Here is a 144,179-nt window from a genome sequence, read left to right on the forward strand (position 1 = left end):
TGGGAATTGGTAAACAAAAATGCGCATTTCACAAATGGAGAAGGTTTGCTTTTTCTGGGAAAGAGGGACTTTGAATGTGCACACGCCACTTAACACAGGCTACGAAGTTTTCTTGTGTCACTGCTTTTCCCACTCCTGTAGAAAGTTAACCCGTTATAATGAAGCTATAGCGATCATTGCCCTCTATTACCATTTTGGTTGCTGGAGTTTGCTGGTTGTTAACTCCCGGCTTATTGCCGAAGAGGTTGCCTCCTGCCCCTCACCTGGAGTTAGGAGCATTTCTTCTGGTTTCCTGCATTAGGACTACAGTACCCAGGATCCAAAACCCATACAGTGAGCTAAACAGAGGACAAATGAGGATAAATAGTATTTCACAAGCGGATAGGAGAATGACAGTGTTGGCCCGAGCCTTACTTATGTTCCTCTAGTGGACAGTCTTTGAATTTTACTTTAGTTGCTTCTAGTTCATCTGTTTTATGAACGCACGGGTGGGGAGAATAAAGGAAGCTTTATAAAATAATGATGAGATTCCTCAACTTAACCTGAAAACAACACAAATGCCCCCAAACTGCTGGAAAACAAATAACATTGTCATTCTCGTGTATTTTCATCCTCGCAAAAGTTGTATTTGAATGATTAACACAGAAGGTAAATAAATGCTTTTGCCTGAAGGGCTTCTAGTGAACAGATGGAATCTGGAACCAGTGCCTAGTTTGGAGCAGGGTTCTGTCGGCTACAGGATTTTGGAATCTTATCTGCAGTTACGAGCCGAGCCTTTAACGTCTGAGCCACCTCTCCAGCCCAGGATTTAAGAATTTTACAAGCCCGTCCCGCTCCCGCTGGAGGCAGGAGATATCTCCTTTGAGGGACCCGGAAATCGGCGAGAGGCGTGCAAAGGGGAGCGGCGAGAAGCCTGGGTGGCTGTGACCGACGGGGCGCGGATTAGCTGTGCCACCCCGCCCGCCTTCACGCTGCTTTTGCGCGCGGAGACCCCGGCTAGCTGCAGGGCCGTCCTAGCCGAGTACGCATGCGTGCGACCGGCTGCGGGCGCGCGCCTGACGTCACGTGCGCGTCGGTCCAGGCGCATTCTAGTTTCCCGGGTGTTTTGCTGGTGAGTGAGCTCGAGAAGGTTTGGAGTTGGTGGATGGTAGGAGCGGGTCCGGCTCTGGATAAATAGAACGAGGACTGTTTCGTTCAACATTTGGTGCAGTTTTGCAGAAACTCCGTTACGTACGGTTAGTGTGAGCCGAACGCTATCGGGGGGAGTGGATACATCCCGGGTACCAGCCGTCAGGCATTTGTTTGTCTCAGTGGTTAGCGATCTCAGTGAGTGGCGCAGGCAAGAACTCCGAGAAGAGGCAAGGTAGACTGCACAGTTTTGACATCAGTTCTCATTTCACCTAGGATATTTACGAGTTCGAAGAAGGAGACAATCAACACCGCTTGAAATTAAGGAGCTTTTGGTGCGGTGTGCATACACAATATTTTAATCGCCAAAGGAATTAAAAAGCAAAGTCCATGCTTAACTCCCCCGCTTTCCCCCAACCCCATGTCTGGAAATTTTAAAGTATGGTGTTGAAGTAGTGGAGCTAACGAGTCTTAAAACTGGCTTTTAGAAGTACTTCAAATACAAAAGCGGTGAAAAGTAATTGCATTTCAGCTCCTTAGAAGCATGCTGTGTGTTGGGAACTGCAATAAAGTTATAAAGTATGTTCTCTTAATACTTTTACCAAACACTGCAAACTAACATATTAAACATAATTAAGAGAAACTCAAAGCAAATTATCAACCATACCTTGGATAAAACTGTGGTTGTGTGTGTGTGTGTCCACAGCAGCAAGTTGTTAGCGTCTTTAGTTGGATTTTCATTGGACATCATTGTGAAAAAGGATTGTTATCCCACTTGAATTAATAAAGGAAGTCAAAGGGTACCAGGAGGAAGTCTAGCCACTGATAGACTACACAAAGGAGGTTTCAGAGCTCTATCGCCAAATTGTAATCATAGCAATGTGTACCTAGCTAAGAAGGTTATTAACTCAGAATACATTTTCCTCCTAAGAGGAATGCTCATTTTATATTCAGCATCTTTGTGAGAGATTGACTTTTATTTTTACAATTCTGGCGATCAACTATTTCATAATTTTCCTGCATTCATTGTTTTGTGAAACACTAGAATATGTTTCTAAGGTACAAAGATAAATAGATCTAGTCACCATACTAAAAGTAATCTCTAACTGTGATTAACAATAAGTATAGCATTATATGTACACATGAGGTAATTTTTTTTTTCATGAGGTAATATTTGGTTTGATATATTAGATTGAGAAAGCTGAACTGGGATTTTCAAGGTGGCAGTTTATTTTATTTAACTTTCCTTTTGAATAAGAGCAGTCATGTGGATGCCCAGAAATTTGGATGCTAACAGTAAAGATGTGTTAGTTTCATAGTTGATATCAGCAGGAGAAAGACGTGACCACTCTGCTTTCTGCACAAAGAATATGTGGTATGGAGAAAGCTTAGAGAGAGAAAATCTAATTAGGCAACGACAGGAATGTAGGGAAGAGTTGATAATGCTTTGAATAATTGGTAGAAAGGATAGGAAAAAATTAGCGATCTAATACTAATAAATGATAAAAACTTAGTATTTTTCTGTTGTGTGGCATATTAGGTGCTGTGTGTGTTAATTCAATCATTACAAAGACTTGTGACATTGTTAATTTTACGCCTTTTCTGTATAGATGAAGATACCACATTGCAGAAAGGTTAGGTAATATTCCTGAGATCAGGAAAGCAAATGGTAGAGATGACGTGGAAATCTAATTTTGTTTCAGACTTGATGAGATAAATTCCAGAAAATTAGAATATATGGGCAATGAGTTCAGGAACCGTAACTGTTTTAAATACCCATCCATGCTAGGGAAGAGAAGAGGAGACATATATTTAAGCCCTGAGTTCAAGTCTGAATATTAGAGAGGTCTCTGGTGTGGATCCATCTTGACCTTTCTTGAACTGTAGATTTGAACCCTACTCCTGTTTGTCTTTCCAAATAGGAGTGGAAGGTGTTTGGGATTTGTTTTTGTTTTCCGTCCATGGTGAGTTTTTCCCAAATTCACAAACTTGCTACTCAAATCCTCAAATTGTTAGACTCTTTTTCTGAACGGAGGTAAGGGGAAAGAGTCACACTAGGTTCCTGCTTTTCCTCCAGTGATTGCTGTTGCAGTCCTGTGCCTCTGGGTCTTACCCTTTCAAGGCTATGAAGAAGAGCATGCCAATGACTGAATCCCTTTGGCTAGCAACTCTGAAGTCACTGTCCATTTGTAAAGTCCCTTCCTGGCCTCTACAGTCCGTTAAAAATGTGCAATGAATTTTCTCACAGGTGTTAGACAGTGTCTGACTTTGCTTTGCATAAACAAGTGCTTGCCTCTCCTGTCACTGATGAATCTCCTTCTTCATCTCTCTGATAGTCTATTGCCCTGTGTTTCCTCTCATAGGTCAAAAAGAAGTTTGACATTTGCAGGTGTCCATTTATTTGATGTTATTCTTTCTGGCATTTTAGCTCTAAATCATTGTACATTATCATATACCCTTAGTTTGTGCCTGTAGTTTTACAGTGACTCTTTTATGGATAAGATTGGTTGGTTTCTGACTCATCAGTAAAGTTGGAGCTTTGCTAGTTATATTTAAGGCTGAAATATTGATGTGAGAGGTATTAGGGGATCTTCTTTTAAACATTTCTCAATAAATAAAAATAGGTATCAGTGTGGATATTTACTAAGAATCCATGATATATATGTCATTAAAAATAAGAGCCAAAAGAAATTTTGAAAACTGGTGACGAAACATTTTGATTGTATTTTGAATAAATAACATTTTTTTAAGTTGACAGAATTGTTATTACTGAACTGTAACAAAAACTAAATTGCACTTGTGTCTTGGCGTTTTGATTTGACCAGACTACCCTACTTTATGAGTTTATCATTTCACATTTGGAAGTTTTTTCTGTGTTAAATTGTCACTTTTTTTAAACACAAACTTTGTTTTTGTTTTTGTTGTTAAGAAGTGATAATATTACAGAATAAAACAAAACTTAGAAGAATTGAGTTACTTATCATTCTTTGTATCTAAACTAAAAGAATTGTTTAACAAATTGAATTATGAATGGTATTGATTTTAGGCCCTCTAATTTTCTCAGGTAGATGATAATATTTTTGTGACCACAGTGTATGGACTTCCTGAAAGAATGGTCTAAATGGGCGTCAGAACTCTAAAGATTAATTAGACTTATTTATGAATAGAGTAGCTTTACAACCTGGAAAGCATACCATACCTCTGTGAGTATCTAGTGAGAACTGGGCCAGTGCCCGGTTTGAAAGGCAAATAAGTCTGCTTGCTGAAGATATTTTGTGCTGTATCCTTGGCGGTAGATATTAGTAGCAAAGGTTACATAGTCTAGGGTTGCATAGGTTGTGTGTGTGTGTGTGCACGCTAATGGAGATCTTTCTTTGTGATTTTAAGATAGTAACTCTCAGGTAGTCTTTTTATTTTGTTTTGTTTTGTTATTATTTATTTATTTATTAAAGATTTTTGCCTCCTCTCTGCCACCGCCTCCCATTTCCCTCCCCCTCCCCCAATCAACTCCCCCTCTCTCACCAGCCCGAAGAGCAGTCAGGGTTCCCTGCCCTGTGGGGAGTCCAAGGACCACCCACCTCCTTCTAGGTCTAGTAAGGTGAGCATCCAAACAGCCTAGGCTCTCACAAAGCCAGTACATGCAGTAGGATCAAAACCCAGTGCCATTGTTCTTGACTTCTCAGCAGTCCTCATTGTCCGCTATGTTCAGCAAGTCCGGTTTTATCCCAGGCTTTTTCAGACCCAGGCCAGCTGGCCTTGATGAGTTCCCGATAGGACATCTCCATTGTCTCAGTGTGTGGGTGCACCCCTCGCGGTCCTGAGTTCCTTGCTCATGCTCTCTCTCCTTCTGCTCCTAATTTGGACCTTGGGGTTTCAGTCGGGTGCTCCTATGTGGGACTCTGTCTCTGTCTCCTTTCATCGCCTGATGAAGGTTAATATCCAGGAGGATGATTATATGTTTTTCTTCGGGTTCTCCTTCTTATTTAGCTTCTCTAGGATCAGGTAGTCTTATGAAGGAACCTTTTTCAGAATCTCCAAGTGTCTGTGTTTGTTTTGCTAGTGGTGTTGTAACTCCATAAATTCTAATGCTTTAAAATCTATTCTAACTTTTGCTTACATATTATTAAAAACTGTCTTCTTTGCTAACTTCTTTTATTTTCCTTTCAGGGAAAGCTCAGTCATTTTTTTAATGTCTTGTGGAAGTAAAGCAGCTGTTCTGAAGATAAGACTTTAAGGTATGTAGTGTAAACATGCTTCGTTTCTCCTTACCACTTGCTTACACTCTAGAAATACGTCCCTTTATATACTTACGTTTCACGTGAACACAAGAGTGATTTTTAATTGGTAATACATTTACAGTAATGAGGTCAGACAGTATCTATATGAGGAAATCTTTCCCTTTGACAAGAATTGTTACAGTGGCCTCCTCCTACCTCTCATTTCTTTTGCTTTTTTTAAATTTTTTTTTTATTTTTTATTTATTTCTGCCTCCTCCCCGCCTCCGCCTCCCATTTCCCTCCCCCTCCCCCAAGCAAGTCCCCCTCCCTCATCAGTCTGAAGAGCAATCAGGGTTCCCTGCCCCTTGGGAAGTCCAAGGACCACCCACCTCCTTCCAGGTCTAGTAAGGTGAGCATCCAAAATGCCTAGGCTCCCACAAAGCCAGTAAGTGCAGTAGGATCAAAACCCATTGCCATTGTTCTTGACTTCTCAGTAGTCCTCATTGTCCACTATGTTCAGCAAGTCTGGTTTTATCCCATGCTTTTTCAGACCCAGTCCAGGTGGCCTTGGTGAGTTCCCGATAGAACATCCCCATTGTGTCAGTGTGTGGGTGCACCCCTCGCGGTCCTGAGTTCCTTGCTTGTGCTCTCTCTCCTTCTGCTCCTGATTTGGAGCTTGGGATTTCAGTCTGGTGCTCCAGTGTGGGTCTGTGTCTCTTTTCATCGCTTGATGAAGGTTAATATCCAGGAGGATGCCAGATGTTTTTCTTTGGGTTCTCCTTCTTATTTAGCTTCTCTAGGATCATGAATTATAGCCTCAATGTCCTTTATTTATGGCTAGAAACCAATTATGAGTGAGTACATCCCATGTTCCTCTTTTTGGGTCTGGCTTACCTCACTCAGGATAGTGTTTTCTATTTCCGTCCATTTGCATGCAAAATTCAAGAAGTCCTTGTTTTTTACTGCTGAGTAGTACTCTAATATGTATATATTCCATACTTTCTTCATCCATTCTTCCATTGAAGGGCATCTAGGTTGTTTCCAGGTTCTGGCTATTACAAACAATGCTGCTATAAACATAGTTGAGCATATACTTTCGTTGTATGATAGGGCATCCCTTGGGTATATTCCCAAGAGTGGTATTGCTGGGTCTAGGGGTAGATTGATCCCGAATTTCCTGAGAAACCGCCACACTGATTTCCAAAGTGGTTGCACAAGTTTGCATTCCCACCAGCAATGGATGAGTGTGCCCCTTACTCCACAACCTCTCCAGCAAAGGCTATCACTTTCAGGGATCATTTCTATAGTTCGTTACCTCTCATTTCTTTACCTTTGCATGAGACCCCTTTATTCTTCTTTAAGTTTGCCTTCAGTATACTACTTTACAAAGAAAAGTACACTTGTAGTTAGTATCTAATCCAGAAAGATATTTGGGTGACTTCCATACCATCATCAGTATACTGTATTTTTGATATTTTAAATGTATGTTATTTAAAGTTGTGTAATGTAACATAGTTTATGACAGATGACGAGGACCGTGAGGAACCATTTTTGATGTGATAATGATTGTCTTCCAAAGTCCCAGCAAATGTCATAGTTAATGAAGTGATACTTTAACCTTCTCTGAGATGAGGAATATAACTTGGATATTATTCTGCTTCTTATCCTGGGATCCTGTGTTGTATATTAAAGACAGAGAGGAAAAAAAAAAAAGATGTACAGACCAGAAAAAGAACCACTGTAACTGCTGTTTGGGACAGTCGACTCTGTTTTTATGAAAGCAGTTCTGTGGAAAATTAGAAAATTAAGTAAATTTCCCAGAGTGTTAGTAGTAGGGTGTTAGTAGTAAGTCATCCATCCTTTCAAATTACTTTATCAGGAAGTATATCTGCTTTTAAAATTGTCCTCTGTCAGACTGAGCAAATGTCTTCACATCTTGATTCACTGATAGTTCCTTTTTTGTTTGTTTGTTTGTTTGTTTTTTTTTTTTTTTTTTGGAGGCAGGGTTCTTTTGTGTAGCTTTGGAGTCTGTCCTGGAACTCACTCTATAGAACAGGCTGGCTTTGAACTCTCTGCCTTCCAAATGCACCGATAAAGGTGTGTGCCTGATAGTTTCTTCTTAATGGGAAGTTGCGTTTTGGTTAACCTTGAGTGCCGATCACCAGTTCCCTTATTTTACTCTGTTAATACGTACTTCACCTTGATTGATTTTTTTTTTCCTATTAAAACAACTGTTTTTGGTTTTGGTTCTCTAACAGTTGCTACAGGTGTTTGCTTCTACATTACCAAGACTATTAGTGTGAAACTTTGCTGTGGCAACACCTGTATAAGAATGCAGTTCTCCTGAGAAAGATTGTCAGTGACCCATCGTCTTCGTGGTCTGAATAGCCTGGAGAATGATTATGGCTGTCATAAATGTTTGTGAACATTTAAAGTATGCCCCAGTAAAGCCAGTTGTGCCTGGCAACATTTTTATAGGAGAAATATTGACAGTAAATGTTGTCACTTCAACTTGAGGTTTGGCTCCTCGCATTTTTACCTGTTTTGTTTTGAGAGAACTTTTGGCAGTTTTTGTTTCTAAAGGAAACTGTTCTCTTCATGTAAGTAAATATCTGGTGTAAAGTTGGTCTTTGATGTATTTGAGTGTGATAGATTGGTAGTGATACCTCATTTCTAGCTTTTGTCATCATAATTCGTTCTTGCTCATTTCTGGCTCGAGGTTTATTTGATATATTGCAAGTGTCAGCTTTTTGTGTCATCAACTTTCTGTATTTCTTATTTTATCACAGTACTTTCTTCTGTGCTAATCTCTAAACTCTGCTCAGGGTACCCTTACCCTTAACTTCCACTCCAGCTTCCAGCCCAAAGGTTCTCCAGTGTCTTCATACCTCCTTTGTGTAGTGTTTTCCTCTGCTTTGATAAGTTTAGTTGATATCCTTCTGCTAGTTTTCTTGTCTGTCATTTCTGGAATTTTTGACTTTTCTGTTCTAAACTTTTGATTTTTTTTTTAATTTATGTATATGGATGTTTTGCCTGCATGTATGCCTGTGCACCACATATGTGCCTGGTACTCTCAGAGACTAGAAGAGGTGTCAGGTGTCCTGGTAGTTGTGAGCCACCATGTGAGTGCTAGGAATCCAACCCAGGTCCTGTGGCAGAGAAACCAGTGCTCTTAACCTTTTAGTGATGGAGCCATATCTCCAGCCCACTTTCCTGTTTTAGTTCAAAGTTGGGACTTTATTCAGGTCATGCACATACTTTTCCACCGAACTACAACTCAAACCCTTCCTGCCTCTTCAAGGTTTTTCCCTAGGTCTCTTGGATTTCATTATGTGAGTCTTAGCTGGAACGTACTAACCACTCTGGTGGAAGCTTCTCCCCACTTCTTGGAAATGCCCTCAAAGACTTCCCCAGAGGCATGTTATTTAGTGGGCCCCAGATCCAGTCAACCTGGTAATCAAGGTCAACAATCACAGTTACTGGCTACATTATCTCATCTTTTGAGTATTCTACTCATTTGAGTGTTATGTATTATTTTGAGGCAAATTTATGAACTATGCAATGTAAGCTGTCTTTCAGGATGCAGAATGGTCTCCAAATATTATATGTACATATGTATATGTTTATGCCACAAGACCATTAGGCAGTCTAAATATTATACTTCAGTTTTTACAAGATTCAGTTGTATCTGTGGCTTCATTAGCTCCACATGGCTAATGGTACCATAAGGTGAAGAGGCCAGTAGAGAACATTGGATCCTCTAAGAACTTGAATTTCAGGTGGTTGTGAGCGGATGTGGGTACTGGGAACTGAACTGGGGTCCTGTAAGAGCAACAAGCTGCACTCTCTCCATCTCTTTCTCCTGTTTAAGAAAAATATCAAACATAATGTCTCCATTAATATATGGCTTTCTAATTTTTCAGGCGTATGCACAGACAATTCCATTATTACAATGTAAATAATTTAACAATAGTGTCTGTGTATGATCACATTTCAAGTGAGACCATTCCTGTAGTTATCTAATAAATTCTTTTTCAGTTCGTTTTGTTTTTTTACCATAGTGGTGTCTCCACTAGAACACCCTGTGGAGGTTTGTAGTAACTGAAGGACTACCCTACATGCTAGAAACTAACGCTGCGTGGGTGGCACCAGCGGAGGATGTATGATTATCCTGGCATATGTGTTGTAGTCAGTGAAGAACGTGCTTTTCAGTTTGTGAGTCAGCAGAAATGCCTATGGTAACATCTGGTTTCTGAATGTTCTGAATTTTCTAAAATGCCAAGTATATATTTTCCCAGTCTTTTTCTAGGTTAAGTAAATATTTGAGTGAAAATCAGCTGTACTTTGATATTATATGTTCCCTATAAATTTTGTTATTTTTGTATTTCTTTTATTTAAAAATGTTTTCAGTGACATAGTAAATATAAGTTACTGGGGTTTGTATTTAAGTGTATAAGAACAGGTGCAGTATGTTTGTGTGTGTATCTGTGTGTGTGTGTGTGTGTGTGTGTGTGTGTACATTAGAATTTAGAACTGACACATCTGTTAGTTAAGACAATTGAAAATATTTGGCTAAAATCTTACTTTCATTTAAATTAGACTAAAATCTTGTTTTTACTTAAATTATCATATATTGCTCCAAGGTCTGGCAAAAGCAAAGTATTTTTTACTTTGTGTGAAAATTACTTATTTGAGAGAATTTATTTTCCTCCTTAAGTCCCCATATATGCTAGAGAGAAATAAAAGCTTCAGTGAGAAGGAACGTTTATGGATTTAGCTGTAAAGAGCTATGGTTACCTGGCGTTGTCTAGTCATGTCGTGGCTTAGGATAATATTTCTGAAAGTCTGGGGTGAAATGCTTAGACTGAATTGTTTTAGTTTGCTATAGTGGCTGAAACATTCTCATTGAATTGAATTCCAAAACCAAATGACAATAGATGGCTTAGGAAGAAATAAAAATGGTAACAATGCTCATGCATGATAAAAATGCCACACATAAAGGAAGCCCAGAGCTTGGCTTGCCCTCTTCTCCTCCTTCAACATCACTAATACCCCACTAAAACTGTCCATAGCACAAGCCACTTATTCTGAGGGATAGAAAACACAGTTAGTGCAGTGTTGGATTGTTAGCTTCTTCCTCTGTGGTGAGTATAATATTGACTAACGACATTGCCCTCAGGAGATTTGAGAGGGTTGATTCCCTTTTTTAAAAAACCAAATTTTCATTTGATCTTATATCTATAACATTTTTAAAGGATATTTGATTATGGGAATTTATTTGTGTAGGGGTACGTGTACCTGAGTGTAGGGGCCTGTGGAGACCAAAGCAGTGTGTTGAGTCCCCTGGAACTGAAGGTACAGGTGGTAGTGAGTGCCCGACATGGGTCATGGGAACCAAACTTTATCCCACATAGAGAACTGGAGTATCATTAAATGTATAGTTAACTGCATTTGAAAATCTGGGGTCCATTGGAAGTCACATATGTACAAACAGGTCTCTGTTTTGTTTTCAGGTTTTTAATAAATGTCTAAGAGGATTTTCCACAGAAGCAATGTCTTTGGTAAGATGATAGTTAATATACAATGATACATACACATTTATGCATCTACTTCATATTTTCTCCTACTTTATAATTTGATTTTAAACTAGCCTACTTTATAGTCACATTTTACATTAGTGACATTCCAATTAAAAGCATTTTTATATGATGATGGTACATTATAGTTTTGTATTTGTCTAACAATATTTGATTATTTTTGCCTATATTATCTACTAATATCTCTATATAAGCTGTGTACGTTTAAGGAAATGGAAGCAAACCATCTCTTACTTTATGAAGACACGCAATTTTTGTTAGTTTAAATCACAGGCAATTCATTTCTTTTATTCTTTTGTCAGCTTGTATTAAAGCAGGTTCTTGTTTGCTGAGTTGTGATTTAACAAACTATAAATAAAAGAGATTTTTATATCTACACTTTTTCAACAATTTTTTATTTGTAGAATTTTTGTCTAAAGGAAGGTTCCCCCTTTTTATATGTTGGATACTTACAGCTAAATAAAACTGGAAAGAAGACAATACATTGACAAGGTTTAATATAATGTGTATATTCTTCCTATATTATTATTTATTTGTTTCTGTGAATGGAGTGATGTACACCACTTACTTGCATGCAGGTGTCCACAGATGCCAGAAGGCATTGGAGTTCCTGGAACTGGAGTTCCAGATGTTTGTGAGCTACTTTATATAGGTGCTAGAAACCAAATCTTAGTCCTCTGCAAGAGCAGTGGTCTGTACTCACTGTGTGTGCACCCGGGAAGTACACGTGTATGCCAGCAGTTGATAGTCAGATGTCTTCTATCACTGTTTACCATGTGTTCTGAAGCAGGATATCTCACTGAAAACCAGAGTTTCCTAGCTCTAGTCTAGCTCACCAGCTTTTTCCTGGGTCCTCTGTCTCTGCCTCCAGATTGTTGTGATTACAGGTGGACCGCCAAACCCAACTAGTGTTTATGTGGGTGTTCTAGTCCTCATCTATGTGTGGCTAGTGCTTCATCTACTGAACCATCTCCCCAGCCCTACTAGATACATTTGCATCCTTCAGGCATAATTGTCTTGATTTTTATCCACAGCTGTAGATTATATTTCATTTACCCCATGTTTTATGGTTGGGATTTTTTGTTTGAGGAGAGATTGTTGTGTTGCTGTTTGTTTCTTTGGAGGTTTTGGTTGATTCTGGGAATTAAACCCAAACTCTTGTCAGTGACAGTCAACATCGTCTGAGGTACATGCTCAGTCCTTAGTAGTCTCAGTCTCTACCCCACTGTGTGATAAGTTTTGTCTTAAGCTATCAAGACATAATATATAGAGGGCTTTATGTCTTTGTGAAGCATAGATAGGTGACCTGTATGCGGAAGGGTTTTGGAAGCTGTTATCAAATTATCTGTAGTGTATTAAGTCCTGTAGCTTTTTAGTATGTTTTAGTATCTTAGGGTAAGTCACTTTCTACATTTATGTTGTCTAATGCTGTAGCAACTGGACATGAGAGGCTATCAAAATAAAAAATGTATAGCTAACTCTTGGCACGTGCTGTAATCCCAGCATGGTAGAACTCAATGAAGCAGGAGGGTCACATACTGAATCTCAAAAGAAGACTCTGTCTCAAGTCATAAAAGGAAAATTCAATTCATAGCCACACTGGTTATATTTAAATCTTCTACTTGCAATTATATTGGCTAGAGCGGTCCGCTAATCACACAAGGTCCTACTGCGTAGGATTATTGTAGTCCTTTTAGGAATATTCATCAAGCTATAAAGTGCCACAGTAGGCCCTGTCATAAAAAGATGCTTGAAATGCTGCATTCCTATTGGCACAGATATTTGACACTTTTGCATCAGCTTGTCAGACTATTTTCAGATCCCTGATAAAACGTGATATCCAAGTGCCTGTAAGCACTGTGACTTTGTGGATTTTGTTCATGTTACATGTTACCACTTATCACTTTACCTAACCTTATTAACTCTCTCCTAACAACATTTGTCTCAAGTTCAAAGTGATTTGGATACCCCCTACCCCTTGTAGTCTTGTTTTAGGCCATCATTCTTCACTGTCAGCAAGGGAAACAAATTGCTACTCAGGTTTGGCTTATTTGGAAGTATTATGTTAATTTGTTTATGATGTTCACAGATAATTCCCATCCAAGGGTACATTAACCTGACTTGAAGAGAATGACTCTGAAGAAAAACCAGTTAACTTATTTATATCGAAAAGAATAGCAGCTATATAAATTTATAGTAACTAATTTTCATGGGAAGGCAAATGAATAATTAAGAAGGTTTTTTGTTTTGTTTGTTTCTCATTTTCTGTTTTGAATCAGTGAGCAGTTATGCAGGTATTGTTTGGTCTTCCTAAGCTGTGCTGGCCTTTTCATTCTTCTTAGTATCAGCGGCATACTTGTCAAGGCAGGATACTGGGTCGAGTTATTTTGATGGCTTCATTTGACAGCCCAAATCTTCTCTTTTTTATTCCTTTTGCTGAGCATTATTCTATCATAATTAATAAGCTACACTCTTCTTGTATATTAAAGACTGATTAAATTGCAAAGCCCTTCTTTGTCTGTGCCTAAGAATCAGCTTTCTTAGAAAGAAGCAAGAATTCATCTCTGTTTGAGATTTATAGAGCCATTTTCAGATAGGCACGTTAAGTTTATTTCTCCATAGGGGCAGGAATAAATGGGATACTGAAAATTTACATGTTAATTAAGTGATTCTGTTAGCATGAGATACAGCCTTACATGATAGTTTCTTTTCTCGTCTCTTCTTATTGTTGTGAATTGCCTCATTCAATTGATTTCTGAATCAGAACTCATTTTTTAAGTTTAAGTAATGAATGAAACCTATAAATTAAATGGGTGTAGGGGGAGATGATTTTCTATGATAAGTTTTGAAGTGATAATTTAAAAACTAGAGCCAAAATCACATTTTTTCGAATTTCCTAGGCCAAATTGTAGTATAAATTTCATTTTTGAGTTTTATCTCTTTGCCATATAGGGAAGAAATAATTGAGTGGTAGCTGGAATGATTTTAATACTGTTCTCAAGAACCCTTGTGAATGCACTTGGGAGTAGCCAAGACAGAAACATTGCTGTGATTTCACAAGGTCCAGGATCCGTATTGACAGCACACAACTCTAGTGGCCTGATACCTCCCTACACCTCGTCCTCGTCCTCATGAGATTTCTCTGAGAGCTTTAACACTGATGGTGTACATATTGAAAAGTATTTCCTGTATTGCTTCAGTTTATACACCAACTTTTGATATTTTAATTGATTTTAAACTTTTCTTGCTGAAGAAGTATAATTAAAATTTAAACTGCCTATACTTTTATAGGCTGATGTGTTAATTTTTCTACTTATGAACAAACTATTTCAAGAAAAGTAGTTGATTTCTGTAGTAACTTTTGGAAGTAGTTTCTTTTTATTTTTTAACTTTTCTTTTTGCATTTTCAACTCCTCTTTAGGATAAACCTTTTCAAATGAAATGATATATACTTGCTAACTTACAGATATCACCATAATATTCTAAAAGGTAGATACTTAGTGATAGAATTGCTGTCTTTTCTTTCTTTAGGTTCCAGTAACTCGCTATACATACACACCCCTGAATCTACTTAAAGAAGGTGCAATTGTCAATGTCTATGGTGTTGTGAAGTTCTTTAAGCCTCCATATCTCAGTAGAGGAACTGGTAAGTATCTGGATATGTGGTGTATTGTGACCAAGAGCTGAATTATTGATCTCAGCAACACAACTCAGGACAAGTGAAATCCTGGTTTTTAATTGTCAAACAATACTGATGAATAATATTCTTTGGCCATTTGATTTGTGAAGTGAATGTGGTCTTTAGATTCCAGGGTCTTATTTGATACAATGTGAGTACAGTTTTAAAGAAGCTAAAAGATAAGAAAGTATAGAATGGGTTGATGAGGGTGAGCATGGTCACAGTGCTATGTCAGCACATCAGTCACCCTCCAGCCTGATATGGAAATGAAAGGCTCTCAGCAGAGAAAAGCTAGCCACCACACAGGTTAATGGATGCACAGTGTAGAATACGCCAAGCCCGATCTGATAAAGGTGTGCGGGAAGAGAAGTGAAAGCAGAGAATGTTTAAATAATTGAAGTGAATTTTTGTTTTTTGTTTGTTTAGGTTTTTTGTTTTGTTTTTGTTTTTTTAGAGACAAGATTTCTCTGTAGCTTTGGAGCCTGTTCTGGAACTTGCTCTGTAGACCAGGCTGGCTTTGAACCTCAAGCTCACGAGATCTGCTTGTCTCTGCCTCCTGAATGCTGGGATTAAAAGTGTGTGCACCCACCGCTCAGCTTGAAGTTAAATATTTGTAAGCTTAAAATAGATTGCTGTATTTTAAAGTATATTACATGAGCCCCATGTTAACCACAAAGAAAAGATCTGTGAGAAATATACCTACAATATAAAATAATAAATAATAATGATGATAATAAAAGCTTATCATTATGAAAGCTCAATGCTGATTATGTAGAAATTATCACAACTTTAAAAACAATAAGTATGCAGCTCTTAGCTAACATAATACCTGTCAGTGAAAAAGACAAAGCTTGCCCTCAGAAATGAGAAAATTACAAGTGTGGCCTTTTTTTGATACTGTGTTCAACATAGTGTTGTGAGTCATATCCAAAGCAATTGCGAGAAGGAAGTAAAATAAATGGCCAATTGGGAAAGAAGAAATAAATTTGTATTTTTAAAGAACATTATCCTATGAATAATAAACTAACTACTACACAAAACAGTTGCTTTGGGAAGTAATAAATAAGTTCAGAAAAGGCACAAGATCAAACTTAACAATATATAAGCATACCAGTGATGTGCAATTTCAAAGGGTAACAAAGAGAACTCAATTTAGAAAAGCATCTGTAGTGTGAACAGTACAAAATATTGTTGGAATCAGAGTTGACACAGACAGATGCAATGATGTCCTGTGTCCTGGATAGTAAGGCTTAATAGTCTTCAAAAGTTTATAGCCTTTTTTTTAATAGGAAAAGAAAAATCAATGTTAAAACATATAGAGGGCCTCAGATGGTGAGGAACAGTCTGCAGGAAGAAAATGTGAAATTTTATGATGCTCTAATTTCCTAAGCATATTACAAGCCTACAGTCACTAAAACAGTATAGTCCTAGCAGGAAAACATCTATATTTTAGTGAAATAAAATTGAAATACTGGAAATAAAAACTCGTGGGTGTTTACCTACATCGGCAGATGTGCCAAGAACATGCAGTGTTGAAAGGATGGTCTCTTCAACTAGTAGTACTGGGAAAACTGGATTCCATATTCGAAGGGGAAACAAAGTCAGGTATTTAAATACAGGACATGATAATAAACATGATGTCTTTTATATGATACCGAAGGAATCCACCACAAAAAAAAGAGTCATGTGGCAAAGCACCAAGCTGTAGACTTCCACGCAGCTGAATGAACTGGCCAGTGCGGTAAAAGACAGCCTATAGAATGGGAGAGACTGCCCATTTGCCTCTTAAGGATTCCTCTCAAATGTTTAGGGAACTCTTACATCTCAACAGGAAGAAATAAAACAAAAACAAGCTTAAGGGTTAGGTCAAGGACTTGGATAGACAGCTCTTCAAAGAAGCAAGAGCAGTCAGAACCTGAAAAAACATGGTGATAGGCATTAGGGAATGAAATCAACCATCCACGGCTGCCACCTTACACCCGTTAAAGACACCATTACCAAAACACCAAATAAATGTTGGTGTGGCTACGAAGAAAGTGGACTGTCATACCCCGATGTGCTGCTGTGCAGCCCTCATGAGGATAAACTTTCTCTAAGGTGGAAATGCCTTACGAGCCAGCAGTCACTTGTAGATGTTTATCTAAGTAAACTGAAATCAGGATCATACAGGATTACTTATATTCTTACTGCTCACTGCGGTGTCACTCACAATAGACAAGTTGTAGAATCAGCCAAAATGCTCATCAGGATGAGCAGATAAAGAAAACCACATTTCCTTGCAGTAAAGTATTGTTAGGTTTGTAAAGAAGGAAATCCACAGTGGTGTCAACTGAAGTACGTCAGTAAGAGGCTGGATTCCGTGCTGTTGCTGGATATAAACAGTCTTGCACAGAGTGGAAGGCAGAGTGGCTGTTGCCAGGAGATAAAGGAAGTAGGAAATCGATATTTGCTGTTTAGTGACTGTGGTGGTATTTTGTTTGTGTTTTAACAAATAAAGCTTGCCTGAAGATTAGAGTGCAGAGCTAGCCACACTAGTTAGGCATAGAGACCAGGCAGCGGTGGTATATACCTTTAATCCCAGCACTCAGGGAGACAGACAGATGAATCTCTGTAAGTTCAAGGCCACCCTGGGCTACAGGAAATTGAATCAGTCTAAAAGAGAAACATAGCCAAGTGTTGGTTGCTTACACCTTTAATCCCAGCGCTAGGGAGGTAGAGGTGGGAAGTGATATGGCCAAGCGAAGAGAGGAATAGAAGGTGGGAGGAGACAGGAGTTGAGGATTCAGTCTGAGGTTTTGTAGAGATGGTGTTCAGTCTGAAGACTCTGACTTGCAGAGACAGGATACCTCATTCAGTCTGAGGATTTCATAGAGGTAAGGACTAGTGGCTGGCCGCTCTGCTTCTCTCATCTTTCAGCTTTCACCCCCTAATACCTGACTCTGGGTTTTTATTTAGTATTTAATAAAACTAATTAGGACTGCATTACAAGGAACTGTAAATTTTCAGTTATACAGGGTTAAAAAAATAAAAAAGGATGTAGGGATCCATTGTGCTGTATTCTAAAATTTTGTTTAATTGGTAGACCTTATGTTATGGGATTTTATTCCTATCACCCAAAAAAGAATATTAGATGATTAAAAGATTGGAATTTAAAACTACATCAGTTTTGATCTCTGCATTTCAAAGAAAATCAAGAAAGTATGATCCATAAATTGTATGATAATGTAACTCTTTAAACAGATTTGTAAAAAGCTGTATCAGAAACCATTCATTTAGTTTTTTTCACAAGACGATAAAAAACACATTTTATCTGTTTAATCCAGTTCAAGTAAACTGAACACTTATTAGTGTATTTTACCTGTTCTAAAATGCTATAATTTATTAAGGTCACTGTGTTAAGTTTTGTTAATTACAAAGAATACTACAAAAGTATCCTTTTCGTTTTTGGTGGGAAGCCATATTTCAGACATGTTGAAAACAGTAAGCAGTGTATATTATTGATTAAAATATAAAATATTGTTTACATACTGCATCCTAGAAGCTGTGAGCACATTGGGAACAAAGAGATGTCCTCATTGAACTGATGATTCAAGATATATGCAAAAATGTAAATATTTGCATTTTTGCAAGTTTTATAATTTTTACAATTACAAAAATTGTATTATAGACCAATTAGCTGAGAGTAAGCTCATGAGTGTGCTGAATCGAAGAGAAATTGATTTTCATATTTTACTAATGTACAGTTTGTTTTAGAGGTCAATGAAATATTAAGTTGAAACAGATAAAGTTTGATGTAAAATTTCCTAAACATTTTCATTTCTACTTGTCCTTCCCTGAGCCCGTATCCTTTCTCCATATCATATCCTTAGGAGCCTTCACATTGGTGATAATGGCCTCTTTCCATCCTTTGTCTGAATACTGTGTGTAATGAACACTGTGACCCTTTTGCTCTCTATCACTCTTAGTCCCAGAGTCTGACTGCCAGGCTTATCCATCTAACTTGGTAGAAGATGCAATCGTAAACCTTTGCATTTGACGTGTTAATTTTTATTATGGAACGTTTTTAAATAAGGTGATCAGAGCATGCATAATTTTTAGAAGCAATTAAAAATGTTAGTGTAAAATTAAAATGTTGTTTAAAAACACTGATGACAGTATATGTTTAGTTTCTAGGTAATATAATCATGCTTCTTTCTGATTGTATTATTAAATCATGAATAAAAAGGAATGCCATGGGGAAATATAATTATTTAGTATGTATGCTTATGCCTCATATTTCTATCAGATAGTGTGTAGTTGAATCCAGAACCTTAGTAAAAAATTCATGGCTAGTAATGAACCATCTGTTATTACGAGGACAATATGTTTCTGTGTGTTTCTTCTGAGACACCAAATAAAAATGAATGCCATCAGTTTTATCTGAGCAGTCACTGAAACTTTAAGATCCATCTTTCAAACATAACATGATGTCTTCAGCACGACAGGGAATGAAGCTTTAAGACTGTCCATCCTGTAGTTTCAGTTACAGCGGCATCTTTGTTTCTGTTGAAGCTCATCCTTCAACAGAATTAAGTGCAGCAATGGATGTCACGCAAATCACACTGATGTTTAAGTACACCAAAGGGTCAACTCAGTGACTGTGTTACCACAGAAAAGTACTGGCATAAGTGTGGATGTACATACAGTCCACAGCTGTCTTATTTAAAGCAGTGGTGGCACAATACAGAGCCACAATGTCAGTAACATCTGGATCAGTGCTTCTCAACCCATGGGTTGCCACCCCTTAGGGGTCAGAAAACCTTCTTACAGTGTTTGAATGTCAGATATCCTGCAAATCAGATATTTGAGTTATGATTCATACAGTAGCAAAATTAGTTATGAAGTAGCAAGGAACTAATTTTATGGTTGGCATTCACCGCAACCTGAGGAACTGTATTAAAGGGTCTCCACATTAGGAAGGTTGAGAACCACTGCTCTAGATGTATATATAACTAGATAGGGGAATTACCTTTATGTAGCTCAGATTTTGAATTTGTACAATATTATATGTGACAAACTAGAATTTTTGTTAAATTTATTTAAAAAATGTTACATTAGTTATAGAGATAGAAGGTGTGATTTGGCTTCTTTACTAAATGATTAAAAATAATACTTTTCTTTGCATCCTGAATATTGAAAATTATAAACCAGGTGGTGGTGGCATACATATTTAATCCCAGCACTATTGATGCGGAAGCAGGCAGAACTCTGTGAGTTTGAGGCCAGCCTGGTCTAAAAGAGCTAGTTCCAAGACAGCCAGAGCTACACAGAGAAACCCTGTCTCAAAAAAAAAAAAAAAAAAAAAAAACAGGAAAAAATTATATATGGCCCCTAGTGTATTATCATTTCCCATTATAGCCTTTATCTGGTAGCAGATGCTTTTTTTTTTTATCAAGCTTTATATTAAGTCATGGTAGAGTTATAACTTTTATTCCATCAGAGGTTGATCAGTTCTATTAGTAAAAGGACATACAATATTAAAACCACTAATTCATAATAGTAATTTAATACCTTTATTGTGTATGTATATATGTTGTTCAAGTGTGTTCCCTTTCATGTGTGCATGAGTGCATGTATGTAGAAACCAGTGAACAACTTCCGGTGGTGTTCCTCAGGAACTGTCTACCCAATCTATTTTGTTTTGCTTTAATTTGAGACAGGGTCTCTTAATTGCCTGGAACTTGGGTACCTGACCCTGAGCCCCTGGGATCTTTGTCTTCTGTCTCCTCAGCACAGGGATTATAGATGTCAACACACATGGTTTTGTTTGTTTTTGCTTTATTGTTTGCCTTTTAACATGGGTCCTGGAAATAGAAGTGAGTCTTGATTCTGACTCACCGACCACTTTGCTGACTGAGCCATCTCCCTACCCTCCATTTGGATTCCTAAGATGTTACTTACCATTAACCTGACACATGGGTGTCATGTGACCTGTTTGAGATAGGAAGGATTTGGGAGACTCTTACAGCAGTGATTCCCTCAATAACTCTAAGGTTCTGCTTCTTTAATGTAGATAATGGAGTCTAGTTTGGAACTTGCTTTATAGACTAGGCTGGCTTCGAACTCACAGAGATCCACCTGCCTCTGCCTCCCGAGTTCTGGGATTAAAGGCGTGTGTCAACAACATCTAGCTTAATGTTGTAGTCTTTCTATGAGGATCATTATAAAGATCTAACATACTTTTGTGGAATGTATATATATATATGTGTGTGTGTATGTATATATATGTATATATGTATATATAGTGTATGTGTGAACATGGTAAACTGAGCTGTTCAGATTGTATGGGTTGCATATGTCACCAGCTGCGATACATGATTGAGGCATTATAGTTGACAGTCTTTCTTTAAATGACAATTTGCCAGTTTTGTGTGATACCAATGAATACTTTCCTATTACTTTCGAGACAGAATGATTTCTCAAGAACTGTTGTTAGGTTAACAGTTGCCTTGCTGTCCATCTGTAATCATCCTGCTACCTCAACAGAATCCTCCTTTGCCACCTTCTCTTTACTACCTTGAAAAGATAGGACATTTTCTCCTCCTTATTTTTTTTTTTTTACGTTTCATTATTTCTAGTGGCATCTTGTATATTAGTGGATTATTTCTTCAATGATGTTTTGCTTAGCTATTGTGCACATTTTAGTTTTTCCTGTTGATGGTGCCCCACATGATATAGTTAATAGATCTGATCAGCAGCTTTTTGTTGTTGTTCTTGTTTGGTTTTGAAATTTTAACCATTCAAGTTTTTAAAATGTAGGCTTACTGTTTCCATTAGATTCATTAAACACACACACACACACACACACACGCGCACACATTGCTTTTATTGCAGTAAATGGTGTGAGATGAACTAATGTTTTGTTAATAACTGCCTTGTTTTAAAATTATTTGTTAAATAAAACATTGTTTGGAAGATTATATATGGTGATTTGATCAGGATGAGTGATTTATTTTTAATAGGTTAAGGAATACAAGCATAATATCATATCAAACCATTCTTTTTATTTAGAGCCTCATTCCTGAGCTCAGCTATAAATCCAGAGACACACATTGTCCTTCTGCAGGTTCTGGACATAGACTCAGTGATAATCTATGTGACCTTTAGCTCCTGCTTTATGTAGGAGATAACGATTCTGAGGTCCGTCTGTGTTGTAGAATGGATCAGTGTTGTGTGTGTGTGTGTGTGAAGAAGGGTGCGTAAACCACAGCACATGTGTGGAAGACAGAGGGCAGCATACTGAGCTGGTTTCCTTCTTCCTCTTGGGTTCTGTGAAACAGACTTAGGTCATCAGGCTTTGGCAGCAGACATCTTTCATGCCGAGCCTTCTCACTGCCAGCTCTTTTTTGTTTGTTTGCTTGCTTGCTCTTTACTGCGTATCCACTGTCCAGTTAACTTGAAAACTTACTGTTTTCTTCATTCAAAGATTTTGTACTTAAAAGAAATAGTACTGATCTTGGTGTAGCTGTCCACAGGTTTGTTACGTGTGCCATCTGTACCTTCTGGTTGTCTATTACATCGTGTAAAAGATGATGAGTTTAACTGCTCAACGCAGAGTCTCCATCTTGAGACAAATTTGTCACTATGTCATAGTGCTTAGAATAGTGGGGTATTTACACACCTCTTCTAGCTTCATGTCCCCTTGCAGTATAATTAAAATATGAAGGGCGATTATATGACCACTTAGCAGAACGATGAAAGATAATGCTCTTTTATACATTACATAGTAAATTTGCTGGTAAAAGGACGATTACCACATACAGTGGGTTCTTTAGCAAATTAATTTCCTTCCAAACTTTCACTTGATTTTTTCTATAATAAACTTGTCAGCTGTTGGCTGATCGCCACTGAAATACAGCATTAAAAAAACAGTATTTTAGTTAAAAAAGAAATGGAAGTGCATTTGTGGAGGAATCGCTCATGGATTCTGTAATTTATGTATGCTTGCTTCTTTGATTAAAGACCTTCTTAGGTAAGCTTTCCCTCGCAATAAAACTCCAAGGCAATTCACACGTAGTCATGCTGAGGAAATTGAGTGAATTGCTCAAGATTACAGAATAAAGAGCTTAATTCATCATTTGTTATCTTTTCAGATTTATGTCAAGCTATGCAAAATATTATCAAAGTTTAAAACTAGTTAAATACCTTCTCATCAGTTTGAATCTGAAGGACTCCTGAAGTATTTAAGCATATACACGTGTGTATGTGTCCAGGCATATTTGTACTGTGTATTGTTTAGGGAAAGGATGCTAATATGATGTTCTTTCTGCTCTCTATCTTTCCTTCTGATGCCAGGTATCAAGGCAGCAGACTATTAAATTACCTTTAATCCTGTGTTTACATTTGTGAAAGATTGAAAAATAACAACAGAACCAAGAAAATATGTGTATATATGTATATATATATATACATATATATAAGTGCTTCTTATATATACACACACGCACACACACATTATTCTTATTAATTTGTTTTGTTGTTTTGTTTGGTGAGTCACTTCCTTGGAGCAATTATCAAAGTCTGTGAAGGCAGGCTCCTTGCTGGTCTCATCTGGTACACTTAGTATTGAGTTGGAAGTTTGATATTAGATCTTTCTGGCCCTTGATTAGCTTTTTGCTCCACCAGTATTGCTTTATTTTGTGTCACTGACATTTTAATTTAGTTTTTGAATAAGGTTAAATGGTTATGTTATACCCTCATTTTTTCTAGAAACTTCCTTTATATTCATAGTGAATTTTCTTTTCTGTGAGGTTAAGAGCTAACTAAAAGCAGTTAATTAAGACACCAGTGAAGATTGAATGACATTTCTTTGAAGTCTTTAAGTCTGTGCATTCAGACTTGTGTGCCAATTCTGATATGATTGGCAGTGTTTCTTGGCAGGATATTTTTAGATAGTAGATTTATCTTCATAAGGCTAGTGTCTTAGTTTGGGTTTCTATTGCTGGGACAAAACACCATGACTAAGCAACCTGGGGAGCAAAGGGTTTAGTTAACTTAGAGTTCCATAGCATTGTTAATCATCAAAGGCAGTCAGGGTAGGAAACTGAAGGCAGAAGCTGATGCAGAGGCCATGGAGTAGTGCTGCTTACTGACTTGCTCAGCCTTCTTTCTTATGGAACCCATGACCACCAATCCAGGGATGGAACACAAGCACAGACTTAAGGATGACAAAGGAATGCCATTCAGTTTTCGGTGGTGGTCCCTCCCCCCCCATGAATCACTAATTGTGAAATGCCCTGCAGATTTGCGTACCTCCTGATCTTATGAAGGCATTTCCTTCTTTTTCTTTTATCTTTTATTGATTCTTTGTGGATTTCCATCCCATTTACGTTCCCATCTCCTTGCATCTACCCTCAACCCTTAAAACATTTCCCCCCAAAACAAAGCAAAATTTAAAAGAAAAACCAAACCAAAAAAAAAAAAAAAAAAAAAGAGGATCCCATCATGGAAGCTATAGTGTGACCTGTTGAGTCAAACAGTTTACCGTTTAGTCTATTAATCTTTACACGCAAGTATTCATTCCCATGAGTCATTAGTCTGCTTTGAGGCCCCTGGCTTCTACCACACTATCAATAATGGGATCTCTTTGGGGCTCCTCTTGGATATCCTGTTGTTGTCCTGGGTTGTAAAGATCCTAAAGTTTTGGATCTGTAGGTTCATTTCATTCACATATTCCAATAGTTCATAGATGAGGTGGATGTTGGGGTGGGCTAACTCATAGCCCTGGTTCTGAGCCTGGGTGTAGGTGGAATTGCTCTGTCCCTACTAACCAGCTCCCAAATAACCACACAGAGACTTATTATTAATTATAAATATTCAGTGGATAGTTTAAGCTTGTTACTAATTAGCTCTTACATCTTAAATTAACCCATATTTCTTCTCTGTACTTTACCACATGGCTGTACCTTTACCAGCAGTTTCTTACTCTGTTTGGATGGCAACTCTCATGACCTGCCTTTCTTCCCAACTTTCTCTCAGTTCAACCCTCCCGCCTAACCTTTTGTTGCCTACCTGTTGACCAGTCAGGTCTTTTATTAATCCAGGCAAAAGGCTCCTTGGTAAAGACACATCTTCACAGTATACAAAAAGATTACTCTCTCTTTTTTTTTTTTTTTTTCTGTAGCTTTGGTGCCTGTCCCGGAACTAGCTCTTGTAGACCAGGCTGGCCTCGAACTCCCAGAGATCCGCCTGCCTCTGCCTCCCGAGTGCTGAGATTAAAGGCGTGCGCCACCACCGCACGGCGAAAAAGATTATTCTATAGTACCTGAGTGGTAGCTGCATTGGTCAGCTCACCCTCCTTGACACTTCCTGGATGAGCTCTCCAGCACTGCTTTGGCTAGCTCACCCAGTCCAGCCTGCAGGAAGGAACAGAATCAGTTATCCTGCTCTTAGGTCCTTAGAACTGGTTGTGGTGGAGGCATTTTCTTAATTGAGGTTCTCTCCTCTCAGGTGATTGTAGATGGAGTAGCGGCCTGTTTCCCACGGCCCGGGAGGGCTCCCAGCCACCAGCTAGCTTTACCCAAAATAATTACATGAAAACTGTATTCTTTTAAACACTGCTTGGCTCATTAGCTCTAGCCTCTTACTGGCTAATTCTCACATCTTGATGAACCCATTTCTAATAATCTGTGTAGCACCATGAGGTGGTGGCTTACCGGGAAGGATCTTAACCTGCGTCCATCTTGGAGAGGAGAGCTATAGCGTCTGTCTCACTGCCTTACTCCTCCTAGCATTCTGTTCTTTCTTCCCCGCCTACCTATGTTCTGACCTATCAGGCCAAGCAGTTTTCTTTATTAATTAACCAATGAAAGCAACAGATAGATAGAAGACCCACCTACATCAGATGATTTTAGCTTGCATCAAGTTATCATAAAACCATCTAGCACTGACAGATTGTAGGATCATATGTAGGTAGGTTTATAAGGAAAGTATTGTGAGGAGCAAAGGTAAAGGTCCTGTTGGTGTTGTGGCTGCCACTCCTTGCAAGTACTTAGGTAACACTTTTCATTATTAATTTTTATTTTTGGTGTACAGGTGTTTTGCCTGAATATGTATCTGTGCACCAATTGTCTACTTGCTGGCCACTGAGGCCAGTAGAAGGTGTCAGATCCCCTGGGGTTAGTGTTACAGATGGTTATTATTAGCCTCTATGTATGGGGCTCACCCAAAGCAGGGAGCCATCTCTTTAACCCCCTTTTAAATATTTTATTAATACTTATTAATCACATATATATGTGTGGATATATGCATGTGGTTTTCATTGTCTCCAAAGGTTACAGGTGTCAGAACTGGAATTAGAGGCCTCTGTGAGCAATATGACTTGGGTACCAGGAATTGAACTGTGGTACTCTGGAAGAGGAGTATGCTCTCTTTCCACTGAGCCTTCTCTCCATCACGACTCACGTGGCACTTAACATGTCAGGTACATATAGTACCTATTTACTTGTTACAACAATTCTTTGTTTTGAATACCTTTTTTTCCTGTTTGTTTGCTTTTCTTCAATACCGGGTCTCACTATGTAGCCCTGGATGTCCTAGAACTCAGTATGTAGATCAGGCTGGTATTGCATTCACAGAGATCCTCCTGCCTCTGCCTTCCCAGGGCTGAAATTAAATTTACCATTAGATTTGGTTCTTTGGATACCTTTATTAACCTATTTTCTATATAAGAAAATTGAGGCACAGCAACCAGTAAGAGATTTTCAATGTCTTCTCCAGGTTCAGAGAGGGAACAATTTTACAATTGTCATATTCTTTCTATAAGTAAGAACATGAATTAGTTTTATGAATTCTGTGAACTGAGAAGACTTAATGGTAAATATAATAGCCTGTCTGTGTTTATGTTTTCTCCCCAAAATGTGTCTGCTTCCTGAATGCTGGTTCTTCAGGAGTTTTTTGTATGCAGTCACCACCCTGAAAAAATATTCACTGTATTCTCTTAGAACATAAATATGTCATGCATGCACGTCTAGCTTTTTTTAGTTATACATAAGGCATATGCACACAGCTAAGGTATTCAAATCGGAAACTCCTTTAAGCGTTCTCTTGTTTATAAAACCTTATAATGAATACTCTGTCATTCTTAATTCTCACATCTAGAAATTGATGAATGTTCCTGTTCTTCTGTGTAAAGGAAAGGGATTTGTACAGCTTCATCTTTTTATAAGTCATATAGCTTAATTAACATTGTGTAAGTAGCTAAATATGAAAGCAGTATTTATACCAACTAAGGTGAATGCCTTGGTAAGCAAGCAACAGGCCATGTCTTTCCTGTGGACCACCATGCCAACAGCTTTCTCCTGCACTCATCATTTCTATCCTGGGTAGGTAGCCTACATCTTCTTTGTATTTCCTATAGAATTTCACTTTTTTTAGATATCCCATGAGCCCCCTTTGTTGATTCTGACTCTTTTTTTCTTATATTAACTTATGAATTATAGCAATATGCAGTATTCATATCCTAAGAATGAATTAATAGAGTCTGTGACGATGTTCTTGATTATAAATTTATAGGTGGAATGCCATAGTCTTCTACAGTGAATTTACTATATTTTCTATTTCCTGTCAGATTCATGAAATAGTAAATACTACAATATCATTGAGATGCAGTATAATTTACCCAGCTAAAAAAGTTTTGAAACCTCCTTCACAGTTTAAAGCTTTTCTTTCTTTGGGATTGTTTTGCTTTTAAAAGCATGCTCCATAGGCTCTGTGTGCCTCTCAGCTTTACCACCTACAAGTTTCTATGGCTCGGACACCTTAACTAAGCTACTTGAAAAACTGGATTTCCTTTTTTCAAATTTAGAAGCAATACTGTCCGCTGCTTGCTGTTATAAAGAAATTCAAGAGATTCTGTGGTTATATAGCTTAGTCTGCTGCCATGTACATAAATGAGACCCTTGATAATTAATGTTAACCACTAAGTAATATAGGTTTTGTTCAGGTGGAACCCTGTTTATAAGATACATTGCTTAGCATAAATACTTTGTTTTCATATCTGAGAAGTAGCAAATACTCAACTTTAGTACTTTAAAATATTGTCAACTGTGTATTTTATATTTTACTGTGTTTTACTAAGCTGTATAAATCTATTTGCTAGTATCTAGCTCTAGACAAAGTAGAAATCAGTGGCTGAAGTCTAACCCACTGCCTTCTCTGCAGTCTGGTCTCAGTTTTATAAACAAGCAACCTTGTCTTTGTCACTTCTCTACAACTTGAGTGTTTGATTTAATTCCTTTTTCAGGTTTCTGTCCATGTGTGCCGAACTCAAATGTCTGCTCCCATTTATTTAGGAAAATGTCACATACATCATTAGCTCTGTGTTCTGCCGTGATGAGTCATTGCTTGTGCAGAGAGTATAAGTGCTGCATAGTAGTGAGTACTGACAGAAGTAGCCTGCAGGGAGGGCTGGATCCCTGCTTTCCATGAAAAAAAAAAAAAAAAAAAAAAACAGATGAGAACAATTTAAACTTTGGGGTGAAGCATCATTCAGTCCTTATTTGGTATTCTCATTGAATGATGAGTGAAAGTATTAGTTAGGTTCACTGAAGTACTATTTTTAGGAAGTTGACTGGAACACTATGAAGTAAAGCTATACAATTATCACTACTAAAATATTAAATACTGACCACTATAATGGAACTGTTCGCATTGGAGGATAATGGAGACCATTCCTAAAGAAATTTAAATTACAGGTAGGCTTAAATAAACTATGCAAGGAAAAATGTTCTCTAAATATTAAGTCTGCTTAAAGTATGTCATACTCCTATCATGATTTTAGAATTAAAGTTTTTCACGGCTATTGCTTATCACTTATCAATATGTATGTACAGAGATAAAGGTAAGTTTTCATGTTTTGCTTTCAACGGAACTCTTGCCTTTATGTAAAAAGTTTCCTTTTTCTTTTTCTGGCCTTATGTCAGCAAAGGATTTAAGCACATGGAATGCCCTTTTTCTTCACACTGTGACTAAAAGTCACAGGTAGTTGTAGTTACAAAAGAGAACTGCACAACATGCAAGAGTTGGGAAGAAGACAGCATGCTGGTAGATAAGATACACATTGCATGCTGTACTCCAGGCAGATAATGTAATTTAATAAAACACACACATGTAGAGATTGCAGGTCTTTTTGCCATGCCTCTTGCTGCTAGAGAGTTTCTGGTATAAACCTCTTTTAGCTCATCTGGCCATCTCTTTATAGGACTCGGGGAATACAGATGGAGACTCCCTGTCACTTCGCTGTTCCCCAACTCATCTCCAGTCCTGTATTAGACCAGTAGCAGCCTGTCTTCCCTCTCTTCCTCCATTCCCTGTGGACTCCACAGATTCTCTTCACAGACCCACCCAGATATCCATCTTCGTATTTTTGTTCCTGGCTGCTCAATCCCAAAATAACTACACAGGAACTATATTAATTAAATCACTGCTTGGCCTATTAGATCTAGCTTCTTATTGGCTAGTTCTTACATCTTAATTTAACCCATTTCTGTTAATCTGTGTATTACCATGTGGCTGTGGCTTACTGGAAAGGTTCTGTCTGGTGTCTGTCTCTGGTGGGGCTACATGGCTTCTCCTGACTGCCGTCTTTCTCCCAGCATTCAGTTTAGTTTTCCCTGCCTAGCTCTACTCTAGCCTATCTCAGGCCAAGACAGATTCTTTATTCATTAGCCAATAAAAGCAATATTATACAGAAGGACTTCCCACACCATTTCCCCCTTTCTGTTTAAATAAAAGGAAGGTTTTAACTTTAACATAGTAAAATTACATATAACAAGACAGGTATCAAGCAAGAATTACAGTTACATTTATAACTACCTTATCTTTTATCATAACTAAGGAAAACTGTAACTATATTCTTCAAATCCATCTAAGATGTTGATAGGAGCTGCGGACCGCTTCCCTGCTGCCCCAGCTCCCGGCCGCCAGCTAGCTCTAGCTTATGCCCCGAAATAATTACACGAAAACTGTATTCATTTAAACACTGCCTGGCCTCTTATTGGCTAGCTCTTACATATTAATCTAACCCATTTCTAATAATCTGTGTAGCCCACGAGCTGGCTTACCAGGAAAGATCTTAACCTGCGTCTGCCTGGAGTGGGAGAATCATGGCGGCTCCTGACTCAGCTTCTTTCTCCCAGCATCCTGTTCTGTTTACTCCACCCACCTAAGGGTGGGCCTATCAAATGGGCCAAGGCAGTTTCTTTATTAATTAACCAATGAAAGCAACAGATAAGTTACAAGACCCACCTCCATCACTAAGACTTCAAAAGGATATAATATTACCTAAGTTAATAGGAAGTGCATTGTAAGCAACTTCCAAAAACTCTAGAAATGACAGAGAATCTCTCTACTTGGACAGTCACCCAGAGTTCTTCTGTAATGTTGGGGCTTCAGCTGTTAAATAAAATTGAAACCATGACATTTACAGGAAAGTGGATGGAGCTAGAAACAATCACCTCACTGACAACCCAGATGCCCAAAGACAAATATGGCATGTTGTTGCTTAAAGTGGCTATTAAGCCTTTGACTGGCAAGCTACAGTCCAAATAATGAAAATGTTAGGTATAGAGCAAGGTACTAAGTCTTCCTAAGAAGTGAAATGGAATAGATTGTTATGGATGGATGAGATGAGGAGTGGTTCTGGAAAGGGAAGATCAAATGGGGTAGGGGTGAGGTTGATGTGGGTGGGGCTGAAGGGGCGAATACTGGAAGAGATGGCTAAAACCAGGGCCATTTGAGGGGGTGTATGGAAACAATACAAAAGAAGCTTCTTAAAATATATGAATACATGAAGGTGATGTTAATAGAGTTGCCAGATGTCTTAGTTAGGGTTTCTATTGCTGCGAAGAGACACCAGGTCCACAATGCTTATAAAGGAAAAAAAAAAAAAAAAAAAAAAAAAAATAATCAGGGCTGATTTACAGACCATGGCGAGAAACAAGGCAAGGTGCTGGAGAGAGAGCTGAGCGTTCTAGTGGGACAGTTCCTGAACTACAGCGCCATCTATTACAGTTCTGAAGATCAACAGTGTTAAAGCTGTGCTTCTCTATAAGCACAAATATTCATAACGTTTCTAAGTTAAAATGTTATCATTTTTCTTGATCTATTTATTGGTGTATTATTTATATATAGTATACAAATTGTGCATTTGTGTTGTATGTTTATTTTGACAGGCTGTGTTTGTAAACTGTCTGATCCTGTGTCTTATATAGTACAGAGCTGATGTTTCACATTTCTGCCTTTATAATCTTGATTTCTCTTTGGCTCCCACCGTCTCTCCCTCCGTCCCTCCCTCCCCAATGAGGATTAAACCCAAAGCCTTGCCCGTGTTAGAAATCATTGTTATTTTCACAGCTCTCACTATCAATGTAATTATATCTATTTTAGAATGTTAATATCAAGAGTTTTAAACTTGAACACAAAAGTTATTTCTTTATAAAAATAATGTAGACTGTTTTGTTTTGTTTTCCTGTATATCTTAAGGTTAATTTTTCGTGGAGCACTTCTTTAGATTAATTTGACTGTGGTATTGAAAGCCAAAAATATGTCTGTATCTCATTTTTTTTCTTAGACTTAATAATAGAGAAGAGTAAAATTTAGTATTTTTAATAAACATATTCTTATTTTATCAAATGCTTTAAAATACTTCAATTTTTTGTTAAATACTTTTGTTTCCCAGATTATTGTTCAGTAGTAACAATTGTGGACCAGACAAACGTGAAGTTAACGTGCATGCTCTTTAGTGGAAACTACGAAGGCCTTCCAATCATTTATAAAGTTGGAGACATTGTTCGCTTTCATAGGCTGAAGGTATAATTCATACTTTCTACAACCTGCATTTATTAGACAAGAAGTCTGAATTGTTCTCTAATCATAGTTAGTTCTAATGATATGGCTGCCTTGTTAAAAGGTGACTTTAAGCATTTCAAGAGACTAGGAATGTAAATAGGATGAGGCCTCAATTAGTAGCTAGAAACCTCTTCTTTTAAATAAACTTCCTGTACATTGGAAGCTGTGATTCCAACTGGTTTGTCCTGTCACTTCCTAGTATGGTTGATGTTGTCAAGTTTTCATGTAGCATTTGGAAGGGATAGGATACATCTTGTAACTTTTTTAAATTAATTTAATTTTATTTAAGAATGGGTTCTCATTGTGTTTGTCTGATTGGCTTCTAACTCTTAAAGCAATGAATTGTGCAGTCCTGGTAAGCTGAGGGAGGGAAGACTGAAACTCAACTGCCCTGGAAGAACTTAACCAACACCTGATCATTTGAGGCCCACTCTGTGAGATGCAGCTCATCTCTGACACTGCTTGTGTGGCCCAAATCCAGAGACTAGGTAGGCTGGGAATCCAAGAGAAAGCCAAATACTAATGTTCTGCTCTACTCATAGATTTTGCTCAGCCATCATCAGAGAAGCTTTCTGTTGCAGTAGATGGAAACAAATACAGAGACCCATAGCTGACGGTGTGCAAAGAGCGAGAGACCTTGGACTACTCAGTCCTAAATGGGATGTCTCCATCAAATCCCTCCCCTCAGGCCTCAGGGAACTCTGGAGGAGTTAGGTGAAAGAACCTCCATAGCCATAAAAGTAAAGTTACGTTGAGAGTGAATATAAGCAGAATCAAAGATGTACCATCTGCAAAATACGCTGTAAATGTAAGGACAAAAGCAAATTGGAAAACTATAAGAAAAAATTTGTATATTGCAACCAGAAAATGAAATAATGATTTTACTATCAGACATAAAGTGTTACTAGAGATAACAAAGGGGATGGGAGCATTTCATATGAACAAATCTGTTCATGAAGAAAATATTAAATATTTATTATGTATACAATGTTCTGTCTGTGTGTATGCCTGCAGGCCAGAAGAGAAAATATTAAAACGACATATTTTATAGTTTTCCACTTATAAATGAGCCCACAGACTTACACAGTGAAAGTCCTCACAGCATAGTTCCGCCTGCTCAGTTACAAAGATGCCTTAACCTCCAGTGTATTTATTACTTTACACACTCGTGTGTTTGTGCTTTCGCTAAACCACATTGGTAGCTATCACATAATACTTTCCCCCTGTGAAAATTATGTGAATTTAACACTCAAAAACATAAAAATGCAAGTTTGATAGAATTTGGGTACTATTACCTTTTTAAAAGTATAAATTTCTTTTAGTGTTTTAAAATTTGCATAGTTATTTATCTTGACATAGCATCAGTTGAGTGTTTTGTATTGTTTGTAAGCTGCTTCAGTAATAAATAATAAAGAAGGAAGAAGAAACACAATGTCCAAGGCACCTTTTATAAGAAAAAGCATTTAATTAGGAAGTTCCTTACAGTTGCAGAGGCTTAGTCCATTTTCATGATGGTAGGGAGCTTGACAGCAGGTGTAGCAGGCCATGGTGCTGGAGAAGTAAGCTGAGAGTTCTACATCCTAATCCACAGGCAGAGAGAGAGAGAGAGAGAGAGAGAGAGAGAGAGAGAGAGAGAGAGAGAGAGAGAGAGAGAGAGACTGGGCCTGGCGTGGGCTTTAGCCCACCTCCAGGGACACACTTCCTCCAAGGCCACACCTCTCAATCCTAATTGTATCAGAGTTCTACTCCCTGTGACTAAGCATTCAAGTATTTGGGCCTATGGGGCCATTGTTATTCAAACCACCACAGTCAGCGTTTTGTTTGTTTTCCACTTTGTCTCTTTCTTAGATCCAAGTCTATAAAAATGAGCTTCAGGGAATCAACAGCTCTGGCTTTGCATCTTTGACATTTGAAGGAACTTTAGGGACTCCTTTCACAGCACGGTGTTCAAGCAAACTGTTTAGCTTCAGTGCTCAGGACCAAGAAATGGTAGAAGACTTGCGGGTTTGGGCATCCACACACATCCCAGCTTCTTCAGCTGTGGTTCAGCTGTGTGATGTTCAACCCCTGCAGTTTTATGACCTGACTTGTCAGCTCCTGGGTAAAGCGGAAGTGGATGGAACAACATTTCTTCTAAAGGTATGATCTAAATATTTGAAATCATGATTTAGTGCTATGTACTGTTAATAAGGAGCCGGCAGCATTGTGATACAGTGTTTGTAGACTCCATTTTATATTCAGTTAAATTTAACCCCCCCCCCCCCACACACACAACACACTTCCTACTTAGTTCTTTTCCTGCTTTTCTCTGTGCTTTCCCTCCAGAAAAAAAAAAAAAAAATATTTGTCAGGATGGATTTTAGAAACAGTGTGACATTCATTTATTTTAATAATAAGAACATCCAGAATTCTGTTATGTCTTTAGTGACACTTTTGTGTGAATATTTCTACGTCTTTGTGGAAGTGAATTGTGTTGTCACCTTTACATCCTTGGTATGCTGCTGCTAAGCTCTGTTCCCTTGTCTTTACTTCCTTGCTCATCAGAGTAGGCATGAGTAACTTTGAAATGTTTGTTGTTATTTTTTTGTTTTGTTTTAGGCACATAAATGCTATTCAGGCTTCATTTACTCCTACCCCACTAATAACCTGGGGAAAGTAGTTACTTAATCATTTTCCTGTTGTGGGAGGCTGCTTGTGTGTTTCCCAGTGCCCATGATTCCCGAAATCATCACACAGAAACTATATTATCTAAATCACTGCTTGACCCATAAGCTCTAGCTTATTATTGGCTAGCTTTTACATCATAATTTAACTCAACTCCACTAATCTGTCCATCATGAGTCCGTGGCCTGCCAGCAAAGTTTCAACACATCTGTCTCTGGCCGTGGCTTCATGGCTTCTCTCTGACTCCCCTCCTTTCTCCTAGCATTCAGTTTAGTTTTCCCTGCATATCTTTGTTTTTCCCATCCGGCCAAACAGTTTCTTTATTAACCAGTGGTATTCACAGCATACAGAGGGGAATCCCACATTATTTTCCTTTTTGACTCTTTGGATTTTTATATAGGATTTTTTGAGTAGCACTGCTTTGGCCAAGATCCTATGCTTAATGCTCTGTTTGGAATAATCAGACAATGGAATGTCATGGTGCATGGATAAGAAAGGGCTTCTCATTGCTGTTACTGCTGGCATATTTTAAAGGAACACTGTAAGGAAAGTTAAGTAAGTCAAGTAAGCCAAACTACACCAAAGAAATATAAAATCATCCAGGATTAGAAGGAATCCTGCACAAGTAACTTATGTTCCCTGGCCAATGTGATATCCTTAACTCATGAGTACTTGTAAACCATTGAACGTTTCCAGGAACAAAGATGCTAGCTCTTTGCTGATAACATCTGTTGACTGTTTCGATGATAGAAAAAGCTACAGATTGAGATAAAGCCTGCAACCCTGTAGCAGATAGAGTCAAAACTGCATTTTTATCTCTAAAGAATCCCTGTACGCCTGTAGCCTATTTTAGTAAATAATCAGTTTTCAGATAAGTCAACCTTTGTTGAAATACGAGTGGCGGGGCTGCGTCCCCAGCACCCCAGCCGCCTGCTAGCTTATGCCCGAAATAACAACACACAAACTGTATTCATTTAAAGACTGCTTGGCCCATTTCTATCTAGCCTCTTCTTGGCTAAGTCTCGCACCTGGACTAGCCCATTTCTAATAATGTGTGTAAGCACCCCAAGGTGCGCTTACCGGGAAGATTCTAGCCTACGTCCATCCTGGGTCGGAGCTGCCTGGGAGAGCGAAGCAGGGCCTCTCTCCAGAGAGCAGAGCTGTCGGGTCTGAGCTCACTTCCTCTTCCTCCCAGCATCCTATTCTGTTTACTCCTCCCACCTATGTTTTAACCTATCAGGGCCAAGGAGTTCCTTTATTGCTTAACCAATGAAATCAACAGATTAATATATGACACTCCCACATCAAACCTTGGATGAAGGGTTTATTATATTGTCTTTTAAAATTTATTCTTTGAGAATTTCATAAATTTATACTGTGAAATGTGGTCATATCCACTTCCTGTTTCCCCCCTCCCCTTCATCCTCCTCTCGCTTATCCCCACAAAACATCCCGCTCCTACCTTCACGTCCTTCGCTTTCCTCACTAAGTCCATTTAGTGTCCCCATGTGTGCTTGACTGGGCATCCATTCACAGGGCATGGCCACCCTGCCAGTGACCACACTCCTGAAGAAACATGGTTCTTCTGCCTCCAGAAGCTATTAACTGCCAGGAGTGCCTCAGTTAGGTGTGAAGCCTTGTCAGCTCCTCCCACTCCTGAATGCTAACAGGGCTGAAGAAGGTTGAGGAACTTATTTTGAAATTCAGTACTGAGAAATAAATATGAAAAACTTAATGAAGCTCTTTGAGGACAGCTTGTTATATCTTAAAAGCCTTTACAAATCATTTAACAGTCTAGTTTTATAAATTTCCTTTATTGAAATAATTTTAAATATATAAAAAAGTATTCTTGAAATAATACTTTTCCTTATATATAGTCAAAACCTGGAAGGAAAAAGAAGCATAGTAATTGTATGAACTCTTTGATAGAATGTTTTATGAACCTGTAGTGAAATTGTAGACCTAAACTTGTTGAAATAAATTTTAATAATAGTCTGCTTAGTAATATGTTTCATTTATATACTAAAAATGTTCCTAAGTAGCAAAATTATTCTAGGAAGTAATATAGCAATGTTTTACTCTGAGCTACTTTGAAGGAATAGAATTATGAATGATTTTTTTCTGATGTTGATTTTCTAATGTATCAGAAATAATTTTTAATTAAATATTAAAAACATGAAAACACATTATTCTTTTGAAATCATACTTATTAGTATGCAAAATATTTCCTTTTTCAATCTGAACCTTACATTACTGACCATGTCCTTTTTCCGTCATAATATATCCATTTTAGGCTTTCCCAGTAGCCATGTGTTTTAGTTCATTTCTTTGCCAAGAATTGATATTATATCATTGCTTTGATAAGACACTTTGACCAAAATCACCTTATGGAAGGGAAGAGTTACTTGGCTTATACTTCCAGATCACAGTCCAGGCGGGAGTCAGGATAGACACACAAGCAAGAACTTAACAGGTGGGGCAGAAGTCACGAAGGATGCTACTTGTTTGCTGGCTTATAGACCAGCTTATACGGTGTTAGTGCTCTTACTTGATTCAGGACCCCCTGCCTGAGGATGATGCTGCTCACAGTGGACTGGGCTCTCCTGCACCAATCACTAATCTAAAACAAATCCCCCACAGACACGCACCCAGGCCAGTCTGAACTCTGAACAAGGCAGCTCCGCAGTAGGCTCAGGCAACATCATTTACCTGTCTGTGGTTTGCATTTAAACCATAATTGGATAAATCTTTTTTAAGAATGGATTTTATTTTTTAATTACATGTATTTGTGTAAGTCTTTGCACATTTATGCAGGTGCCTGGAAAGGCCAGAAAAGTGTCTTGGATCACCTAAAGATGAAGTTACAGGCAGTTGTAAGATCTTGACATGGGTGCTGGAAACCAAACCCGTGCCTTCTTCAAGAGTGGTATGCATTGTCAATGGCTGAGCCATCTCTCCAGCCTCAAGAATCTATAATAAAAGCATTATTCCACTTTTTTTTATTACTCTGTTCATACAATGTAGATGCTGAGAAATACTTCTAAGTTTAAATTTCCTTAAGCTTATTCTAGTTTCTATATATATATGTATATATATATATATATTTATTATGTATACAATATTCTGTCTGTGTGTATGTCTGCAGGCCAGAAGAGGGCACCACATCTCATTACAGATGGTTGTGAGCCACCATGTGGTTGCCAGAAATTGAACTCAGGACCTTTGGAAGAGCAAGCAATGCTCTTAACCACTGAGCCATCTCTCCACCCCCTTATTCTAGTTTCTTGATACTCAGTTTGAAACAGGCATAATCTCATTGTCTTAAACTTTTGACTTTATCTCATATCTTTGTTTTTTATTTATTTTATTTTTTAAAAATATTTATTATGTGTACAGCATTCCTTCCATGTGTGCCCGCATGCCAGAAGGGGGCCCCAGGTCTCATTATAGATGGCTGTGAGCCACCATGTGGTTGCTGGGAATTGAACTCAGGACCTCTGGAACAGCAGTCAGTGCTCTTAACCTCTGAGCCATCTCTCCAGCCCATCTTTGTTTTTTATAGTAACCAGAAGTTAAATATACCCAGAACTGAGGGGTATAAATGGGGGAGATAAAAAGAAGGAGAGGTAGGTGGGAGGAATGGAGTGGTATTTGAGCACAGATAGAAGAAAACTCAGTCTACAGTTACTTAATATTTTGCTTGGTGTCATACAGTGACTTTTCATTTTTATCTTTCTGCATTTTCCTGCATCTCACCAGTAGTTCATATTTAGCCTTTTTACAGTCTCAGAATGATACACATCACATTTAGAAGTATTAAGGACACTCAGTAGTGTGCATTGATTCATTTTGAAGCTTGCCTCAGTATTTCATAAACCTCATTAAGCCTTTTGTTCCTGTCCTATACAGGTATGGGACGGAACGAGGACCACTTTTCCCTCCTGGAGAGTCTCCTTACAAGACCTTAACTTTGAAGGTGACTTAAGTCACATTCTTCGGCTGCAGAGTCTGGTGGTAGACGTTATGGTCTATGACAATCATGTGCAAGTGGCTAAATCCCTGAAGGTGATGTTGAGTAGAAAGATGCTTGTTCTTTAGTTTTTGTAGTCTTTGCAGTTTTATAATTTATGCTCATATATTGTTTGTAGGTGATATAGGGGGTCTAGAAATTAACCAAATTTGTCTTGGTTATATACAACAATATATATATTTGTACCCAGTTTATGACCCCCAGAGAGAGACCACCAGAGAGGCCCAGACTGTAATAAGCAAGGTTTAACCAGCATAATACAGACATGTTTGGAACTCATCTCCATCCCTGTTACAACAAGGTAGAGCGGAGTTGTATCTCCTCTGTGGGGTTAGCTTTTAAAGGCATAACTAAAAAGAGAATCTTTGAAGATGCTTTGGCACGGGTACAAGAACTTTTGCTCCATTCCATTCTGTTAAGTCACCTTTTTCCTTGTTCCTAGAGCAAGGCCACTGTTCTTGAGTTAGGCCATCTTTATCAGCCTATATCAGGTGACTGGCTGGACTGAGCTAAGTGACCTTGTGCTGGGAATCTTCCTGGGTGGGAGAGGGGAAGGCCACTATCTTCCTGGGAAAACATTCTGCTAGGAAATTTCTTCTTGCCCCTTTGAGAATAAGGGGTGAGGGTCCCACATATATTTATAACATATATAAACACACACACACATATTTAAAATTACTTTTTATTTGAGAATGTAATTATATCAATAACCCTTTTTCCATTTTCTCCTTCCCTCCACACCCTCCCATGTATGCCCCATCCCTTGATTTCTTTTAAGTTGCGTGGCCTCTTTCTGTCTCTCTAGGTGTGTGTGTGTGTATATAAATGTATACATGTATACATGTATATATATTTTCAGGCCTGGTCATTTGGTATTAGATAACCAATGGGTGTGCTCTTCCCTGGGTGAGCAGACTCCTGCTCTCAGCATTCCTCAGTTGTCTGTAGGTCTCTGTGTGGGATTCAGGTCTCCTGAGCTTCCCCCTCTCTCATTAGCATGTTTGTTAATGCCACCCTCATTCAGATCATGTTGAGGAAGCCTTGTTGGTAAGATTTAATGGGTTTAGGTCTCCATTATTTCTAGAAAACACAATCTTACAGCAGACCTCCTGTATGTTTGGGTCTTCAACAGTCTTCATTCCCTCTTTTCTGAAATGTTCCCTGACCTTTACAGTTATGTTGTAAATGGATTCTTTGGACTCAGCTCTACATTTGTGCATCTTAGTTGGTTGTAGTTTTCTTTAATGGTCTCTGTTTTAAAGAGAATTTTTTCCTTGATGAAGGATGAGAACTACACTTTTCTCTGTGTATAAGGATAAATTTTTAGGATATAGTTAGGGAGTATGTTGGTTTACTAAAGTGGCAGTTGTAGGTTCTCCTCCAAGATCCATGGCTTCACTAGTTCCAGGTAATTGGCTAGGTTTACAGTACCAGGCATAATTTCCTTCTTGTTTAGAGCTATTGGTTACTACCAAGGTATGCATGCCACTACTGCAACCCTAGGGTTATCATGCCATGTTGGTCATTTTTGTGTATCATGGCCATCACAGCTGGATAGGACTGTTGTTTGCTTCTTCCTTTGGGACTTTCAGATCCAACTCAGGGTTCCTGGGGCCTGGGTCCTATGTCCAAAGTCATGGTGCCTTCTGCCTCTGGGGGACAACAGCAGTAGCCAGTGTTTTAGAAATCTCTCAGACAACCCTGACCAGTAACTCAAAAGACGACTTCTCATGTGTTGGGAACGTTTCAAATTATGTCTACAAGCATATTTTTTCTAGAAATAATAAAAATAAATTCGTGATATGAGAAATGTTATTTATGATGCTTTAAAATTATTAACAATATTTTAAAAAGAAGTTGCAACTTTAATGAGGGATAAGAAAAATGATACAGTTCTAACCACCAGAATGCCATTACTAAAGCAATATATATCTTCACCACAATAATAATGACAAATGATTTTATTTTATATGGGTGGCGTTTGGACAAAGTGCTATATTAAACTACTACTGTTGGTTCTCATTCGTAAAGTCTATTTATAAGTAACCTAGAAGTCTAGAAAGAGTAGAAATGTGTGAATTTTCATCATACACATCATGTATGATGTGAATTATTTTCTTTTGATAAAGTTTTCAAGTCATTATATAAAATTAAACTTCATGTTGAATAAATAAAAATTTTTAGGTAGTAGTTTTTTCTTTAGAAGCTCCATGTATTCTTTTTTATTTTTTCAAAAGTAGTCTTCAGTTATTGGTTTATACTGGAACAAAATCCGAGTCTCCGGAAGTCAATTCTGCAGCAGATGCTCTGGCTCCTGCCTGTGCTATTCTGCAGCTTCCGTTCCTGAGTCCCCATGCAGGTTCTGGACAGCCGGTGGGGTCACCTCAGGTCCCGGTCTCTTCAGGGGACTCTAGGCACTGCCCCACAGGTCTGTTCCATGCGAAGTGGAAATAGTCCCCTGAAATGGACAAGTGACTAAGGTGCTAGCCCTGGTTCCAGCTCTCCAGCTTATTATCTTGAAACATCCTGAATTGTTTTGGCAGAGTGTAGACTTACCTTTGTGCATATTACTTTGAGAAAATATTATATTACCTAGTGTGCAGAGTGATTTGGGTTGTTTGTGTGTATTGTATGGACCTTGCTTACTGACTAAGGAAATTTGGCAGTTCTTATTATATTTAGATTCACAAATGGTAGAGAATAGTTTTTGTTCATTTTTATCAATTTTTTTGAAAGTCTCCTGCTTCTGGGTCTAATAAATGCTGAAAAGAAATAATCTTTCCTATAGATTGTTTCTATTTATTTATAAGAAGAGAAAACACAAATAAAACTGCATGTGTGCAGTTTAGTGCTGTTCCCGTTTATTAAACGAATATCCTAGAGTAGAAAACACTTTCCTGTCATATTGTGTTACAGATTGTCTTAACTGACTCTAATCAGTAAATTCTGTGAAGGGCAGGGCCAGGGTGCTAACATTTTCTTACCCTTTATAAATGTTTGTGTACATTGAGGCACCTGAACTTGCATAGTTTGAAAGGTAGACTTTGGGATTTTTTCCGAAGATGCTGTCTACACGGATTGATTTACTTTGAAAACAAGAATAATGATAAGTCCAAATTTGAATATGCTTTCATAATACACAGGAAGGACTCTTTAATGAGAAGAAAGGCTGCTCCTTAATCTGTTTTAACCATTTGATTATTTGACTTGTCTTCTCCTGTGCTCAGGTCCTAACTAGGCATATTCACTACACCTATCCTGCTTCTCTTCCCTCAATCCTAACCAGCACATTGCAGAGGAGCTCAGGGCAGTGCGGATTATAAATGGGTTTCCAGCAGCTCCACTGTTGCTGCACCCTCTGCATTGTCCACCAGAGGGCGACATGAGCACACATAATTAAGAAAATAGATGGCTTGTCATTTCTCTCAGACATAGCATTATATTATTTGCCGGGCACTATCAAGATGCAAAGAATTCTCTTTGTGAGTAATATAATTTTACATTACTTACTATTCCTTGATACCACGTTTACTTATTTTCTGACAACCTCTGAAACATTGACAATAAGAAATCTTCAGTCACATGTCTTTGATGCAAATACCTTCTCAACACTTCAAGACAGATGTTAAGAGTTGCATTTTAATATTAGCATGCATGGAATAATTTCATAACTTGTGTAGTATCAGGAAATTTTTTTTAATAATGACAACAGTTAATGCAGTTATAAAGCATAATATTATCAACTTCTATAAATAATATATTCTTACCCTGCTGCAATTTTTAAAATAGTAGAAAACACACGTAGTCATAATCACATTTTCGCATTTAGTGACCTAATAACTGTGGTTAGCTCTAGGGGAAAATAAAAACTTTTGTTGTTGTTGTTAAATGGAGAATACTCTTTTCTAGAGTCATTCATAGTAACTTCTTTCTAGTCTTATATTTTTAGTAGTTATGTATTGATTAGACATTAATAACAGATTAAGCTACACCTGTTTTTTATTGAAATTCCTTGGTTTGTAGCTTTGGAATCTTATTGCATCACTAACAAGATTAATATATGAGCATCAGGCACATTCTGTAATATTTATTCAAGCTTTACAAAATGCAGTGCTGTCTCCAGAAGGCATTTTTGATAATAACTATTTGTCGTCTTTTCTCTGTGATCTGCTCAGAGAAATAAGCTTTATGCTGACCTGTACATTGTGTTCACTGGTCTAGTGTCGGGAAGGAAACACATGGTTAGGTTCCGTGCGTTCACCATTGATGCTTTGTCCTGAAGATTTTACCACACTTACTTCAGACTCCTCTGCATTAAAGCTGTGTATGGAACCTGCTGCAGTCCCTGTGGTCTCAGTCGCCTGCTCTTGAAGTTACTCTTACTCCAGCACGCGGCCGTGCTCACTACTCCTTAGGGTGTCTGTCTTACTTTTTGTCTTGCCCCACATCCTACTCTTCAGAACAATCCTGACGTTTTTGTTGTTGTTGTTGTTGTTGTTGTTTTTTGATTTTTGAGACAGGGTTTCTTCGTAGCTTTTGGTTCCTGTCCTGGAACTAGCTCTTGTAGACCAGGCTGGCCTCGAACTCATAGAGATCCGCCTGCCTCTGCCTCCCGAGTGCTGGGATTAAAGGCGTGTGCCACCACCAACCAGCTCCTTTTTCTTCCGTATAGAGTTTATACGTTTTTGGAAAAAGTTTTCAGATGTCATGAAAGACACTGAAGTTTCTGGCTGAAATTGCCTTAAATTAAACATTTAATGTAAACGAAATTAATCTTAGTATAGCTAAACTTTGTCTACTAATGGAGGCCTTTTCCTGTTTCAGCTTTCTTTCTAGCCCTTAACGGTGATGGACATCTGCTATACTAATGTAAAATCAAAAGGACTAAGCATTATGAAAAGCATACAAAAATATGTATTTTAATATTTATTATTCTAGTATCTCACTTTAGAGTCCACATGGAAAGTATATATTTCCCTTATATTTTTCCCTTGAACCTTTCTATATTCCCTTCTCCAGCTCTTTAACTTCTCTACCTCAATTGCCTTTAAAAGCAGTTAAAGGTAATTTGAAGAGAATAGACTGGCTCCTTCCATCTGCCTGCCCACCTCAGAAATCCTGCGAGGACCAGAAAGAGATTTCCTTGGAAGAGAAGTTGTAGTGCAGTGCTGAGAGTGTGGCTGTTTCTCTCTGACTTGTCTGCTCCTCCTGCTCCGCTAGAGCTCAAGGTTAACAAAGAGCTTCCGGAGCAGAAGCTTGCTTTGCTTGTCCCTCTCTCCCTCCCTGCCTCCCTCCCTCCTCTCATCTCTACACCCTCCCTACCCTGTCCCTCCATTTGATGCTTTTCTAATTTGTTATGTTACCACAATTATACTGAATTTGTAGGGAAAAGGAGAGAAGTAGCTTCTCACTCACCCAACACTCAGAAATGCTGCTTATATGCAAGTGAGTTAAACTTCCTTATATTCTTCCTTTTTTACTTAAAAGTCTACATAAAAACACATGCAGTTGATATTACATAGTGTGCTCCTTTTGGTAGATATCAGTGTCTTTTTTATTTGATCTTATTAAGATGGAAGTGCTTGAGCTGGTTTGGATGCTGTGGGTACAAACTGTCTTCCCCCACGGCTGGTACTAGAGTCTCGTCCAGCAGCACTTGGCTCTAAATGTCAGTGGCTTTTAATACCCTACTATGCTTTTTTCATTTGTCATATTCATTGAAGAATGTCTAAATTCTCTAGTTACAGATGTTTTAGTATAAATTTAGAAAAATAGCTGAGATTGACTTAGAGTAGTTAGTTCAAAATTCTGGCTTAATCCTACATTTGAATTTACAGAATGTATTCCACAAGATTGTGATAAAAATAAAACGTTATATTAGAACTTTGTTTTCCGTGGAATTTGTAAGATACGGGAAAACAGTTGGTGGCACACATGTATGATACCAGCCGAGGACTAAGGCAGAAGTCTTTCTGTGGCTAGCAAGAAAATTAACCTGTCAAGTAAATATGGCCATTATGTTATTTTGATCAAACTAGATGATTAATTTTTTTTCTAATGTCTCATAGTGAGGGGATTTTATGCCCCCTTTATAATATTATTTTAGGGTAGTTCAAACAAGTTCTTTTCAAAATATTATCAAATAGAATTTCATTTAGGTCTTAGATCCCTTCACTGTATTCTATTGATGAGCCTCCGAAATGGGCCTGCGTGTGCTGGGTAGTTTGCCCATGGGCATGTGCATAAGCATGCTCCCATCCGTGTTTCTCTGATGTGGAGTCCCTGCAGCTGATGCCAGGCCTAGTGCTGCCCTCCTTGCAGTGTCTTCTGCGGTTGGAAAGCGTCCTTGGTTGTGTTTTTTGTTACTGCCTCCTATTGACTGTGAAATTTTCAAATACCAGAAATTGTTTAAATTAATCCCTTTTTTCTGAAATAATTTTCTTAATATTCTTTTAGATTGGAAGCTTTCTTAGAATCTTTAGCCTCCATACCAAACTTCAGTCTGTTAATTCAGCGCTCACAAATTCACTGTTACGACTGGAGTTTCATCTTCATGGAGGGACCAGTTATGGTCGGGGTATCAGGGTTTTGCCAGAAACTAGTCCGTGCTTGGATCAGCTGAAAAAGTGAGTATTTTATATCTTACATTTTAAAACACATTAAGGAATATTTTTAAAGTTCTTAGAAAATAGCACAGTATCAGTTCAGTTTGCTTCTTCCTTTGGTGTTTTTAGTGTGTACCATGAACAGAAACAATTTCACCATATTCTGGAGGAAGAAATCCATATATCTTCAAAGAGAAAGTACATCATTCTATATAAACTGAAATAAAATTATTGTTATTCAAGGTTTAATTTACTTTAATTGCCTTTGATGTTAACTTTCTATTTTACGAGTTTCATGTTATTTTAATTCACAATGTGCCAGAACAGAATTTCACTTTTCTAATATTTTAGTCAAAATTTTACCATGCATATATTTTAATCATATTCCTTTTCCGTTCCTAAGTACTCCCAGATCCTCCTGCACATCCCTTCCCACGTAACTTCATGTTCTCTCTCTCTCCTTCTCTTCCTGAAGAAAAAGAAAATAAATCAAAACACATAAACTAAAGAAATCAACAGATAAAAATTAACAGTAACAACAAAAAACAGAGCATGGAGTCAATGTTATATTGGCCCATTATGAGCGTGGGGCCTGTCCTGGGGTGGTTGATGGAGTGTCACTGTGTTGGTAAAAACAGATTTTCCCTTTCTCAAGGATTAGTAGTTTCAAATAACTTTTTGGTACAAGCTGGGACTTCCTTTCTCATTGCTGGGTTTTGTCTGGTTTGAACCTGTGTCAGTCTTGTACATGTTGTGACAGTGTCTTGAATCCATGTGTGCGCCAGTCATTTTGTGTCTGGAAGATGCTGTTCCTTTGGAATCATCACCTCCACTGGCTTCTGCAGGCGTTATGCCTTCTCCCTTGCATTGATCTCTGAGCCTGGAGAGGAACTGTATGATAAAGACGTCCCTTTAGGATGTGTGTTTCAAAGACTCTCAACCCTTTGCACTTCGTCTGGTTGTGGATCACTTTACTGCCTACCATCTGCTCTAAGAAGAAGCTTCCGTGTTGATGTTGAGTGATGCTCAGTTTTTAAAAGTGGCTAGTTACTCCTTTAATATATGTGCCACTGTTATACCAATATACAGTGTAGGAGGGTTTCTGTAGTAGGTTGCATGGCTTGTAGCTGGGTGAAATTAATTTTAATTCTGAACTGAATTATTTTTCTCATCTCTTCTTTTTGAGTATTATTTCTTCTGTTCTAGAGCTTTCAAGTGTGTCCTTCCCTTCTCCAGTTTTTTTTATGTAGGCACTTAGTGCTATGAAAGTCTTTTAGGCCTGCCTCTATTGTATTCTATAAATTTAAATATGTTGTATTTTCATTTTCATTCAGTCAAAATTCATTTAAAAGTTAATTTCCTTATTTATTTCAAGCTTGACTCTATTTTTATTCAGTTATGAGTTGTCCAATGTGTATGCGTTTGTATATGTTTTCCTGTTTCCAGTGTATTGGTGTCCAGCTTCCATAGTGCTCATGTGGAATGCAGGCTGTAATTTCAGTCTTTTTATGTATGTTGAGACTTGATTTGACTCGCTTTGTGTTCAGGTATGTAGTTAATTTTGCAGAAAGTTCTGTGGACTACTGGAGAGAAAGAATATTATTTAATGTTTAGGTGGGACATTCTTAAATATGTGCTAGTTCCATTTGATTTATAATATTATTTACCATATCTCTGTTGAGTTTTTGTCTGGGTGGCCAGTCTGTTGGCATGAGGAGGGTGATGAAGTTACCCACTTTCAAGATGTGAGAGTCAATAAGTGATTTTAGCTGTAGTGGTGTTTCTTTTTGTGAACTGGAGTGCCTTTGTGTTTGGTACACACATATAATATCCTCTTGGTGGATTTTTCTTTAATGGGGATATAGTGTACTTTCTTATTTCTTTTTATTATTGTTGGCCTGAAGTCTTTCTTCAACTATTAAAATAGCTACTCCTGCTCTCTTCTTGGATTCATTAGCTTGGAATGTCTTTTTCCATCTCTGTACCATAAGATGATGTTTATCCTTGGTTGTGAGTGGTGTTTCATGCATGTAGTAGAAAGATAGGTCCTGTTTTCTAATCAGTCTGTTTTTTGATTAGGTAATTGAGGCCATTAATATTGAGAGCTTTTACAAGCAGAATTTATTAATTCGTGCAATTTTGTTTTCATAGTATGAGGTGTGTCATCCTCTCCCTTTCTTTAGACTGACTTCTTTGATTATTTATTTCATGTGCCCTCTTAAGTGAGTTCATCTTAACTAAAGTTTTCCTCCTATTGTCTTCTGTAGATTTGGATTGGTGCACAGAAATTGCTTAAACTTGTTTTTATTGTGAAATTTTCTTCTTTCTTCATCAATTATGAGTAATAGTTTTTTTTTGGGTGTAGTAGTTGATACTGGTATCTCTGGTCTCTCAGAGCTTGTAGACATCTGCCTAGGCCTGTTAGAGTCTCTGTTGAGAAGTTGCATGTTTAAGTGGGCCTGCCCTATAAAAGTCTTGGTCTTTTTCTCTTGTATCCTTTAATATCCATTCTTTGTTCTGTATAGTTAGCACTTTATTAATGCATCATGGTCTAGTATGGTTTTATTATGCATCAACTTTTCTGGTCTAGTCTATTTGGTGTTCTGTGTGCTTCTTGCCTACCTGGATAAACATCACTTTCTTTATATTGGAGTTTTCTTCTATGATTTTATTAAAAATATTTTCTACATCTATATAACCTGGGTTTCTTCATTTATATCATTCATAGATTATCATTCATAGATTTGGTCTTTTTATAATGTCCCAGATTTCCTAGATATTTTTTGACTGGATTTTTTATATTTGAATTTTTCTTTGGCCAGCACATCTATTCCTTCTACATTGTCTGCAAGACCAGAATTGTTTCTTCATTTTTTTAAATCTGTAGCTAAGGCTAACCTGTGAAGTTTTATTCAGCTTCTTTAGTTTTTCATTTCCAGTTTTATTTTAGTTAGTTTTTTTTTTTAGTTATTCTATTTCTTTGTTAAATTCTACTTCCATGTCTTGAATTCTTTTCATTATTTGATTTAGCTGTTTGCATTTTAGGTCTTCATTTAGGGGTTTGTTCATATTTCCTTCAAGGTCTTTGAGCTTACTCATAATTGCTATTTTTAAGTCCTTGATTTGTGCTTTGGCTTAATAGCTGTTCCCAAGGCCTATTATAATAGGCTTACTGGCTTCTGGAGGGGGTATATTATCTTGTTCTTCCTTCTTGTGTTTTGCTCTGTTATTTAGGCATCTGTATTTATGATATTCTAGATATTTCTTGTGTAGATATCTGTTCTTGTCTTTGTTGGGGGAGTTTCAGATTTTTGCTTGCTTTTGCTCAGTCTGGTCCCTAGTGAAGTATGGTGGCTGTAGGGTTGCTAGTGAAGTGCTCTTCTGGGTCACAGCTCTGGACAGCTAAGTGGTGGGTCTGGACCCGTGATAGAGAACTGTTCTGCTGTATGTGTGGTAGAGAACTAACTGTTCTGCCGTGGGATGGAGAGTTGTTCTGCTGTGGGATGGGAGTTGTTCTGCTGCTTGGTCACAAAAGAATGAAGCTGGACTAGAAGGAAAGGCTGAGAGAAATGACTGAGAAAAATTAGAGAGACCCTGGATCTGAACCACGATGTTGAGTCCCAAGGGGGTGGTGGTGAACTAGAAGGAGGGAAGCAGACCAGTAGCTGCAGCAGCACCAAGAGTAAGTATGGAAAGACTAGAGTGGAACACAAGCAAAAGAACGAAGGTCGCCTACCTGAGCCAGGCTAGTGTGGCAGCAGTGGGTCCTAGTACATAGGACGTCCTGCGGGTCAGTGGAGTCACCAAGCAATGAATGTAGTCTGTATGGAAAGCATGAAAAGTGGCTGACAGGGAGGCCCTGTGTCCACACCCAGATATTAGTCCCTGGAGATTGAGCTTATTGTTCCAATCTTGGGTGATATCGTTGTAACTGCTAATGTTAACCATTTCCCAGGGTTTTTTGTTTTGCTTTGTTTTTGTAGTATTTCATTGACTGACTGTTCTATTGATATCTGTTTGACCTCCTCTGCTGTTTGTTTACTTTGATGGCTTTGGAGCTCTCAGATAATCTGATAAAAGCTCCAGACCATTGATCGGAATCATAAAATTTTATAATTTAACGAACGCTTGGATTTTGTGTGAGTAAAGGTAAAACTTACTCTGTTGACTTTATTACACAGTTTAGTTTCCTATTTTTTTTTTTATTTTAGAGAGTTAGAATGTGTAGATGTGGACGTCAGTCAGCCCTCAAGTGGAATCTGTCAAGCAGAAAATGAGGACATTTCACTTTCAAGTAAGGATAATCTGTAACATTGACATTTTACTTCCTCATAATTTTAAAAGCATTTCTAAGTTTCTCCATGCTTTCTTCCGTGTCTCTCTTTTCAATTCTTATACTTATATGGTGTATATTTGTGTTAAAGAAATATTTTAACATTTATCTGTCCTATATACAACTAAGCTTGGTTCACCCTTGAATCACACTTTCAAATTAGAATGATAGTCTTTATTTGAATTATAATGTATGCGTAGTGTTTTGTATTCATTAAAAAAAAAAAACTATGTGACTTTCCTAAGCAACCATTTTGCTTGTCAGTTTCTAAAGGGAACAAAGGGTGCTGATGCTCCTTTATATTAGCCAGTCCAAGTGGTTTTGCTTATAAGTGTATTGGGTGTCTAATGCATAAGCATGAGTCATCCAAATCTCTCAAGATATTCTTATTGTTGAACTTAGTGGAATTGCTTTTGTACATCCTATATTCTGAGATTCGTCTATGCCAGAGCGGATGTCAGTAGCTCATTTCTTAATGCTGAGAGAAATGTTGATGAGCAGTCTTGCAGTGTGTTTTCTTTTCATGTAGATGGCTTCAGCGTCTGCCAAAACATCAAGTAACTGCAGATATGTTTTTATTGGAGGCTTCAAATGTATTACTTATTAGTGTATTTTGAATTCTGCACCCTCTCTTGTTAATAATTTCTAGTGGTTGCAAAGTCATTTCTTGAAAAGACAAAAATACTGTGTTCTCTATGAATGACCTTCCTTCCTTCTTTTGTCAACAATCAAAATGTGAGTTGATTTCCAAGCTTTCCTTGTTTTTCTTGTTATTATTCTTTCTATCAGTACCAAAGTTTCTTGATTGCTATGCCTTGAAGTCAAGTAGCATAAATCCACTAATTTTCCTCCCTGTCTTGATTTATTCAGTATTGTGAATTCTTTATATTTCTCCTCAAAGAAAGGAGAGACTTTGCCTTTTAATTTTTGTAACTATCTGTTATTTTTGTTAAGAGTATCTGAATCTGCAAGGAAATTTCAGGAAACTAGACATTTCAATGTTTATTTAGGCTTTCCTCAGTTTCTCTGGACTATGTTCTATATTTTAAGTTTTACATTGAGTTTCTGGTGGATGTTTTTTAAATAGCTATGCAATTGTGAGATTTTCTGTTTTCTTCCTGTAGACTCTGGATCAGGCTCAGTATCACTCTATGAGGTAGAGCGATGTCAGCAAGTCTCCGCTACAAGTAAGACCACTCACAGTACTGTGACCAGCATGCAGATGCCTGTGGTTACACTGCCCAACCAATGCCTTCGTACCATCAGTGATAGTAGATCCTCCTGGGGCAGTCAGCACTTGTGTTTAACTTTGATTCCCCTGCTTCATCCTATAGTGCCATAATACAGAACCCATGTACGCACATAGTTCTATATTGAATTTGCTTTTTAAGTTACATATCAATATAATTATAAAATGTATTTAGTGTAATGATACAAATTATACTGACATTAATTCAATAATATTATGAGATGTATTTAACTCTACACACTTAAGAAATTATTTGCACTGTGCTCCCAAATTTTAATATCTGCAGTGATCATACACATTTACCACATATACTCCTGTTATTTGAACTAACTTGATTAAAAGCTATAATTGAGAAAAAAAATCTGTGAACAGAAGTACATTAAATAATTCATTAAGTTGTTCATTAGATGTATAATGCTGTAAAATAGGAGTTTCTCCTCTTGGAGAAAGGGGTGTAAGTATGGGATGGGAGACTAAAGATTTCTGGGTTTTTTGAAGCTGAAGATGCCTTGTAGTCAGACTTTAGATGCCTATGTGGATACCATTACAGGTACTGTCATGCAGAGGTGATCATCTCCAGAAGTAAGGAACATATGTAATGCACAGACAGATCTTGACCTATAAAAGTATTCCTGGTATCTTTGGAGAAAAGCAGATTCCAAAATTAGACAGGAAAATTAGAGATAAATCCAAAACATCCTGAACTGCTAGAAAATAAAGAAGTGTTCAGCTAATAGAAAATATCAAATCTGGGACATTGTGATCATCAACTAAAGTCTAGTGCTGGATTAGAATTTCTTGAGTAAAACTGGACTGTATGAACTTGTGTTGCTAGTAAAATTTAATAAAATGTGATTGCATAGAAAACTTTTAAAAGGTAGAATGACACCTAATTAATGAAACAAATAATGTTGAAGAAATATGGCCATTTTGCTAATGTGATGGTAATTGTTGGTTTAATTGTGAATCTGTTTTAAACTATTAGATTCTAAGTTACCCCCTTACTAATTACAAGAGTAGGAAATTCATTCATAGTAGAGAGATGCTGGACATTCTTTACTCAACTGCACGGTTTCCCTCCCCTGGAGGGCAGGGTCCTCTCTCAGACCACTTCATAGGATGCATTGAGAACCAGTGTCACGTATGTAATCTCTGTGCCACAAGCGCATGGCTAGAATCTGAGTATGAGGAAATACCACCCCGATCTAAAATGATGCTACTCAGCAAACTAATGTCTCCTGCTCAAGTCAGTGTCGTGAAGTAAACACAGACAGACTGGGGATCACTTGAAGATGGAATGTGAACGCGCGAAGGACAAGTATTCTGCACTGTGAGGATTAGAGCAGAAACGGAAAGACAGTGGGAGAGAAAACTTAAAAATCTGATAAGCAAATAGCAGTGGTAAAATCGTGTTGTCTTTGAAACAGACACTGCGGCTATGTCAATGAGACAAATTGTTCTCATGACGTAATTGTTAGGAGAAAACCGGAGAATCCCATAATTTCTGGAAGCTGTTGCCAATAATTCAGTAACAAAATTATAAAGTGTAGATCATGAGAAGAATGTGTTACAGTTGTTGGATCTTAACAGCATATTCAGGATGGCTTTATGTTGTTCTCACAATTTTTCTTTAAGTCTGAAAGTAATACAAAGTTTAATTATTTTAAAACATTACCTCAAAATGTGAAATGCAGCAATGTTTCATTTATTTTAAATTGATCAGGGATGCACAGAACAAGTGTCTCACTACAAAGCTTAGCGATTCGCCACATGAGGAAAATATATTCCTTGAGGATTTTGTTGGATTTAATTTATGTATAGAAGTAATGTTCCTGATTGTTCGGGGGTTGTAGGGCTTGGGCATCAGTTCTGTTTTCTAAGTAGGGGAGTGTTACCTAGAACAGTATCTAAGGAGCCGAGGAAGAGCTGTTTAGTGTAAACTCAGTCCCCCCCTCCCCCCCCCCCAGCCTTCCAGTTCTATATTTCCCAGGCCTTTCCTTGTGCGGTTCTTCTGTTGTAACTCTAATTGCTTCCTCTCTCCCACACCCCTCCCCGCTCTCCCACTTCCCTTTCCTACTTAGAAAACGAATTCCTTTTCTTTCACACACTGAGCACGTCTGTGATAACTGGGTTCCCCTAATGACCAGTTCCGTTCTCACATTCTAACTCTTAAATGAAGGAAAGGTCAATAAAGTCTTGAATTTGAGATACCCAGGACAAGAGCCTGTGTGGCAGATAATTTTTAGTGAATGTGTTTTGTTAGCATTTGTTTGATGAACTGTAAATTGGAATGTAAGCTGTTGCCTAGCGAGTTGTCTCCAAGGTGGGCAGTGAACTGTTTCACATTTTGCAAAGGTTAACATTTATTTTCTTGTTGAAATAAACCTTCCTGTTCTGCATAAATTAGAAGTTACTAGAAATTTCTATTAGTTCCATGTAAAAATACATAAAACATAGTATTTAATGGTATAAAGATGTAAGCATGCAGTATATAATTAGATTCCACGTGCTCCAGTGGCCCACAGCTATTCTGTAAGTCTGCGGAGTGTCTGTTCTGTGTCTGGCACTGTCCGTGGGCCTTAGGCGCATATCTAGTAACTGTAGCTGAGATTGATTTTATAATATGTCTTTGCTTAGCCAAATACAGCTAAGACGCCCATACATTATTATTCTGATTGAATGTAAAAATTCTTTACAGTACTTACAGATCACCAGTATTTAATGAAAACACCAATTTGTGCCATTTTGAAGCAAAAAGCTCCTCAACAATATCGAATCCGTGCAAAACTGAGATCATATATGCCCAGAAGACTTTTCCAGTCTGTTAAACTTCTTTGTCCTAAATGTCATTCATTGTAAGTATTTCCCAAAATTTAAAAAAAAAAAAAAATCATGCCATATTGTTTGTTGTTTGTATATATGTATGCCCGTGTGTGTGTGTGTGTGTGTGAGAGAGAGAGAGAGAGAGACAGAGACAGAGACAGAGAGACAGAGACAGAGAGACAAAGAGACAGAGAGAGAGACAGAGAGAGGGGGGTTAAGTATTAAAATGAGCACATCATGATGTGATTTGTAGTATTTTAAAAAATGCTGATGATTTGAAGGGAAAGTACTCAGTTTCTACAAAGAAAATCCTTTTGAGTCATTATTTTTTTCTTTTCTTTTTAGTTTTTTGAGACATGGTTTCTCTGTAGTTTTGAAGTCCGCCCTGAAACTAGCTCTTGTGAACCAGGCTGGCCTCAAGCTCACAGAGATCCACCTGCCTCTGCCTCCCAAGTGTTAGGATTAAGGGTGTGTGCCACCATTGCCTGGCTTGAAATAGTTGTCATTTCCAGGCTTGGAATTCAAATTTTCGTAGGTTTAATACACACAACTGAAAATTTTCTGTTATGTTTAATAATGGTAATGTAGTTAAGTGTGGGATCTTCATCCTAAACAGTTATTATGCGAATATGTAAAATTGTGGGACCTTTTATAATCTTAATAATATGTATTTGAATGAAAAAAAGAAAGAAAAAGGAAAGGACATGACTGCTCTAGGTACTGTGGAGGAGAATGTTTACTACAGGTATGTGGGAGAGTACAGAGGAAGAGATATCTGGCAGAGTCCCTCATGGGATGACCAGACTGAGCCCTGTGAGTCATGGGGAGGTGAAGGGAGAGGGGAGGACATCAGCTGCTGCTGCCTGCAGTCCAAAGGTTCAAAAAGGGAAAGTGAGCAAAATGTCTAGATTAAATAGGGAAGAGCCTCCAGGGAAGGGCAGCCCTGGGCTGGAGAGTTCAGGGTAGAGGGCTAGAGGGCAGGGTGTGTAACAGGTAGGGACTGAGGGATGCTGGGAGAACCTGGCTGCCAGGTCTAGCTTTGATGTTAAATGGGCACCTCAGCCATTTGTCCCAGGTTTGGAACTTAACAGTATTCATCTCAGAACATGTTTAGATCATAAACTTTATCTCCTATTAGTCCTTTCAATATAATGTACCATCTTTCCTTGAAACATAGGAAATGATATTTTGGGAACTACAGTTACTGCATGAACATGCACACTGGGCCAGCATTCATGAAGCTGAAACTCTAGTGCACTGTCTTGTAAAAACACACCTGCACAATGTCCACATAATAACGTATGTGTGGTTTACCTTACAAAATCTGAGATTATTATGTTTTCAGAGAAATTCAATCCTTAAATCCCATTTCATAAAACTCAAGGAGTCTGTTTTTTGCCCACATGATCTTGAAAGTATCTTAGAGAATGTAAGACAGCCTGAAGTTACACACAGCTGGGGACAGAATCGGGACAAGGACTTAAACCTTTTGATTCCAAGCCATGCCATTTCTACTCCATGAGAACTCATGTGACTTATATGACTTATTATTAACAATAGTGAAGTTAACACTATTTTAAAGTAGGCGCCCCGTGGCAGTGGAATTAACTGGGATGAAGATAGAGCTGATGGTATAAGACAGCAGATTGGTACTGGGAATGACTGTAAACTTGAACTCTAAACCAGTCCTGGGCTAAGGAGCTAGGGCAGCAGGTAACTATGTCTGCTGCCAAGCCTGATGACTTGAGTGCCCACGTGGTAGGAAATTGTCCTCTGACTTCTACACATGCTCCATGCATGTGTTTGCCAACACCGATGCAGTCCAAGTCTGTTTATGGTAAGGATTTACCTAGCCATACAATGTCAAATACCTATTGAGTAAAATCCATTAAATCTGTGAAGTGGATTGTCTTCTGAGTTTAAGAAAGCTTAGCTGATTTAGTCTTTATGTAAAATAGTGTTTTAATTTTGTTCTGTATTCACTTATTTTGTGGGTTTTAGTGTTGTACCTGCATGTGTGTCTGTGCACCATGTGTATTCCCGATGCCCACAGAATTCAGGACAGGAATTATGGGTGGTTGTGTAGCTCCATGTGGGTGCTGGGAAATAAACTTGGGTATATGTGAGAATAGCAAGTGCTTTTAATCATCGAGTAGCCCCTAAGGGTTTTTGTTTTTGTTTTTGTTTTAACTTTAGTACTTTATTAAATTGGAATTTTCGGCATATCCATCTATTATTTTCTGATACTTCATTAACAATGGTTTTAGGCAAGAAGTTCCATATGAGGACAGTTTGGATAAAGTTTTACAAGATGCTTCAAGTAAAACTCTAAATACCAAGCTGCAAGATACGTCATTGTATGACTCAAAAGTCTGGTCCACTAAAGGCCAAGGAGGACGTCAGGTCGCTATTCATTTTGTGAAAAGTGATGACATTCTCCCTCTTTCAAGTGAATGCCTAATTTTGATAGAAGGTGAGAGACTTGTTACTAGGTTTTTAAAGTGTTGTTTTGCACATTAATCACTCTTAACTATAAGTTATGGACACCTGTTAATTTAAATTTTTCAAAACACGACATTAGCTAGATTCAAATATGTATAAGCAAACACATTCACCTGAATTGCATTTTCAGATTATGAATAAAATTGGCATTTGTCTACCTTGTTGGATTCCTGCCTGTAATCGTGTTGTGTCTGAGCAGATCTAAGTGAATAATTATTTAGTAGAGGCTGAGTGCTCATGGGCGGCTGTTACAGTCTTGGCCTCTGGATGTCAGTGTTGTTTCGTAAAGTGGACTGAAAGTCCTCAGCTAATACCTAAGTCAGGGAAAAGAGCCTTGAAAAGCCATGATAATGACAACTTTAAAAGAATAGAATTGTACTTTTTTTATTTCCTGGTTTCTAAATCTAATTTTTAAGTAATAGTTGTTTTTTCATCCTGACAAGTTTGTTTTATCTGATTTGTGACTCCGTTTTCAGTGAAATTCTTTGTAGAATTTGCTGTAGCTCCCGTGTTGTCTATCTCCCATGCCTTGCTCTGATTATATTTGTGTTATTGAAAAATTTGTTCTTTTAAAGGAGGAAGGCTCTGTGAAGTCTCTAAACTATCAAGCAAGTTTCACAGTGTGATTCCCGTGAAGTCCGGCCCCGAGAACCTGGAGCTGCTAGACCTCTCAGCGCCATTCCTCATACAGGGGAACGTCTATCATTATGGGTATGCGTTCCGCTAGAGACTGGGATTCCAGCTGTGTCTTCACTGTTTATTCCCTAGGCTGCTGTCTTTTCAGGAGGTTATTAGTATAGTTAGAAACAGTTCCTGAGCTACGATTGTGTATAAATGAAGTACAGATTCAGGCCTTTGAGTTTTGATCTTTTCTAGAAGAGTGGTGTATGGTACAATATTCATATGTTAGAGAGAAATAGCAAATCCAAACTTTCAGTGGACAACAGGATCATTAAGGTTAGAAACTATGTGCTGAGCTCTCTATTCTGTAGGTTAAATGTATTGAGGCAACCCTGTTGTGAGTTCAAGAGCATCCATACTAAATTTTTCTTGTATATTTCTATTCTAGAACACACACAAACACAGTGTGTATGCATGGCAATGCACCATGGGTATAAGACTTTGAAGATGATCTTCCTAGGTCACAGAATTTACATGCTAACCAAAGGGTTAGTTTAGAGTTGAAAACCCAGTGAATTCATCAACTGCTGAGCCAGCATGTTGCAGAGTTTCTGCCACTGAAAACTGGCAGAGAATATGGGGTCTGTAGATTCTGCCCTGAAAGGAGCATGAAGGAAAACACCTACACTTGTGGTGAAACAGTCACCCTGGAAATGCTCTGCTTCTAAAAGCCTTGTTCTGCAGCCTGGGTAGATCTTGTCATCCCATCTTCCATTCCCTTCTTCCTGTCCTTCTCCTAATGTGTAACATTTGCTATTCATTATTACTAATGAAACTAAATTTTGATTTTTGTTATAAAATTACTTCCTGCCATTACCATACCTACTACTCTATTGTGGTCCTTACAGGGACCAGTAGGCTTTGCCCTAGGTTTTGTTTAATACACAGTGGATGAAGCAATGAAGTAAAATAAATTAGTAGCTGTTTTTCCTCTGAAGTACCCAGTGCCTTCATATCTTTATATTTTCTGCAATTTTTATTTACTACTCAATTGAAATATTAAAACCCACCGTATTCTGTGCTTCTGTGAATAAGTCCACAGTTTAAACTTTGTTTCTTGTTTGTGATCTCGCTCCTTTTCCTTCCTGCTTTCCCTCTCGTCTTCCGAGCACACTACGCATTGCCAGTCTAAGTCAGGAAAGCAGCAATTACCCATTAACTTGCTTTGTGATTGTCTAATATTAGTAAATAATTCTCACTCCATTATCTTTTTATTATTGCTGTTAATAAAATGTATTTATATATTTGATGATTAAATGATAAACCTGAAAATAGTCACCTCTGTTTTCCCAAATACATAAATGAAAAGTATTGTTGAATTTACTTTTAAGCATATTTTCTTACTATATTTTATAAACATTTGATCATACTTAATAAAGTTGAATTACTCATCCTTAAAAATATATTAATATATAAGGAGAGCAAATTGTACTAAACAGTGTTCAATTTTATATTTCAAACAGTAACTATCTGGTGTCATAAGTTATATATCTGTGAATATATGCTTACTAAAAATATTAATTTCCCTGAAATCTAACTTGTTCTCACTGTTCATTCAGAATGATTTTTTTATTGTTTTGTAAGGCTGTGTCCACCAGATATTTCTAATAGAGCTATACATTCAGAGTTCCTTCAACTTTTCTCCTGTGTCTTCTTGTTTTAACAAGAAAATTCACAACCAAATTAATTTTGTCTAGAGTCCAATTCCTGATTCTCAATTTATTCTGAAGCCCATTGTCTTGGTTATTGTTTTGGTGCTTTAAAAGAAAGCATTGAATTGAAGTTGCTTACAGTTTAGAGGGTGAGTCCATGACATCACAGTGGGAGCATGGGAGCATGGAGCAGCCATGGCACTGAAGCAGTAGCTGAGGGCTTGCTTACATCCCACCTGCAAGCTGGTGTAAGAGCAACTGTCCTGGTATGGACTTTTGACCCCAGCGACACTCCTCTTCCAACAAGGTCACATCTCTAATCCTTCCTAAACAGCCCACAAACTGGGATCCAAAATTCACATAAATGACCCCTGAGGCCTTTCTCATTCAAGTTACCACACTCATCCTATCTTCTGTTGCTTTTGTGTAGAAAGGTAATCATAATTCTCTTTGGAAATAAGCACATTACAGTATAGTGTTTGCCCTTTTCTGTTTAATAACTGACTTTTTGAAAGTGTCCTGACTTGAACAATATGTAATAACTGAATGAATTTGATTATATTTATGTATTTACTATTTTTTCACTTATTCATTTCAGATGTAAACAGTGTTCAAACTTGAAACCTATACCAAACCTTCTTAATAAAGAACTGTGGAATCCTTCTGCTGTGGCAGAAGGTTAGTTCAATTTCTGTGTTTTGTGTTTTATAATTTCAGTTCTCTTTGTCATTTGACCAATTTGTTCTTTAGCATTTATGGATATTTTTGATGGAACTAGTCTAATTTTTCTAAATTGAAATCTATTTACAATAATTGTATTGAAAAATGAGGACTAAATATTTAAAATGTGTCTTAGTTGGGTTTCTATCGCTGTGAAGAGATACCGTGACCATGGCAACTCTTAGAAAGGAAAGCATTTCATTGAGTAGAGGCTTACATTTCAGAAGTTCAATCCATTATCATCATGGCAGGGAGCTTGGTGATAGGCAGACACCAAGCTGGCTACATCTTGATCAGAAGACAACAGGAGATGCTCTCTCTCACTGGGAGTTAGCTTGCACATAGGAGACCTCAAAGGCCGCACCAACATTGACGCACTTCAACAAAGCCTCACCTCCCAATAGTGCCATTCCTTTTGGGGGCCATTTTCTTTTAAGCCACCACAAAATGTATATGACTATTTTTAAGCGTTGTGATCATAATCATATTTCAATACTTGATCATTTGTTTTCCATTTAATCATTGGTCCCAAATACAAGTCCTAAGGAAATCTTTCTAACACTTTTATCTTAGCATTGGAAAAAGTATTGAGATGGCTGTTATTTTCCTCCCAAGTCTTTAGCCAGAACAAAACAGTCTTTATCTCGTGCACAAATAACAATCACCTAGCCTTTGTTTATAGCTTCCAGGAGCATGGCACAGCTTGCATTCTAAGGCATGCACTTAAAACTGTTCCATTAACTTTAGACAGTTCTTAATGTTGAGGCCAAGTCTGCTATGTACAGCTGACATGGACCATGTTCTGTCTGCTATAAGAAGGAACTTGGCAGGATAGCAGTATCTACTGTGCCTGCATTGTGTCTGTATTTTCAAGCTGGTAATCTCCCTTCCTTTGTCACTTTCCCATTGTTTCTCCTTCTCAGTAACCATTCCACTTTGCCAGTCTTTTCTCAGAGTTTATCCTTCACAGATATTGACAGCTGTTATAATTTGGGCAACCAGAATATGACAAAAATGATTATTTCTGTGAAACTAATCATTCAGCTTCTTTCTAGTAGCCAGAAATTTTGTTATATAAATATGTTTTTGTGTGTGTGTGTGTGTGTGTGTGTGTGTGTGTGCCTGAACATGTGTTTTGTAGGTGGGTTAATTTCTTTTTAAATCTAACTTTGTATTTTGGATACGTTATACTCTCCAATCCAGTGAGATCCCATGTTACTTTGGACTTGGTAGTGCCATGCTGTGTTCCTTGGCATAGTTTTTAAGTTCACCCTTCTTGGTCTTCAGTGTAACCTCTTAGGATATTTTGAAGCTCCAAATCTGTTCCTGCCTTTTCCTCCCTCCCTGCCTCCCTTCCTCCCTCCCTCCCTCCCTCCTTCTTTCTTCCTTCCTTTCTTTCTATCTTTTGTTTTTTTTTTTTTTTTTTTTTTTTTTTTTTTTTTTTTTTTTTTTTTTTTTTTTTTGAGAAGGGGGAGGTTGAGACAGGGCTTCTCTGTATAACAGTTCTGTAGCTCTGGCTGTCCTGAAACTAGCTTTGTAGACAAGGCTGGCCTTGAACTCATAGAGATCTGCCAGCCTCTCCCTCCCAAATGCTGGGTTTAAAGGTGTGCTCCACCACCACCCAACTTCTGTTCCTGTCTTATTGCTCTTGAGTACTAAAATTTTGTCTGCACCTATTTTATTCTCCTGACTGTGCCTGTTTAATTAATTTTCCTATTGGAATTTGGACTGCATGCATTGAAGATTATATAACACTGCATACATCTATACAGTATCTTCAACTTTTGTAAAAAGGATGTTCACCTTAGTGGTAAATTTTCTTGTGATTTGGTATATCTAATTCATTCATTTTTCTTTGTCTTAGCCAATTATGCAATCCCAAATTATGAGTTTTGTTCTTTCAACCAAATGGTATCTCTTAAAAAATAAGGGATACTCCATACTCATAATACAAAGATGGATAAACTTTTAAAAATACTGAACTGCCTGTTGCTTTTTAGACATTCTGTAATTATAGCTTTACTTTTCATAGGAGCAGCATGGAATATGTTGCATCTTATTACTTTTTGTACTGTCTGTCAATTATTAGGATTAAGTTGCTAACTGTATAAAATGGTGCATGACTTTAATAAATTGATACTAGACAAGGAAGTCCCTATGCTTCCTTCTGTTGTAAATATTCTTAGTAAATGTCACTTGTAGCTACATGCTAGAATAAACCACTTTCAACTTTCTAAAGATAAACTTTATAAAAATATCTAACTGCCTTGTATATTGTGCTTTTTTCCCTCACTAGTCCTGGGCATTGTGCCTCTACAGTATGTGTTTGTTATGTCTTTCACGCTGGATGATGGAACAGGAGTACTGGATGCTTACCTCAAGGATTCTGTAAGTAACAGAACTGGTAAAGATATTTCATTCATAATTTATATTTAAATTTTTAATGTATTCATGCTTCTTAGTTTTACTTCATTGAAACTTATTGAGAACTTTTGAAGCCTAAAATTCAGTTCCTCTATATTTTGTTCTCTAAAGGATTTAAAATAACTTAAAGTATATACATAGAACATAGCAACATAAATCTAATATTGTATGTCTTTTGCTTTTTTATTTTTTTATATTTTTAATTTTTTAAAATTATTATTATTACAATTTTTCACCTCCTCCCCTCTTCCCATTTCCCTCCCAGTCCCCCCTTCCCCTCCCTCTCCAGTCCAAAGAGCAGTCAGGGTTCCCTGCCCTGTGGGAAGTCCAAGGTCCTCTCCCTTCCATCCAGGTCTAGGAAGGTGAACATCCAAACTGCCTAGGCTCCCACAAAGCCAGAACATGCAGTAGAATCAAAACCCAGGGCCATTGTTTTTGGCTTCTCAGTCAGCCCTCCTTGTCAGCCATGTTCAGAGAGTCCGGTTTGATCACGTGCTCCATCAGTCCCAGTCCAGCTGTCCTTTGTGAGTTCCCATTTGATCAGCCCCACCGTCACTGTGGGTGGGCGCACCCCTTGCAGTCCTGACTTCCTTGCTCATGTTCTCTCTCCTGCTCCTCATTGGGACCTTGGGAGCTCAGTCCAGTGCTCCAATGTGGGTCTCTGTCTCTATCTCCATCCATTGCCAGATGAAGATTCTATGGTGATATGCAAGATATTCATCAGTGTGGCTATAGGATAGGCTCAGTTCAGGTGCCCTCTCCTCAGCTGCTCAAGGAACAAGCTGGGGACATCTCCTTGGACACCTGGGAACCCTTCCAGTCTCTTGCCAACCCTAAAATGGCTCCCTTAATTAAGATATATACCTCCCTGCTCCCATATCCACTCTTCCTCCATCCCAACTGTCCCATTCCCCCAAGCACTCCCCATCCTCCCCTTCTTACTTCTCTCTCCCCATCTCCCATTACCCCCACCCCACCTTCACCCCCAAGCTCTCAATTTTTGCCTGGCAATCTTGTCTACTTCCACTATCCAGGAGGATAACTACATGTTTTTCTTTGGGTTCACCTTCCTCTTTAGCGTCTCTAGGATCATGAATTATAGGCTCAATGTCCTTTATTTATGGCCAAAATCCACTAATGAGTGAGTACATACCATATTCATCTTTTTTCTGGGTTACCTCACTCAGGATAGTATTTTCTATTTCCATCCATTTGCATGCAAAATTCAAGATGTCATTTTTTTACCGCTGAGTAGTACTCTAATGCGTATATATTCCATTCTTCCATTGAGGGGCATCTAGGTTGTTTCCAGGTTCTGGCTATTACAAATAATGCTGCTATGAACATAGTTGAACAAATGCTAGACTTTAAAATGCTAATTAACCAAATTAAAAAAAAAATGGGGTACTGAACTGAACAGAGAATTCTCAACTAAAGAAGTTCAAATGGCCAAAAGACACTTAATTAAGGTCATGCTCAACCTCATTAGCGATCAGGGAAATGCAAATCAAAACAACTTTGAGATACCATCTTACACATGTCAGAATGGCTAAAATCAAAAACACCAATGATAGCCTTTGGTGGAGAGGATGTGGAGGAAGTGGTACCCTCATCCATTGCTGGTGGGAATGCAAACTTATGCAACCACTTTGGAAATCAGTGTGGCGGTTTCTCAGAAAATTCGGGATCAACCTATTCCAGGATCCAGCAATACCACTCCTGGGAATATACCCAAGAGATGCCCTATCATACTACAAAAGCATTTGTTGAGTTTTTATTATAAACCTTAGATTTTAATATAAAGTTGAGAAATCAACATCAGAGAATCATTGTCCCTGTCATGCAGAAATTCCACGGCTACACAAGAAAGCAGATATCTAGCCACACTGTAGTCATCTGACCGTACTTCCTAAGCTATGTGGTTGGAAGCTAAATAAAGTTACTTGATAAACAAACAGTATTGTTGTGTAAGCTGTAGAGAAACCTGTAAGACTGCTGTCGTTTCTAACACTCGTCATTGTCCTTTGGCTATTCCTTGAGGCCACCCTTGGCTGTGATCAGTTACAAGGTCTTCCTCTCCCTATAAGCAGGAACTGTCATTCCCCTGCACTGTGTGTAAGTGTACATGGAATCTTGAAGCTTAACCTAGGCCCCGATGTGATTTTTTCACATCTGTTCTTTCACAACTGACTGTGCACATGACTGATGGCTCTCTTTCTGAGCTCGAGCTGATGCTGCGTGTCCCAAAGTCTTCAACCTCAGATGACCTTCTTAGGTGTTCCACAGTATCCCATAGTTCCAGTGGGCACACTCAAATCACTGGCCCTCATAGACACGAAATAATAAAAGCTAAGAGGAAGAACAACTGTTTGTTGGAATTAGAGGTTTTGTTTTTGTTTTTGTTTTTTTTCTGTTCTGTAGTTCTTTTTACTTTTTATTTTTATTTTTTTTTTGTGTGTGTGGGGGTGTATGTGGAGCGATGTTGTTTTTGTTTTAACCGCCATAAATTGGAAGACAGTCCAAGTTGAGGTTAAGAGAATTTTTTTTCTGATTTCCACAGTTCACCCAATCACTTACTAAATGAATATTTACTGGGAAGCTGCTGCATGCCTTGTGTGTTGAAGATAAAATAGTTAGCAAAGCAAGAAAAATCTCTTCTGAAACTTAAAGTAGAAGGGGAAGAAACTAAGTAAATGTTATTTTAATGTTATATCCTTTCATACCTAATAGATTTACTTTCCAGGCTATAAAAGTATCATCACATCAGCCTTGCTACATGATCTTACCGTGCACATCTCAAAGCTGTTTGACAGTTCCAGCAGTGAATCAGGTCTTAGGTTAGACCAGTATTCCAGTTTATGCATTCCACAGCCCTATTGACTGATGTTTATATCATTTTTGCAAAGTAGATAATGAAATTCTGTACATTGAAGCTCTACCTTTATTTTTTATTTTTATTGTATAAATGTTTTGCCTACATGTTTGTCTCTTCACCATGTGTATGTGTGCTCCCTATGGATTAGAAGACATCCGATCCCCTGGAATAAACTTCTGCTGTGCTGTGTGATTCTGCGACTCTGACCTGGGTTCTCTGCAGGAGTAGCGAGTACCTTTATCCCTGAGGCAACTCTCCAGCCCCAGCTTTTTCAAATGATAAATAATCTCCTTTGTTTTTCACTTTTAGGAGAACTTTTTCAAGATCCCAGCATCAGAAGTTCTCACTGATGACGACCTTCAGAGAAGTCTAGAAACAATCATGAATATGCTATGTCCTCCAGGAGTAAAAATTGGTAGGCAATATTCAAAAGATGCCTCCCTTTTCTTTCTCATGGAGAAACACCTAGTGTGTTTCTAACTTGTAGACTGGAAGTAAGCAAATCGCAAGTCCGTGTGAATTACTAGGTTACAAATGGTAACTGTTCCCATCTTTTGATGAGATAGTAGCTGAGACAAATATAAAGGAATTTTAAAATACTTTCAGATACACTTTAAAGCTTAAGTTTTGGTCCCAGCACACTTGACTCTGAGTTTATACACACAGCATACAGACATTAAGCCTGCAATTATACCTAAAGGATACAATTTCTACATGAAACATGTCCTAAAATTAAGCTGCATTTATCTTGTTGGACCCATTGATGGTTTTCTTTTTAGTGTTAGTGGACTTCAGAATTTTCAGTTTTTACTTTTCAAAGTTTATGAACTTCAGTTTTTTCTGTATCAACACTGGCTAGTCATCATGCTTCTGCCCAGATGACATTTTACCAGTTACGACTGGCACCATGTCCTTCTGTGGCCAGTGACTTCTCTTTGAAGCTGCAGATCTAAATTGTGTTAAGAAGCTTGATTCTTCTAGTAATTGTTCTCAGCAGCAAGTATTCTCTCTACGGGCTTCTCTGTTGCTGATGTGACTGTTAGAGTTGCTCCGGGTGAGGGTATGCTCTGTCAGTCTGTACTGTAGCACCGGTTCCCAAGAGAAGGGGATTTTGCTCATCTGAAGAAAAGTTTAATTTGGATATATTTGCTTTCAGTTTTAATTTGTGTTGGCTATTGGAATGACCATGGGTAAAACTTTTCCAAAACGAAAAGTCTCTGGGCCTGGTAACTTTTGATATATATAGGAAGTTATTTTTTTAAAATACTTTCCAATGTACCATTCTACCAGCAACACACAGAAGTCACCAGTTACACAGGCCAGGCTTGAGGACTGTACCGGGTGTCGTTCAAACCATCCTGAGCCTTCTGATGATGTTAGAAATGAGTCTGACTTGCTCTCAAAATATAGAGATAGCACCATTGCTGCAGGAGTCTACCTGCTTCCTGCAGGGCAGGTGACGTGTAATGCTTAGCTTAGGCTGAACTTCAGGTTCCATGTCCTCACAGCTCATCAAGGAAAAGCCAGGGAGTCCCATAAATAGCATGGGAAGAAGTGTTAGATATTTGACCATCTCTGCTGTCTGCTGTTTTATAAACTCAGTCACTTTCATCTGTGGCTGGGAAAAGAGCTCAGATAGGTCCGTGTTACTTTAATGGTTAAATGAGATTTCCTTTGGTCTGTAGATACATACCCTTGGCTGGAGTGCCTCATCAAGTCCTACAACGTCACCATTGGAACAGAGCAGCGGATTTGTTACCAGATTTTTGACACCACAGTTGCAGAAGACACCGTGTAGTGCTGTCATTCAGTGTGGTGTGTGTGGGATTTTTACAGTTTTAGAAGAAAGTTACAACTCTCTGTGAGGTTATCAGAAGACGCTTTACGGTTGTTAGAGTGTTGGGCCCATGTCCACTATACTTCAGTTCTTTTATATAGGAAGACATTTTATTGTTATTTATGCCTTCTTGTGAACATGTTTAAAATGCCTCGTTCAGTGTGTTCAGGGAAGTAGAGTATAAGGCTACCGCACTTGAGGACCACACTTTCTTGGCTCCCATTTGTAAAATGCTGGTGGCTAAGTTTCACGTGTCTACAGAAGAATCCTTGTAACCACCCTGTTGAAAGAGGTCTGCTGTGCTTCCACATGTGAGTATATGGTTCCTTGGCTTTGAGCAAATGCTTGTCTGAGTGAGTCTCTGTATGCTGAGAGAAGTGTTAAGTAGACATGGCAGAATTGTTTAGGTGCTGATGTTCCCCATTTCTGGATAAATGTATCTCTTTAAAACAAATAGTATATTCTACTTCTTGCTTCTTTCTGTAAACTAGAAGCTATTCCATTCCATACCGGCTAATAAACTATTGAAATTTATGTTATGTGGATCATATATCTTTTGTCTTTTCAGTACTCTTATATAAAATATTTCCATATTGCAACTATTTAGTTGTTAATTAAATTGCTTTTTTATTCAGTAGTGTTTATCAATTTATGGAATATTTTTCTGAAAAAAAATTTACAATATATTTTCTCTTCCTTAACTTCTCCCAGATCTCCCCACACACCCAACTTCACAGACTTCCTTTTTCTCTCTTGGAAAACAAACAAACATAACAAAGAAGCCATAACTAAACACACACACACACACACACACACACACAAAATTCTTAAAACACAAAATCAGGACCATAATATGTAAGCAAAAGGCCAGCATGACCAGGGGGTGGGGGTAGGTAAAGATAAAGCAACATGAGTCAAAAAGTCTGAGTTTGTTTTGTATTGCTCACTTACTTCTGGACTTAGGACTGCCCTTAAGTGCAGTTAGTATACCTAGTGAGATTATTGGAGAAAACTAATTATTCCTTTGGCAAATTGAAGATAGTTCCCAGTTATAGATGGGTCCTATGTCCAGCTCCTCCTGAATGCTGGGGTTCTTTCTGGCTTGAACCTCTGTAGGTCTGTGTATGCTGCCACAGTCTCTCTGGTTCATGTGTGTCAGCCCTGGGTATCTACAAGATCTTAAATCCTTAGCATCTTCCACCTGCCTCCTCCCACCACTGGCTTTTACAGCTTTTCTATTTCGTCTTTGTCATAATTCCCTGAGCCTTGAGGAGAGAGGTTTGATGAAAAAAAAAATCCCATTTAGGGATCATATGCCTGACACTGTGTGGAGGCCAGGAGCCAGAGATTGGATAGCTCAGAGACCTAGGGTAGAACCAAATATGACCGCAAAGAGAAAGACAAGTGTTTTCTACCAATGGTCTGCTGTTCTCATAGATCAGTGCCAGCAGCTTCCAGTGGCCGCAGATGGGAACCATTGCAGAGACCCACAGACAGACAGAGAAAGCTTAAATTGGAGTCTCCATTGGATCTCTCTCCTCAGCACTCTGAGAACCCTGTGGAAGGGGGTGGAAAGATTGTAGGAGTCAGGGTATGGAGGACACCAGTAGAACATGGCCCACTGAATCAACTAAGTAGGGCTTAAATGGTCCCACAGAGACTGAAGCAGCAAGAATCGGGCCTGCGTGGGTCTGTACCAGGACTTCCTTGTGTGTGTTCTGTCTGTCAGCTTGGTGGTTTGGGGGACTCCTTACAGTGGGAGTGGATGTGTTTCTGGCCCTTTTGGCCTGCTCTTGGGACTCTTCCTCATTGAATTGCCTTGTGTTATGGTTGTTCTCTTATAGACCTGCTATTTTCGGAAAGGAAATGGAAGGAGAGTGGATCTAGGGGAGAGGAGAGGTACAGGGAGCGGGGAAGAGCGTGGGCTGGGCTGGGAGGAGTGGAGTGAGGCAAAACTGTGGTCAAGATGTATGAGAGATTTTATTTTCAAGAAAAATATCCTATTTAGGACTAAGTGTTCAGAGTATCTTTCTCTTCGCATACTGTGCAGTTGCATTTGTGTGTTAGTTCCCATCTGCTGCAAGACGCAACTTTCTGACGATGACTGAGTGAGGCTCTGATCTGTATGGTATCATGGCTCTTCTAGATGGTCAGCCTGACCACGTCTGCAACTAAAACCCCAAAGTGGAGAGTACTCTTAGGAAGGACTATTGTTCAATTTATGGAGTAGGAAGATCCCCTTCTAATCTGGATCTTTGAGGCAGAAAGACATGCCTTTAATCCAGATCATTTGAACTGGGAAAAGACATGCCTTTAATCCAGAACTGCACCACGTCTTTTGCTTTTATAATGGCATCAGAGAATGAAGCTTTTGCTCTCTGCCTGTTTGTCCTTGCCAGCAGGCCCTTTCCTTAACTGGCATTAGAGCCTACTTTTTTAGGACTGGAGAGTATACTGAGGACCAACTGAGACACTCAGCGTTATGGACTGAACAACTGCCGGTTTCTTGGACTTTCCAGTCAGAGCCAGCCATTGTTGGGTTATCTGGCCTGCAGCCTTTAAATTGCTCAAAAAAATTCCCTTTCTATATATAGGGAATCATTCTATACATCCTGTTACTCTGGAGAACCACAGCTTATACTTACAGGTATTGCAGAATGTTGCCTGGGGTCATTTTATTGCTATGTCCCTTTAGCAGCACAATAGTATTTGATTTCCCCCTAAACCTGTGGCCTATAGCATCAAATTCTTGGCCAGCGGAGCAGTTTCAGGCATACATAGGTTCCATCTCATGGAGTGGATCTTAAATCCAATCAGATTTTTTGTATTTTCCATAACGTTTGAGGCACCGTTATGCCAGGGTATTATGATGCAGGTCATGGTTGTAGACCATGGAGGTCTGGTGTTTACCCTTCTCATCTAGTAGCATGCAGAGTTTATTCCAGGACAACAATGAGTAACACTCAGTAAAGATGAACACTCTATTTTACACCAGCCTGACTTTCCTGTGTTCAAAGAGATATATAAGTGTTGTCATTTGCTCTAGGGGCTTTTAGCATCATTTTGTGAAGAACAACCAATTGCCTTAACAATAACCTGAGGTGTTTGGAGGTTTCCATGGGAAACCTTTGGACAACTCAATTATATGTAACCCATTTCTGGCACTGGAGGTCTCAGTTGATAGTGAGAGATGTCCAATTAGAGCATTATTTCCCACACACCAACTACACAAACTTTCTTTTTCTCTCTTGGAAAACATACAAAAACAAAGAAGCCTTCCTGAATTTAATGAGATGGTCATGTGTTTTTGTCTTTCAGTCTGTTTATGTGGTGGATTATGCTTATTGAGAGTTATATGTGTTAGACTAACAGCAGAGATCAACGTTAGACCACAAATATGGCACCACTCTCCAGGGTACCCAGCCAACAACATGGCCGCAGGTTGAGTACATTGGACCATTTCTTTGGAAAAGACAGTGCTTTGTCCTTACTGGAGTAGATACTTATTCTAGATATGAATTAACCTTCACTACACATAACATGTCTACTGAAATGACCATCCATGGACTTAATAGAATGTCTACCCATAGTCATAGTGTCTCCACCCCTAGAAGTTTTGGGTTAAGGGTGGAAAGCACTCTGGCTAAGAGACAAAACAAACATTGCATTGAACTGGAAGCTCAGACACGCCCATGGGCAATTTGGGCTTCTGATGCCCTTAAGCCAACAGGCTAAGAATGGAATAATTGTTGGGAGGAGGGGGGTGTGATTGATCCAGATTACCAGGAGAAACTGGATTTTTTCTCCACATCAGAGGTAGGAAAGTTTATGCCTGTGGTGCAAGAGATCCATCAAGGTGTCTCTTGGTGCTACTGTGTCCTGTGATTAAAGTCGTGGGAAACTACAACAGCCTCCTCCAGGCAGGATGACAAAGGGCACAGACCCTGTCACTCCTTCAGGAAAGAGGCCCAGACCTGTTGAAGTATTTACTAAAGGCAGAGGAAATAGAGAATGGATAGTGTAATGTAGTTATAAATATCAATCGAGGCCACATGACCAGCTCCAGAAACAGTGAGTATAGTTGACCTGAGTGTTTCATATTTTGTTAAGAATGTGTTTGTACAGATATTTGTGTTTTCTTTCCTCAATTTATCATGTAAAGTAACACCAATTAAGAGAATACCAGTAGTTATCACACTAATTTTTGCTATTAAAAGAATGTCAAGAAATAGTCCCTGCTGTTCTAAAATGTATAATGCATTGCACCTGTACATGGGATAGTTCTATCATGTTAAACATCATTATGACCTGGTTATTGCTTTCATTTAGAAGTTAAGTATGATTTAAGGAGATATATTTGTGTGTCATTGATTGATTAGGGGTTGGTTTGTGATAGATATTCTGGATTGTCAACTTGTCTGCTTCTGGAATTAACTAAAACCCAAAACAACTAGGTACACCTGGGTGAGATTTTTTTTTCTTAATTAAATGCTTTGAAATGGGAAGTCTCACTTTTAATCCAGATCTTTTCAATTGGGAGACACAACTTTAATCCAGATCTTTTGAGTTGGGCACAACCACCTTTAATCTGGGCCACACCCTCTGGTGGCAGGCTATATAAAGGCCATGGAGGAAGGAAGCTTTCTCTCTTTGCCTGCTTGTTCTCACTCTTGTTGGCAAGTTCTTTCCTGGCATTAGAGCTTCTTTGAGATTCTGGCATCTACTGAAGACCATCTGAGACATCCAGCCTTGCGAACTGAACAGCTACTGGATTATTGAACCTTCTATTGGTACATAGTCATTGTTTGACTAGCTGGACTACAGCCTGTAAGTCATTATAATACATTTCATCTCTCCCCTCCCTTCTTCCTTCCCTTTCTCTATCTATCTATCTATCTATCTATCTATCTATCTATCTATCTTTATGACTGATTATGTATTTTTCTTTTGTTGTTGAGGCATTTGGATTTCTATTAGTAGGGTGTTACTGTTTATGACTTTGACAGACACCTGAGAAGAAATTCTGTGATGCACAGTTTCAGAGGTTCAGCCACTAGACTTTATGTTTCCTATGTCACTGGGAGGTACGCCTCTTGGTGGGGGCATGTGACAGAGCAAAGCTGCTTATTATGTGGAAACAAGGAAGGAGAGAGAGATTTGGAATGTCTTTCTCCATCATTTGACTCTGAGATGATGTCATGTCTATTCTTGAATGCTGCATAAGGGAGAATCCCATTATTGCATACATTCAGTTAGTCAGTGTCTTTTTATTGCGGCGTTGAGACAATTGATACTGGGAGATATCAATGACCAGTGATTGTTGATTACTGTTACTTTGTTGGTGGTAGTGGTGCTGGGGGTATGTGTGCCTTTTTATTAGGAAATTGAGACCATTAATATCAAAAGTTATCAATGAGTAGTATTTATTGATTTTTGTTATTTTATGTTGTTATAGTGTGGGTTCCCCCTTCTGATTTACTGGTCTGGGATTATTTATCCCTTGTCAGATGTGTTAAGCTCTTCAGACTGAAGTTTTCCTTCTTGTGCCTTCTGTAGAACTGGATTTATATATATAGGTATTGCTTAAATTAGGTGTTATCATGTAATGTTTGTCTTTTTTCAACTATTGTGATTGAAAGTTTTGCTGAGTATTGTAGTCCAGGCTGGCGTCTGTGGTCTCTTACAGCTTGTAGCTATCTAGGCACTTTTGGCTTTCAGAGTCTTCACTAAGAAATCAGATATTATTCTAATGGGTCTACCCTTATATGTTATTTGGTCTTTTTTTCTTTTTGCAGTTTTTAATATTGTTTCTTTGTTTTGTAAATTTGGTTTTAATTACTAAGTGTCAGGGGAATTTCTTTTCTGTATGCTTCTTGTACCCTGACAGACTTGTCCTAAACTAAAGGTGTTAGAAACCTTCTATAGTGCAGAAAAAAAACTGGTTTCTTTTAGAATTTACTTCAGCTGTTTTTATAATTTACTTCAGCTAAGTTTGTGTGAAAACACAGTTGAATGAAATAATGAAAACAATTTATGACATTGAAATAGAATTTAATAAAGAATTAGAATTACTAAGGAAAGCCAAAACTGTAATAATAAATGTAAGGAGTCCAGCACAAATCTCAGAATGTTATCCTAACCAACAGCTCAAAAGACATGGCAGAGAGAGTCTCCGGTGTTGGAGACAAGGTAGAAGAAATGGACACCTGAGTCAAAAAAAAATGCAAAAAAAGATCCAAGAAATATCTGGGATACCATGAAAAGACCAACCTAAATTTCACTGGGTATTCAGGATTCCAATGTATCCCCCATACTTTTTTAACATGAGCTTTTAAACAACAACAATTTTTTTTTTTAAAAATCTCCCTGCATTTGCACACCTCAGTTAGGAAAAAGAATTACCCAGACCCAGAAGTATAACTACAGAAGTCAAGTGCAAGACTGACACATTTAGAGACTTTCCCAGAAGTATGGACTTCAGTGGATTAGTCTTTGTTTTTTTTTTGGGGGGGGAGGTGGTGCTGCCATGTTCTGAGTTTTATGGCCTGGATGATATTTCTATTATGACATCAGTTGTGCTAAGGTCTGGGTGCCTGTTACCCTCACTCAGCGAATGTTGCGCATGCACATGTACATAAATAAAACCTGATGACTCTGTTTTCGTTATTCATATCTGCATGGTTTCAGGGATATGCACTTTATGTTAGATAACCAGATAGGAGGCTTATCCCTGGAAGAGGCTTATTCTACTTTCTAACCAGTCAATGGCTGCCTGTAGTTCTTGCCTAGGGGTAGGACCCAATGAGGTTTTCCTTCTGCATTAGTACAGATACTGACATTGCCATTGTTCTGGTCTTCTTTGTGCAGCCATTTCTATGAGAGACTGTCACAGCAGCCTTCCCAGTACTCTGGCTTTGCTAATATCTCTGCTTCCCAGAGGTATTTCTGAGTCCTAAATGCAGGAGCTGTGATGTAGATTTATTAATGGGGCTGGGCTCACCACATTTGATCTCTATGTTAGGTCTATTTCTGGCTTTCTGAGAGAGTCTACATTTGTTGGAAAGAGAAAAACGTCCATGAAGAGGGGTATAAACTACACTTACCTGTGGCTATAAGGATAAGATTAGTTTATGTTTAGCCAAAATAACATATAATGCATTCATATATATGTAAATATATATATATTCATATATATGTAAATAACATATGAATCTTAAAGGAAATTTTGCCTCTTAGGCTGACAATGCTTCACATACAAGAATCATAGACTAAATCTAGCCACAGAAAACATTCCTTTTGAATGCTTGGTCAGGGTAGTCCAGTTGATTCTCAATACAATATAGACTATTACTGTTGCCCTTGGCTGCTTCTCAGAAATTGAACATAAGCCCCTATTGCTGTAGACAGCACACAGTGAAGACAAAGGGCTCAGATTATTTGAGCTTAATCTAACCTGAATGTGGTTTTCCTGCATTCTACCTCCCATGGCTCCAGAACATACTATGCAAGCTGCCATAGGAAGGAAGCAATTGATAGTCCTACCCAGCCATGACATCTGTGAACCACAACAGCATGGTAAGATACTTGTAAAGGAACAAGAATGGCACTCCCTTGTCATTGGTAACCAACATCTTCTCTAATCTGATGTAGGGCCCACTAAATAGGAGGGAAATTATGTCTGGTAGTAGAAACCTAGCCAAAAGCATGATGCTGTTAAGATAATGGATCTTAAAAAAAAATAAAATTTATTTCTGCCACTTTACAAGACCAATGTATTTCCTAACTCCATTCTAAATCTTGTCCTCATAGCCATAGTTAGTAGAAGCAATACTTACCACTGAAAAATGTAAACAACAGAGTAAATGTGAAGTTACTACTGACATAGTTGTTAGCCCAGAGGAGGTCTCTTTAGTTTTACAGACAGATTTCCAGATTCATTCCCTAGGAACACGTGTGTATTCTCTCGAAGTGGAATTTTGTTGCGAATACAGTACTCTACCTTCTGTGGTAGACTTATTTCTCCTGTCTGTGTTCAGAGAGAAAGAAGCCCATTGCTTATAATTTCCCAACCTAAGTCACTTCAGTTGGAAGTTTTGTGATTATTTTTCTTTGATGCCTGTTGTGGTTTCTCCCAAATGTCTTATTTCTCCCTACTTAATTTTGACTTTTTATAAGAACACACCTTTGTTTCTATGTTGTTAACCCTCTAACTTTGTAGTTAATCATGTATTCTTTGATTATTATGATTTTCCTCTTGTCTTTTATCTTGTTTCCCTTACAAATAAATCTAGAGATCCTGACATGGTTTCACCACGTCCTCTACACCGCAGAGTCTGAAGGGTTTTAGGGGGTAACTATTTTGGAGACTCACCTGAATCAGAAAAGAACAGCTATGGCATTGTTTTCTGGGATATTCACCATGCTCTGACAGTTTAACGGGAACATAGACCTGTGAATGGAGGGAAGGACACCTTCAATGTAGTTTAAGGCTATGACAAAACCTAGGTCACCCAAAAGACCTAGAATATCATTTGGGGGAAAATAAAAGATATGTTCCTCTGCTCGTGCCTTGGGATCTCTAGATGGTTTATAGTCTATCCACATCCATCAAGAAAATATGGATTTCAACAGCTAGTAAAATCTAGATGAAACCATCTGTCTTTGCCTCGGCCTCCTGGGGACTTCTAAGCACTTGTGTGCAACATTATATCTACATGGAGGTCAGGAAGTAGTTCAGGAATGCTGTGTATTATTTTTCCCTGCAGTATTGTGATTAGAACTCCTAGGAAATTTGAGATGAGTTAAAGTTTCAAAGCGGAGATCTTCTGACAAGGGGATAAATGCCCCTTCTAGTTAAGAGTGCCTTTGCCGTTGCAGAGTCTCCAGCCCCCATTACCATTGCAGAGGTAAGGGTAAAATGTCTCAGACTGTTGGCTCTTGGACACTCAGAGGCACTGCTGATTTTAGACCGCAGCAGCATCTTTATATACATCTGCTGGCGTCCTGTGCTTGAAATGTGGGTTACAAAGGCACACATGGGGAGGAAGAAGAGAGAATGTCTGGGGAAGTGATTGTATAGAGAACCTTATTCCGTTTTGATTCCTAAACATGCTGTGCTGTTGTTTACCTGGGAATCACCAGAGAAAGCTGTTCCTGTCTTGTGTGGGTTTCTTTTAGTCTACTTGTTAACAGTGTTTTAAAGAGCTGGAGCTTGTGTCTGTTAAAAACCTTAACCTCCCTGTTATCTAGTAACAGAATATTCCTTTAAATATTATTGCAGTTTCTACAAGAATCTGACTTTGTTTTGTTTTCAGAATAGCTTTTCCTTTCTTTGAAATCAATAGATTTTAGATAGCCTTTATTTTTTTTTTTAACTGATTTTAACTTCTATTTAAAAGGCAGTTTTAAATTTTGGTATTTTTGCTAAGCTTAGCTGCTTCCTGAGCAACTTTCCCCAGTCTTCCATGACAATTTCTTGTAGCACTACAGGCAAGATAAAACATCAATTTGTTTTTTTGTGAGGATCTCACAACCCAAGCTTTCCTCCCAAGCACCAGGATTATAGGCATTTATCACCACTCAAGCTCCTCCAAGGTAAGGCCTTTGAAAACCAGAATTATTGACCTGTGGAGTTAGGTGAAAACAGCACTCAGTAGGTAGATGTTATTATTTTTGAAGGGCAATCTTAATGTGCTCAACCCTTATTAGATAAGGCTCTATAAGGTCAACTTGTCCTCAAGTGTTGAAATCACAGACACATTTCTACACAAAGACCAACACAAATAGAGGTAAACATAAAGGATACAAAGTACAAAATAGGTCTATAAAGGTCTTCTTACAACTTTAAATTCAGTTATTTCTTGTACAGGATGTACCTGAGAATGACTTGACACAGTTTGTGAGAAAAGACAAGTAGGGAACAAGCTTTTAGGAAAAGGACAAGAATGAGGCCAGACAATGGTGCTACAGTCCTATAATCCCAGAACCTGGGATTACCCTGCATGTGGGGGCAGGGTCAACAGTTCAAGGTCAGTATCAAGTACTTAGCAGGTCCAAGGTGTTTTTGTTACTGGATCTGGAAATTCAGTAGTAAAAGAAAAGAACTAGAACAAGAAAATATGTACCATATAAAGACAATTAGGCAAACCACTCCATCAATTCTAAGGAAAGCTAATAGTGTTAAATAAAAATTTATGCATGAAGAGTGCACACAAAGTTACATTGCTCTTATTGAATAAAATACAAGTACAAAACTTAATAAGGATAGTAGAAAGTTCTTCTGAAGATGGAATGAGGTAAACATTTGAAAGCTATTACAAGCAGTATAAGTTACTATGTCAAAATCATGGGATTTTTTTTAGAACTGGAAGTGTCATTCTTTACTGTTAGGAATGATCTTGAGGAGACAGGCTCTTTAGTAATAGGAATGACCTTGAGGAGACAGGCTCTTTAGTGTGAGGAGACAGGCTCTTTAGTCATAGGAATGACCTTGAGGAGTCAGGCTTTTTCCGTCTGAGTCTAGATTCTGGCATGCTTCATATGTCATGTATCATGTCAGGCAAAATGTGGATTTTCATAAATCATTGTCATTTGGACTATGCATTCCAGGTTTTTGTTTCTTCTTCTTTTTTTTTTAACCTCCATGAAGATGTTTCTTTGGTTAGGCATCACACAGTTGCCAACTGGGAGTTTTCTGGGAGAAGAACTAATCTACTACAAATTTACTACGTTCCAAATTCACAAACATTATATCTTTTTCTTGATGTATTCTACAATTCATTACATTCAAGAAACAATGATGCATGTCTTCTTAATTTTGCTCTTAACCTTTTCCTTACCACTGGGCTGTCATGCTAGGCTAATGTCTTCTCTTGCCTGGACTGTAAACGTAGCCTACGTAGCCTTTGCTTGATCTCCCTGCCGCCACCGTTTCCTCACAGGAACCCCTCTGCAGTCAGGATGATTTGTTAAAATATAAAGCAGATGTCTGTATTTTCTGATCTCGTATATTGACACTGCAATGGCCATTGCCAAGCAATGTGCTCTGATACTCTTTCTCTGCCTCGGGTACTATCCAGTGCCATGATTCTCTTCTCCTATCCAAAACTGCTCTCTGTTTTCTCAGCACACCAGGCAAACAAAATCTCCTCCAGAGACTTGGTAATTAATGTCCCAGGATTTATTCCCCAACCTCTTTGGGACTAAAGTAACTGTCTAACTATCCTGATGATGTAAAATCTACCCTGTTCTGCCACACTTAACCCACCTTGCCCCTTATGTTTCTCCTTTGCACTTAAACATTGAGTTCTTTATCTGTTTATTTTATTTTATTTTATTTTCCCAACAGAATATGGGCACCTTAGGAGCCAGGACTGAGTTCTCTTTATTGCTCAGAACCAGAGTCTAGAAATTGTTGGCATGTAATAGGTGTTTTCTAATGTTCCTAATATTAAAGGATCTTTACCACTTTGGAGAGTCCTGGCCTCAGGTCAGAGCACTAGCATGCATTATCACCACCAATGATTCTGAAACTGTAGTTACCTGAAAATCAGATATCTGCATTCAATCTGAACCCTATGTCATCTTGATGCAGAGTGAACAAGGCTTCTTTGCCGCTGATGCTGAGTAATTTGTATTGTTAGCCGTGTTCTCTAGTAAAATATTCAGACTCGCTTTTAGAAGGTATGTGAATATGTGTTTACATCTATTCAGGCTTTTACTGCTTGGCTCAGAAAACATCTGAGTAAAAGTACCTCTCTTCAGAGTCCCACAACATCGTGGTGCTTAATTCTGGTTTCCTGTTACACTTAGCTTTAAGTGGCAGATTCTGAGATGCCACCATAAATTCTGGCTCAGGGCTGCATGGATCCAACGTGTGGCCGCATGGCTGAAGCAAGCTGGTTAAGTCTTTGGAAAACTGGAAGCTGAAATAATGCTCACATGAAAACGTCAGAGAGAATGGAGGACTACATGAAGCAAGGCTCTGAAATGCTTGGTGCTGAGTTGCTGCTCTCTTAGAAAGACCATTTTATCCTGCTCTTGTTTTCCTATGCCCCAACATCCTTCTAAACCCTTCTACAGTGGTGATGCAGGGAAAAGGCTGCACGCAGTGAGTCTGAGGACTGGTCTAGCCAGGATATTGCAAACGTTAATAAAATGGAGGAATCATTGAATTAATTGACATTACCTGGACAGTTTTCTTTTTTATTTCAAACTCTATTTCTTAATGATTCATTCCTATCATGAAAAAGATAAATACAACAGAAAGACAAATCCAAATGGCAGAAATCACTATGCGCTAGAAGGCCTGATATTTAAAAGAGGGACTAAGTTGACTAAGATCCTGAGGAGGGATCTGAGAATGGAACGGAAGCACTGAGAATAAAACACATTTTTCTTGTAATTAAAGGTCAACTGTGGGAAAGACGTGGAATATGAAATCCCCCCCCCACACACACACACACACACAAAGCTGCGCTTAATGGCATGGTGGCCAGTTGATGGGCTTTCGGAAAGTTATTGATGAGGAGTCTGATCAAGTCAATATATTAATTTATTGCTAAATGCTTCACTGAATGGATTATTAGGAGGTGTTAGAAACTGTGTAGTGTGGCCAGTCTCTAAGATCATGCCTTGAAAGGCATTTCTTCCCCNGCTCTTGGCTTCCTGAGCAACAGGACTTAGCAGGAGCATGTTCACTCCACTGTACCCATGTGGCATGGTTCTGTCCTGCCATGATCTTAATGATATGTGGACAGGGAAACAGGAGCTGAAAACTGAGACCGTGAGGCAGAATAAACCCTGCCTCCCTGATGTTGGTTTAGGAATCTCATCAAGCTGACCAGAGGCTAGTTTCATAAAGACAAAAGCAAAGAAGCAGATTTCACCGAGTTCTTACCTTTAGCATCAAGCCATCAGTGCCTGCCAGAAATTACCAGCAGAATGAATGAGGCTGCCACTGGTAGTGATGATCTTATTTATAGGATTTTGGTGTCTTTCATGTTTTAGGACCCGTCTCTGGTTTTCTGGATATAAGTGTCTTAGCTAGGATTTCTATTGCTGTGACAAAACACCACGACCAAAGAGTAAGTTGGGAGGATACTTGCACTTCAACATTGCTGTTCACCACTGAAGGGAGTCAGGACAGGAACTCAAAAATAGGCCAGGATCCTGGATGCAAGAGCTGATGCAGAAGCAATGAAGAGGTGCTGCTTACTGGCTTGCTTCTTATGGCTTGCTTAGCCCTCTTATAGAACCCAGGACCACCAACCCAGGGATGGCACCACCTACCATGGGCTGGACCTTCCCCCACTGATCAGTAATTGATCAGGGAGTCATGTGGTCAACTGAGGCTCCTTCCTCTCTGGTTACTCCAGCTTGTGTCAACTTGATACACAAAATTAGCCAGTACAGTAAGTTATATTTCTTATTTTAGTGATTGAATAAATGAGAAATCACTCCACCAGAATTTATGTGTTTTCCTGTTTTTTTTTTGTTTTTTTTTTTGTTATTTTAGTTTAGTTTCATTTTGAGACAGAATCTCACTTGTAGCCCAGGCTTTCTTGGCACTGACAGCAGCCCTGCCTTAGCTTTCCAGTGCTGAGACTGCGGGTGTGAACCACATACCTGGTGAAGTCTTCGTCTCAAGCAAGTCTGTGAGAATCGGCATCATTAGTGCAGCAGTTTTGATCGTCTTCACCTGTGTTTGGCCTCTAGACTAAGTGAGAGAACAGTAAAGAGGGCACGAATACATGCTATTCCCATTTTTCAGTCATAACGGCATCATTTCATGTTCCCAAGGAGCATCCAACATAAATGGAAAACTCAACCTTCAGCTGTTGTAGTACTACAGTGGCTGTTATCCAAAACCTGTGCACAAGCAGTAGACTACCATGGCTGAGCCATCATTTTACCCATATTAGAAATTCTGTTAGGATTTTCCACTATTCTACAAGAAATGTCTATTAACAATTGTCATTGGCAAAAGCACTGGGTTCCACTGACTGTCTAGGCAAATATACAATCAGCAAAAGCCAGTACTTACTTTAAGATTGCACATAAACAAGCTTTCTACCTTTTCGTCAGTATCCTATCATTTCTCATTTTCATTATGATGAAGTTAGCTTTTTAAGGCTGTAAGCAAATAGAAATTTAGGCTTATACTAAGAAACTTGACAGAAGATTCATGCTGACTTTTTCTAGCTGTGAAATGGGCAATGATTTTAATGGTCAAATTTGGCTGCATCTTTAATAGAAAAAAATGATATACAGAGAAAATATTACACTTAAAATAATCAAAGGAATTCAAACTTATGCTGGCAGTAGGCCATTGAAGATTCATAATTGATGTGTGCGATTGACTTCCCTTCAGAAGAGAAACCAGAGACTTGGAATTAATTTAAGACCCTTTGATTCCACAGTTTGTACTTTCAGAAAAATTTCATGAAACAGTGAAATTTACTGTCACTCACATGTTGCAATCAGAGCGGCAGTGGGGCTGCGTCCCCAGCACCCCAGCCGCCTGCTAGCTTATGCCCCGAAATAACAACACACAAACTGTATCCATTTAAGCACTGCTTGGCCCGTTTCTATCTAGCCTCTTCTCGGCTAACTCTTGCACCTGAACTAGCCCATTTCTAATAATTGTTTGTAGCACCCCAAGGTGCGCTTACCGGGAAGATTCTAGCCTACGTCCATCCTGGGTTGGAGCTGCCTGGGAGAGCGGAGCCTGGTGTCTCTGCTCCAGAGAGCAGAGCTGTCAAGTCTGAGCTCACTTCCTCTTCCTCCCAGCATCCCCTTCTGTCTACTCCTCCCACCTATGTTTTAACCTATCAGGGCCAAGGAGTTTCTTTATTGCTTAACCAATGAAATCAACAGATTGATATATGACACTCCCACATCACTCACATGGTGTAGGATAGGCCTGATAAGCAAAGCCTGACATTCAGGCAAGGGTCTGATATGTCAGCTACAGTCAAGGTGACAATGTAGTCACACCAACTTCTGCACTGTAGAAAGCACGCTCCCTGTCCTGTTGACTAAAATCACCACAGAGATTGAAGTACAACTCTAATCTAGTCTTAGAGTGAAACAAGTAGCTCTTTTCAGGGTAGTCCTGACTCAAGTTTCCTCATTCAGCTTCAGAGTTGTCTGAGCATAGGTACGATCCACATGATTGATAAGACTTTGGGTGATCTAGCTGCTTACTTCCTCTACAGGCATGCTGGTCCTTTTGTTTCAATAACCTGATAACAAATCCCTTTCTTGAGACTTCTGAATTATTTTCTTTAAGCCAAACGCACTCTTCCAATATCTTCCCCAATGGCTTCCTCACTGCTGAGGTCTATGTTTCCACACCTCTCCCACTTTATTTGTTGAATCTTTGTGTGGTTTGGGTATCAGGGTGACTGTGGCCTCGTAAACAGAATTTGACAATGTTCCTTCTATTTCATTTTTGTGGTATATTTTGAGGGAGTATTGGTATTCATTCTTTAAAAGTCTGGTGGAATTTTGTGCTGAAAACATCTGGCCCTAGGGGTTTCTTTTGGGGGGGGGATCTTTCAATGATTGCTTTTATTTCCTTAGGAGTTATAAACTACAAACCTATTTAAATTGTTTATCTGATCTTGATTTAATCTTGGTAATAGACATCTATCGAGAATTTTGTCTATTTATTTTATATTTTCCAATTTTGTGGATCACAAGTTTTTAAAGTATGACCCAATGATTCTCTGAATTTTCTCAATGTCTGTTGTCATGTCCTTCTTTTCATTTCTGATTTTGTTAATTTGGATATTCTCACTGTGTCCTTTGGCTAATTTAAATAAAGGTTTGTCTATCTTGTTGTTTTTCTCAAATAAACAACTCTTTGTTCATTGATTCTTTGTACTGTTCTCTGTGTTTTATTACTTTTAGCTCTCAGTTTGATTATTTCCTGCTATCTACTCCTCTTGGATTTGTTTGTGTTTTTTGTTTATTTTTTGTAGAACTTTCAGATGTGCTGTTAAATTGGTAGTATAAAATCTCTTCAAATTCCTTATGAAGGTACTTATTTTTGCCATGAACTTTCCTCTTAGTATAGTTTTCACTTTGTCCCATAAGTTTGGGTTATATTCATTTTTTTTGAATTCTAAGAAGTCTTTAATTTCTGTCTTTATTTCTTCCTTGACCCAGTGGCAATTCAGTAAAGAGTTGTTTAGTTTTCTTGAGTAGACTTTCTGTTGTTTCTGTTGTTGAAATCTAGATTTAATCAGACATGTTCTGATAGGATGTAGGAAATTATTTCAATTTTCTTGCATCTATTGAGGCTTGTCTTCCATAACGTGCTGAAAAGAAGGTGTTTTCTTTTGTGTTTGCTTGAAATGTCCTGTAGATATCTGTTAGGTTCATTTGGTTCTTAAGTCTTTTATCCCAAATATTTCTCTGTTCTGTTTTTGTCTGGATGACCAATCCATTGGTAAGAGTGGGGCCTTGAAGTCTCCCACTATCAATTAGTGAGAGCCAATGTGTGATTTAAATTTTAGTTGTGTGTGTGTGTGTGTATGTGTTTTAAATGAGAGTACTCTTGTATCTTGTATTTGGAAAATAGATAGGGAGAATTGGTATGCCATTTTAGTGGATTTTTCTATTGATGAGTATTGTGTCCTTTCCCATGTCTTTGATTTGAAGTCTATTTTGTTATATATTATAATATCTATACCAGTTTGCTTCATGGAGACATTTGCTTGGAAAACCTTTTTCTAACCCTTTATTCTGAAGAATGTCTATCTTTGACGTTGAGGAATATTTCTTGTTTGCAGCGGAAAGATGAATCTTGTTTTTGCATCCATGACTTTTTTATTGAGCAAATGAGTCCATTGATATATAGAGAGATCAGCGACCAATAATTTTTATTTCTGGTCATTTTGTTGTAGTTGGTGGTGGTGGTAGTGTGTGCATGTGTATGTTTCTTTTTTGAATTGTGCTGGTGCAAAATTATTGCCTGTATTTTCATGAATGTAGCTAACCTTGGGTTGGAGTTTTCCTTCTAGTACCTTCTGTAGGGCTGGATTTGTGATAGATATTGTTTAAATTTGACTTTATCATAAAATATCTCATTTTCTCCATCTATGATGATTGAAGACTTTGCTGGGTATAGTACTCTGGGCTCATATCTGTGGTCTCTTCAAGCCTGGAAAACATCTGTTCAGGCCCTCTGGCTTTTATAAGAGTCTCCTTAGAGAAGTCAGGTGTAATTCTAATATAGCTTTTTATGTTATTTGGTTCTTGTCTCTTGCAGCTTTTAATATTCTTTGTTCTATAGGTTTAGTATTTTGATTATTATGTGAGGAGGGGTCTTTCAATTCTGGTTCAGTCTATTTGGTGATTTGTATGATTATTGTATTGTATTATAGGCATCTCTGGTGTAAGAGTTCCTTCTGTTTCTGTGTTGCTTTAATTGGGTAATGAATATAGAAACTGCTTGGCTTAGTTGATAGGGAGGAACTTAGGTAGGGGGAGAAAACAGAACTGAATTCTGGAAGGAAGAAAGCAGAGTCATGGAGATGCCATGGATTCTCCACCAGAAATGGATACCCGTTAAAATCTCTGGTAAGCCACTGCTATGTGACAATACACAGATTAATGGAAATGGGTTAAACTAATATGTAAGAGTTAGCCAATAAGAAGTTAGAGCTAATGGTCAAGCAGTACTTTAATTAATACAGTTTCTGTGTGGTTATTTTGGGTGTAAGCTAGCCAGGTGGCCGGGACAAACAAGGGGCATGTCCCGCTACAACACATCTCCTTCTTTGGGTAAGGAAAATTCTTCTATGAATTTGTTGAATATATTTTCTCGGCCTTTGAGCTGAAATTCACATTCTTCTATTCCTATTATTCTTTGGTTTGTTTTTTTTTCATAGTGTCCAAGATTTCCTGGATGTTTTGTATTAGGAATTTTTTAGATTTAACATTTTCTTTGACCTATATATCTATTTCTTCTATCGTGTCTTCAACTCCTGAGATTCCCTCTTCCATCTCTTATATTGTGTTGGTGGTGCCTACATCTATAGTTCCTGTTTGCTCACCTAGATTTTCCAAATCCAGAATCCCTCAGTTGTGTTGTCTTTATTACTGCTAATCCATTTTCAGGTCTTGAACAGTTTTATTCGTTTCCTTCAAGTATTTGTTTGCTTCTTGGTTTTTTTGATATTATTTAGAGATGTATTGGTTTCCTTCAATTTTTTTATTTCTTGATTTCTTTAAGGGATTTATACATTTGCCCTTTAAAGACCTCTGTTGTCATAATAAAGTTGGCTTTAAGGTTGTTTTCGTATATTTTAGCTGTGTTGGAATAGTCAGGCCTTGCTGTAGTAGGATAACTGGACTCTGGTGGTCGCCTATTGCCCTGACTATTGTTGTTTTTGCTTTTGCACTTATGCTTAGGCATCTGTGTAAGTCTAGGTGCCAATTTCTGAATTTGTCTTTGTTGGATGGGTGTTTTCTTTCTTGGTTTTGTTTTCTATCTGGTCTTCTGGATGCCATGGACTCTAGTTGAGCAGAAAGTCTTTACCTGAATGGGAGGCTACACTTCTGATGGTCTGGATGGCCTCTGGCACAGCATGGATTTGCTGCCTAAGTTTGGGGCTGGAGTTCTGGCTCTGTGTGTGTCTTTTGTTCTGGCCAAGGGTTCTCTGAGGTTCAGGATTCTGACTTGACTTTTGGTTGGGTAGGAAGTTTCTATCTTGTTTTCAGGAAGTTGGCCTGATCTCTGGGTTCAGAAGACTGGCCTGGCCTCTGATGAGGTGGAAGGTTTCTATCAGAGGTGTAGGCCATGGGATATGTGAATGAGAAGAAGAAGGGAAGTTGGAGTTACGCCGGGAAAGTGCAGGCATGCCTTGAGGCAGTCTTACCTGTGACTCAGAATGTTGGCTTCCTAGAGGTATTGGCCAAAATAAGGTGACAAGGAGAGGGAGAGCACTTCCCATTAAGAGCTGAGCTAATGTAAACAGGCAGGGATGGGGAGATAGGGATTACCTGGTTTTCTGGAAATTTGTCTGGCCTCTGATGGAGTGGAAGGCTTCTGCCTGAAGTGCAAGCCAAGATATGGTGAATTAGTATAAATTCTTGAAATGAAGATTACACAGGGTCATGGGATGCATTTACCAGTATATTGGAGATGATGAGGACACAGTTGAACCAGGGCTAGAGGTGTTAGAGTTACAGATCAATAGTAGAACTCTTGCCAACCATTTCCAAGGCCCATGGCTTGTTGCCCAGAACCACAAAAGCAGAGAAGAGAAAGGGGATGGAGAGAAAATTAGGGAAAGGAAGGAAAAAAAGGGAAGAGTGCAGTCCAGTGCTCCAACGTGGGTCTCTGTCTCTGTCTCCTTTCATCGCCTGATGAAGGTTAATATTCAGGAGGATGCCTATATGTTTTTCTTTGGGTTCTCCTTCTTATTTAGCTTCTCTAAGAACACAAATTATAGGCTCAATGTCCTTTATTTATGGCTAGAAACCAAATATGAGTGAGAACATCCCATGTTCCTCTTTTTGGGTCTGGCTTACCTCACTCAGGATAGTGTTTTCTATTTCTGTCCATTTGCATGCAAAATTCAAGAAGTCATGGTTTTTACTGCTGAGTAGTACTCTAATATGTATATATTCCATACTTTCTTCATCCGTTTTTCCATTGAAGGGCATCTAGGTTGTTTCCAGGTCCTGGCTATTACAAACAATGCTGCTATGAACATAGTTGAGCATATACTTTTGTTGTATAATAGGGCATCTCTTGGGTATATTCCCATGAGTGGTATTGCTGGGTCCAGGGGTAGGTTAATCACGAATTTCCTGAGAGACTGCCATACTGCAAAGAAAGGAAATCTTAAAAGCCAGAGCTTTGTGTGTCAGTTAGGGATGAAGGTGATAGAATATTATGTATAGAGAAATGGTATTTTAAAGATAATTGATTTCTCACTAAACACATTAAATGCCAGGAGAGCCAACAAAATAAAATTCTTATAATGCTGAAATAAAATCCTTTTCCCTGTAATTCTGTCTCCAGAAGAATGCGTTTTTAAAGACAAGTCATGTTTTTTAGATAATTACGGTTGATGGTTGGCTGTGAGCAGACCAGAAGCATGGGGAAATCCAAAGGGATTTGATGAATGTTGAGAATCCTAAAACTTGAAAATTAAACCCACAGGGAGGCATCAAGTCCAGAAGAAGAGATATAGGTGCATGTAAAAGAATGTCTTCTTGTATATGTGTTTATAGGTGGTGTGTGTGTATGTGTGTGTGTGTATGTGGTGTGTGTGTGTGTATATGTGGTGTGTGTGTATTAGTTTAATATATGCCTTGCATATACACATGTGTGCAGGTCTGGGTTCCCATGTGTGTGCACAGAAGCTAGTGAAAGTGCTGAGTGTTGTACTCTATCAATCTCCATTTTAATCCCTGCTAGAAAGACTTTCATTGAATCTGGAGCTAACATGGTAGCTAGCGAATCCAGTAATCCTCCTGTCTCCATCTCAGACAGTGCTGGGGTTACAGATGAGCACAATTACATCTGGGTTTATGGGCATTCTAGAGATTTGAACTTTATTCCCCACCATTTGTGAGTTGTCACTGTGCCTGAGTGGGTTTTTGGTGATGTAGTTTTCTTCTTGGAGTCACCCATGCTCCTGCAAGGAAGCTCAGTTAACCTATTGGTTCACTGTTTTGTATGAACCCGAGGAAACTCAATGAACCCACTGGTTCACTGTATTAGACTTGGGCTAATCATTTCTGTCCTCAGCACTCTATGGAGGTAAATAGACATGTGTTCACATCACCCCAGGAAAAGTCAAATAGCAGTTTATAATCCCAAGACCTGTGATGCTGAGTTGGTTGCACTGAGGTCAAGGTCAGCCTGAGCCATACAGTAAGCCTTTTCTCAAAACAACAGCAATATGAATAGAATACAAGCAAAATAAACAAAAAAGTCACCCATGCATGAGAATATTGGGAGTTGGACTCAGCAATTTATATTTTGTATTACATATTCCTCTAATTGTTATTAACCCAGAGTTTGAAGGTACCCGCATAGATATACCTTACCAACTTTCCTGTGTTATAAAAGTGCAAGGCCTTCATCAGTCCAGTTTTCATCAGATAGACACTTTTCTCTGCCACAGCAGCAGGACCTCACTCCTTTCAGCTGCAAGGAGCTGGCTGTGGTGTAATGGTCATCGAGGATGTTATCAAAGTGTTATCAGTTATGAAAGCCTAGCATTTTTCTTTTATTCTTACATGTCTCTTGCTAACTTTTATGTTCCTCCAATTTGCCTGCCTTTTTTTAAAAGAGACATTTGATGGAGAGAGAATTATCATCATCTGACACTTTTATGAGGAGACCTGCAGAGAAATGAACACCAGTGCTCTCGGTCAACTCACACTTGTGGTACGAGTAAATTCAGCAGTGAGGTTTAAGAAGACAGTTCTGTGGCACAGACTGCATTTATATAAAGTCAGTGCTGTGTTGAAGGTAGAGAGTCTGTCAAAAACTGTTAGAAGACTAACAGGACAGAAAAGTCGACTTCCTCTCTCTGAAAGTCACCTCCAATTACACTGAGAGAGAAGAAGAAAGTTCTTCAAAGAGAAGCTGATGTGAAATTAGGAAATTAATTTTCAATACAGGGAGTAGCAAGTTACATGTGCATGTCCTTTCAAAAGTATATAATTTGTACCTTTCAATATTTAATTAAAGTAATATACATAAAATTCTATATGAACTTTATAAATACTTTCCCAACAACTTTCTAGGATGGTGGATAGGGCTCCATCATCTGACTTCCTAATGAGTATGAAACTAGATTTGAGACTGTGAATATTTAATGTATCTACAGCCAACTCTTTTTTATTAATTTTAAACATTTAGTTATTTATTGAATAGTGGCTATGGTTCAGGCTCTGCGTAGATACTACCCCAGTCTGTTGCATATCTTAGTCTAATGAGGTGCCAGGACTACAGTAGTAGTTGTGAGATACTGAATAGCACAATGATGTGCAAGTACAAGCATCTTGGGAGTAACTCAGACCTGGAGGTTAAGAGAAGCTTAGATGTGGGTGTAGAAGCAGCATAAAGGATGCTGAGGATTGAAGAAGAGATGGGAGAAGGTAGAGCACAAAAGACTCTTCTGAGAAGAGAAGCTGACAGATGCAGCTATAGAAGTCAGATGTGAGAGAGGGAATGTGCCGCACTGAATAAACCAGAGTGCCCCAGTCTACTTGAAATGTGAGAGTCATATAGGGTGAGGAGGTTAAGAAAGATGCCAGTGAGGGATGCAGATACATCTCATGGGAAATCTTTCAGGGATACTTTGCATAGAAGTCAGTTGTTTTCAAAGTAGGTATGGTTTGGTCATTGAATGATCGTTCTTGTTACTGTGCAGAATAAGTTGGAAACCATAGCATCAGAAAAGCAGCAATATAGATATTGTTGAAGCCTTCTGTGTAATGTGTCAATGGAGATGGAAATCAGGGTACTGACTGGTATACTCAAGAAGTAGAATTCAGGATTCTCACCGCAAGAATCTCTCAACTCAGTTGGGAATGGATGAGCATCAAAAGGAGGTCATAGATGTGGACTCTACAGAACTGAGATCCCTGTGAAGAGTACTTGTACGGAAGTCACAATGTTAAAAAGCTGAAAGAGTGAGGCTTTGTTCACAAAGAATGGGACTTTGGAGCTGGGATTTCAGAGGTAAAGTGTCAGTGCACAAAGCCCAGATTGTGACCTGGGGAGTAGATGACTGAAAGGCCAGTGGACAACAGGGAGGAATGACAGAAAGCCAAGGCAGTAAGGTGGAGTGCTATGCCAGACTTCTGTGAGCTTCTGTTTTCTGATTCAGATACTGAAGGCTTTGATGAGTGCTGGACTACCAGGAAGAAAGTTGATGACAGATATAGAGATAGGAACTTAGTATAGACTAAATATTAGCATTAAGTGAACTTGCCCACCTTGCTCATGAACAAGGAGACAAGGAGTTTCCTCATTAATATTTTCATGTGGCTCGTCAGAGCTGCCAGGTGGGAATGAATAAGCTTGATGGCCATTCTTTTTTCCTAATCACATCCTTGAGCTTTGCTGATTCATCAGAATATCATCCCTCAGTATGCCAGCTGTATGATCCCTTTGCCCTCCTGTCTTTTTGGTGGCTTTCTCTAATGGTTTCTTCTATTCTAATATTTGTAATTACTTAAACACATTTGCTAACATGTATATCCATGTATATATGTGTATCTGTCAGTGTGTGCCTATGGGTGGATGCAGTGGAATAAGGTAAATGTTATTCTACTTATTTAATATTTGAGTCCCAATTTTGGCTTATAAAAATAATGACCCTTTGAATCTGCAGAGAGAAAAGACAGTATATGGTAAGAGATCAACTATACAAACTCAGAGGTGTTTCTGGTGTTACAGGAGAAATAGGCAAGCACTTGAGGATCGAGAACTTGAGAAAGTACAAGGTCACAAAGAGAAGCAACATGGAAGATGATGAGCCTCTACTCTGGTATGGTATCCACTGTGTGTGGAGTCCTGGATTTATTATTTTCTATTTTTCTTTCATTGAAAATAGATTTTTTTCATACATTAGATTCAGATTACAGTTTTTCTTCCTCCAACTCCTCCAAGATCCTTCCCACTTTCCCTCCCGTCCATGTCTACCCCCTTCCTGTCTCGCATTTAAGAATAAACAGGAAACATGTACATAATAAAAATGATAAAATATGATAAACTAAAACAAACAAATCAGAATAAGACACAAGAAATAGAAGAAAAGGAGACAAAGAAAACCCACAAGAAGCACATGTTGTCTAAGAGACATACACGTTTGCACAGTCCTGGATTTTTTCTTTATTTATTAAAGTTTTTTTTTAATTAAAAATTTCCACCTCCTCCCTGCCTCCCTTTTCCCTCCCCCTCCCTTCCTCTCCATGCCCCACTCCTCTTCCCCTCCCTCTCCAGTCCAAAAAGCAGTCAGGGTTCCCTGCCCTTTGGGCAGTCCAAACAGTCCTGGATTTTTAAGATGTCCCCAAAGCCAGAATAAAATCTTATGCCAGCAGGCATCGCTATTTCCACTAACAACAGCATAGTGACTTATGGGAACAATGTTCATTTTTTTAATTAATTTTTTTTGAGACAGGGTTTCTCTGTAGCTTTGGGGCCTGTCCTGGAACTAGCTCTTGTAGACCAGGCTGGCCTCGAACTCACAGAGTTCTGCCTGCCTCTGCCTCCCGAGGGCTGGGATTAAGGGAACAATGTTTATGAAGACCTCCTAATCAAAAGAAAATTGTGCAAAGGAAAGCAGGATGTTTTCTTTTTCTATCTGAGAATCATGGAAACTGGTTAACCTACTCATTGCCTTCAATCATCTGTGAACAATTCTATTTTACTCCTATTTATTTCTGTGTGCAGGAAGAGAAGTAAGAATGGTGTGGGGTGTGCAAATGTGCCATGGCATGTCTGTGGCTGTCAGAGGACAATTTTCAGACCTCTGTTTTCTCCTGCCACCATGCGTGTCAATATTAGCTGTTTTTCTATTCCTATGATAAAACACCATGACCAACATAACTTACAGAAGCAAGTTTACATTGTGTTTATGGTTTCAGAGGGGTAGAGACTGTCATGGTGGAGATATGCCACAACAGACATGGCAACTGGAACTGGATGCTGAGAGCTAACTGATCTCAAACCAAAAAAAGAAAAAAAAAAAACATTGAGAGTTTTAACTGGCAATGGTAAGTGGTTTGTGACCCTATTTCTCCAGCAAGATTATACCCCTAAGACTCCTCAAACACTATTGACAACTGTTTCAAAGTATTCAAATACTTCTTGGATGTGGAGACATTTCATTCAAACCAGCTTAGGGTCTCTTGAAATAAAACTCAGGTCATCAGGTTTGAAGGGCCTTTAACTACTTAAATAACTTAAATATCTCACTGTCCCTTTATCTGTACAAGTTTTATTATGTTCTGAAAAAATTATCATTTGTGGTTTTGGGGAGACACTGGGACCTCTGGGACTAAACACAGATGGACCTCATCAGCTCTCTAGAGCCTTTAGCTGTCTTCTCTTCAAGGTCTCCACTATTCTTCCTAGAGCTGTGAAGAGTCGTGTCCTTCCTTTGCTCTTTCACTGTCTAATCTATGCTTCCACATCATTAATAACTGTTTTTCTCTCTGGACCTAATCAAGCTCTTTTGGGTATTACATATCTTTATAACCCTTTCATTACACAATGGATTTTGCTTTTTGAAAACAATTTTTGAGAATTTCATTTTCAAGTACTGTTTTTGCACCAATTTCCACACCTTCCTCTCCCAGCCACAACTCTTCCATGTTCTTCATTATGGCCTCTCAAACTCATGACATTTTTAATTATTCTCTCTCTCTTTCTTATGTACACACACACATACACACACACTGTGCCACAAGTTCCATATAAGTAAAGCTCCTGTTTAGTGTTGATCATTTTATACATTTGTTTAAGACTTGCCACTTGCAATTGGATAAACTAGCAGGGGTTTAGTATATCCCTGGAGAAGACTAATTCTCCCCCTTTTGACAGCTCTCAGTTGCCTGTAGCTCTTTATCTAGAGGTGGTCCTTTGTAGGAGGAGGGCCTGCTTGTTCATCCTGGCTGCCCGGCTATAATAGACCTGAAATAATCACACAGAAACTGTATTAATTAAATCACTGCTTGATCCATTAACTCTAGCTTCTTACTGACTAATTCTCACATCTTAATTTAACCCATCTCCATTAATCTGTGCATCACCATGAGGTCATGGCCTACCAGCATAGTTTCAGCATGTCTATCTCTGGTGGCAGCTCCATGACAGCCCTTCTCCACCTTTTTCCTTCCAGCCCTCAGTCCAGTTTTCCATGCCTACCTAAGTTCTGCCCTATCAACAATCCAAGGCAGTTTCTTTATTCATTAACCAATAAAAGCAATACATAGGCAGAAGGACATCCCACATCATTTCCCCTTTTCTATTTAAACAAAAGGAAGGCTTTAACTTTAACATAGTAAAATTACATATAAGAAAACAGTTATCAAGCAAGAATTACAATTATAATATTTATATCTACTTTATCTTTTATCATAACTAAGGAAAACTATAACTACATTCTTCAACTCCATCAAAGACTCCAGAAGGATATGATATTACCTAAGTAAACAGGAAGTACATTGTAAGCAACTTCTACAACTCTAGAATTGACAGAGACATCTCACTGCCTGGACAGTCACCCAAAGTTTTCCTCTACCATTGGGGCATCCATCTTTAGCCCACAGGCCGATAGTATCCAGCTGACTTTTTTACAAAGCAGGAAATTTCAAAGACAGTTCCACCTATAGCTGCAGTTTGTCAATCATATATTTTGTGTCCTGTAGAATGTCTAGCAGACTCTTTTATGAAGCAGAATCCTTAAGGATCATCTCACCTTTAGTCAAGTTTACCAGTCATATCTCTGTGTCCTGCATGTTCAGTTAAGCAGTCCAGACAAGAGCAGTTTCTTGCTCAAATGGCTAGCAAACTCCATAAGGAGCCTCTTTGATACCCATCTTTCTCTTGAACTGATTGGTGCTGCTAAGAGCAGATGTGTCTCACTGTCATGAAGAGTCCTAAGCTATGAAAACATTTTAAATGCCATATTCTGAAGGTCTCTGAAAGATTTGAAAAATACTTAACTAACTGAAATATATCTCTATACATCTAGAAAAATCTAACTAACATAACTATAGGATTGACTATTATAGATGAGTATCAATTAACATATATTTCTTAATTATACATTACATTTTTAAATGAACTACACAAACACAATACCTTAATCAAGGGCAGAAATATACATATACAGTATAACAAAATTCACCTTACATTTGTATTGATAAACCAAGATCCATACCAAAGCAAATTATTCATCTCTATAGCACATTCCCCTTTAAATGTAAACAAATATAAACAATATTTTGGAATATTGGCATTGCTATGTCCATACTGCTTTCTGCTGTTTGGGCGTGCTGTTAATCAGGCCTTTCATGGTATATTCTGTGTGCTAGGCTCATCTCAGTTAGCAGTTGAATGAAGTAAATTTTTGACGGTGTTCAGGGTGACCTTTCAGGGGTTCTTACTCTATTAAACTATTAGCCTGGAATAAATCCACAAATTCTCATCCTCTGTGGAAATAAGAGAAGAACCTCTTTTCCAAAGCAACATATCCTTAGACTCAAATTTTGGAATCAAGATACCTTTATGTTGGTTTAACTTAGCAGTTCATACAATGAAATGTCTCTCCATACTTAGCTCCTGCACAGCCAAAAAATTAAAAGGAAATACAATAATATACATAATCCAGACTCTCTGTGAATTTCATATCTTTACATGGCTTATTCTTTGCTTACTCCCTTTAATCTATGACTACCTATACTCTGTGTCTTTAAAGACTTACTCTATGCTCTTTTTCTTCTCTCTTCCAAGCCTACATTTATCGAACACTATGACTCATCTGGACTTGTCTTTATTGCATATCTGTAGTTCTTTACTATCTATGAGTGCTTTTTAAAATGCTAAGTACTTCTTAAAATTTAGACTGTGGAATTACTAGGTCAAATACAGTACTGCATGCTTGTCCCACCCAGTCCAGCATGGCGGAGCTGCTTGAGCCTCTGAGCCATACACACTGTCCCACTTTGAGGCACATAGCCAGTCCAAGTCGCCATTAAGCAAACCACAGCACTCTGCTCACAAACCCCATCCAAATACTTGGCCTCCCGAAAGAGCCAGGGGTTGCACTGGCAGCACATCCCAGAAAGCCTGCATTTCAAAATGGTGTGGCTTTTTTTTCTGCTGCTGCTGAGTCAGGAAAACCTTTTTTAAAGGAGCTGCAGCATATCACCAGCAAACAGCAGGAAGTTGTGTTAAACTCTGTATTTTTTTTTTCTAGAATTCCTTTTCAAGCCCTCTCAGGTTTTATGTGGATTTAGTTGGCTACATGGGTGCCAATTAGTAGGAGGAGGGCCTGCTTGTTCATCCCGGCTGCCTGGCTAGCTTATACCCTAAATAATCACACAGAAACTGTATTAATTAAATTAATTAATTAATTTATTAATTTATTTATTTATTAGTTAAGCTTAGCCCATTAACTCTGTCTTCTTATTGGCTAACTCTTACGTCTTAATTTAACTCATCTCCATTAATCTGTGCGTCACAATGAAGTCATGACTTATCAGCAAAATTTCAGCATGTTTATCTCTGGCAGCAGCTCCATGGTGACTCTCCTCCGCCTTCCTTCTCCCCACATTCAGTCCAGTCCCCCACCCCGCACCTACCTAAGTTATACCCTATCAACAAGCCAAGGCAGTCTCTTTATTCACTAACCAATAAAAACAACACATAGACAGAAGGACCTCCCACACCAGTTCTTATCAACTAAACCTTGTTGGCCTGTCAGTCTGGCTTTTATTAACTTTTATATTTAGCCTTTCAATTTTTTAAAGTTCCATCTTTTTAACTAAAGCCAAGACTATTTTAACTGAAATTTGCCACCCACATTTTCTTCACACAATAATAATGATAATTTGAATGAAAGCCCCATTGAAAACTTTGCCAATGGTTATAAGCATATGGGATAACACCAACTTCTAGACAGACACAGTTCTTTGAAATTCTCATCTAGCTCTAGTGGGAAGATTTTTTTTTTCTTACCTTGTCTTTGAAGATTTGATATTCTGGGTTCCATGCTACAATCAGGCATTAGCTATTCTAGTCATTATTTTAATCAAAACTAATTTAGTCATTTATACTTGTGTTCTTAATTTTATTTCAATTTAAAACTTCATATTCCTGGTTTCATGCTAGATAGGCTAGGCATTTCAGAATAGTTTTGGTAGAAAACAAGCATTGTTGTTGTTTCTAGAAGAAAATTATTCAAGATTTCTACCTTGAATAATTTAGTTTTCATCATGGAAGTCGACTTCAAGGAGTATTAAGACTCCTTGTGAGAGCTGGTTTAAAAGTTTCTGGGAGCAGTAGGAGCGAGGAATGAGAGACAAGTCTTAGATAATCTTGGAGGTATGATCGTGAACTAAGGCAACAATGATAAAACAGAATACTGCCCTGTTGTCTTAGTTAGGGTTTTCATTGCTTTTATAAATAACATAACACTAAGCAGTTTGGGGAGGAAAGAATTTATTTTGCTAATATTTTCACATATCCAATATCCAAGGCAGTTAGGGAAGGAGCTCAAGGCAGAAACTTGGAAGCAGGAAGAGATACAGAGGCAAGAGAAGAGTGCTGTCTACGAGTTTGCTTACTCATAGCTTGCTCAACATTCTTTCTTACATCACCCAAGACTGCCAGCACAGGGTAGTACCACCCACAGTAATGATTTTCTCAAGACCCCTTCTTCACAGGTAAGCTTAGCTTATGTCCAATTGGCATAAAAACTAACAAATACATCATGTGCTAAAAATTATGATGTATGCCTCTGAGTGAGACTACATTTTATACTGTAATGAAGAAAAAGTTGATAGATTAGTTGCTCTGCTCCAGAATTCAAGACTAAAAAGAGCAGGGGGATGTTGGATAATAGGTGACCAGGATTCTGTAAAGAGAAATGTGTTCCACAGTATAGTATGGTGATGACAGTTTATAGGAACTCATCATTTATTCTATGCAGAAATAGAAGGAAAGAGTCCAAAGGCCCCAAACATGAAAGAATAATAAGCATCTGCAACTGCTAATTATCTTGATCTGATCATTACATTTTCCAGAAGAGAACTAAATTGTCATGGTTTATACTATAGACACGTACAGTTATTATGTGTTGGTCAAAAAGAGAAAATGAAATTGAAAGTAGAATGGCAGATAACATTGAGGGCAAAATAAATGTCAAATGTCAGATAATATAATTAGAAAGAGATACCTGGAGGACATCAAACAAGCTAGATGCTTAAAACTCTGAGAGATTACCTGAAAAAAAAATAAAATAGATCAGAAAATGTTAGTGAGACATGGAACAGAAAAAAAAAAAAAAAAAACTAGGAAGGAAACAAGCTCACAGGAGAGATGAGGCACAATCCTGAGAATGGAAGGAAGCATGCACAGTACAAACAGGTGTGTCTTTGTCTCTTGTTTAGCTGAGAGGCTGAAGAGGTAGGATCTTGGGCACATGCTAATTACTGCCCATAGGGAGCCTCTGTTTCTTTCTTCCTAATGTAGAACAAGATGCAAAGACAGCAAAGATATCTGGGAAATCAATCTTCATTATGAATGTTGGCTTGTAATTTTTTAGGTTTTTTTTTTTTTTTTTTGGTGGTGGTGGTATTTTTGTCGTTGTTTTCTTTTGCTTTGCTTTGTTTTAATGGGATTTGACTTTCTCCCGAAAAATTTTAAGAAGATTTAAAAAACAAAATATCTTGACTGGAATATAATTTTAATAAATAGTCAAAGACCAGATTTCCTGTTCTTCTTTTGACTTGGTCAGCAGGAACTGAAAACCCACTACACCAAGATCCTTGAACAAGGAGTTCAGACAATTTTCAGCTAAACGTATAATGCAATAAGGCAGAAATGTCAGGGTGCGTGTGGGACAACAGCAAAGTTCCCCATGCATAGTCTGATGCTAGCACTGAGGAAGTGCACACAAAGAGCGTTTTGGTATGTATATGTTCTGTGTGTGCAAGTGTGTAAGAGACAATTGAGATGATTTGTTGGTTTTGAAAGATTACATTTCAGTTCTTGAAGATATATGAAAACAGACCTCCAAAAATAGCTTAGATTTATGTTGATAACATCAGCATCAGTCCAGTTTCTTTCATGTAGGTGTACAGTGAATTACTCAACATCTGTCCTGCCAAAATCACATGAAAAGGAAGAACGCCTTCACCAGTATGGTTAATAAGTACTAGTGACAGCATTTCCAGAAACACTGAACTTCCAACTGCATCTTGAGCAAATAGAAGAAAAATGAAGGAAGGGCAGACCTTATCTGGCACCTCATACCAAACGCTTCTGGGAAAGTGGTCTGGCTATAAGTTTCCCAAATGCCAGTATATTAGAGAGTTGATCCTATGATAGCACTATTGAGACATTGTTATGAAGTAAGGCCTCATGGGAGATTTAGGTCACTGGGGGCATGACTTTGAAGAGAACTGTGGGACCTTGGTCCCTTTCTCACTCTCTTCTGCTCCCTACATCATGATGTAAGCAATTCTCACCCTGTCAAGCATTCCTTTCAGAATGTGACTCAGAAACACAGGCCCCAAACAACAGAACAAATTTGTTATAGATTGGAACCCCAGCCACTGGGAGCCCAAACACACTTTCTGTGTTCATTGTCTTAGGAATTTTGTTATAGCAATGAAACACTATTCTCAAAGAAATCCTTGGTGGTGCGTGCCTTGATAACCTAGGTCCTTATCTGGGAACAAAGCCATAGAAACAATTTTCATATGCCATACTTAATTATATAGGACATAACTGTAAGTCATCCAGAAACATTAGGATCATTTATCTTAAGCAGCATGAAGGCCCTGGTTTACAATTAGGTTCTCACATTAATACAATAATACAAACGTAATAATAATAATATACTGATAAGGGACTGGAGAGATGGCTCAGAGGTTAAGAGTACTGGCTGCTCTTCCAGAGGTCCTGAGTTCAATTCCCAAAAAACACATGGTGGCTAGCAATCATCTGTCGTGGGATTGGATGCCCTCTTCTGGTCTGCAAGCATACATGCAGGTCGAGCACATAAAATAAATAAATCTTAAAACATTTTAAAAATAGTCATATTTGATTGTACATACTCATACACACATGTGCATGTACACACACCACTTCATCCTAATTAATTTCTGACTACAGTTAAGGCAAAGAAAATTCACTTCCAAAGAAAATGTGGTCACTCCCTCACTTTCTCTAGCTGTCTGTTCTTTCAGCTGGTTAAATGAATGTACAAACCAATCTATTCCTTTCCTCTTCTTATTGATAACAAAGATTCAGAAAGGGATGTTACAGTATCTAGGAGGCCCTATTAATAAAGTTTTATTCCATGGCAAAGTAAACAGAAACAAAAGAGTTCATTATCAAACACACAAAAGTATCTTCCAATTTGCAAATATTAGCCTATTAAAATGAATGAAACAAACAGTAGGAAAATGTAGAAAATGTTTTCTATTTAACTCAACAAATATGTGAAATGTTGTAACAAGAAGCATCATAAAGAATATTTTTAATTTAGCAAGCAAATGACATTTCTTCACAATACTCTAAATATCTGTCTCTGTTTGTTTCTTTCCCATCTAAGTTTAATATGTGGCAGCCAACAATCATGAGATGTTGCTTCTAGTTTGGGCTCTTTTGTCAGCTAAATGTTATCCAAAATGCATTTGCCATCTAATTTATAAAAATGAAAGTATTCTGTGAAACATTTGGATCAGTTAATATGAAGTTTACACAGAGTGTCATATGTAAAAATGTCTACTTTGTGGAAGAATCTGAACACATTTTAGTTCCTTTTCTTTCATTTCCCTCTCTCTTTTCTTTCTGTACATCCTCTTCTCTTTGCCTATTTTCATTTTCCCCTACTTTGTAGCTAGATTTCTTTACCATGCATGCTGTATTTTCCCATTGCAATTCTTCTCTCTACTTCACAGTGCACTAGCTCGCTTTGGCCTATCATTTATTAAACTATTCTCAACCCAGATCATCTTTCTTTCCTCCTCCTCCTTTTTCTTCTTTTGCTTTACCTTATGAGGAGCTCACACATAGCTATGGTTGGCCTTGGTAGTGTAGTGATGCTCCCACCTCGGATGCTCCCACCTTGGAGTCCTTGAATCGGCACACCCAGTTTTGTCTGGATCTGCCCAGATCTGCTTGCATTCTTTCAGGTTACCCCTTTTTGACTTTTTGTTATCTGTAATATCAAGCTAGTATTTGTCCTTTATGGAGTCTTTATTGTGGAGAGGGAGTGCTTGTGACTGCCATTTGTGAAGTAGAACATTACCCACATAAACCAATAATCTAACAAGGAAAAGGCAAAGATGTGTGAAGAAGAAAGCAAGTGTGAAGAAGGAAGTGAAGGAGTCACTCTGAAATGTGTGCAACACTTGAGCTTTTCTTTCCATGGGTCCTGGAGACACACCTGGCTTACAACAGCACTCTGCTTTCAGGCACGCTTGAATCTGACCAAGCTCATTCTTTTAACCTCAGTTTGTCACATTTTCTAGAAATACTGAGATTTAAAGAGGATAATGGATGTGAGACAGTTAGCATGTTACCTTATTGGCTGCTGAGGAGATGCTAATTCACATTGCTTCCAGGATCTCCCAAGGGAGGGATGAGAATTAAAAAGCACAAGTGAAGGATATAGCTGCCACCTCCTTCCATTCCCTATACAATTGCCTTTTATCTCGGGCTTCTTCACAGCTTCTTTCCTTCATTAGGAACCTTGTGAACTTCCTAACAAAGATGACATGAACTTCCCTTTTGACATTCAGAACCTGTAGTGCATTTTAAAATATTTATGAAGAGAAAATAGTTCAGGATGGTCATTTAAGCAGACTAATTTTAATTCTGAATTCATGTCTAAAACCTTCACTTACTGAAATGAATAACATACCAGTATCTTGCGAACAGAGGCAGCAGGTGAGGTTTGGAGCGCAGTAGTGAGAACGGAGTGCATGTTGCACCTGTTGTCAACAAGAAAAAGTATTCATCTGGAAACTGTTAACTAAATTTTTATTTTAGTGTTTCTGCGAGTGAGGCAGATTTTATGTAGTTTTTATTTATTGATTGCAAGGATAATGTCTTAAACTTTGATATTTAGTATTCTTACATATGTCAAAAAGCAGTCTAAATTATATATAAACATGTCATTTGCATGCTGATTAACTGTCACAATTTTCTCTTAATGAGTTAATAACTGAAAGTGCACATAAATTGCAACTGCACGGGTTTCTACTCGTGCCCAAAGCTAATGTAAAATAATAATTTTTTTCTCTGAAGAAAATCTGGCTATTGTATAAGTTACACATTTTGTTTATATATACAATTTACAGTGGATGTTAAATTGTGAATTTATTTTTATGCAGAGCTTAAGTTTTCAGATCAGGAATGTAAATACAGAAAGGTCCAGCAAACCTGAAGTGAAACTTAGTGTAGTCAAATCAACACCCTGGAAGCCTGAAGCTAGAAACTGCGTGTGGCATTACCAACATTGAGGCAGGCGAGGGAGCTCTTTCTCACAGGATTCTGAACTGAGCCTGAGATAAACTGAGTGTGAAACAACAAGCCTCAGCTCACAAACTCTACCAGCAGTGCTATAAACGTTTGTTCAGAGACCTCCAGAAACTTCACTGTTTCTGCCCCAGCTGCTGGTGTCCAAGCCCATTCCAATTCCCTGCCAAGTTTCAGAGGCTCCTAAAAGTTCTGGAGCAGATGCTAAAGTTCTCATGTCCTCTCAGGACTACACAGAGTAGCTTTCATCTCTGAAAACCATCCATAAAAATGCTTAGTCCACATGTTCAAGTGTGCTTAGGGATACTCACGCCAAACCAGTAATTCAACACCCTCTCTCCAGAATTTCAGGGCAAGTGAAGCTGCTGGATTTGCAGCCTTAATTCTCCAAGTGCTCCTCCTAATACACAAGCGAGTTTAACTTTGAAGTCTGGACTCATATTTCATTCACATGTCTTTAAAAAAATAACAGTTTATAATACAGCTGGCAAGAAAATTAACAGCACTTTGGGTAAGGCTGATGACCTGAGTTTGGTACTCAGGGTACACATGATAGAGGAACAGAATCAACCCCAGCAAGTTGTCCTCTGATGTCCACACTCACAGATGGCACAAGCATTTCCCCCTCCCCAATACACAAAGTAAATAAATACTGTAAGAAGTTCATAGACATTGGAAGTTTGAAACTTCAAAATATCCCATTAAAGAATATTTTTCCTTGTGTATTAATAGGGACTCACAAAATTTCCCCACCTTCTTTATTCAGTTTTAATTTGTATTAAATGTCCCGGTCTCTCATCTTTATCAAAAACATTATTGATATCGTAGACACACTTATTTATTTTGGTTAACAGTGAGAGTCAGCACTGCCCACTCACCAGTATTATCTAGTTACAAAATGATAGATTAGCGAATTGTCTTCCTTAACTGTATCCTGATGAGTTATTATTGTGTGCCATACTATAGAGCCTTTGAGGTGTGCATCGTTGAAGTCACTGTCACAAATTCTCAACTTGAAGCATTATGTTATTCTCTTTAGTAAACCTATGCCATTTCTTAGTTTCTACAATGAGCTGAAAATTAAATTAAAAAGTCAATAGTAACTTTTTATAGAACAAATTGCATAGTTCATATTGAGTTTGGCATCAGACATAAGTGAGAACATCATTTGTAAACAGATTATTACATTGAAATGATGGCATCACTTTATAGGTTTCTAGCGCTTGTGAAATAAAAACAGGAAAGAGTTTTATGTTTTTAAGGAAAAATGGGATCCAAATGACATTTTACTGACATGTTGGTGTTTTTCTGTTTTTCAACTAAAATCTTCAGTTATGCTCAATAGAAAAAAGGTTAAAGTGTATATATTAATAGTTGCGTCTACACAGACAGAAAACATCTATTGATTGGTAATGATCACATACTTATACAGGGTCACATAAGGCGATATAGGAAAACAGGGAATGAATGTAAAGGAAGATAAAAACAGTTTATGAGTGATTGAGTAGAAATTCTCTTTTCACTTTCTTTATGGTAAAATCGATTCTGAGTTTTTTGCATTAAAATTAAATTAAATGCTATACACACACATATATATTTCTCTTCTGTAGAAATGTACTTTTGTTCATTTATAAATTAAATGAAGAACATTTGTAACAAGTCAGAGAGTCAGATAATTTTCCCAGCTGAAATATATGTTTTATCAAGATTTTTCCCAATATTTACAAAAAATTTGCTTTGCCTACAGCCTGGACAGCTCCCAATAACTAGTGCACTTTTAGCCCAATTCCAGGGCTACAGCTTTGCTGCCTTCTTTTCTCTGCCTCTTCTTCTGCTGCCTTCCTTTCCCAATCTTCTTCCATTCTTTCTGCAGGCCACTTTGTTTTTTAATACCTGGATATTTCTTGATCCATTTATCTTTTCTATCATATGTATAAGCTTTTTTATTTTTCTCTCAGTCTTCCATATTTTATATTTTCTATCCTTATTTCTCTTTATTTATCTCCTTTCTTTTTCATCCACTGGAAGGAGTGTGTGTGTGTGTGTGTGTGTGTGTGTGTGTGTGTGTGTGTACTTCTAGTCTCACTCTAACAGTGGATACTTTTTTTATTTTTTAGAGTTTTTAATAGTCAAACACAGAGGTCTGCTTCATTTCAGCTCCTTTACTGCCAAGCCAGGGGGCAGAGACTGTTTGAACTTCTCAGCTTTCTCCTTGTCTGTGATGACCAGGGTGTAAAGGTACCTGTTGTAGCGAACTTTGAACTTCACATTATCCTTGTTCTTTTTGATCTTGACAGATTTGGCATCCTTCTGCCAGGCCATGAGCAGGAAGTCCTTGATCCACAATTTTCTGAGGCATGGCGACGGGCGCTCAGCACTGGAGACCATACCTCGGATTTAACCCCCATCCCTGACTACCCCAATGACTCATCTAACAGTGTATATTTTAATTGCCTCTATGACTTTAAAAACTATCAACCCAAAGTGGATATAAGAGTGATATGGATGTGCTAGTGTATGTGACTACATGTTACACCTGTGTTTTGTCACTCTAATAGCTGGCTAGATCAGTGCTGTCATTTGAGACAATGCCAGATGTGTTGAAATAGAAGCGGAGGGGCTGCGTCCCCGGCACCCGGCCACCCGCCCGCATGGCTAGCTCATGTCCAGAAATAATTACACGGAAACTGTATTCTTTCAAACACTGCCTGGCCCGGCTAGTTCCAGCTTCTTATTGGCTAGCTCTTACATATTGTTCTAACCCATTTCTAATATTCTGTGTAGCCCACGAGCTGGCTTACCAGGAAGGATCTTAACCTGCGTCTGTCTGGAGCGGGAGAATCATGGCGACTCCTCACTCAGCTTCTTTCTCCCAGAATTCTCTTCTGTCTACTCCGCCTACCTAATTTTCTGTCCTATGAGGGCCGAGGCAGTTTCTTTATTAATAAGAAATCACTCCCACATCAGTTTCCTTTTTCTGTTTAAACAAAAAAGAAAGGCTTTAACTTTAACATAGTAAAATTACATATAACAAAACAGTTATCAAGCAAGAATTACAGTTACAATATTTATATCTATTTTATCTTTTATCATATTAAGGAAAACTATAACTATCTATTCATTCTTTAACTCCATCAAAGACTCCAGAAGGATATAATATTACCTAAGCAAATAAGAAATAAACAACAGAGACATCTCGCTGCCTGGACAGTCACCCAAAGTTCTTTTGTACCGTTGAGGCATCCATCTTCAGCCTTCAGGCCCATAGTATCCAGCAGACACCTCCACGAAGTAGGAAATTCCAAAGACAGTTTAGTCACTTTCTGCTGTGTCCTGCAGAATGTCTCGCAGACTCTCATGAATCAGGAACCCCTAAAGACCATCTCACCTTTAGGCAAGTTCAGCAGTCCTCTCTCTGCGGGTTCTCTGTGTCCAGTTTATGCAACAGTCCAGGCAAGAACAGTTTCTTGCCCAAATGGCTATCAAACTCCATAAGGATCCTCTTCGATGCCCATCTTCCTCTTGAAGTAGCTGGTGCTGCCAGGAGCAGACGTGTCTCCTTGTCATGAAAAGTCCTAAGTTATTAAAACATTTAAATGCCATATTCTGCAGCCTTTGAGAGATATGAAGAATGCCTATCTAATTGAAATATATCTCTATATATCCAGAAAATCTAACTAACATGACTACAAGCTTGACTATTATCCATTAACAACCTATATTTCCTAATTATACAGTACATTTTTAAAGAACTACATAATCACAATACCTTAATCAAGATCAAAAATACATATACATATAAGAAAATTGACCATAAAATCCATACCAATGCAAATTATTCATATCTATATCATATCCCCCTTTAAATGTAAAAGAACATTTATAAACAATATTTGGGAACATGGGCGTAGTTTTTTCTCTCCAAACTGCTTCCTGCTGAATGGGGGCGTCGTTAATTAGGTTGTTTATGATATAACCTGTGTGCTAGTTTCATCTCAGTTGGCAATTGAGTGAAGCAATTTTTTGAGGGTGTTCACAGCAACTTTTCAGGAGGGCGTGGTCTATCATACCAAATTGGAATAGATGCAACCCACAGGGTCACATCCTCTGTGAAAACAAAAGAAGGACTTTTCCAAAGCATCATACCTTAGTCCCAAATTTTGAAATCGTAATACCCTTATATTTATTCTGGTTTAGCTTGACAGCCCATGTAATGAAATGTCTCTCTGTACTTAGCTCCTTCACAGTCAAAAACTTTAAAGAAAACACAATGTACATAATCCAGACTCTCTGTGAATTTTCCATTTTTACGTGGCTTATTTTTACTTTATTTCTCTTAATCTATAACTATCTGTACTCTGTCTCTTTAAAGACTTTACCCCTTTTTTAAGGGCATTAACTTTATTCTTTTTCTCTCTCTATATATTTTTTTTTTCTCTCAAGCCTACGTATACTCATCCAACATTGTGATCCATTTAGTGGTCTGTCTGAATCTGTTTTATTGTGACTCTGTAATTTTTTTACTATCCAGGAACACTTTGTTTTGCGCCTTTAAATCATTAAGCGCTAAAGAATCTAAGCTGTGACATTCCTAGGTCAAAAACAGATACTGCATGCTGGCCCCGCCCAGTCCAACATGGCGGAGCCGCTCGTGCCTCTGATCCTTGCACATTGCACCAGTAGCATGGCAGAGCTGCTTGTGCCTCTGAGCTGCGGCACACAATGTCCCCCTTTTAGGCACACAGCAGTCTAGTTGCCATCAAACAAATCGTAGCTCTTTAATCCAAATGCTCCATTCATAAGCTCTGTCTCCCGCCGGAGCCAGACAGAGATCATAATGGCAGCACAGCCCAGAAAGCCGGCATTTTAAAACAGCCAGTTTTTTCCTGCTGCCGAGTCAGGACAATTTCTTTGCAGCACGCAACCCAGAAACAGCAAAAAGCTGTCTTAAATTCTCTCTCTCTCCTTCTTAAGCCCTCTCAGGTTTTTAAGTGGATTTAGCCCCACGTTGGGCGCCATCTGTTGAAATAGAAGCGGAGGGGCTGCGTCCCCGGCACCCGGCCACCCGCCCGCATGGCTAGCTCATGTCCAGAAATAATTACACGGAAACTGTATTCTTTCAAACACTGCCTGGCCCGGCTAGTTCCAGCTTCTTATTGGCTAGCTCTTACATATTGTTCTAACCCATTTCTAATATTCTGTGTAGCCCAAGAGCTGGCTTACCAGAAAGGATCTTAACCTGCATCTGTCTGGAGCGGGAGAATCATGGCGACTCCTCACTCAGCTTCTTTCTCCCAGAATTCTCTTCTGTCTACTCCGCCTACCTAATTTTCTGTCCTATGAGGGCCGAGGCAGTTTCTTTATTATAAGAAATCACTCCCACATCACAGATGTCCCCTGTTTACCCTTCCAGATCCACTTTCCACTCCTCTGTAGGTACCCAATCAATGGACAGACGATGGACATGCTTATTACCATCCTCGTGTTGAGACCTCAGCATCATGTACATGTGTTTGAATCCACTGAACTTTTCCCAACAAAGAGCATGATTTAAATATGTGAGGTTTTGTATATCAGATAAATCTTCATTGTGCTGTTGAGAATAGAGCACAAAAAAAGCAGAATAGAGATCGTGTGTCTTTAGGTTTAGGCTCTAGCAGGAGCCAAGGAAAAGTATAGGAGAAAGACTGTTCTGTGAAAAGGGGTCTTCCTGAATCCTGGTAACCTCTACTTCCTTCTTTGTGTCTTGGGTTCCCCATATGGTCACTTGAATTTCCCAGACAACTTACTTTCTACTTTTATCTGTGATAAACTAACTTTCCTCCAATTATCATAATTTGAGTACATGGTTTTTTTTATTAGAATCTTGGTGTATATAGCAAAATTAATTTTACTCATTCATTCATTCATTTGACAAACAGCTCTTCAATAAGCTTGCTAAGTGGCAGGAATGGAAACAGAATGGAACGCATAGAGAGAGGTCATAAACTATCATAGCTTTTATCTCAAAGAGATTAAAATTTAGAGTATAATAGTCTACCGTGGTGGGTGAGCAATTAGAATGAAATGTTCATTTTTAAAAATGATATATTTGATCTAATCCAGCTCAAGCTTAATATAAATATTACCTGAAGCATTGCCTTTTCCTCTTAATCGGCTTTATAACAGACATTTTGTTGAAGAACACATGGGAGTAGCAGGTGCAGATATTTTTAGATAAGAACATAGTAATTAGCTATTAATACATTCCACCTGGCTAAAGGATCATCCTGTTCTCTAACAACTTTTTCCAAGCATACTAGTCCAAAAGTGTGCTTACATTGTGGTGTGGGCCTCTCTATTGGAGGGGCCTATTTTTTTGTCACCATTTCTTTGCAAGGATTTCATATTTCAGTAATCTTCAAAGAAAATTAGCCCACACAAATTTTCTTAAAACTTAATGATGTTGAATGATTGATACACATCAAGATACTTAACTGATGCTAAATACAACCACTATAGGTTACCTCATAGCCATCAGGATAATTGCTGGGTGGAAAGATGTGATAGAACTAGATCCCCAACAAAGTGACTGTCACAGCGGGAATGAAAAAAAATTGCCATATGGTCCTGTCATCCTACTTCTGGTTATACATCCTAAAATGCTGAAAGCAATACAACAAAGCAATATTTATATATGCATATTCATAGGGCCATTATTAACAATAGCCAAGAGATAGAAATATGTCTACAGGTGGGAGAAAAGCTAAAACATAATGTGGCATACAAACACAATAGAGTATTAATCATACATGAAACGAAAAATACATAGTATATGTTAAAACATGGCTGACCCTTGAGGACATGCTAAGTGAATAAAGACAGTTGCAAAAACACAAATACTGTATCACTCACTAAGATGGACCATTCGTGATAGTCTAATTCTTAGAAAAAAAATAAGTAGAATGGTAGTTTCTAGAAATAAAGGGATGATGAGGGTAGTTTTTAATATGTATATGGAATTGTGCAAGAAGACAAAGTTTTTCGGTAGATTGTAAAATAATGGGAATGTACCTAAACATTTGGTTACAACTTGTACTTAAATAGGGTATAAAACAATAATTTATGTTATACATATTTTAAACAATTAAAATATGCTGTTTTGTGTATGAATATTTATACACATACATTTTTCAATCTTATATATTGTATCTTTCAATGTTAGCAAGGAATTCCTAACTTTGAAACTGCTTAATAATTAAAGTCATGGTTGGAGAAGATACATAAGGTGAAAACTGTATCTGGCCTTGGGGCCTTTGTCTCTTCCCTGAGTAGCAGGAACATTTTCAGAAGAGACAAGAAATTGTAATTCCAAAGTTTTTCTGGGTAGAATAAAAAAGTTTTGCTTCCTTTCCTTCCTTTTTAACCAGTTGAGTATAATTCACTTCAAGTTTAAATCTTTCATTAAATTTAGCTTTTTTTTTTAAAAAAAAAAAAAAAAAAAAAACAAGTGCTTTAGAGCAGAAAGCATCAAAGAGCCAGAGGACATGGAGGATACCAAGGAAGCAAGGGTTTCTAAGCACAGCAGGGCTGATGCCTGCATGAACCACAGACTGTGACAGCATGGACAGGGCTTCCATAGGTGTGCTGCACATGAGATCCCAGTGCTGAGAGAAGTGCATCCAGTGCCACAGCACATACGAGACACCGGAGTCAATTGATAACCACTGGGAAAACAAACCACCAGTAGATGACCAACACTAAACAAACCCAAAGGCATCTTTGGAGGTTCCTGTCTCAAAATGTTGTGTCAGGATGTTCTACTCTTATTTATTTGTGTGCTTATTTGTTTTTTACCTTATGAATTTTTTATATGTATTTCATGGCTTCTGGTTTTGTGGTATTTTGAGATTCCTGTGTATGCAAAAGTATGTCTCTGCATCTGAACATGTTTCTTGTGCTTTTTCTCTGACTCCTTTTCTCTATCCTGATTTTTTGATGTTGCTCTAATTGACTTCATTATTATACTTCAGATGCCTATTTGCTTACTAAGGAGAGACAGAAAGGGTGTGGATTCTGATGGAAGAGGAGGTAGGGAGAAACAGGTAGTGGAGGGGGAGGGGAAACATAATCAGAATATTTTATGTGAGAAAAAATTACTTTTTTGGAATATTTTTTTATTTTTTAAACAATTTTATTTTACATATCAATCCCAGTTCCCACTCCCTTCAATCCTCCTGCCCCCACCCCACAACATACACCTTCTCTTCACCCCATCTCGTATCCACTCCTCAGGGAGAGTAAGACTTCCCATGGGGAGTCAACAAAGCCTGTCCAAAGCCTGTCTATTTCCCTAAGGCCTGCTTTGTTGATAACCCTCTAATAACTCTTGCTTTCAAGGTATCTCTTTTCTTGTTCTCCCTTTCTGTCCTTCATTCAACTTGACCTTCCAGATCCCTCATGTCATCCTCCCTGCTCCCCTTCTCCTTTATCACCGCCCCTTGGTTCCCCCCAAGTTGCCATGTAGAGATAGGAGCAGCGGGGCTGTGTCCCCGTCACCCGGCCACCCGCATGGCTAGCTTATGCCCAAAATAATTACATGGAAACTGTATTCTTTTAAACACTGCCTGGCCTCTTACTGGCTAGCTCTTACATATTAATCTAACTGATTTCTAATAATCTGTGTAGCCCACGAGGTGGCTTACCAGAGAAGATCTTAACCTGTGTCTGTCTGCAGTGGGAGAATCATGGCGACTTACTGACTCAGCTTCTTTCTCCCAGCATCCTGTTCTGTTTTCTCCGCCTACCTAAGGGTTGTCCTATCAAATGGGCCTAGGCAGTTTATTAGTAAGAAATCACTCCCACATCATTGCCAAGTTACTAAGGAGCTCTTGTCTACTTCCCCATCCCAAAAGATCCATGTATGTCCCTCTTAGGGTTCTCCTTGTTTTCTCTCTTCTCTGAGTTTGTGAACTGTAGGCTTGTTAGTTATCCTTTGTTTTACGTCTAATATCCACTTATGAGTAAGTACATGTTGTGTTTGTCTTTCTGTGTCTGGATTACCTCAGTCAGGATGTTTTTTTCCATCTATTTGCCTACAAATTTCAATGAACTGGAGAGATGGCTCAGCCTTTAAAGTCTAGGCTCATAACCACAAATTTAAAAATATATTTAAATAAAAGGAAAAAACATCCTTAGCTTACAGAGTAATTTTCTATTGATTAGATTCTTAAGCATTTTGTTGATGCCAGGGCAAACATCATAGCACACCTTCAGCATGTCTGGCCATACAGTGTCACACTTGCTGGGTGTCAGGTCTCCTTGTATTCCTCTTGTGTGAACAGGCTTAAAGATCACTGTTTTGTCCTTGACCCCTCTGGCTTCTACAACTCACAGAATCAACTCATAGAGTCTCACAGAGACTGAATGAACAATCAGGGAGCCTGACCTAAGTCCTCTGCATATATATTACAGTTGTGTAACTTGATGTTCTTATGGAACTTCTAATGGTGAGAGCAAGGGTTGTCTCTGACTCTTTTGCCTACTTTGGAGAACCCTTTCCTCCTCCTGGTTAGTCTAGTTCATTATTAATATAAGGGGAGGTATCTACTTGTATTGTAACACAATATACCATGTTTGATTGATATAGTTGGGATACCTGCCCCTTTCTGAAGGGAAATGAAAGAGGAGTGAATTTGGGGGAGAGGGGAAGTGGGGAAAGGGACTGGGAGGAGAGGAGGTAGGGGAAACAGCAGTCATGGTGCAGAATAATAATAAAAAAATCAGTGTTTTGGATAGATAGAGATAGTAACAGCTTCATTTGCTACTACCAGAGACCTCATTCAAAATCAAATATTCATAATATTAAAATGTTTATGTCAAAGAGAATATAGATAAATCATCAGAAAAAATTAATGACAAAGGTTTCTTGAAGAAATTAGGAACTATTGATTCTAAGTTTCCAGATGTCCAAGTTAAAAGGAGAAGTGTGTTGAACTTCTTTGAGTAATAGAAGAAAGGCAAACAAGTTATGTTATTATTAATTTCTATGTATTGTTTATTTTGCCATTCTCTACATGTCCCATATATGCTATCTCTTTTCTCATGCATGTGTCTCAACTGGAAGCATCTGCCTGGTTTTCCTGGCTCATCTTTTAAGTACATATGCTCTTGTAAATAGTTTGTCTATTCTTACCTACTCTAATCCAATTCTTCCATCTCTTGCACCTCCCTACTAACCACAACTTTTTAGTGTGTAGGTTGCCACATGTGACTTCATAAGGACTGTGTGTTAATTAGGGTTTTTATTGCTGTGAAGAGACAACATGACCAGGGCAACTCTTATAAAGAAAAACATTTCATTAGAGTGACTCACATTTACAGAGGTTTATTTCATTATCATCACGGCGTGACACGGTGGCACACAGTCATTCAAGGTACTAGAGGAATAGCCATGTGTCTTACATCTTAACTTAAGGCAACAGGAAGTAATATGAGACACTGGGTGGTTTCTTTTTTTTAATATAATTTTTTATTGAAAAAAAATTTCCGCCTCCTCCCCGCCTCCCATTTCCCTCCCCATCTCCCTCTTCCCTCCCCCTCCTCCCTCTCCTCTCCCCCTCCCCCCACTCCTCTTCCCCTCCCTCTCCAGTCTGAAGGGCAGTCAGGGTTCCCTGCCCTGTGGAAAGTCCAAAGTCCTCCCACTCCATCCTGGTCTAGGAAGGTGAACATCCAAACTGGCTAGGCTCCCACAAAGCCAGAACATGAAGTAGGATCAAAACCCAGTGCCATTGTTTTTGGCTTCTCAGCAGCCCTCATTGTCTGCCATATTCAGAGAGTCCGTTTTTATCCCATGCTTTTTCAGTCGCAGTCCAGCTGGCCTTGGTGAGCTCACAATAGATCAGCCCCACTGTCTCCGTGGATGGGTGCACCCCTCGTGGTCCTGACTTCTTTGCTCATATTTTCCCTCCTTCTGCTCCTCCTTGGGACATTGGGAGCTCAGTCCGGTGCTCCAGTGTGGGTCTCTGTCTCTATCTCCATTTGGGCTGGAGAAATGGCTCAGAGGTTAAGAGCACTGGCTTCTCTTCCAAAGGTTCTGAGTTCAATTCCCAGCAACCACCTGGTGGCTCACAATCACCTATAATGAGATTATAGGTTTCTTGAGCATATATGAGATCCCAAAGAGCTCTTGTATATGACAGGCTTCCACCAACAAGATCACACCCACTCCAGCTAGGCCACACTCCCAAGAATGCCATTCTTTTTGGGGGGCATTTTCTTTCAAACCACCACACACTGTTTCGATCCTTTTAAGATATCAAGCCACCTTTATTTTAAAGACAAGAAGCCTGTGACCAATCCATAAATTAATCCATAGAATTGATACCTATTAAATGTTTCACAGGAGGCACTGGCACAGAAATGCTCTGCCTCTAGAGATTTCTGAAAGTACTTTGCTCATTTTTGTGTCTCGCTTTTTAGTGATGCATCATTTACCTGCTCTACATAAATGAGAAGAAGCCAAGAACCAGGATGCTGTCACTCGGTTCCGCCATGTATCAGCTCCTAGAACAGATGCCAGCATGTATTAGATGAATGAGTGCCCGAATCAAGCTGAGAATAAAGTCAAATAAAAAAATACAATGCATGACTTTCCTACCCCTGACTTTCCTACCCCATGCTTTTCCTACTCCATTTCAATGGATTGTTCTCTACTGAAGATTATATATACTGAAACACAGTCAAAAAAGGTAATGTTAATAAGGTCTTATGATTCCCTGAACCACCCCAACCCAAAAATCAGGATTAAAAGGTTATGTAAACAGAGAAAGATATTTATTTTAATGGAGTATCTCAAAATATAATTAGACTACCATGTTCACAGTCTGCAGGGAAGACTATCAGACTATAGAGATCAAGGACAAACTGAAGGCCAGCATGCAAGAATGAGAAGACTTAGACTTGTGCTAGGGTCAAATTTTTGCATCAGTCAGGTGTAGGAAAGTCCTTCTGTATATGCGTTGCTTTTATTGGTTAATGAATAAAGAAACTGCTTTCTGCCAATGGCTTAACAAAATATAGCCAGGCTGGAAGGTCTCTCTCTCTCTCTCTCTCTCTCTCTCTCTCTCTCTCTCTCTCTCTCTCTTTCTCTTTCAGAGAGAAAGTAGGTGGAGTCAAGGAGATGCCATGTAGACCCTACAGAGACAGACACTTGGGACAGAATTTTATCCAGTAAACCATAGCCATGTGGCAATACACAGATAAATGGAGATGGGGTAGTTTGGTATTCAAGAGTTAGACAGAAATATGCTTAAGCTGTTGGTCAAACAGAATTCCAAATAATATGGTTTTTGTGTGATTGTTTTGGGGCTGAGCAGCTGGGAACTAACTAGGAGCCTCCATACAACAAACTGGCTGTTGGGATAATGCCTGATCTAGTAATTCACTTAAACAAAACCTTAGATAGTGACAAAGACTTAAATAGTCCCAGGGAATTAACAGCTGAAGTGGAAAAATAATTGATGACCATTGAGGAGAAACATGTAGATAAAGAGAATCCAAATTTTAATTGTATTCTATTCATATTGCCTTCCAGAATTTTCTCTACAGGAATTTTAATGCAGAGTGAAGATATTATCTTAGGATGCATCTTTTACCATATAAACCAAGTAAATAATTAAAAATGTATGTGGAAAAAAATCTCTGAATTAATTATAAAAGGAAAATTGAGATTTTTGTCAACTATCAGGTATAGAACCAGAAGAGATTATAGTGCCTTTTACTACTGATGAAATAAAAAAAAATGGGAATACAATGAACCATGGCAAAGAGCTTGTTAATTTTTTGGAAGAAATTAATAGCAATTATACCAAAAGGATAGAATTGACCTTATAAAGAGAACTACTTGGATCTTTCCCTGAATTTCACATGACACACCAATAACTGGAGCCTGTACATTTTATACTGATGCAAATAAATAAGGAAAAGCAGGTTACCAATCAGAAAATTAAGTAAGGTTTAACAAAGCCCTTATAAATCTGTCCAAAAGGCAGACTCATATGCTATTGTCTTGGTACTAAGGGATTTTAAAGAACCTCTCAATATAGTTACTGATTTGCAATATGCAGATAGACTTGTCTTGCATATTGAAACTGCTGAATTTATACCAGATGATACAGAATTGACTTCATTATCCATTCAAGTTCAAGACATAATCAAGAATAGGCTTTGTCCCATATACCTAACATACTTCCAATCCTGTATGGATCTGCCAGGTCCTCTAGCTCAAGGTAATGCAGAAATTGATTGATTATTGATTGGAAATGTACTGAAGGCTTCAGAATTTCATAAGAAACATCATGTCAATAGCAAAGGTTTAAAGAAAGAGTTTTCTATTACATGGCAACAAACTAAGGAGATTAAAAAGAGATGTCCTACTTGTTCTTTCTATAGAAACACCATTAACAGTAGGGAGTAACCCAAAGGGTACTCAAAGGAATGAGATCTGGCAGATGGCTGTGTTTAGAGCTCAATAAAAATCAAGAAAAAAGGAAAAAAGAAAGATCAAATCGAACTATAAAGAATATGCTAAACAAACAGGAAGGGATGAAAAATACCACCAGAAATAGATTGCATAATGCTTATTAGCCTTGAATTTTTATTAGCCTTGAACACTAATGAGAAAGTAACAACAGGAACACAGAGACATTGGATACTAGAAAAAACTTCTGAATTAAATCAACCGGTATATTTCAAGGATGTGTTGATCTCACAATGGAAACCAGGAGATGTGCTATGTTGGGGAAGGGATTTTGCTCTTATTTCCACAGGAGAAGAAAACTATTGATACCATCAAAATTAATAAATATTCAGTTTGAAAAAAAGAGAAGCCTTTTGAGAAAGAGAAACAACAGCCTATCCACAGATGTGACAATTATACAGGTGGTAAGAAAACCTTATAAAGTTTGGGGCAGGGTTATGTTCTTATCTTTGCAGGAAAATAGTCATCTTCAAAGAGTTCAAGAGACCTTGGACATCTAGATACCTAAAGACAAAAAGATAGCTATCCAGAAAGAATCAATAAGCAAAGAGAAATCTGACTTATGATATCATCTGCATGGTGAAATTTGATTATCTGAACATGTATACATCTCTACTTAAAAATAAGAGCTGGATTTAGAGTTAGACAATGACTATACTTCTCTAAATCCAAGCATGTTGTTAAAAGAAAAATTCAGAGTTTTTGTCTCATGTCAGGAGCCACCTGGTATGAGAAAGAAGACAGGTTTTAAGGAAATATTTTACTTTTCTCCTTGTCCATTTTGTCTATCTCATATCTTTCATTGAATATATATCTATATAAATAATATTTAACTTCTCAACAATGAACATTAGATTTTCCTGCAGTAATCTTTGAAGTTTCCAGGAAGAAGATGGGGCCCAACAACAATGACTCCACGTGGTTGATACAATATCATGATGCTGATAGCACTATTGTGAGACTGGTTTTGGGGTATCAGCTGTGGAAATGGTGCACCTTCTTACAGTGTTCTGGCCAGAACTCCAAATAAGAACTTCAACAAAACAAAACAAAACAAAAACAAAAACAAAAACAAAAACAAAAACAAAAAACCTATCCACTACTCGGAGACCATTTGTAATTATACAAAACAGTAATCTTGAAATTTAACCATCATTTTACTTTTACAGGATCCCTTATAAAGAACATTGCTACCATGACAGCTGAAAGCAATTCTCTGTCATCTACTAAACATTTTGGAAGCTGTTTGGTTGCACTTCCTGCCTATTCAAATAGTATTATCTCCCTGCTCAGGCCTTCGATGGAGTTGAAGATTAGATAGTCATAGTTACCATACTCTTATGATCTAACAAAGCCATTTCCAATCCAAGACTTAGACTCCTTAGGATAGAAAGTTTATTAAAATATTAGACTATATTCCTTGTTTAATATTGCTTATGCTGGTTGTAATTCTAACTTTATACTTGATATCTGTTCCTAGTGTTCCTATGTAGTTTTGTATTGGTTTGGAACTCTCTTATTTAAACAAAAGGGGGAGGTGCTGTGGGAGCTCCTTCAGCCAATAACCTTTAAGATACCAGCCCACTTGGGCATGGTCTCTTATACTATACATGCAGCTGTAAAGCATGTGCTCACCCCCTTGCTCTTGCTTCTGGTTATCGCTTCCAGCTGCTAGATTCAATTCCTGTTTCCAGTTTGTGCAGAGGACTATGATCTAGGACTGTGATCTGTGATTCTACCCCTAAGTAAATAATCTTTTATTATATAATTCTGATTCTTTATTATATATAATTCTGAACTAGTGTGGTGTTATTTTGTAACTTTTGGCATTAGTCAGGCCTTTAACTCATTGAAGTGGCTCACTTGCATCAAGAAGGGCACATATATTAACTCAAATTCCCTAGCTTAAGTGTAAGTTTTATTTAGAAATACCATCACAGCTTACTTCTTATAGCATCTCCCCATCAATCTAGACACCACAGTGTTACCTTAGTGAAGTAACTTACATCAGAAGGTTTTCTGAAATATAAAGGTTTAAATGTTCAGTGGAAGTTAAATGCATACCTCTTTGTTTGCCATTAGTCTTAGTGAGGTGAGTAAGGTAAACAGACTACCAGAATCACTGAGCTTATGCACATGCATGCTGTATAGACATTCATGAAACAACATTGATATGTATAACATGAATCTCCCCCAGCCTTGACACTCAGTGCTACAATTGCAATTTGTGGATACAATATTTTTTTAAATTTATTTATTAAAGATTTCTGTCTCTTCCCCACCGCTGCCTCCCCTTTCCCTCCCCCTCCCCCAATCAAGTCCCCCTCCCTCGTCAGCCCAAAAAGCAATCAGGGTTCTCTGCCCGGTGGGAAGTCCAAGGACCACCCACCTCCATCCAGGTCTAGTAAGGTGAGCATCCACGAAACTGCCTAGGCTCCCACGAAACCAATAGGTCCAGTAGAATCAAAAACCCGTTGCCATTGTTCTTGAGGTCTCAGTAGTCCTCCTTGTCCGCTATGTTCAGCGAGACCAGTTTTGACCCAGGCTTTTTCAGACCCAGGCCAGCTGGCCTTGGTGAGTTCCTGATAGAACATCCCCATTGTCTCAGTGTATGGGTGCACCCCTCGCGGTCCTGAGTTCCTTGCTTGTGCTCTCTCTCCTTCTGCTCCTGATTTGGACCTTGAGATTTCAGTCCGGTGCTCCAATGTGGGTCTCTGTCTCTGTCTCCTTTCATCGCCTGATGAAGTTTAATATTCAGGAGGATGCCTATATGATTTTCTTTGGGTTCTCCTTCTTATTTAGCTTCTCTAAGAACCCGAATTATAGGTTCAATGTCCTTTATTTATGGCTAGAAACCAAATATGAGTGAGAACATCCCATGTTCCTCTTTTTGGGTCTGGCTTACCTCACTCAGGATGGTGTTTTCTATTTCCATCCATTTGCCTGCAAACTTCAAGAAGTCCTTGTTTTTTACTGCTGAGTAGTACTCTAATATGTATATATTCCATACTTTCTTCATCCATTCTTCAATTGAAGGGCATCTAGGTTGTTTCCAGGTTCTGGCTATTACAAACAATGCTGCTATAAACATAGTAGAGCATATACTTTTGTTGTGTGATAAGGCCTCTCTTGGGTATATTCCCAAGAGTGGTATTGCTGGGTCCATGGGTAGGTTGATCCCAAATTTCCTGAGAAACCTCCACACTGCTTTCCAGAGTGGTTGCACAAGTTTGCATTCCCACCAGCAATGGATGAGTGTACCCCTTTCTCCACAACCTCTCCAGCAAAGGCTATCATTGGTGTTTTTGATTTTCGCCATTCTGACAGGTGTAAGATGGTATCTTAAAGTTGTCTTGATTTGCATTTCCCTGATCGCTAAGGAAGTTGAGCATGACCTTAGGTGTCTTTTGGCCATTTGAACTTCTTCTGTTGAGAGATCTCTGTTCAACTCAGTGCCCCATTTTATAATTGGGTTGATTAGCCTTTTACGGTCTAGTTTCTTGAGTTCTTTATATATTTTGGAGATCAGACCTTTGTCAGTTGTGGGGTTGGTGAAGATCTTCTCCCAGTCAGTGGGTTGCCTTTCTGTCTTAGCAACAGTGTCCTTTGCTTTACAGAAGCTTCTCAGTCTCAGGAGGTCCCATTTATTCAATGAGGCCCTTACTGTCTGTGCTGCTGGGGTTATACGTAGGAAGTGGTCTCCTGTGCCCACGTGTTGTAGAGTACTTCCCACTTTCTCTTCAATCAGGTTCAGTGTGTTTGGACTGATATTGAGGTCTTTCACCCACTTGGACTTGAGTTTTGTGCATGGTGATAGATATGGGTCTATTTTCATTCTTCTACAGATTGACATCCAGTTTTGCCAGCACAATTTGTTGAAGATGCTCTCTTTTTTCCATTGTATACTTTTAGCTCCTTTATCGAAAATCAGGTGTTCATATGTTTGTGGGTTAAAGTCAGGGTCTTCTATTCGATTCCATTGGTCGACTTCTCTGTTTTTATGCCAATACCAAGCTGTTTTCAATACTGTAGCTCTGTAATAGAGTTTGAAGTCAGGGATGGTAATGCCTCCAGACGTTCCTTTATTGTATAAGATTGTTTTGGCTATCCTGGGTTTTTTGTTTTTCCATATAAAGTTGATTATTGTCTTCTCCAGATCTGTGAAGAATTTTGATGGGATTTTGATGGGGATTGCATTGAATCTATAGATTGCTTTTGGTAGAATTGCCATTTTTACTATGTTGATCCTCCCAATCCAAGAGCAAGGGAGGTCCTTCCATTTTCTGGTGTCCTCCTCTATTTCTTTCTTCAAAGACTTGAAGTTCTTGTCAAATAGATCTTTCACTTCCTTGGTCAGGGTTACCCCAAGATATTTTATGCTCTTTGTGGCTATCGTGAAAGGTGATGCTTCTGTGATTTCCCTCTCTGTTTCCTTATCCTTAGTGTATAGGAAGGCAACTGATTTTTTGGAGTTGATCTTGTATCCAGCCACGCTACTAAAGGTGTTTATCAGCTGTAGGAGTTCTTTGGTAGAATTTTTGGGGTCGCTTATGTATACTATCATGTCATCTGCAAATAACGAAAGCTTAACTTCTTCCTTTCCAATACGAATCCCCTTGATCCCCTTATGTTGTCTTATTGCTATTGCTAGAACTTCAAGCACTATATTGAAGAGGTATGGAGAGAGTGGACATCCTTGTCTTGTTCCTGATTTTAGTGGGATGGCTTTGAGTTTTTCTCCATTTAATTTAATGTTAGCTGTCGGTTTGCTGTAGATAGCTTTTATTATATTTAGGTATGACCCTTGTATCCCTATTCTCTCCAAGACCTTTATCATAAAGGGGTGTTGAATTTTGTCGAATGCTTTTTCCGCATCTAATGAAATGATCATATGGTTTTTTTCTTTCAGTCTATTTATATGGTGGATTACATTGATAGATTTGCGTATGTTGAACCAGCCCTGCATCTCTGGGATGAAGCCTACTTGATCATAATGGATAATTTTTCTGATGTGTTCTTGAATTCGGTTTGCCAGTATTTTATTGAGAATTTTTGCGTCGATATTCATGAGTGAGATAGGCCTGTAATTCTCTTTCTTGGTTGGGTCTTTGTGTGGTTTTGGTATCAGGGTAACTGTAGCTTCATAAAAGGAATTTGGCAATGACTTTTCTGTTTCTATATTGTGAAATACGTTAAGGAGTATAGGTATTAGCTCTTCTTGGAAGTTCTGGTAGAATTCTGCGTTGAACCCATCTGGTCCTGGGCTTTTTTTGGAAGGGAGATTTTTGATAACAGTTTCTAGTTCTTCGCGACTAACAGGTCTATTTAGATCATTCACCTGGTCTTGGTTTAGCTTTGGTATATGGTACTTATCTAAAAAAATGTCCATTTCTTTTGCATTTTCCAGTTTTGTGGCATACAGGCTTTTATAGTAAGATCTAATGATTCTCTGGATTTCCTCTGTGTCTGTGGTTATGTCCCCCCTTTCATTTCTGATTTTATTTATTTGCGTGTTCTCTCTCTGTTGTTTAGTTAGTTTGGATAGGGGTTTGTCGATCTTGTTGATTTTCTCCAAGAACCAACTTTTTGTTTCATTGATTCTTTGGACTGTTTTCTGTGTTTCTATTTTGTTGATTTCTGCCCTCAGTTTGATTATTTCCAGTCTTCTACTCCTTCTGGGCACCTCTGCTTCTTTTTTTTCTAAAGCTTTCAGGTGTGCCATTAAGTCCCCAATGTATGCTTTCTCTGTTTTCTTTAAGTGGGCACTTAGTGCTATGAACTTTCCTCTTAGCACTGCTTTCATCGTGTCCCATAGGTTTGAGTATGTTGTCTCTTTATTTTCATTAAATTCAAGGAAGACTTTAATTTCTTTCTTAATTTCTTCCTTGACCCAGGTGTGGTTCAGTAGTTGACTGTTCAGTTTCCATGAGTTTGTCGGCTTTCTGGGGGTAGCATAGTTGTTGCCATCTAACTTTAATCCGTGGTGATCTGATAAGACACAGGTGGACACTGATATTCTTTTGTATCTGTGGAGGTTTCCTTTGTTTCCGAGTATATGGTCAATTTTTGAGAAGGTTCCATGAGCTGCAGAGAAGAAGGTATATTCTTTCCTATTTGGGTGGAGTGTTCTGTAGATGTCTGTTAAGTCCATTTGCTTCATTACCTCCAATAATTCTCTTAATTCTCTATTAGGTTTCTGTCTGATTGACCTGTCCATTGGAGAGAGAGGTGTGTTGAAGTCTCCTACTATTAGTGTGTGTGGTTTTATGTCTGCCTTGAGTTTTAGAAATATTTCTTTTACATAAGTGGGTGCTTTTATATTAGGGGCATAGATATTCAGGATTGAGATGTCATCCTGATGAATTGTTCCTGTTATGAGTATAAAGTGTCCATCTCGATCTCTTCTGATTGATTTTAGTTTGAAGTCAGTTTTGTTGGAAATTAGTATGGCCACACCTGCTTTTTTGTTAGGACCATTTGCTTGAAAGACCTTTTCCCAACCTTTTACTCTGAGTAGATGCCTGTCTTTGTGGTTGAGATGTGTTTCTTGCAAACAGCAGAATGTTGGATCCTGTTTTCGTATCCAATCCCTTAGCCTGTGCCTTTTTATAGGTGAATTGAGACCATTAATATTAAGTGATATTAGTGACCAGTGGTTGTTTACTCCGGTTATTCTTACTGTTTTCGGTAGTAGAGTTTGTGTGTGTCCCTTCTTTGAGTTGTACTGGTGAAGGTTCGCTAGATTCCTGAGTTATTGTAGTCAGTGTTGGCAATGTTGGATTCCTTGGGTTGCGATTTTCCTTCTATTACTTTCTGTAGCGCTGGATTTGTGGCTACGTATTGTTTAAATTTGTTCTTATCCTGGAATGTCTTGTTTTCTCCATTGATAGTGAATACTAGCTTGGCTGGGTATAGAAGTTTGGGTTTGCATCCATGGTCTCTTAGTTTTTGAAGAACCTCTATCCAGGACCTTCTGGCTTTCATGGTTTCCATAGAGAAGTCAGGTGTAAGTCTGATCGGTTTACCTTTATAAGTTACTTGGCCTTTTTCCTTTGCAGCTCTTAATATTCTTTCTTTAACCTGTATATTTTGTGTTTTGATTATTATATGGCGAGGGGATGCTTTTCTTTGATCCAGTCTGTTTGGTGTTCTGTATGCTTCTTGGATATTCAAAGGAATATCTTTCTTTATGTTGGGAAAGTTTTCTTCCATAATTTTGTTAAATATATTTTCTGGGCCTTTGAGCTGTAATTCTTCCCCTTCTTCTATTCCTATTATTCTCAGGTTTGGTCTTTTTATTGTGTCCCATATTTCCTGAATGTTTTGTGATGAGAATTTGTTGGCTTTGCTGTTTTCTTTGATCAGTGCGTTTATTTTCTCTATGGTGTCTTCAGAATCTGAGATTCTTTCTTCTATTTCTTGTATTCTATTGATTATGCTTGTTTCTGTAGGCTCTGCTCGTTGACCTAGATTTTCCGTATCCAGCTGGTCCCCAGTTTGTGCTTTCTTCCTTGCTTCCATTTCAGTTTTCAATTCTTGAACTGTTTCCATTACCTGTTTGTTCATTTTTTCTTGGTTTCCCAGGGTCTCATGTACGTATTTACTCAATTCTTCAAACTTTTTGTTATACTTCTCATCCATTTCTATAAAGGTGTTTTTTACATATTGTTTAAGGGACTCTATTGCTTTCATAAAGTCGATTTTTTCCACTTCTTCTGTGTTAGGGTGTTCAAGTCCTTCTGTTGTAAGATCATTGGGTTCTGGTGCTTTCATGTTGTTTTTCAGCTTATTGGGAGAATTTTTGCCTTGGCGCCTGCCCATCTCCTCCTATTGACGATCTCTAATTGGTCTTTTAAAACCAGATCAGGTTTCCCTGCTGGCCAGAGGCTCCTCTTGCAAAATTCCCTCGTTCTGTTTCCTGGCTCCTGCCAGGGGCCAAGATCCCTCTCACCCCTCAGATGGGTCTTCAGGAAAAGAACCAGGTTCCCTGTTTGCCCGGGACCTCGCCAACCAAAGGCCTACCTCTTTGATTTAATTGTCCTGGGGCGATCTGCTCTTGGTGTTGCACTGGTCCCTGTCGCCTGCGTTGTCTGCCACTGTGTCAGTACCCGCCAGTCCCAGCCGCTGTGCCAGCTACGTCGCCCGCCGTGCGCGTCCGGTTCCGGCCGCCGCTGGTGCCGTGCTGATACAATATTTTTTAATCAGTATCCATTCTCTCTCATAAGGGTTGGACATTGTCAGAACACAGAGGAGTTTAGAAGAATCTCTTTAATTTGAATGAATAATTGCAATGCCCATAGCCTCAGTTTCTTTTTTTTTTTCTGAAGTTAGTATAATAGCTTTCCACGCTGTCAAAATGGGATGGTGATGTGATTGACAGGATGAAATGAAACTGCAAGGGCAAGTGGTGACAGAATTCAGAGAACTGCTACACAAAGCAAGAGGTGATGCAGTGAGTTTAGGAGGCAGCTATGTCTTTGCATGCCTCCCACATCCCCGAGGAATGGCACAACCTGAAGTAAGGAAGGACGTAATCAGGTGGGGGTAGCTTCCTCTACTATCATCAATGAACACACACACATGCACCTGTACACACACATGCATACACACACACACACACACACACACACACACACACACACACACCAGTAGCCTGGCTGGTCTGGAGATTCTGGCTTCATGCCTGACTCATTTAGGTGCAAATAGGTAGCACAAAATAAAATGATCTTCTTCTTGAGTATTTATATGGAGTGGGATGGAGTGAAGTTCTATCATGCAGGATCAAACTGCAGCAGGCATAGCCTTCAAACTCAGTGAGCATGCCTCCTGCCAGCAATGTTTGCAAAATCCAGCATGGATGCCTTGATCATAACTGACATTGTTTATATTTCTATAGATTTATTAATGGATTGCCTTTATTGGAATACTTAATGAAATAGACTCTCATTGCTATAACAGTACATGATTATTACTCTGTATATCATTAATATTATTCATTGTCCTCTGCACAGTGTATGCTTAGAGTTTTCACATTCCCAGTCTTTTGCACATTCACTATGTTGGACATTTTAAAAGGAGCACTATTCACTTTTGTGCATAACTGATGTTGACATTTGTAGAATATTTTACTCACTCTACACTCAGAAGCAATACTAATTTGATTGGCTTTAAAATAAGATTTCTCATTGTTTTTTTTTTTCATGTTAAGAATATCAAATTATACTATTTCTGAACACAGATCCTATGTATTATCTATGCATTAAGCGACATTGTGAGATACGAAAAGACACAAAACTTTTAGCTTAATATTTACGTAAGTATGTCTTTAGTGCTTCCTTATATTTGATATCATATTTGTGCTTTCCACATTTTATTTGTAAAGGACTTTATATAGGTTTTCGCAAACACAGCAACCCCCTAGAGCCCATCACTGTGCATTGGAGCAGTAGAAATCTGATAAATATTTGTAAAATGGATGAATGAATATGAGCTGTGTGTAAAATCATGTAGTGTCAGCCATGTTTTGTACTACTGGATCATCAGAAGACATATAGATGCTTCTTAAATTTATCTTTGTGGAATTTTTAAATCAGAAGATTCCAGTGTCTGTTCCTTCTCATGCTTTTGATTTCTTAGGGCACTTACTAATTCACCAAGCGCCTTCAATAAAATGTTGGCATTTTCTTTGTGTTGTGTCTTTTCTTACCACCCCCGGGGAGAAGAACGGCCAGCCTGACTCTCTCTGTGACAGATCTACCATGGCATGTCTACTCTGATAGAAAATCCCTCTCCCCAAAGGCTTTGCCTCTCCTGCAGTGAAGGCTCATGAGCAAATGCTGTGATCAGCAGCCATGCATAGGTGAAGACACACAGTGGGAGAAGATCCCAGGCTTTGTTTCAACTCAGGGATTTTAGCAGAAACCCAAGAAGACTATTTAGAATATCTGCTCTCAACAAAAATAACGTCTCCCCTACATCCTGAGGCTGCCCTTGTCATTGTGATTTTGTTATTTGTTCTTGGCTCTCTATTGAAGAACAACTGATTTTTGTCTTGTATTTTCAAGGATGCATTCACGTGGTAAAGATTTTTACAACTATGTTATGGGATTTTGCGTCTCTTTTTACACAGCCTGTTTCATACCTCTTGGTTTAAAAATAATCAAAAGAAATTTTTCCTGTAACTGGGACAATAGACACAGAAGCTTCCTTATGCAACCACTTTTTATTTTGATATATATATATATATATATATATATATATACATATTGCTAAATAAGAATGAATCCAATACTGTATATTGCATGTTCATCACAAACCATATGAGAAATAACAATATTTGTGTTTTTAAATACATAAAACAACAAACTGTGGAAATAATTCTATTTTCTGCTTGAGAATCCCAAAACTGAGACACTATGTAATTGACCACATAGTAAATTCTCATTGTAAAGATTATTGAATGTCTGTGAATGGCACACCAGTGTACAGTGAATGGGAAACTGTATTGAGGTTGGTGTAATTTATGGATACCTATGCCTTATTGGTAATTGAACAAGGACTGAGAAAGAAAGGAGGTTTTGCAGGTCAAATACAGGAATCAGTAAGATAGGCACCTTAAGATGACTGACGTGCTGTCTCATCTCCTTCACTTAGAACTTGCAACAGTTACTTAAGTGGAGGGCAATTATTTTAAAAGTGGTTGCTACACACGTTCAGCATTTTTTGAAGCTGAAACATGTAAATGCTAATTCATTAATCTTTTAAGAGGTGGCCAAGATCACAGGTTCCACTGCTGAACCAAGAACTTCATTCTTTTTCCTTCTTCTTCTTCTTCTTCTTCTTCTTCTTCTTCTTCTTCTTCTTCTTCTTCTTCTTCTTCTTCTTCTTCTTCTTCTTCTTCTTCTTCTTCTTCTTCGTGTGTGTATGATGTATGTATGTGTATTAGTGTACATGTGTGAGTATGTATGTGTGTATGTACGTGTGTGTGTGTGTGTGTGTGTGTGTAGGCCAGAAGTCAAAGTCAGTTGTCTTTCTTTATGGATTGACTCCTTATTTATTTTTTGAGGCAGGATCTCTCACTGAACCTGTAGCAAACTGACTAGACTTTATGAGCAAGTTAACCAGCTCTTGTTTTCCTCCTGTTTCTACCTCCTCAGCACTACAAGATAACAGGAGCCCACTAGGCTCACTTTTTCACATGGTACTGGGGATCCAAACTCAGGTCCTCATGCTTATACAGAAAATAGTTTATTGATTAAGCCATCTACTCAGTCCCCTCCATTCTCTTTCTTATACAAGCGATAACCATGGCACATTATTTACATTTCCAACTTGAATCTCACTACAGTGAGAACTTAACACTGATAAAGGAATACGGAAACATAAATATTTGAACTTCTTCCAATATTTTGTCATCATCTCACATATCATTTAAAACATTGAAAAATGTCTCAAAGCAAACAGCTCTGCTTTCTCAGCCACAACGCCGTTCTTTATATAACACTTACTTATAGAACTACAGTGACAAGTACAACTGGATTTCACCAATAAGGAAGCAGATTTTCAAGCAAAATGAGCCAGTGTTAGAGAGACATATACAGCATGTTTTCTTTCATATGTGGAGTCTAGACTTAACAACAACAGGAAGGCACCAAAGTAGATTATTTAAAAAGAGGGAAAGGATGAGCAAGATTGGAAAGGGAAGGTTAGGTGTTGAAGCCCATGTGGGTCCATCCAACACAGATTCCCTAACTGGACTGGAACGGAGTCACGAGGAATAATCCGATGCAGTTTACATGGTCATCACGGAAGGGCAAGATCTCTCCCTGAAGATTTCTCGTTTATTCTCTAAACACCTTATATATCATCACATAAATTGAGTGGGAAAACATATTAGGCTGTCTCCTAGGTAACCAGGTGAATGGGCTCAAGTCACCTCCGCATTTACCTGTATTCTAGCTGTCACGTAGGCCATGAATTAGCATCTCATTAAGACATCCTCCAAATTACAAAGGGAGGACGCACCGAACCTCTTAACTCTTAAAGTCATCAGCTTCAGCCAATATCTCTTCTCAGGTAATCTACATTTATAACAAAAGGAACTAGGAGCAGCACATCCTGGCTATTGTTAAACAAAGACAGCTTGTCTGCAGAGTTCGTGACCACCTCAGACCTGGTTATGGCTCTTGTGCCATACTGAATTATGGGCCTACAGTGAGGGAGTAGTGGAGGGGTAAATAGAACTAAGAATCTTTAAGTATATATACACTTATGAAAATATTACAATACCACCCATTATTATTGAGATCACTATATCCTAATTAGAATGAATGAAAAAAAAGTGGGATAGGAATAATATGGTTGACCTCATGAAGCAACAAAGTTCCAGCAGATACTGTCAACAAAAATGTCCCAGTCTATTGTTGAGCAGCCCACCAGTGATTCAGTGGACCATATTGTATGGAAGGAATGAAGAGCAATGGGGAGTCCACCAATTGCTTAATTCTGACTATGCAATTTTCTTTAAAACATTTATTTATTTTTGGTTTCAGGGATAGTATATTTTTATAAGGATACAAATATATGGACATATATAGAGATGTAAAAATATACACACGATGTACCACTTACAAAATTACTACAAAAAATTAAGCATTTGTACAATATTTCTGAGTCCATAGTCTTTAAAAAGGCTAGAGAAGTGGCTCAGTACTTAAGAACACTTCCTACTCTCTTGCAGAGGACCCGTTTGTTTCCCAACATCAAAACCTGATAGCTCACAACCATTTGTAAGTTCAGTACTGAGTGATCCAACGCTCTCTTCTGAACTCTACAGAGGTGTAAACTCATGTGCTCTCTCTCTCTCTCCTCTCTGTTTCTCTCACAACACTCCACTCATACATAATTAAAAAAATAAAGTCATAAGAAATAATAGTTAAGTTTTCATAATATTTTATGAATGGATCAGTCCAACACAAACATTTAAGCACAGTTCATGCTAGTATCTAATCATATAAAATAGGACAGTATACATTTATAAGGAGACTTTTTTTATAACTAAAATATTTGTATCAATATAAAGTCTATAGATAGATTTCTGGGCTATCCAGTCTCTTTGTCCTGACACTCCAGGCATTGTCAGGGGTGGACTTACTCTCGTGGCATGGTTCTGAGGCTACTTCCATAATCGCTGTGCTACACTTAACCCAGCACATCCCCTAGGCAGGACAGATGGAAGGTTATGTGGCTGGGTTGGTTTCACTATCCCTCCTCTGGAAGTTATGCCTGGTCACAAGAGCTAGCCACTTGAGGAATACTATTGCTAGGATTGCTGGGGTCATCCTTGTAGATTCCTCAGAGTTTCCCTTGCAATAGGTTTCTACCTGACCTCAAAATGCCCCACTTCTTGTCATTTTTTTCAGTTCTCTCCTTCTCCATCAACCTCCAACCTAATCCCTCATGTTTCTCTCCCCACCCAGCGCAAATCCTCCCATGAGATGTCTTCTGTTTCCCCTTTCCAGGGAGATAGGAGCCTTCACCCCACCCCTTTGAGCCTCTCTGGGTCTGTGAATTGTTGCGTGGTTATCTCTTACTTTATAACTCTTTATAACTAATATCCACTTATAAATGAGTATATACTATGTTTCTTTCTGAGACTGGATTTTCTCACTAAGGATAATTTCTTTTCGTTTCATGTATTCATGTATTTGCCTTCAAATTTAATAATGCCATTGTTTTAACAGCTGAGTAATACTCCATTGAGTAAATGTCCCACATTTTCTTTATACATTCTTCAGTTGAGTGACATATAGGCTGTTGTTTCCATGTTATGACTATTATGCATAAAGCTGTTATGATCATAATTGGGCAAGTATCCTTGTGATATGATTGAGCATCCTTGGATATATGCTCAAGAGTGGTATAGTGGGGTCTTGAAGTAGGTCAATGTCCAATTTCATCATATTGGTTTTCAAAATGGCTGTACAAGTTTGTACTCCCAGCAGCAATGGAGGAGTGTTCTCATTGTTCCAAATCTGCCTCAGCATAAGCTGCCAATTGTTTTTGATCTTAGACATTCTGATGGGTATAAAATGAAATCTCTAGGATAGAACTAAATGTCAGCATAACAATGCCTAATAATATTCTGCTATAGCAAAGATTGGTGACTAGCCTAGTTGTCATCAGAGAGGCTTCATCCAGCAACAGATGGAAACAGATGCAGAGATCCACAGCCAAGCATTAGTCTGAGCTCAGAGGATCCTGTTGATGAGAGGGATGCAAGAGCCAGATAAGTCAAGGACATACTGGAAACCCTACAGAATTAAGTAACCTGGGCTCACAGGAGTGCACAGAGTCTGAAATGACAACCAGGGAGCCTGCAAGAGACTAACCTAGATACTATACATATATGTGACACTGGTATAGCTTTGTCTATTTGTGGGACTCTTAAATGTGAGAATAGGGTCTGCCTTTCACTCTTTTGCTGGCATTTGGGACCCTATTCTTATTGGGTTACCTTGCGCAGTCTTAATACAATGGGAGTTGCTTGTGTTGATAGCCATTGGAGGCCTGCCTTTTTCTGAGCAGAAAAGGAGAAGAAGTTAATAGGGACAGGCAAAGAAAAGGTGAGAGGAGGTAATGTGAGAAGAAGAGGGATGGGAAACTGAGATCAGGATGTAAAATGAATAAATAATTGAATAATTAAAAATAATCTATAGGTAGAATATCTAGATGTTGTCCTTTTTAATAAATGCACAAAAGATTAATCTTAAACAAGAAATGAAAAACATTCATATGTAAATAATGAATATTTAAATAATTATTTACCATCACATGGTTTAGTGTTCTCCCAGCAGTCTCCAAATGAGGATATATCAATGTGGGAAGATTAGAGAGGCTCTGAATTTTATCTCTATAGTCTAACTCTCAATATAACCCAAGATAAAAAACTCACACTGTCACCAAAGTCTGCCTGTTTTCTACAGTACTTACTGGTACCTTATTAGAGAGTAATCACTTAGATCAAAGCAGCATTTGGAGGATATAGCTTCCTTCTGAAATTTCTTTCAGAATGAAAACATTAAACTTCATATATTTCATGTTAAAAATCTAATATGACATTGTATTTTCTGACAATAGTTTCATATTGTGGCCATTCCTTTACAAACAATTACAAAATAGCAAGGACCTGCCTCAGAAGGAAAAAAAACTATGTATTGCCTTTTTTAAATGACCTGAAGAGTGACAGAACTTTCTAGAAATGAAAAAAAATACTACTTTTTGTCTATTTTGTCTTCAAAATTCTGTGTATAATTTTGAAAATGCCTTTGTACAGAAAGACAAACTGCATATGACGTCACTCATCTGTGTCACCTAACTGTGGAAATCTCAAGGATGCTAGGGTAGGATGGTAATGGTGACAGATGGGGAAGGGCTGGTTAGAGAGTTCTTTAAAAGTTTTGTTATTGTTGTTGAAAAGTTATTCATGTGTAAGGAGGTAGTGAGAGCAGTGATCTCAGGAGCCAGCAGAGGGCATCTGATCGTTTGGAGCTGGCATTAGCTACTAAAATCCACACAGATGGGTGCTGAAATTCAAGTCCATGGCAAAAGTAGTACAGGATTCTTTACCCCTGAGCCATCTTCCCAGCAACAAGTCAGTGAGTTCTAACTCATCATTAAAAGGAGGTAAGAAGTTCCAGTGCATCAGGTCATAATAAGGCAATATAGATGATAATGCACAGAAAATTAAGGGAAAAATTACCTAGAACAGAGGATTTGAACAGCAAGATTTGAAAGATAATTCTTTACCTAAAATTTAGTTTTGTACATTGTATATATGCACTGAAATATATGGAAGCCCGTAAGTCTGAACATACCGGGATAGTGATGCTTGTTTTATTCCTAGTATTTGGGAGGTTGAAACAGGAGGCTCAAGCATTCAAGGCTACCCTGGGCTACATAGCAAATTCTAGACCAATCTGGGTTATAGTTTGAGACCCTGCCAAAACAAATCAGTAGATAAAAACTTCAATGAACAGCCTCGGCTTGGCTTTAGCAGAGGATCTCATACAAGAGGGATACAATGAGGATATTCTGGTTCACAGTCTCTGGTCATTGCTTGTTTTTTTTTTTTTTTTTTTTTTTTTTTTATTTGTGATCTCCGAGTCTTTCCTAAATACTATACTTGTTTCATTCCACTTCAACTCGAGCTCAGAGAGGAGACTTGCTTTATACCTGCCTCCTATCATCTATCCTAAAGTCAGATAAATAAAGCCCAGGTCACAAGTAACTCCTGGGAAACGGGCCAAATATAACTTCCCTTCCTATGAAAGCTACACAGAGGACTGCATCTCTAACTGGGCTTTGAAGATTTACATAGTCCAGGTGAGAAGGGGTCATAATGTCTTCTTCCTGTAGTCTACTGAGGCAATCTGTTTATGTACAAAAAAAAAAAACCCTGTGTGGGAAGTGAATACAAATATTATTTCTTTGTGACGAAAAAGCAAGAAAATATATTTTATCCATCTGGGTGGCCATGGTGCATGCCTTTAATCCCAGAATTCAGGAGGCAGAAGTAGACAGATCTGTGTGAATTCGAGACCAGCCTGATCTACAAAAGCAAAGTTTAGGAAAGCAAGAGCTGTTATACACACAAACCCTGTCTTGAAAAACCAAAAAAATCAAATGAAATCAAAACAAAATAACAACAACAACAAAAACACAACTGTCATCCATATTTAAATATCTAGGATCAAAATGGGTACTAAATTTGTATAAACTCCATTTTTATTTAAGGCCACAACTGCTGTATACCTGCTGTATACATCACTGTCAGAATATCATTTAGAGTAAAAGAAGCTGCCAGAGGCTGTGAGAGTTGCAGCAGGTGGCAACTAGTGTACAGATGTCAACCTACAAGAGGAACGGTCCTGCAGGACCATCGACTCTGGAAAGTGTTGCTCACAGTTGCTCAAGCAGCTTGGTGTCTCCCTAATATCTGCATTGTAGTGTGTAATCTACCGTGTTGTGTATATATAATCTCATGATTATTTCTCAAGCTTATGGACACCTATATCTGTGTGTGGCCAGGAAGATGTCTTTTTGCATTTATGTGTATAATTTTGGTATAGAAAATATACTAGGACATGGTTTGTAACTAGATCTATTGTCCCACAAGGGCTGTAGACACTCAAAAGTCTGATTTGTTCCCTTTTGGTTAGACTAATGGCACAAAATCAGCTTGTCTCACTTTTACTTTAGAGTTAGTACAAACTAGACTGAAGGCTTTTTATAAATGTATCATACTTTAAAAGTTCACAGCTATGCGCAAGGTCAAAGTCGCAGGTGTCTAACCTGGGTGACCATGCAAAGCACCCTATGAAAAGCATTTCCAGTCTTCAATTGCCAAGCCTACTGAAATAGACCTACATACATCTCAAAGTTTGTCACTGGACCCTGTGCCCCCTCCCTCCCAGTCTGGTCTGGTCAGTCTTACTCCTGTAAACTTGAAACCTTGTGTTGCTATGGTAAATGGCTAAGCTCCTTATCGCTTATCCTAGGAATATGCTTTTGACCAGTGAGAAGTACCTCTTGTAACTATTATCATTGCTTCAAGCCCCACATGGGAAAAGAGAGTTTTCAGGCTAGAGGAATAGAGGCTGGGAAAAATTATAATTAAGACAGGAAAATTAGAATAGAGGCAGAAGAGTAAATGAACTCATTAGGAACAGCATGATGTGAGAGAATTTATTTGTCCTCAGAATACCCTAAGTTCCTTTTGCTTGCTCTAGTGTCCAGTTTGAAGACTGGAGAGGATCTTGGGGCTGGACCCCAAATGTTCTCCTTATGAAGTGGAGGCTCAGACCTCCTCCTCCTGGGAAAAACCTCACAATTGCTCTGTCTGTGAATGTGCTTCTCTGCATAGCACAGCTGTGATGGAACCCATACAAGCCGTTGCAGTTTAGCCTTGAACATCTCTGACTATACACGAAAAGTCCAGGGATGGTCATGTGACAATGTTGAGTCCCTAACTAAATAATTAGGCCATTATTTTTCTTCTCTGACTGGCTTTCTCAAAGCTTAAATAAGAAGTGTTGGCAGGTATATGTTATCACCTGCTTGATGGACAAAGGAAACCAGAATTCAGGAAGAAAGAACAAAGCTGTATCAGAAAGTAGAGAGAAAGGCTGGTTTGAGCCCAAATATTTCCTTACACCTTGTTGTACTCTACTGCTGCAGAGAACTCCATAGGATAGCCTGTGAGTCCCTGCTCTTGGTTAAATATTAACACCTTGTGAATTTACTCCTAAAAGACTCTCTGACACCTCTTCCTCTATGCCAAGCCTCATCGTACTCCTGCTACTTCGTTAGCTTTATCCTGTCATCTGTTTATGCAATTGTGCTCTCTTCCTCCCATCCTTAGAATTCTTAGAACCCTCAGCTTAAAATTTTCTCTTTCATGGGCATCTCTATGTGCTGGCCTCCAAGCTTTGCAAGATCATTTTGTTGTCTTCTCAGCATTCCTTGTTCTAGTCTGCAGCTAATTTCTCAAATTATATCTTCTAAGGATGTGCCCATGCTTTATGAGTTCTGTATTTCAGGAGATCGTGGAGGATTCTGGATGCAATGGCTATGTTTACCACTCACTGATGCGTATATTGCACAATACCTCACTGTACTGAGGTGGAAAGTAAGTATTGTTGAATAAAAAGATTCATGTAAGTGTAAAGGTCATCGGATTTAGCCCAACTGGGCCTCTCAGTTAAGCAACAGTGTCCTAATTACCAACTATACTGAAATTAAAATGTTAGCTTTTCTTAAGGCATATAAATTCCCTTTCTATCTAATTTCTAATGATGCTAATTAAATGTCTGTGGTTCCATGTGCTCCATCTTTTCTTCTCCCAGTCTTTTCTGGATCAACCTTTTCCACCAATGTCAATAACGGATTTTATAAAAATACAATATGAAGGCATAAGTCACAAACAATCCCACACCAGTTTGGAATTATGATTAATAGAATGGTTATTTATTTAAGGGGGAAAAACTTACAGATCACCATCCCAGACAACAGCCCTCTGAGCAATCAGGAAGGGAGCCTAGTCACCAGAAGTGAAGCCAGAAGCCAAGAGAGGGAGCAGAGGGAAGTGGCCGCTTTTTTTAAAGGAAGAGAGACCATGCCCCAATGGACTGGTATCTCAGTGGCTATTGGCTGAAGGAGCAGAAGGAGCTCCCGCAACAATATAATTGGTAAAAGGAGAGGACTGTAAATGAAATTACATGGGTTCCCCCTCCTTCCACTTCAATATCTGCATTCAAGCACCTTCAACAGGAAGTCTGTACAACTTTAGACAACTTTATTCTCAACACCTTGGTGGCTTTTTAGCTTTCTTTTCTCCATCCCTTCTTCTCTCCCTCCTTCCCTTCTTTTCTCCCTCCCTCCCTTCCTTTCTTTTTGTTAGGCTGGCACTATAAATAATTAAGAAGGTAACCCCATAGACTTGACTCTCAGTATTTTTTATCTTAGAAATGAATGAGATATACTATCTTACTACTTTTTATTTTCTTTTACATTTACATTTATTTCTCAAATACAGTTCCTTTATGAAATCTGTTACTAACATTGGTAGACATTTTATGGTAGATAACCTCTCCCTCTCCTTTTTCCTGCCCTCCCTCCCTCTCTCTTGCATTGAACTAAAAAGCACTTTGAAATCTAGGAGAGGAAAGTGCTCTACACTCACTACCCAGCTGGCCACCCTCTGGATACCCTGAAGTCACCAGGGTTACATCTTTAAAAAATAGAATGCCTCAGGGTCATTAGTCTAAGTCACGGGTGTGTGGTCTGACACGGGAGGAGAAGACCCTTTCTTTTCTATATAAACGGCTTTTCAGGAAGGCTGCTGAGTTCCTGAAGGGGGACACATGACAAAAGGACCCCAAGAACCAGTTTAGAAGCCTGTGTAGAGAAACCTGAAAATAAAAAGAGTTGTCCTTCGTATCTGCAATGGAAATAGTCATCGTAATTTGATCTCATTTGTCCAAACTTGAAAAAATTAAATTTAATAATCAAAATTTCTATGATAGGTCAATTTGCTGTCATGATACTACCAAGTTGTTCCCTCTCCATATCTTGAGTGGATTAAAATGTAATATAAAGCAGATTTACACACATGAGCACTTACCATGAGTGGCCTTCTTTTGACTCTCAGCTCCAGCAGAGAACATATTCTGGACTAAAAGCCTAACAAACATGAAAGTGAATCAGGAGGGTTATGCTGAACACCTTTTCCTTTTGTTGATTTCTCTTTAGAATAGATTTTTACAACACTCACAAGCAAGCCTCATGCTTGTACCATTTATATTTCAACTATGAATCAAGAAAACAATTGCTAGAAGAGTCGAGGTGCAAGGCTTAGATGTGTTCATTGATTTCTTTGCCATCGCTAAAACTGAATAGGTTGCCAAGAGATTCAAGTCATTGCTGTATTCACGGTTCAGTTCTGTGCCAACTTACCTCACTCTTAGCCTTTCCATCTACAAATGAATGCCCGTCCCCACCAGCTTATTATATAAAGGTTGTATTCCAGTCACATTGCTGAAGATTCAAACTAGCCACGTCTCTGTTGTTTTCCTCAATGACTTCTGCTTCTGCAGTGTGGCTTGTGTTGCCTTTGAATTTGTATAATATCAACTCACTCAAGCAAAATGCTTGACAGAGCCAGAGCAACAGAAGAATACAATGATTTGTTTTTGAAGTCTTAAGAACAATCTTACTGACATAACCTGCACTTGAACCCACATAGAAAGAAGCAAAACGCATTTAATATCGCAATTATTCTGGATAATTCTTGAAAAATTCTATCTACAATGATGTTGTAGGACATAAGGACTAAAACTAAAACAGTGAAATTGCTAGAGACATTCTGTCACTTGTGCAACCCTGACAAACTGAAGCTTGAGATGCTCTGGAGTAAGTATCAAATTATCTGTTTCTCTTTGGATTTTCAAAGAGAAAAGAGGCCATATCTCTTGAGCATTTGCATCCATAAAAAAGTTGGAAATATTTGGTCATGTACATGTTAGTTCATCTTCAATTTTACTTCTTTTTGCATTCTGGCTTTTTACACAGTGTAGTATTATGGGGCAAACATATTTTATGTAGTCCAGGAACTAATTGTTTTCTGCCATAAAGTATAATTTTCATTTAAAAATATTTTATTTGTTTTCCTTTTGAGATAGGATCATGTGTGCCTCAGGATGCCTCCAAATATAAATAATCTTGATCTTTAAAATATAGGTATATTTATATTGATGTTATAGCTCTGACAAAAATATTTTTATTAATTCTAAATTAGCTTTCATATGTGAAAAGTAATAATGGATAGAATAATAGGTACATGAATGAAGCTTTGCGAAGTAATGATTGATAATGAAGGACAAAGAGAATTTTCAGTAATAAATGTCAAAATCAAAATAGGACAGTTGAATCTCAGATAGTGATCTATTGGCAGCATATTAAAAGTCCTCTTGTGAATACACTGTTTTATTAATTATTTGAAGCATAAAGGGAAAAAGTATTTGGTCACTGCATAAATTATCTTCTGTTCAATTATGTATCTTAAAATTTGAAGTAGTAATTTACTTTAATATGTTTTATTTTGGCAAATCAAACACTAAATGGAGCATAATAGATTTCATAGAAATACTGAGACATGTAATAATTTACATGTATTCATTTTTATAAAGCTCAATCCTATGCAATACAAAGCTTGTGGAATGCTGACAGGGAAAATACCCATTACCAAAACCAGTCCTTTATGTAGAGATAAATGACCTCTGCTCTAATTCAGACACCAAGTAGCTAACTTCTTTTCTGATTTGACTTCTAAAGCAGAAACTTCAGAAAGAGATGAGCTATGACTCTTCCTATTTTTAAAATTATAGCAACAACCATGAGAAACCTTGGGAATTCATTTGAAAGGTGTTTGTTTTACTTCTTTTTTGAATGTCTTCTAAACTTTCATAGAAAATAAATCTATTACTTCAAATTTTTATTTATCATATGCATTGCCCATTAAGGCTTATATATTCTTAATGTTTAAATTCTGCCTAAAATTACAAATATCTGGATTAGCAATGCCATTGAATTTTTATATTTTATATCATCCTTTCATATCCACTTAATATAATAAATTGTGGGAGCAAATCTGAAAGCAGCTGTTTGTATCCTTGTGTTTTAGAAGAAAAATTACATTTTTCTAAAAAATTGATATTGTGCCTGGCTCCAATTGAGCTCCCCATGGCTTTTTTCATGGTCACTGTGAAACTGAAGGAGCTAGGACATGGCATCCATCCAAACAGGAAGGCATCATAGTTCAGGTGGAGTAGGGGATGCTTGGGGAAAAGGAGGAGGCATGCAGTTTCACACAAGCATCCCTCTGGTGTTTGTATAAGCCACCGACGCATAACTGTCTACTTGGGAACTGTGTTCTGCCACTTTAATGACGCCAGCTGGAGCTTCTAGGAAGGACATAAAGGGGTTTTCTCCCTATAAGTTCAGCCTCTATTCCTTCCTGAGTAATATGGAAGGTAGTGACACATTTAAGCTGATCCAGAGGAAGAAGAACAGAAAAAATGTTTACATATTTAATGCCAACTTTAAGGTAATTTGAGAGGGAAAATAGTACCACAGACTTTATTCTGGCACTTTTCCCTCTAGTCTACAATTAACCTAGCTATTGTTTTGGAATTCTTTTAGCAAATACTTTAATCACAATAGAAGGTTCTTCATATCTCATCACCATTCACTTACTTCTGAAGAGACTAATGATCAAAAAAAAAAAAAGATGTGTCCTTTCTATCTACGTCTTATACTATGCATAACCCAAATTGCGGCACAGTATAGCACACCCACCGAATCCTGATCCTTTTCTCTTATATTCATTCTGTCAGGTCGATATGACATGCACGTTTAGTGTGTTGTTTTCATTGCACTCACTCCAATGAAAATGTCCATTCCTATCTTGGTCATCATTTACATTATTTCCTTGGGATTCTGGCTGTTGCTGTTGCTCATAGAAATAAGTGGGAGGAATCGTTGTAAGACACACAAGAGCTCCACAAGGTTTTATTCTTGACCTTGTGTTTTGAATTCATAGGATATAAACCTGCAATATTTTAAGGTATTGACAAATTACTTTCTCCTTCAACAGCAGCCCGTGAGTTCTCGTTTTCTTTCCAGCCTCTCAAATGAAATTGTCTTCCTTTTTTTATTTATTTTTTTTTACAGTTTAAATGAAGTACATATTTGTATTTCTATTTGCAGTTATTGAACAAACTCATGTTGAGCGCTTTCTCTGCTTTGCTTGTCATTTGGGACTTACCTTTCGTGAAATTCCACTGATGTGGGAGTGATTTCTTATTAATAAAGAAACTGCCTTGGCCCATTTTATTGGATAGAAAATTAGGTAGGTGGAGTATACAGAAGAGAATTCTGGGAGAAAGAAGCTTAGAGAGTCGCCATGATTCTCCCGCTCCAGACAGACGCAGGTTAAGATCCTCCCTGGTAAGCCAGCTTGTGGGCTACACAGAATATTAGAAATGGGTTAGAACAATATGTAAGAGCTAGCCAATAAGAGGCTACAGATAATGGGCCAAGCAGTGTTTGAAAGAATACAGTTTCTGTGTAATTATTTTGGGCATAAGCTAGCCATGTGGGCGGCCGGGTGCCGGGGAAGCAGCCCTGCGGCTCCTAATTTCAACATTCCACATTTTACTTCTTGACCATCTTTTTTTTTTTTTCAGTTCTTTTTTCCCTTATCACTTTTGCTTTTTGAGGCTGCTGGCTCAGTCTTCCTCTCTGAGCATCAACACAAGAATAAGATTATGAAGCGCTTCATAGGATGTCATCTTTTAAGGAAAATACAGAAAGGTAGACAACAATGTCACAACATTCCTAGGCCATGCTGTAATACTTGCTCCTCTTAGTCCCAGGGCAAGCTTCAAAAATTACATATTACACCCTTCTGTTGGCTCTAGGATGTGTAAGGACCTCCTTTGGCAGTCTCTTTAGGGGCATGAAATAGAGTTGAAGTCTCTCTTGGCTCACAGTTTAAAGGGGAGGCAGTTTATTGTGGCAGGGAGTGAGGTCTCAGGCACATCGTGTCTGTGGTCAGAACAGAGAGAAAAAGAAATGTCAGTGCTCAGCTGCCATTTATCCAGCCCAAAACTGCAACCCATGAAATGGTACTGCCTACATTCAGGGTTCATCTTTCTGCCTCACTTAAACCTTTCTGGAAATGTTCTCACATAGAATTTATATCAGATTTCTCATGGCAACTGTGATCTTGTACCATAGAAGTGCTTCTGACTCATAAGACTAACTAAAGCCAGGTTTTTCTTTACCCGGTGCACAATATGAGGACCCCATAATACTCCCAAACACATTGCAATTCCAACCTGTGGCTGTAGAGATCATGACCTTACTAACTCAGAAATGGGAAAAGTCTATGGTAGCCATATTTGTTGTTATTTTCTTTTACGCTATCAAGTTTAACAAAGATTTTCTTACTCTGATGTGGTGATGACAATGTCTTAACTATCCTTCTCTAAGCCTTAAAAAGTTAACTTTTGTATCTAGGTCTTTAATCTGATGTGGGCTTCATAGGTAGCACAAGGAAAGAAAATAAGTCTGTCAACTTTTCTGACACCATTTGCTGACTTCTTCAAAGATTCCCATCATTTATTATGCTAGTACCCATCAAATTCCTGTATAAGTTTGTGCAGGTTTCTCTATTGACTGTTACCCTGGGTAATTGAACATCTTGTGATCATTCATGCTACTTTTAACAGTCTTTCCATCTAGGAAGGGACACCCGGATCCTATGCATCCACTGAGTGGGGTCCATCTTTAGCTACCAGTCTATTTCCGTAGTCTTCCTTTCTCTATAGCGCATCATCTAACATAAACACAATGCGTGATATTTATCTGTTTACTATGTTTCTACCGAAAGAATACAACTTCAGTGAGAAGATAGCTTTAATTTGTTCACTGATCTGCTCTAATGAACCTACCCAGAATATTTTGCAAACTATTTAACTAATTTGGGACAGTTAATATATATAAATGGATTGAGGGATGTACAAATGAACATGGATCTTATAGGTCCTTATTTGAAACTTATTTTTCACTGATTGATGTTGACGAATTATAATGTCACTGTGGCTTTTAAAGAGAACTCGGTACATTTGAAGCATTTTGCAGAAGCGTACATTTAGTCCTAAGACTATATGAAGGCCCAGCACTTTCTTATGAGTACACATTGATAGCTGATTTGGTCTCTTGAATGTGATGGCTTTACTGTTTCTGCAATTTTTATTCCTTGAGCTATTTTGTGGAGTTTGTATTTTTTTTCTCTAAATTAATCCTGTTACATTTTCAGATTGATTTGTTCATTAGTGTGGTATCACTGCTCTGAAAAATGCATGCAAATTTATCGGGGTCAATGGAAAAATGGATTCTGGAAGCTGGAGTCAGGAATTAGCGTGAGCACATTTGTGTCCCTTATCCCAGGCCTCATCTTGAAGCCTTATGTCCTGGTTTCATCTTCTCAGCTCTCCCCACCCACGTGACCTTTCTCTTCTTGGGTCCTTGTAATGCGCCACTTTATAAACTATGATGCTCTTCTCGTCTCTATATGTTTAGTTGAAGCTCATCACAGAGTCCCCCTTGCCGTGAAAACACATATTCACAATGCGAAGTGCTTAGGATACAGTTTGCGGCTCTTTATCACAATTATCATATTTTCTCCTGTATTCTTAGATAATTCTGTTGTTGCGTTTCTCTCCATTTTACAATATGTTATTCCTTCTTTCTTTTTTACCCCTTAATTGGGCGGGCATTTGTCTGTTTTATTAGCTATACTATGATGGCTATACAGGGTTTGAAAGGCATGGGCAACTTGCTGGGGTTCGGTCTCCCTCTGCTGTTAGTTCTCAGTTCCGAGCAGATCAAGGATGCTGCTTTCCTTATGCTCTGGTGAGCGGCCCTCACTCCCACCTCCCGGCAGGATGCTTTCAAAGTCAAAGTTAAAGGCAGTGGGGCGCCTGGAGACTGCTCACATTACACCCCCCTCTCTCACGGACTGAATGAAACCTGTGAACTCTGTTTCTCTTCTGCCGCTGCTCCAGGGAATCTAAGACTGTGAATGTGTCGCTATTCCCTGGGGTATTGTGAGGCCTGAGCATGCGCATCAGCTGATACCAATTGTTGCAGGTCGCAGAGTCTCGCCCTTTCTACGTTCTCCAGGGATCCCCACCCGCACCCCCGGTCCTGAGATCCTCCCCCTCTCCTGGGTGGTGGACGGTTAGGTCGGGCTGGTTGGAATATCTAGGGAAATAGACGTTGGAGTTCATATTTTTGCTTTCTAGCCACGCAGGCTCCGCGGCGCCGCCGCCCATGTTCCCTGGTTGCTCACAGCTTCCTAGTGAAAGCCGCTGCGAACGGCTTGAATGAAACATGTGTGGGTTTAGTGTGTGGTAAAACCACCAGGGGATCCCTTCTCTCCACAAACCAGAAGCTCTGTTAGAAGGAGGACGAGTGGGAGGAGGCCTGGAGCGAAGCGCGCGCAGTGGCTGAGCGGCTGGGAGAGGCCGGGCCACCTCCCCTGGCGACCACGCACCGCTCCACCCGCCTGCGGCGGTTCCAGGCACCACGCTCTCCGCCGGGGCTGTGATGGTGGTGGCAGTGACAAGCTCCTACACCCCACAGCACTGTGCACAAACCAGCAGCGCCCTCTCCTCCCTCTCCCTCCACCCCACGCCTACTCCGCCTGGGCACTATGCACAACCGCCGGCGATAGCCCCTTGTTAACTTTGAGCTGAAGGAGCAGCAACTTTGACAGCAGCCGCGGGTTTCGAATCTGGCTTCTCCTTGGCAACAGAAGCCTCGAAAGTGGCCTGAGTTAAACCAGACAAGAGTTTCCTCTGAGCACCAGCATTGGCTCTGTTTGCAACGGGTTCCTTGCCAGCCGGGAGTGGGATTGTGACAGCCAGTCCCCTGGTGGAGGGGACTTGTTTTTCTTTCTCTCAAGAGACCTCGACTAGCGACTGGATAAAGCTGTACCAAAAGGATGTAAATAGCAAAGCAACTGTTACCAAGAAGGCAGCCACCACCCAAAGGCAGGGAGGAACGCGGGGCTTCCTCCAGGCTGTGCCCAGTCGCAACATTAGGAAACAATCGGGTGGTGTTTGCAACTTTTCAAGGTCAGTCTGGTTGGATCTGCTATTTTCCCTGGGAACCTTCTGGTGATCAGAGCTTGGGTTGCATGTGACTGCGAAATGCACAGGACGCCAAACGTGGAAAGATTGTAGCGGGGGTGTTGTGTCCCCCCCCCCCCCCCTCCCGCCCCCAGTTCTGTTCCCTGCTTTCCCAGGAGTCTTCAGCTCCTCTCCACTACCCAGCCGTGAGTATGTGACATGTGTCTAACTCTCTGCACCAAGTTTGGCAGCAGGTGTCGGTGCTAAGTAAGAGCGGGGCTACTAGGTGCGCCCTCGGCGAGCCATGCCGGCCCGGGGCGCGCCTTTCTCGCGTACATCGCGGCTGCTGCTTCTCCTGCTGATGAAGGTTTCTGTCTCTGCTGCCCTGAGCTTTGTCTCTGAGGCCAGGAATGGAACTTGTCTCGGGGGCAATTGTTCCCCACTGCTCCAACGCCACAGCAGGGATGCCCGGGAACCAGGGAATTCTGCGAGAGACATCCTGCGAGTTCGTATGCCCAGGGAGAAACTGGAAGCAGAGGTGAGAGGGGCGACCTCCTGGGACCTCCCACCGGCCCGAGACAGCAAGACAGGTGTGAGTGAAGAGGCGGCAGGTGCCGCAGCTGCTGGGCCCTTGGGTCGTCCAACCAAGCCACCTGCTGCCTGGAGGTGGAAAGGTGCGCAGGGTAAAGAGCCATTGGGAAATTTGGGGAGAAGAGATCCCACGGACCTCCAACTCTTCCTTCAGACTTCGGAGGGGGAAGAGATGAGTCCCAGGGGCGCTGGCATTCCCCGTAGCAGCCAGGAGAAGAGTGTGAAAATGGAGCCTGAATCCAGAGATCTTTTTTACTGGCCACGGAGAACTGGACAACTCCAGGGTTCCCACCAAAAGCCTCCAGCGGGGCACGAAGGGAGGACCATTGCTCCCCCAGGGAGGGCACTGCCACAAAACGGGTCTGTAGATGACTGGATCCCTGACCAAGGGGGTCCGCGACGTGGAAACAGCACAAGCAGGCGCGTGAGACTGAAGAACCCTTTCTACCCCCTGACCCAGGAGTCCTATGGCGCCTATGCAGTCATGTGCTTATCTGTGGTGATCTTTGGGACCGGTATCATTGGTAACTTGGCGGTGATGTGCATCGTGTGCCACAATTACTACATGAGGAGCATCTCCAATTCTCTCTTAGCAAACTTGGCCTTCTGGGACTTTCTCATCATCTTCTTCTGCCTACCCCTGGTCATCTTCCATGAGCTGACCAAGAAGTGGCTTTTGGAAGATTTCTCCTGCAAGATCGTGCCCTATATCGAGGTAATGTCTTCTAGTTACTGCCTTTATCTGTTAGTCAAAGAACAGTGGTTGGGGGTCCTACCTGGTGGGACCCCTTGCTTCTTTCTCTGAATGTCCTTTCTTTCCCTCAGTCACTTACACGTGCACGTGTGTGTATGAAAGAAAGAAGCTTTGCTCAATCGCTCTCGAACCTCTTTGCCTGTGGAAAAAGATGGTCCTATAGTGTGTACACCATCACCTGGATATGACTGTATTTCTGACTTGGCACCCATCAGAGAGCCCAGGGTTAAGTAACGGCCTGTCTCTGGTGGTTGCCATTATTGAAGCCCAGTAAAAGGGGTGGGGTGGGGAGGAGTCATTAGCATATTTACTAAAGTTCTAGTGTTTCATCGTGACTCTTCCATCTTCCCATCCCCCAGGAAGACAAATGAGTACTTCCTAAACTACCAAAGCTGGAGTTATATTGTATGTATAAGAGGAAATCAATTTTTCTTTCTTTCTTTTTTTTTTAACAGTTGGCCTCAGATGTATTAGGAACCTCCCAAAATAGTTTTAGCTGGCAAAACTCTCTATCCTACTACTTCACTTAAGTTCTTAGGTCTTTCTTGTTTCTCTGTAGATCCTTTAAAAATTGAAAAACTTTTAAAAACAGGTCATTCTTCTAAATGGACTTAAAGAAAAAATAAGACGATAGCCCTCATCCCTAGTAATCCAACATTTACCAAGTATATAAAACAAATTTACTACTATTATGTCTGTGAAGAACAGGCTATTTTTAAGGGATTTACTCTTAAGATAAGAATGTTTCTGAAGAAATCAGTAAGCTTATAAACTTTGGAAATGAAAATTGTTTGAGCCAAGGAAGGTTTTGGGTTTTACAGCTTCATGCTGAAGCTACTGTGGCAGCCGTCGCTCTGGTAGTTGGAATTTTCTCTGTAAATTGGCCTCTTTAAACACCAGCTCTTGGAACCTGCCCAAGTATTTGGCTGCCAGTTGTGGTTTTAGCCAGCTGGGCCTTGATTTTCTCCATTCAGTCTGGCCATTTCATTTCTGGAAACCCAAGAAGGGGAACTGTAAATATTGCAGGGCCTCTGATCTGTCTGGCACCAGGACCAGTTGACACTATGTTCAGCATTGTCTCTGGCTTAAAACTCCAGGGTAAGTCAACAGAAAACAGTGTCTACTTAGAAGGTTCAAAGCCAGAGACAGTCAATAAGACTCTCTGTTATTCTGTCAGGGCTCAGATGTAGGACCATCCATGACTGCTAAATCAGCTGTTGCTACTTACCAGGATCCAGGGCCTCCCTTATTGCCAAGCATGGAGTGACTCCGAAATACTGTTATTTACTGGAGAGACAGTTCACTTTTTAATTTGAGAGGGCATAAGTGAGGAACATAAAAGAATATGTTTCAATTTACTATTGTCTTTTCAAAGGCAATTTTAGTTTAAGAATTCTCTGGTTTTTGTTTTTAATAATGCTAAAAGATTTAGGCAAGAAGGAGCTTTACAAAATAAAATGAAAAGTTCAACGGAAGAGGCAGCCTACAAGCAAGAACTGTGTTAACTTGTTTCAGTGGGGACTAAAGGGTTGAGGCAGGGGTTGGTTTTATACACTGGGCATAAAAATAATAAAGAAGGCAGGAAAAAAAAAGGACAAGAAAAAAAACAACCAAAGTTACTGAAGGAAAACCACAAGTGAAAAAAGTTGTATCAAACAGAAGAAAGAATATAAAAACTTAGGTTAGTTTAAGGATAGCTATCTTTTCTAAGTAATGGTGTTATTTTGCATTTAAATTTGTTTCTCACTATTTCTGAAGTTTTTATTTTGCTTTCAGTTTTTTGAAATTGGGTGTCATATCATGGAAGCTGGCCTTATACATACTGTGTAGTCGAGGATGTTCTTGAACTCCTGATCCTCCTGCTTCCTCATCTGGAGTATGGGGATTGCAG

The 144,179-nt window shown here is 38.7% G+C and overlaps 3 protein-coding genes across 6 annotated transcripts in view; 2 read left to right on the forward strand and 1 right to left on the reverse strand.

Moving 5' to 3' along the window:
* The first annotated feature begins 1,061 nt into the window (after window positions 1–1,061).
* Pot1 (protection of telomeres 1) lies at window positions 1,062–66,437 on the forward strand. 4 transcript variants are annotated; one of them, XM_050145898.1, is made up of 17 exons: window positions 1,062–1,111; window positions 5,296–5,363; window positions 10,859–10,906; window positions 14,474–14,588; window positions 31,339–31,469; window positions 33,357–33,647; window positions 38,082–38,237; window positions 44,659–44,828; window positions 49,019–49,101; window positions 50,265–50,327; window positions 53,088–53,244; window positions 55,480–55,685; window positions 56,290–56,425; window positions 58,646–58,725; window positions 61,064–61,155; window positions 64,376–64,481; window positions 65,752–66,437. In XM_050145898.1, exons 3-17 carry the CDS (start codon window positions 10,898–10,900, stop codon window positions 65,862–65,864), a joined length of 1,908 nt encoding a protein of 635 aa, XP_050001855.1. In that variant the 5' UTR covers window positions 1,062–1,111; window positions 5,296–5,363; window positions 10,859–10,897; the 3' UTR covers window positions 65,865–66,437. The 4 variants fall into 4 exon arrangements, with proteins under 4 accessions (XP_050001855.1, XP_050001854.1, XP_050001856.1 ...); XM_050145897.1 differs by having other exon boundaries at window positions 1,094–1,235; XM_050145899.1 differs by lacking the exon at window positions 50,265–50,327 and having other exon boundaries at window positions 1,094–1,235.
* Window positions 66,438–102,274: 35,837 nt separating this feature from the next.
* Window positions 102,275–102,695, reverse strand: LOC126503937 (60S ribosomal protein L38-like). The gene has a single exon (XM_050145911.1). It carries the CDS (start codon window positions 102,553–102,555, stop codon window positions 102,316–102,318), a length of 240 nt encoding a protein of 79 aa, XP_050001868.1. The 5' UTR covers window positions 102,556–102,695; the 3' UTR covers window positions 102,275–102,315.
* Window positions 102,696–140,369: 37,674 nt separating this feature from the next.
* The window catches only part of Gpr37 (G protein-coupled receptor 37), a 19,288-nt gene continuing 15,478 nt past the window's right edge, over window positions 140,370–144,179 (forward strand). The window contains exon 1 of the mRNA XM_050145901.1: window positions 140,370–142,249. Within this exon, the coding sequence (XP_050001858.1) occupies window positions 141,248–142,249 (1,002 nt within the window). The 5' untranslated portion in view covers window positions 140,370–141,247. The remainder of the gene's footprint in view (window positions 142,250–144,179) is intronic.

Source organism: Alexandromys fortis, unplaced genomic scaffold (genome assembly GCF_014885135.2).
Source record: "Alexandromys fortis isolate MF-2015 unplaced genomic scaffold, M_Fortis_MF-2015_v1.1 scaffold_34, whole genome shotgun sequence".
Classification (NCBI taxonomy): domain Eukaryota; kingdom Metazoa; phylum Chordata; class Mammalia; order Rodentia; family Cricetidae; genus Alexandromys; species Alexandromys fortis.

What these genes read in the sequence shown, in the direction of transcription:
- LOC126503937 (XM_050145911.1), bottom strand. Translation starts at nt 102,555, where the DNA reads ATGGTCTCCAGTGCTGAGCGCCCGTCGCCATGCCTCAGAAAATTGTGG.
- Pot1 (XM_050145898.1), top strand. An exon ending in TTCGCTTTCATAGGCTGAAG is followed by an intron (nt 31,470 to 33,356) that starts GTATAATTCATA and finishes TCTCTTTCTTAG; the next exon opens with ATCCAAGTCTATAAAAATGA. An exon ending in AAGTGGCTAAATCCCTGAAG is followed by an intron (nt 38,238 to 44,658) that starts GTGATGTTGAGT and finishes ATATTCTTTTAG; the next exon opens with ATTGGAAGCTTTCTTAGAAT.